Source organism: Salvelinus fontinalis, chromosome 38 (genome assembly GCF_029448725.1).
Source record: "Salvelinus fontinalis isolate EN_2023a chromosome 38, ASM2944872v1, whole genome shotgun sequence".
NCBI lineage: Eukaryota > Metazoa > Chordata > Actinopteri > Salmoniformes > Salmonidae > Salvelinus > Salvelinus fontinalis.
The window spans coordinates 31,986,975-32,115,475 of NC_074702.1; the positions used below are offsets into that span (position 1 = coordinate 31,986,975).

The following is a 128,501-nucleotide window of genomic DNA, read 5'->3' on the forward strand; positions in this document are numbered from 1 at the left end:
GTTTCACAGGTATCTCTTCTGAACAGTGGCCTGGTGAGAGAGCAAATACACTACATGACCAAAAGTATGTGGACACCTGCTCGTCGAACATCTCATTCCAAAATCATGGGTATCAGTATGGAGTTGGTCCCCCCTTTGCTGCTATTGTCAGCAGCATACCACCCTGCATACCACTACTGGCTTGCTTCTGAAGCTAAGCAGGGTTGGTCCTGGTCAGGCCCTGGATGGGAGACCAGATGCTGCTGGAAGTGGTGTCGGAGGGCCAGTAGGAGGCACTCTTTCCTCTGGTCTAAAAAATATCCCAATGCCCCAGGGCAGTGATTGGGGACACTGCCCTGTGTAGGGTGCCGTCTTTCGGATGGGACGTTAAACGGGTGTCCTGACTCTCTGAGGTCATTAAAGATCCCATGGCACTTATCGTAAGAGTAGGGGTGTTAACCCCGGTGTCCTGGCTAAATTCCCAATCTGGCCCTCAAACCATCATGGTCACCTAATAATCCCCAGTTTACAATTGGCTCATTCATCCCCCTCCTCTCCCCTGTAACTATTCCCCAGGTCGTTGCTGCAAATGAGAACGTGTTCTCAGTCAACTTACCTGGTAAAATAACGGTAAAATAAAATAAATAAAATAACAGCCTCCACTCTTCTGGGAAGGCGTTCCACTAGATGTTGGAACATTGCTACGGGGACTTGCCTCCATTCAGCCACAAGAGCATTAGTGAGGTCGGGCACTGATGTTGTGTGATTAGGCCTGGCTCGCTGCTGGCATTCCAATTCATCCCAAAGGTGTTTGATAGGGTTGAGGTTAGGGCTCTGTGCAGGCCAGTCAAGTTCTTTCACATCGATCTAAACAAACCATTTCTGAATGGACCTCACTTTGTGCACGGGGGCATTGTCATGCTGAAACAGGAAAGGCCCTTCCCCAAACTGTTGCCACAAAGTTGTATGCACAGAATCGTATAGAATGTCATTGTATGCTGTAGCGTTAAAATGTCACTTCACTTGAACTAAGGGGCTTAGCCCAAACCATGAAAAACAGCCCCAGACCATTATTCCTCCACCAAACTTTACAGTTGGTACTATGCATTCGAGCAGGTAGCGTTGTCCTGGCATTTGCCAAACCCAGATTCGTCCGTCGGACTGCCAGATGGTGAAGCGTGATTCATCGCTCCATAGAACATGTTTACACCACTCCAGACGACGCTTGGCATTGCACATGGTGATCTTAGGCTTGTGTTCGGCTGCTTGGCCATGGAAACCCTTTTCATTAAGCTCCCAACGAACAATTATTGTGCTGACGTTGCTTCCAGAGGCCGTTTGGAACTCAGTAGTGAGTGTTGCAACCGAGGACAGACGATTTTTACACGCTACGTGCTTCAGCACGAGGCGGTCCCGTTCTTTGAGCTTGTGTGGCCCACCACTTCGTGAGTGAAGCGTTGTTGCTCCTAGACGTTTCCACTTCACAATAACAACACGACAGTTGACTGGGGCAGCTCTAGCAGAACTTTTACGAACTGACTTGATGGAAAGGTGGCGTCCTATGACGGTGCCACGTTGAAAGTCACTAAGCTCTTCAGCGATCATGGCAACGGAACATATAGAATGAACGACTGGGTCGCATCCATAGACAAAAGGACTTAACGACTGGGGCGATACTCTGGCAACCGAACCGATAGAACGAATGACCAGCCGACTTGGGTAGTAACCCTAGATTTGTGTCGGATTATATCTCGTGGAATAATTAAATAGTATGAATAAATTCATCAAAATCGTGTTTTCAATGAAAATATGTCAATCATTATTTAAATATTGGTAACCCATTGTATACAAATGATAATGCCCTCAAAGCTGTGTTTCGAGGAAATATTAGCATGGTTTGCTAATAATACCCATGGCAATATATATCATTTCCAGTGTGCCTTGTATTTTGAAGTGAATTGTAGTTACCACCCATGAAAGAATTTGTTAGTGGTTGTTGAATTTGTTCATTTTCAGTCCTGTGGACTTAACCAAGTGAATTCCTACTGTTAGGCGAATATTAACATTAAAATTGAAATGTTTATGAAAATACCCAACATATACAGTATCATAAGACCTTACTTTGATGGCCAAGTTTTACCCAAACACAGAAGGGTTAGGAACCTCCTGGTTTACAGGCCATATCAAGACTGCAAGTCTCATTATGCTGGCTTACAAAGTGATGAGTAATTCCTATTCGAATCTAGCCAGTGTTAGGACATCCAACAGTTGGAATTTTTAATTCACCTGCAACCAGCATTCAGAATGACTGTTATGGTTAGGAACATTAATAAAAGGAGACTGCCATTTAACCTGGAACAACCATTTCAGTAACAGGTGCAATAAATCAAACTAACTGATTGAATTAGTTTATTTATCTTTATGTAGCATAGGATTTTGAACTTAATCAATGTACATGCAAAAACACTTCAAACAATCCTATTTTTTTTTTGCTGCAGTAGAGCATGCTGGGAAATACGATAATGATGGGTGTGAATTTCTCCACAGAGAAACTGACACAATCACACTTGAAACGAGTTATTAACACCAACAATGGGTTTTATTGTAAACCACAGTCAATTTCACTCTTGAATCAACAGGTAACAGTGGTCAATTTGCTGTGTACATTCCCTCTAATGATATAAAGCAAAATTGGCTATTTATGGATTACCTTCCATAATAATCTGAAATGTCAGATAATAGCTCAATCTTGGTTGATTAAATAAAACCTTATAAACTTCTGGTATGATTAAGCAAAATGACTTCCAAGAATGGCACAATTCTTGAGCCTCCCAGACAATCAGCTTTCCTGTTCACATTTTGCCCAATCTTGCCATCCACCTGCATAGTGTTGTACGCTAGAAAGAGAGAGAAAAGGAAGAGAATAAGTGAGCGATTAATGCACAGGTGTCAAACTCATTCCACGGAGGGCCGAGTGTCTGCGGGTTTTCGCTCCTCCCTTGTACTTGATTGATGAATTAACATCACTAATTAGTTAGGAACTCCCCACACCTGGTTGTCTAGGGCTTTATTGAAAGGAAAAACCAAAAACCTGCAGACACTAGGCCCTCCATGGAATGAGTTTGACACCCCTGGATTAATGCTTAAAGAACTGGGCAGCAGGTAGCCTAGTGGTTAGAGCATTGGGCCAGTAACCGAAAGGTTGCTAGATCGAATCCCCGAGCTGACAAGGTAAAAATCTGTCGTTTTGCCCCTGAACAAGGCAGTTAACCCACTGTTCCTCGGTAGGCCGTCATTGAAAATAAGAATTTGTTTTTAACTGACTTGCCTAGTTAAATAAAGGTTAAATAAAAACTGATATAATGAAATAGTCCCTGTTTTTCACAACTACAGCATAAATAATACATATTTCCATGTACTTAATCAGATGTTTTGGTACTGTATGTGGCACTTCCCCATGGTGCTGAGCATGCTGGGTAAAGCGCTGTTGTGTAAGGAAGTGAAATAAAATCGGCCTTAAACAAAATTAAGTCAAGAGCTGAATTGTATTTTCTATAGCATGAAAAAGCATGACATGAGGAAATCTCGAAAGTGAGAAGTTATTTCTAGCCTATGCATTTTATGTCAATATAATATAGGCCTGCAATGTATAGTATGGTACTACTAGTAGTGTGTGCATAATGCAGTCTCTCACTCTTTATATCCTAGAGAGACGGCTTGGTCTAGGGCTTTTTGGCTCCTGATCCCAGCCAGGCAGGAAAAGACAATGTGGTCTGTCGCCTGGGGCATGTCTCCACCATACTTCTCCTTGAACTCCTCAGGGTTCAGCTGGAGGGCAATGTTCACCTGTCCCACTGCAACGGAATGGGAAAGAACAGTATACAACAGAACTGAGGCATTAAGAGCAAGACCTTTTTTTACACAATTGTCTCCTATGAATATCATGTCTTTATCATGTCTATCTGCAAATCAGTAGCCTATGTGCCTAACAGTAGCCTAACAGTGTGCTAGGAATGTCAAAGAGGTTGGTGGAAGCCCACGAGTGCTACTAGAAGTTGTCATAACATAAAGTGTTTGTTTGCATTGAAATGGATTTGTTTGTGCCAGAAAATCATATTGTAAAAGAAAAGGGGAGCGGCACACACTAGGAGTGCAGATGCAATAATTGAATAACCAATGTTTTAACAGCTAAGCTGTCTCCATCAGGATAACACAGCGGGTCACTAGCTTGTATATACACTGAACAAAAATATAAAAACACAACATGCAACAATGTCAATGATTTTACTGCGTTACAATTCATATAAGGAAATCAATCAATTAAAATACATTCATTAGGCCCTAATCTATAGATTTCACATGACTGGGCAGGGGTGCAGCTGGGAGCCAGGCCCAGCCTTTTTCCCACAAAAGGGTTTTATTACAGACAAAAATACTCCTCAGTGCCATCAGCTGTCTGGGTGGCTGGTCAGATGATCCCGCAGGTGAAGAAGCCGGATGTGGAGGTCCTGGGCTGGTGTGGTTACAATGTGGTCTGCGGTTGTCAAGCCGGTTGGACGGACTGCCAAATTCTCTAAAACAACGTTGGAGGCGGCTTATGGTAGAGAAATTAACTTTAAAATCTCTGGCAACAGGTCTGGTGGACATTGCTGCAGTCAGCATGCCAGTTGCACACTCCCTTAAAATGTAGACATCTGTAGCATTGTGTGACAAAACTGCACATTTAAGTGTGGCCTTTTACTGCCCCTATCACAAAGTACACATGTATACTGTAGTTTGAAAGGACACACACAGTTGTCTGTAATCATGGCCGGCTGAGGCTTGACTTTATTGGTGGATTTACAGATAAAATAGAACATATAAAAAAGCATGAATGATTACATATGATCATACCACCATAATCAAACAGGGAAAGGTTCACCCAGAGGCGGCACTCCTAGTGGCCGGGGACTTTAATGCAGGGAAATTTAAATCAGTTTGACCTAATTTCCATCACCAAGTTAAATGTGCAACCAGAGGGAAAAAAATTGCTCCACCTTTACTCCACACACAGAGATGCGTACAAAGCTCTCCCTCGCCCTCCATTTGGAAAATATGACCATAATTCTATCCTCCTAATTCCTTCTTACAAGCAAAAATTAAAGCAGGAAGCACCAGTGACTAGATCAATAAAAAAGTGGTGAGATAAAGCAGATGCTAAACTACAGGACTGTTTTGCTAGCATAGACTGGAATATGTTCTGGGATTCTTCTGATGGCATTGAGTAGTACACCACATCAGTCACTGGCTTTATCAATAAGTTCATTGAGGATGTCGTCCCCACAGTGACTGTACGTACATACCCAAACTAGAAGCCATGGATTACAGGCAACATTCGCACTGAGCTAAAGGGTAGAGCTGCCGCTTTCAAGGAGCGGGACTCTAACCCGGAAGCTTACGAGAAATCCCACTATGCCCTCCAACGAACCATCAAATGTGCAAAGCATCAATACAGGACTAAGATCGAATCGTACTACACTGGCTCCGACGCTCGTGAGATGTGGCAGGGCTTGCAAATGATTAGACTACAAAGGGAAGCACAGCCGAGAGCTGAGAGCTGCCCAGTGACACGAGCTTACCAGACAAGCTAAATAACTTCTATGCAAGTAACACTGAAATATGCATGAGAGCATCAGCTGTTCCGAACGACTGTGTGATCACACCACGCTCTCTGCAGCCGATGTGAGTAAGACCTTTAAACAGGTCAACATTCACAAGGCCGCAGGGCCAGACAGATTACCAGGATGTGTACTCCGAGCATGCGCTTACCAACTGGCAAGTGTCTTCACTGACATTTTCAACCTCTCCCTGTCGGAGTCTAATACCAACATGTTTCAAGCAGACCACCATAGTCCCTGTCCCCAAGTACACTAAGGTAACCTGCCTAAATGACTACCGACCCGTAGCACTCACGTCTGTATCCATGAAATGCTTTGAAAGGCTGGTCATGGCTCACATCAATACCATTATCCCAGAAACCCTAGACCCACTCCAATTTGCATACGGCACCAACAGATCCACAGATGATGCAATCTCTATTGCACTCCACACTTCCCTTTCACACCTGGACAAAAGGAACACCTATGGGAGAGCATTAATCATTGACTACAGCTCAGTGTTCAACACCATAGTGCCCTCAAAGCTCATCACTAAGCGAAGGACCCTGGGACTAAAGACCTCCCTCTGGAACCCGATCCTGGACTTCCTGATGGGCCACCCCCTGGTGGTAAGGGTAGGTAACAACACATCCACCACGCTGATCCTCAACACGGGGGCCCCTCAGGGGTGCATGCTCAGTGCCCTCCTGTACTCCGTTCACTCATGACTGCACGGCCAGGCACAACTCCAACACCATCATTAAGTTTGCTGATGACAACAGTGGTAGGCCTGATCACCGACAACGATGAGACAGCCTATAGGGAGGAGGTCAGAGACCTGACCATGTGGTGCAAGGACATCAATAAGGACATCAATCTCTCCCTCAACGTGACCAAGACTAAGGAGATGATTGTGGACTACAGGAAAAGGAGGACCGAGCACGCCCCCATTCTCATCGACGGGGCTGTAGTTGAACAGGTTGAGAGCTTCAAGTTCCTTGGCGTCCACATCGCCAAAAAACGAACATGGTCCAAGCACACCAAGACAGTCATGAAGAGGGCACGACAAAACCTATTCCCCCACAGGAGACTGAAAAGATTTGGCATGGGTCCTCAGATCCTCAAAAGGTTTTACAGCTGCACCATTGAGAGCATCCTGACGGGTTGCATCACTGACTAGTATGGAAACTGCTCAGCCTCCGACCGCAAGGCACTACAGAGGGTAGTGAGTACTGCCCAGTACATCACCGTGGCCAAGCTTCCTGCCCTCTAGGACCTCTATACCAGGCGGTGTCAGAGGAAGGCCCTAAAAATTGTCAAAGACTGTTCTCTCTGCTACTGCACGGCAAGCGGTACTGGAGTGCCAAAGTCTAAGTCCAAGAGGCTTCTAAACAGCTTCTACCCCCAAGCCATAAGACTCCCGAACAGCTAATCAAATAGTTCCCCAGACTATTTGCATTGCCCCCCCCTTCTACGCTGCTGCTGCTACTCTCTATTATTATCTATGCATAGCCACTTTAATAACTCTACCTACATGTACATATTACCTCAATACCGGTGCCCCCGCACATTGACTCTGTACCATCTGTAAGGTCTAACTGTTGTATGCGGCGCATGTGACAAATAACATTTGATTTGATATGTAATTTGGCTACATAGGCCTACAAACATTATTTACAATGGATACCAAAAACACAATCACAAGAATGGCTTCAGATCAAACTCTACGTCATATTGTACCATGCTGCAGCACATTTTACAATATGCAGATTTGTTCTTTAGAGGTTTATGTCATGAGACATGTCATACTGAATAAGGTAACTCACGAGGTACGTTGATTGACCCCGGGATGTTTCCGTACTCTCGGAGTTCCCACGGCTCCCGGACATCTATTACCACACTTGTTCGGGTAGCGATTAGTTTCTTTAATTGTTCGTAAGAGACATCAGTTTCTGGCAATGGGGATGAGCTGAAACTACGTAACAGGTACTCTTTGTGGGTGGCATGGATATCTGAAAGATATAAAACAACGGTTGTTTACTAGTGAGCAAAAAAATAATAATAATGGGTTTACCAGCATTTTGAATGAGTTTTATAGTGTAAAAGACTCACTACAAACGTTTACAATTAAGCGTCACGTTTTCAACTTCGCTGATTACACAGCCTTACGACTGGTTATTAATTTCAACCCATGCCAAGCAGACTTACATGATGCACATCGGGAGTGAGTGCCGAATGTGTTTGACAGTGCTCTTCGTGAGGCTGAAATGGCATTTCGGTTTGCTAAAAGCCATGGAGTCGCTGCAGCAAGCCTCGAACAAGCTTTCTGAGCCATGTCAATATTTACACGTGTAACTAAATCAAAGGTTTCAAAACTCAAAACGGCACTACTGTATTGTTAAGTGTATTCACTGCTCCAGCACTGTCGTTTTCTTCTTCTTCTTCTTTGGGTTTTATGAGGAACAACACTCAAAAGGTGTATTGTCGCCACCAACTGGACGGGGGTAAAACATTTACAAGAGAAAATTCAACTCCACACGGGAAGCGAAAATGTACATTAATCCACATGCACTTCAACAACAACAAAAAGTAACAAAAATATATACTTTCCCAATCCTCCAGTCCTTCAAAAACGGAAATACCCTACTCAGGCAGAGAACGTATGGGTAATTGCATACTTGGAGTGTGTCTGAAAGTGGACGTTACAAAAAAACATCAGTTGGTGGATCAACAGTGATGGGTGTAACATCAGCACTCCATTACTGGTTAGACCAGCCATAGCCAGGTGCACCACGGCTTAATGTCACCCGGAGCGAGCGTACCACAGGGGAATGTCATCACTGACCCCTAGGTCTAGGGCTCCTTGTGTGCCTGCTTGCTTCTCAGGTTGTTCTTCTTCCCCTCTGTAGATCCAGAACCAGTCCCAGCACCAATCCAGATACCATTGGCCGGTCCCAGCACCAGACCACCCAATGAAGTGCGGAGGGAACAAACACCAGACCTTCACCCGGAGCAAGCGGACCACAGGGGAGTGCCACAATTGACCTCCAGGTCTAGGGCTCCCTTGTGTCTGCTTGGTCTTCAGGTTGTCTTTCCTCCCCTCCACAGATCCCGGCCCAGCCCCAGTTCCCGGTGCCGGGTTCCTGTTTTCTCAGAGGCCCACAGTCCCAGCACCAACCCCTGGTTTTCCAGCACTGTTACCACCACAATTTCTAACCTGGCCCCAACACCAACCCAGGATTTCCTGGTCCTAGACCCAACACCAGCACCAACCCTGGACACAGCACTGACCAACCAGAATTGCCACCTTCATCCAGCAACTGGTAGCTCAACCCTTCCCCTCCCCAAAGACACATTGTGGACTGACTGACAGACTGAATTGTTTGGCAGATTTGTCTGATTCCTTTTTTTTCATTCATTGATTTCTTTTCTTTTTTTCTCTTCTTAACTTTTGTTTGATTGGATGATCATTTGGTTTGCTTTAATTGAATTGATTACTTATAGTTTGAATTGTTGATTATTTTGAATTAATGTTCGACTGAATTTTTACTTGTTGAACATTTTAAACAGTCATGAATTTCGGAATAAGCAAATAAATTAACCTTAATGTTTACATAGCAGGTTAAGAGAACTAATGTAGCAGCTTGTGAGAATTAATGTGGCAGGTTAGGAAAAGGGTTAGGTTTAGCTAAATGTACCTCTTCAGATGCAAAATCGTTCAATCCCAGAAAGTGTTCAACCGCAAAACAATCAAGTGCCGTCCTTCTGACTGACATGCGCAACATTGCGCGTGCACCGAAGTGTACGCATCACACCAAAGACAGTAAAACGCACTTCTCAAATCAAATCTGTCGTATGTTTACACAAGCATACATATTTTCTTAAGAATATAGCTCCATAATTTACTTTACAACCATCATAACTTCGCTTTTCCTGCTAGCTGTGTTTAACCTGAACGAGCCACCATATTGCGTCACATGTTGAGTTCACCAATTTGACTTATTTTTGGTTGAGATGGTAGTTCTCTATGTTCCCGATAGTTTTAGAAAGCCAAAAGTATAACTGAAACGGTATTTTGCGTTTTGGACACTAGCTACAAGTATTCTGTGGACTTTCGAGTTTCTTGTCGTGTATGACATACAATACAGTTCTCAATCTTTTGAAATAAGTTACGACGCTACAGTGTGTTGACATATTAGCTAGCTAGCTAACTTGCTAGCTCATTGGCCAGTTTCAGGGCAAAAATAAATAGGTGAGTTGTTTCGTGTTAGCAACAACATATTTTTAAAATCATCAGAGGCAATGTGGTATTCCAGCTAGTAGCAAAACGCGTTTAAAACCACGAACTCCCAAGTTAACTTAGCTAGCTAGCTAACAGTCTATATTGCGACCCATTTGACAGTACTAGTACCTACCTGTAACGTTAGTTAACTTGTCATGCTCTCCGTTAGCTAAACGTCACCGTGGCTTGACTTGGTTTTATATTGTTATATTAAGTGTAACCCAGTTAAAATAGATTTGTAAAAGACAATTAAAAGTATGGTCTGTTTTTGTAGCTATGGCCTTCTACAAAATAGAGCTGTGTCATATGCTTTTGCTTTTGCATCATGTTGAAGTTGATGACTTTATGAATTAGTTGAACCATTGTCGATATCTCTACAGAACAAAAGATTTCAGCTATTGTCGTTTAGATTATTGTGTGTGTGACTGCCGTCCTAACGTTAGTTCAGTCTGGAGGCCAGGCATCTTCATTATTGCCACTCTACAGCTCTTACCCACACTAGATTCAACTTATTCTAATTGTGGTGGCCATTTAAGACCATGACTATGTGATTCTTTGAATCTGGTGTTGTGTTGGGCTGCGCTGAAACTAAAGCCTGCACATACAGCAGCCCGTCAATGCCAGAGATGCCCAGTAAGTAAGTAAGTAACCTTGCACGAGTTGGAGCGGCTCGTAAGAGCAGATCTCCTGTTTCTGTAGCGTGAGGCAGCTTGATGAACAAGTATATCCCCTGGACGGGATGCTAGTCTATTGCAGGTCCTTACTGCCAATCTATCTCCTTAATGCTGGGTGCCAAGCAGAGACACACTGGGTCCCATTTTTACTGTCTTTAGTATGACTCGGTCAGGGATCGAAATCCTAACCTTCCAATCTCAGGTGGACACTCAAATCACAAGGCCACTGAGTTGGTTAGAGTTGCCCAGCCCTATACTAAATCATGCAGCAAAGCTCTTAGATTTGCCTTCAATGTTTTCTCTTGGCCCGGTCGGTTTTGGGCACTGCTTAAACCCCAGAGTGGTACTGATATTCCTATGTCTCTCCAGTCTACAGCTACAGATGCGGCTAAAGGATCCCTTCTCCTTGAAAGCCGTAGGCATGACTAAGCGGACTAACAAGCCAAGGAAGCCTCGAGATGAGGAGTCGTCGGACGAAGTAAGCGGTAAGATCATGCTCCCTGTTGTGATGAAAAAAAACATGTTTCTATATAGGCTGCCTAAAGAAGTTTAATTGACCCAATAAGCCTTCCGCATGTTCTGCTCTAGTAATGGATAGTCCAATCATGTCGGATTAATTCTACGGCAGGGGACTCGTGCAGTTCAGATTATGCCTTTATTTGACATCTATTGTAAATCATGGTCATTAAGGGATTTGTAGATGCTGGGTTAGCGAGCAACATCAATGTGACTTCTTGCTCCTCAGGGCTGACCTGCCAGCATGTCAGCAAGGCAGTGGACCTGAGCTCAGTCAAGAAGGCGGTGACCTCGAGCATGTGGTCGATGTGTTCAGATTGCCTGAGGGAAAGGACTATGATAGATGGAGAGCCAGTCAGTGGCCACGACATCCTCGTATGCCTCAAGTGCGGCTTCCAGGTGAGCTTGGACTTTGAAATATTTTATCTAAGGCGGGAGGATGAAGGTTCTGTCAGTATTCTGATGTATGAATTGCTGCACTTGACATGCGATTCAGAAGTTATACACTGTTTGTTTCATTTGTAACAATCTGACCGGCAAAGAGTATGGATGGTGGTAGCCTATCTAAGAAATGGTGATCCAGTGATCTTTACCCCTTTCACAGGGCTGTAGCCAGTCAGAGAGCCAGCACTCCACCAAGCATCACCAAACCCTCCACCTTGAGTCCCACTGCATCACCGTCAGCCTCGGCACCTGGAAGGCCTGGTGAGGACCCTACAGCAACACATGGAACATACAGATTATAACAGGACGACAACTTTTTTTTTTACAGCCATTCTGCCGTTCCAAATAGGCTGATGTAGCACTATCCCTTTGTCTTCACTGGAGAGGGTCTTAAACTGAAAAGTTATTTGAATATTTACATTTTGCCTCAGAATATCTCCAGTAAATGTTGTGAGCAGTAGTTATTCACACCACCTAAAATAATGACAATTTCACATCAGTAAGTTGATGTCTGTGTTTGCTGCTCTCTCTCTCTCTTCAATTTGTTCACAGGTGTTTTGAATGTAATGAAGAGCTCTCCACTCACTGCAATAAGAAGGCTTTGGCCCAGACCCTGGACTTCCTACAAAAGCACTCTGTCAAGGCAGCCTCAGGTAACACGTTCAACACCTGACAAGGCCAGCCACTCAATGATAGGTGATACATTTGAGGTATATTTATGTGTAGACTAAGAGAACAGCAAGGCTACCACCTGAAATGAAAAAGGGTGGGTAAACAGTGCTACACCGCACAAGGTGCTGCTACAACTCCCACTTTTTTCCAAATTGAAATATTGACGTTTCTTGGCTTTGACAAAGGCGCTGGACTGAATGAAAAGCTGAAGAATTTAATAAATGAGAACCACTATTCAAAAAAAATCTTCTATCTTCTAGGCTAGAGCCTAGATTTCCAAGAAGCAATTTCAGCTTCCTTTCACTTCTATGTATTTTGAGTGCAATTGCTATTGGTTTTTACAATATGTGCTAATACATAGAGATATAGGTTATTACTGAAGGCAGAAACCCTCTGTGGAGACTCTTCTCCTCTATAAACTTACATTGGTGCCTGTAACTCCATTGATGTTCACCTGAAGGTGTGGAGTTGAGTGTAACACACCAGCTCCCCCTGGTGGCCAAGGCTTTTTGGATTCCAGAATCCAGACACCTTTTTCTTTGAAACTGTGGCCCATAAAATTGTTAGCTAAGGATGTGCATCTCTTCTTTCATGAAAGATTCAATACGCATCTAGCTGCATGGGCTCCGATATGATTCAGGAACGATACGTTTTAGTTTGAAACGATTCGGTTTGATTAGGGGAACAAATTGACGTGATGCGATTCGATGCACTAAAATGTATTGCATGAACACATTTCTATTTAAATATCTGCTGCTGAAGGGAGCTCAGGAACTGGGCCTCTCTGATCTGGTTACTTCTCTAAGCTGTGTGTGTGTGTGTGTGTGTGTGTGTGTGTGTGTGTGTGTGTGTGTGTGTGTGTGTGTGTGTGTGAGACACCATGTCAAAGGTGTGTATAGGCAGTTGAGCCCAGACTGAGCATCTACCACCCCACTATCAGATTAGGGGTGGTGGAAATTTATGCTTTTTGTCCCCCCACTTTTTATCTGAAATCACATCACCCATTGATTTAACTTGTCATTTTTACAGATTCAAAATATTTTGAGCTAGTACTATGTCAATATTTATATTTAGAAATTAGCATGGTATTTAGCAAATTAATATTATGCCGCTTTGGATTTTACCCTGTCTTGAAAGTGAATGGTTTAGACAGGGTTGTCAACTAGGTTAGGCCTTGTGGCAATTTTTTTTCTGGGCTAATAGTCTGCGGGCCAGAACATTATTTGTATATAATATTAGCACAATTAATTGGCCTACACTACGAATTGAACAACATTTTTAACACATCTGATTAGTACATGATAAATTCAGTGACAAAAACATAATAATTTTGATCTGATTACGTTCATAAAATCATCATGTCCCTCCCTATTCATTTATTTTAGTCTTTCTCTGTGCGTTGATTGGTGGGGTAAAACAGGTCTACGTAGCCTACTGTAGGCTACACTACTTTTTCTAACGTCAACATTTGTTCAGAACAATTAGCTTGATTGTAAGAGAAAATGTCGCTCTCAAAAAGTATCAAAAGAAAGGTGGATAATGAAAATGCAAGTTTCCGGGAAGAGTGTAAGGAGAGATGCGTTCATCTTACTGTATTTTCCCAATGCCAAGCCAGTGTGTCTTATTTGCAATGAAATAATTCAATCTAAGCATGGACCTTTCAAAGTGGCCTTCCTGCCCCAGACAGAGGCCAGACGCAGAAACATTGAAGCCTACACACACGGCTTTTTTGGCGGACATATTTTGTCACTTAAACAGGTTAAAAATCTGTAGTTACAAGGAAGAGGGAAAACTGTCGTGTACATGGTGGAAAAACTTGAGGCCTTTACTCAGAAATTTGAGTTGTTTGATTTGGACTTGTCATCTGGAAGGCTACTGCACCTCAGCACACTGAAGAACCGACAGGCAGTGGGACCAGGCCGCAGCATTGTCACAGAGGTGGTGGAAGATTTCATCAAGCAGCTGAGGGACAACTTCTCCACCAGATTTGAAGACTACAGCGTGCCCGAAGATATTCCATTTGTACGTGATCCTCTCACAGTGCGCCCAGGTGGTGAATTCTCCTCCCTTACTAAGAAAACGATACCCTCGCTGGATGAGGCTGCAATTCAAACTGAGCTGATTGAATTCCAGACATCGAGCCAAATCAGGGATGCGCTCAGGAACGCCGAGTCCTTGTGTGTGTTGTGGGTGGCATGCTCAGAGGAATACAGCACAATAAAGATACTTGCATTTTATGTGCTAACAATGTTTGGATCGGCTTACACCTGTGATAGTCCTCATTTTCCTCTATGTACGCAGTATAATCTCACGCAATATAGACTCACGACAGGAACCGGCTTTCACATAAGTCAATTGAGGTCAAAATCACATCCATCTCACCCGACAGCCACAAGATCGTATCTGAGGGAAATGCAACTTTTCCCGATTTGAGTAAGTAACTTAGTGACCTATATGACTGTATTTAGAAAATTCTAACATTATCGTGAGTGCTTATCCAGGGATATTTAGGTCTCAAGCTGACAGTATTTTCTGTTTGTTCTGTCGTTACTCGAACAGGCTATCCCGATACAGACATTCAGATACACATTGCCTTTTTTTTTCTTAAAATTGTTTTATTTAAGCAACAACAACAACAAAAAAGGATTGTGAAAGATGCTGTTAAGTCTCACATTTTAAGCCGACCTCAGCCAGTAAAGTTATTTTACATAGGCATGAGCTCGGAAGAAATAGACTCCAATTAAGCCCCCTTGTTATTTGTAAAGTCAAATTTAAAATGAAGATTGTTGTCGATTTGAATTACTCGACTGGTGTAGTTTTTCTCCATATGTTGCTGTGCAACACTTGCATAACAAGTTAGCTATATTATCAGCACCAGGTGCTGTTCACCTCCTATTGGTTGCACAGCGGTTGTTTCTGCTTTACGTTTCAGCAGCACAACATAATGTTCCCGCAGCCTGCTTTATTAGTTGACTGTCTCCTGCATTCTCTCTCCTCATGAATTAGGTTAAAATGTTACTTTTGCATTATTTAGATGGGGTAACTTCCTTCTTGGGACATTGCATTTGGGAGTTTTTGCATCTCAGGTCTGAGATTTTAAAATAATGTATATAATTTTTTATGGAAGAAAATATTCGGAATTAATTTGGGGGGTCGGTTGGGGAACCCTGGTTTAGATTGTTTGGAATTTAAGCTCAGACCAATGAATACGAAAGGATTGCTGTCCTTTATGAAATGACCCTGTTCCTGTTAAAAATGTCCAAGTACACTTTAAAGCAAAACAATTTCTAATGATGAAACTGAATAAAAAATTCAAATCTGAATAATTGAAAACCCCAATCAGCAGTTGGATCTGAGTTGCTGCTTCCACTCCCATAGGCTACACAACTCCGGGTAAAACACAATTGTCTGCAGTGCATTTGGTAACAGTGACCCAACAATTTACATTGGTTGTCACTCAAATAATACAGCACAGTGTGCACAGTTGTTATCTGACAGTCACACGCACTTACATGCGTAATAGTTTGATAGGCTACAGAACTGAAGGAGAGGACGCAACAGTTCAGTCGCAACAAATAAATACTTTTTGGAATTAACAATATGAGTAAAAAAACATCCATTAGCAAAGGCGATTCTTAACATTTGAATCGGTTTTCTGACCTATGCATGCTTCATTTGGATCGGTTTGTGCTGCAACAGATGCACTCATATCTTACGCATCAGTGCCCGGGTTCAAATGTTTATTGGTGAGTCGTTACATCCCTATTGTTAACCATCATTTTCCGTATCAGTCAATAATCCTCTGAGAATGTTGCATGTAATAACAGGTATTACTGTGCAAATATGTAAACTAAGCATTTGCCGTAGTTTGCTTCAGGTTCAAGAATGTTCGAAGCTTTGTTACAGCATATTTCTGCATTAAAAGACGCTCTGAGGTGTGTGTTTAAGTTGACGAAAGCTGTGAGGACCTCCCCATTTATGTTGATCAGGGCCACAGTATGGCTTAACTGCTGACATCACTGAAATGAAAAGCTGCCGTTTGGAGGCCACACAGGTGACAACAACTGAAAACTCGTAAAGATGAGATGGTTCGTTGTACAGCTTTTTCTTCTATTAAAGTGAGATGTAATAAGCAATTCGGTACATGCTTTTGTGAACGGGCTTGTACAGGATTAATTTCCTTGGAATTTTCAAGTAAACATTTCTGTATTCTGTCTTTCCTGCACTCGCCATGACAGTTTCATGATTCTGCCCCTTCACAAAAGTGGTTTTGTAGCCTAGCCATGCGTTTCCCAAACTGTACAGACCAAGCCAATTCCACCTTACCCCAGCCAGCTGAGCCACCCTCAACCAGGCCACCACATTCTCCTCGACCCCCGCCCCCACCTCCAGCTCTGCTGCTCTTCCTCCCGCCTGCCCCGTGTTCATGCCCAAGCTTAGGCTGGTCCACCACAGTCAGTCAGGCAGGCTGTAGTGTTGCGGGAGTGACGCTCCAGTTCCCCGCCTGTGCCGCATGGCCGCACTCATTAGTGGCATTAAGCGCTTGAGCGACGCTCCCCGGCTGGGTTCCCTGAAGAACGAGAGCAGCTGTGTGGGGTCCGGCCACTGAGCTGAGCCCCCCCCCCCCCCCCCCCCCCCCACACAGTCCCCTCAGCTCACTGTGCCCCCTGTCCCACGCTGCATGTCTCAGCACCTCTGGGAAGGGCCTGTGGGGCATGCTTGTGGGAGCCAGGGTCCAGCAACGAGTCCGAAGCGCTGGAGATCAACAGCTGCAGCGCATTCCCAGGGACTAACACTCTCAATGACTGGACACACACACACACACACACACATACACATTCCTTCAATTGACAAGCATTTCACTATACCCGCAATAACATCTGCTAAACACGTGTATGTGATAAATCCATTTTGATTTGAATTGTATAGATTGTGTGAATAGGTACATCATGTTTTTTTGTTGTTGTTGGTATATGAGTTTGTGTTGGGCTTTTTCTCTTCCTGTGTCTTAGAAATCACAGAATGGTGCTGTAGCCTCCAGTATTATTCCCCCAGCTTCAAGGGCACTGCGGTTTGAACATACCACTATCCAATTAGATTCTCCATTCCTCCTCTCACTCCAGCCTTGACAAAGCGTACAGGACTACACAGAACTGAAATTCCATCTTGTTCCCTCATAAATGACGTTCACTGTGGTTGTGATGGCAGAGTTTGCCATTCCTTTTCATGAAACACGGTCTGATCTCTAGATAACTTCCTGTCACCCATCCACTCACTCGGTGGAGTAGACAACGCTTGCACGAGGCACAGTTACATATCGATGTCCCTGATCCTTTGTTTTTTGATCAGTCCCTTTGAGTCTGGGGGTGGCAGGGGTCCAGTGTTGAGGGGTCACAGAGTGTGAACACTGCTGGGCACCAACAGCCAACATCCCTTCCCCTTTAACTCTACATTACCTGTCACCTTGCTTCCCTCCTGATTTGTTTCACACCGGCTGGCTAAACAGGGACAGAAAACGGGCAGCCATTGTTGCAGCGAAAATGGACTGCTGCTGTCAGATGGGGAGCTGGTGAATTGCATTTCTGCTTGAAGGCCAGGTTTTTAGGCAAAGTCTGTTGTTGCGTTCTCTTTTTACCATAGACCCCAGGCACAAAAGAGCCCCAGCAAGAATTTTTCTGAATCCATAATAGTTTTGTACAACAACAGCTCAGGGAAGAAAGAAAATCTATTAACTGTACTCTCTCACCAACAAGGCCTTCAGCTCAAGTACCAGAGTCCCACTAAAAGGAGACTTGACCTCAGGGAGCTAGTCTTCGGCTTGTAACACAGCTGGGGTGTCTTTGTGGAGGGAATTAAAATGTTTCCTTTGAATAGGCATCGGAGCTTGGCGCTCGCTGCGTTTTGCCCATTCTGTTCTGGTATTGATTTTCATCAATCCAAGTGAGTAATTTTCCCCCCTCTGATATTAGTGTACTTGCAGTAGCAAGGACACACACAGAATTGTACGGAATCTTTACTTATTACTATTATTTTTCTTCCACCTCTCCTACTCATATACCAAAACCAATGGCTATACGTTTAATAGATTACTTGTGCTTTTTGAGCTGATACTTTTTAATTAAATTTTTAAGACCAGCACACAATCTCATAACGTCTCTATGACCACAATATTTCAGTATTTAATGGTCAATAGAATTTTTAGAAGTAGAAGAACCATAGCTCGATTTCTAAAGTTGATGACACAGAAATGTGGATTCTTCAAAACTAAATGAGAGAACCCATGTCAACTTTGTTAAACGGGCAGTGCAGTCAACATGATTTTCATGTTTTCTTGATATTTCCCCACTATGAGGTTGAAATAACTCTGAAATTGTACAAATTATGATATTTTACTAGTGTAAGAGCTTTTTGTATTTGAATTTAAGCATGTTTAGGTGGGATGGAGTTTTTGGCTCACCGCACGACATCACAATCTGATTGTATTATTCTGACCAATATCCAGTCACTGTTTATTTGCATAGTGTATCCTCCTACTTTGAAGGGGTAAGCGGGGTAGGTCTTATCTGCCAATCAGGGCTGTGTATGTAGAAATATTGACATTTGTATCAACACAACCACATGACCAGATTGAGCATTTCGATGGCAAAAGGAGGATCAAGGAAATAAATTAAAAATATATATTTTGAGTTATTTTAATGAAGTAAACACCCACTGATGATTTCAAAATAAAATAAAAATGACTGCATAGGGGCTTTAATATGGCTGCTCCCACCTCAATCTTGCCATTCATACAAAATGCATTGGTTATTCTACTATTGTTTCAGCGAGAACTTTACCTTTCTAGTTGCTGGTGTTATGTATTTTTTGTATTTAGAAAGATGCTAGCCACAGTGGAAGAGAAGGCTGTACCTGGTGAAAGCCAACGTTTTTTCTTTTCTCTCTCTCTCGACAAATAAACACGTTTGTGCTATAGAAATATTTCCCTCCTAAAAGAGACGATAAATACCATCTTGTGCAATGCATTCCATTTATACAATGGCGCTAGACACTCTTTCTCTTTTTGACATTTTGGTTTTATGTGTTCAGCCTTTTTCATCTAGGACCTTGCTACCATGAGAAAACAATATTTTTATTGTGTCCATTTTAAATGGCATCTCTCAAAGGATACAACTCAACTCTTACCATGTGACATGTTGGATAAACCTCTAACCCTGTCGTGTTACAGTTGGCTAGATTTTCTATTTTTGGGGGCCCTGGTCAGCCCATAAGACCCTTGTTTAAATCCAGGGTTCCTGTTCTACATGTGATATAGTGTTGGTCTACAGTCAGTCAGTCGGTAATATCCATAAGAAAAAAACTTTTACCCTGGTGGTCCCTTTTATTAAGCTAATCAAGGGTGCTTCTGTAGTTTTCCCCACCACTGCACACGAATGTAGGCAAGCAATGTGGCCAGCAACTGCTTGGAAAGTGTGTGTATTTGCGTGTGTGTTTGCGAGCTCATGGCAGTGGGCTCTTTTGGCCTCAGATGGCAAGAAAGCAGGCTTTTCATGCCCTGCAGTCGCAACAAATTAATAAGACATTCGGTGTTGCCCAGCCTTCCTCTTGACTGCCTGTTCTCTGCTGCATGACGAGAGCTGTCCTTGGCTCTCCACTACAGTCCCATTCTAAATGGTGAAATTAATCAAACAAGCCTCTTGATAAATGCTCTCTTACAAGTATCTGCTTCAATGTTTTAATGTGATGACACCGCTTCATAGGCTTTTGAGGAAGTATGTCAAACGAGAGGTCAAGTAGCATTTAGCTTGTCTTTTGATACGTTTTGGATATTTTAGCTTTAGCCTAGCCCTATGCTGTGGCTGGTGTATTCAAGTTTTCAACCATAGTTACAATACTCTGCTCTAGAACAATAGCGACTGTAGTGATTTATTTCATATTTATATGTCAACATCCCAAATATGTTTCATTCACAGCATCAATCTAGTGAGTCTTGTGAATTCAATTTATAATTGAAAAAATTGTTTGTGGTGGTACATTTGATCATATGAATAACCTCTATCGTCTTGTCAGATTTGCAAATGTTTTTTGTGAACAATTTGTTTTTATTAGATCACAAAGGCAATACAATAAAAATAAGAAAAAAATATTTGCCTCCTTTTTAACCCAGCCCTCCCAATCCCTAACAATGCATACTATAAAAAAAAATGTAACTCCCAACATAAAAATGTCCTGAAAATAAGCCAACCATTTCCTTATATGAAGGTCATGTGGTGGCAACCGGTGCTGGACAGGTTTTTTGGCACCAGTCAGCCAAGCCGTGCGCTGGTTGTCATTCAGCTGCATACCTGATCTGTCATTAACAGAGAGATTGATTCAAGGGGTACAGTTTTATCAATCGTGTCAGAGAGAATACTGTCCTCCGGAACTCATCAGAACAATCCCATATCATATGTTTATATGTGTCAAGTTTATTGAGGGAACATAGGTCACAGTTTGGGCTTGGAGACTGTTTCGCATGAAATGTTACAAGTGGTGTCAAGTATGACCTATGAGCTTCAAATGAATTAACTGATGGTGTGGGTTCTTTTTGAGTGAAATATATTCTCCCAGACATTCTCCCAATCAATAGCCTCATCAATAGTCATCCTTTTGTCCACGCTTTTAACAATTGAAAGAGCTTTCCGCTTGAGTAATTGAAGTTGAGAGTAAATGACTGACACAACCTCGGTGAATTGTTTTACGTTCCCATCCAATCACAGGGTGCCTTCCCAAACACGTACCCCATGGGGTCCCATAGGTGCTCACCCTAGTCTAAGATGAAGAAAGAGCGATGACCCCGGCAAACTGAAAACTAAGGAGACCCTCTGAGTTAAATGCATGTATTTCCTCTCGATTATTGACCCATTTTGCAGACCAGACTTTTGACTCAAATGCTTTAGTACCTGAAGTAACAGCCTGGTTATGCCACAGAGGGGTATGGAGATGCCTCTTCCAGTTACACCTATTCACTTCTCAACCCACCCCAAATTATATTTAGTATTAGAGATAATGTGACCATAGTATAACATGCATTTCCTAATAGTTATGCCAGAAAATAACCCGTATTGTAATCTAATAGGAAAAAACGAGTTCCAGCGTAACTTGAAAAACTGGTGGGAAATTATAACATTTTCTAATGCAAGTCCCCAAAGATCCGGTTTGAGGTACCGGATCTTTGGATGTTTTCCATTCTAAAGGTATTTACGTACAAGTTTATCAATCCTATCAACCTTAACCAATAACCTAGTGGTGGAAAGAGTGGAATCGTCATTGCTTAGGAAGTTAATACGTGGCAACACTCATCTTTATGGAAGCAACCGTTGTTTGTAAGGAAGCAGGCAACTTCTCCCAAATGTTTAGATCTCGTTCAACCTCTTTGTAAATGTTCTCATAATTCAACTTCACCAAACCATGCAGAGATGGTTTGTATATTAAAGATGCACTATGCGGAAATCGGCATTTCTTCGTTGCTAAAATTCTAATAGTTCACCTAATTTCAGTTTGTGACAAAACAAGCAAGTATTGTGTAGAGGTGTGTATTTCACTGTGAAATATATTTTCCATAAACAAACATTTTTTTTTCAGCTGTTTGAAGGTGGTGTACAAAACCGAAAGTAAAAGACGCAAAAACGAAACGTAAGAACGGCAAGCATAGAAATAGCGCACATAGAACATATATCTATAACACACATTTCTATGTGAATTTGGTCAGGTCGCCCAAAAAGTTACATATTGCAGCTTTAATGCCCAAATAAGTGGACTGGGTTTTAACAGGATTTATTAAGTGAAGTGAAACTTTATTGGCTGCTTCATTGAGCAACATTTAATGTTGACTTATATCCTGACAGCAATCTTCAAATGTGGATAATAAAGATGAGACTGAATTCTCAATATCTATCATATCTAAGAGGATATCATACGTGTTTAGAGATATGAGAGGATAATTTAATCGCTATAGGAGAAGCAATTACCTTCTGCCACAAATGCGGCTCTAGAGAGAGAATGAATGTCGGGGATAAGCCATCCCCTTGTCTACATCCACGAAAAATAGGAAATGGACTTGATCGTATGTCATTTGTAGACACCATGGCAAAAAGTTTAGCATACGATCCATGAACCGTATTGATAAAATGCTTTCCCAAACCAAATTTCCTTAAGACCGCCCACAATACTGCCATTTGAGCCTGTCAGAAGCCTTTTCGGCATCTAGTGACAGCACTGTGTGTCCAACTGTTGTGTTTCATGTATTCCGTGCATTCAATTATGCACTTTTGAATTATTGCGATTGTAGCAAGTGTCCACAAATTCAGATATAAATGAAACCTCAGTCTCAATATGAATGCAACATTCAGGCTTGCCTGCTTTCTGGTCCAATTCCTTTCAAGTTTTTGGAGATAAATAGTTCGTTTTTTCATAAAGAAAACGAACAATAGCCGTTTTTCTTTCTCACTTGTGTGAAAAAGAGCTTTGAGTCAAGGAGGGAGTCAGCAGGAGGGGGGCAGGCAGGCATCGTGATCGTTTAGTCTGCCCAGGGGACAAGCTCCACAGTGTCACTGCTGCCCATATTCGGTGGCTGAGCAAGGAGGGCCAGGTGGTGGTGCAGAGTGCGGCACAGTCAAGCGTGGACGCAGCGCATGCTGACATTTGCCTTCCCGACTGCTGCAGGGGGAGGAAAAATCTGCTTTTCCATATGCTTCTGCTCGTTCCCCCCCCCCCGCACACTCTTCCTGGGTCCCGGGCAGATGGCTCCCTGAACATTGTTTACCTTGAGTGGCGGTTGTAGATGAAGTGTGTCCATAAGCATTCCCATTCCGCCCAGTTTCCCCCCCTCTCCTTAGCCAAGGAGCCGGTCGGAATGCTCACACACACACACACACGCACACTTGTATAAACAGGTACATTCTCACAAAGCTACATACCCATCTCGTCACATTTTCCCCATCGCATACAGATTCCAGAAAAAACGTATCGTATTTCTCTGACTCGTTCTCTCATTCTACCAGGAACTACCCTGTCCACACTTGTTTGCAATGTGTTGTGAAGTGTGGACATATGGCCCCCTCCCTGATGGCTGTTTTAGTTCTAGACAGACAGGCCTCCAGATGTTTCCAGTGTGGCGGCTGGAGGGACAGATGCTTTTGGCTAGACTGGGGGGGACCATCACTCCATTCAATGGTCCCTAGGCGTAACCCCGCCCCGCTCGGTCACAGAGACCATCACAGTGCCAGGCAAAGAACATCCCTCGGCCATAAATCCGAGTAATTATCATCAATATTTGATGTTTGACATTCTCAGTCGATGTTTTAGCAGGGTCACTAACTGATTCTGAAGAGAGAGACCGTCCACATCCTCAGCCTGCCATAGTTACACACTTGTCCTGATCTCTGTTGTGGGTTTACAAACTGGGTCATACTCAATGTTAGTGAGTATTGATATTTGACTCATTTGTAAAATACAGTATTCATTTGTAAAATACATTTATACTTGGTAGCGGTAGCTAGCGCTAGTCGGCTGTACCTGCGCCAAAAGATTTCATCCTATAGCTTGTTCTCCATCTTTTTCAAGTGACCCAACATGTTTTCAGTACTTACGCTGAGTGTGCGTTAAAAGTGTTCAGGTTCCACACTGCTATGTGTCTGAACGTCAGACGGCCAGGTCACGCGTGTCAAGGTCCTTCTTCCCTCAGTTTGGCAGAACCCAGTGGTGGACTGACTGCTCATTGAATACAGCTTTTAATCTTGTACTGAGCCTAAAATACCTTTTTACAAAGGACTGATTTCTTCAGGGAGCATGTGCAAGTCCTATGTGTTTGTTTTTAGCAGGGAAAGGGTGGGCAGGAGGGTCGATTGTTTTCACAACGATAACCTTGGGTTAAGGGTCATGTCGTCCATGTCTCGCTCACCTTGCCCTTGTAATGCTGGGTCAGAGCCAGAAGCGGACTGGCCTCATTGGCTTGGGGAGTAGGGCAGCAGCAAGTGGTCCACTGCTAACTGAGCCGTCTGTCTGGTCGGGGTGAAGTCCTCAAGGTAGCTTAACCTCCTCTAACCATGCACATGCTGGTTTGGTTTACTTATGGTACATGCAGCTATGGCAATCTCTGTTTGATACCATTTATATGATGAAATCGGTACTGTAGGTACTGCAGGTAGCCCCATATCCTGTCACCCAAATTTTTATTTTTATTTTATTTCACCTTTATTTAACCAGGTAGGCTAGTTGAGAACAAGTTCTCATTTGCAACTGCGACCTGGCCAAGATAAAGCATAGCAGTGTGAACAGACAACAACACAGAGTTACACATGGAGTAAACAATAAACAAGTCAATAACATGGTAGAAAAAAGAGAATCTATATACAATGTGTGCAAAAGGCATGAGGTAGGCAATAAATCGAATAATTACAATTTAGCAAATTAGCAAATTTAGCAAATTAGCAAATTAACACTGGAAATATTAACAATGTCACATAGTTATAGTCATAAAGATGTCACAAACTGACATTGAACACCTAAGATGATCACATTTCTCATGTCTTCGAATTAGAAAATCACAAATGAACAGAGAGAGACAGGCAGTGAAGAAAAATGGCAATCAGGTAGCTAGCACGGCACCCACCTTTTCCCATATCTGATAGTCTTGTAACACTGATTAAGGTACTCATGAGAAGTTTGTGTTAAATCACGGTTAAGCAGCTTGCTGTCTCCCGGAGCATGAAAAAAGATGGATAAATTGTGTAAATGGTGTGAGTTATGGTTTAGGGGAGGGGGAGGGGCAGGGGCAGGAAGGAAAACAGGCACAGAGGGTGCTTTCTTTCATCTCGTCAGCCTTGGGTCCTCTCACTTGTTTTGTTCATTAATGCCTAATGTGACGGAACACCACTTGTCTCTCCCTTCACAAATGACACTGATGACAACGGAATAGGAAAGGATGGGCTGCTGGAAGAATTGTTAATTGTTTATTGCTTGTAATGTTAGCACTAGGTCCTAGCATGTAAAATCAGCAAAAAAAGAAACTTCCCTTTTTCGGGGACCCTGTCTTTCAAAGATAATTTGTAAAAATCCAAATAACTTCACAGATCTTCATTGTAAAGGGTTTAAACACGGGTTCCCATGCTTGTTCAATGAACCGGGGCGGCAGGTAGCCTAGTGGTTAGAGCGTTGGACTAGTAACCGAAAGGTTGCAAGATCGAAACCCTGAGCTGACAAGGTAAAAAATATATTTCGTCCTGCACCTGAACAAGGCAGTTAACCCACTGTTCCTAGGCCGTCATTGAAAATAATAATTTTGTTCTTAACTGACTTGCCTAGTTAAATAAAGGTTCAAAAACATAAGCAATTAATGAACATGCACCTGTGGAACGGTCATTAAGACACTAACAGCTTACAGACGGTAGGCAATTAAGGTTGGTCAGTTATGAAAACTTAGGACACTAAAGGGGCCTTTCTACGGACTCTGAAAAACACCAAAAGAAAGATGCCCAGGGTCCCTGCTCATCTGCGTGAACGTGCCTTAGGCATGCTGCAAGGAGGCATGAGGACTGCAGATGTGGCCAGAGCAATAAATTGCAATGTCCGTACTGTGAGACGCCTAAGACAGCGCTACAGGGAGACAGGACGGACAGCTGATACCTGCGGGACAGGTATAGGATGGCAACAGCAACTGAGTTACACCAGGAACGCACAATCTCTCAATCAGTGCTCAGACTGTCCGCAATAGGCTGAGAGAGGCTGGACTGAGGGCTTATAGGCCTATTGTAAGGCAGGTCCTCACCAGACATCTCCGGCAACAGCGTCACCTATGAGCAAAACCCACCGTTGCTGGACCAGACAGGACTAGCAAAAAGTGCTCTTCACTGACGAGTCGCGGTTTTGTCTCACCAGAGGTGATGGTCAGATTTGCGTTTATCATCGAAGGAATGAGTGTTACACCGATGACTGTGCTCTGGAGCTGGATCGATTTGGAGGTGGAGGGTCCATCATGGTCTGGGGCGGTGTGTCACAGCATCATCGGACTGAGCTTGTTGTCATTGCAGGCAATCTCAGCTCTGTGCTTTACAGGGAAGACATCCTCCTCCCTCATGTGGTACCCTTCCTGCAGGCTCATCCTGACATGACCCTCCAGCATGACAAGCCATACTGCTCGTTCTGTGCGGGATTTCCTGCAAGACAGGAATGTCAATGTTCTGCCATGGCCAGTGAAGAGCCCGGATCTCAATCCCATTGAACACGTCTGGGACCTGTTGGATCGGAGGGTGAGGGCTAGGGCCATTCCCCCCAGAAATGTCCGGGAACATCTCACAGCAAGAATTGGCAAATCTGGTGCAGTCTATGAGGAGGAGATGCACTGCAGTACTTAATGCAGCTGGTGGCCACACCAGATACTGACTGTTACTTTTGATTTTGATTCCCGCTTTGTTCAGGGACACATTATTCCATTTCTGTTAGTCGCATGTCTGTGGAACTTGTTCAGTTATGTCTGTTGTTGAATCTTGTTATGTTCATACAAATATTTACACGTTAAGTTTGCTGAAAATAAACTTAGTTGACAGTGAGAGGACGTTTCTTTTTTTGCTGAGTAAAGAAAATAAAAATATGAACACCACTTCAAATTAGTGGATTCGGCTATTTCAGCCACACCCGTTGCTGTCAGGTGTATAAAATCAAGCACACAGCCATGCAATCTCCATAGACAGACATTGGCAGTAGAATTAGCAATTTATTTATTTATTTAATATATATTTTTATTTAACCTTTATTTAACTAGGCAGTTAGATTTGTTATGTCATTTAGGTGAAATTTGGAAACAAAAGGGGGCTATCCCTAAGAATTAAGAACAAATTCTTATTTACAATGACGGCCAAACCTGGACGAAGATGGGCAAATTGTGCACCGCCCTATGGGACTCCCAATCACGGCCAGATGTGATGCAGCCTGGATTCGAACCAGGGACTACAGTGACGCCTCTTGTACTGAGATGCAGTGCCTTAGACTGCTGCGCCACTTGGGAGGCCTTACTGAAGAGCTCAGTGACTGTCAATGTGGCACCGTCATAGGATGCCACCTTTCCAACAAGTCAGTTTGTCAAATTTCTGCCCTGGTCAACTGTGAGTGCTGTTATTGTGAAGTGGAAACTTCTAGAAGAAACAACAGCTCAGCCGCAAAGTGGTAGGCCACACAAGCTGACAGAACGGGTTCGCCGAGTGCAGAAGAGCACAGTTCGTAAAAATCGTCTGTCCTCGGTTACAACACTCACTACCGAGTTCCTAACTGCCTCTGAAAGCAATGTCAGTACAAGAACTGTTCATTGGGAGCTTCATGAAATGAGTTTCCATGGCCGAGCAGCCGCACACAATCCTAAAATCACCATACGCAATGCGAAGCGTTGCCTGGAGTGGTGTAAAGTTTGCCACCATTGGATGCCAGGACAACGCTACCTGCCCGAATGCATAGTGCCAACTGTAAAGTTTGGTGGAAGGGATAATAGTCTGTGGCTGATTTTCATGATTCGGGCTAGGCCCCTTAGTTCCATTGAAGGGCAATCTAAACGCTACAGCATAAAATAACATTATAGATGATTCTGTGCATACAACTTTGAGGCAACAGTTTGGGGAAGGCCCTTTCCTGTTTCAGCATGACAATAGCCCCGTGCACAAAGCAAGGTCTATACAGAAATGGTTTGTCGAGATCGGTGTGGAAGAACTTGACTGGCTTGCACAGAGCCCTGACCTCAACTCCATCGAACATCTTTGAATTGGAATGCTGACTTCAAGCCAGGTCTAACCCCCCAACATCAGTTTCCAAACTCACTAATGCTCTTTTGGCTGAATGGAATCAAGTCCCCGCAGCAATGTTCCAACATCTGGTGAAAAGCTTTCTCAGAAGTGTGGAGGCTGTTTTATCAGCAAAGGGTGGACCAACTCCATATTGATCCCCATGATTTTTGAATGAGATGCTCTACGAGCAGGTATCCACATACTTTTGGTCATGTAGTGTATCTTCTGTGTGTGTGTTTTGTGTTTGATTTCATCAAGACAACCATGTGTATTTAATGATGTCAGATGTGTCAAGAAGAAGTATCTTATCACTCGTTCGCCTCTTAGGCCCCGATTTGCCCTGTGTTTCAACTATTTCTAAGCATTACATCCCCTTCATTTTGTAGATAAGAACTGAGTAGAGAGATGTACTTAGTTTGTCTCAGCCAGCCACATCCCATGGTTTGAGTGTTAGACTAGTGCACCGAGCTGTCAGTCTCCTGAGGACTCCCCAACTATAATCCCTCTGTGCTTGTCCCTGCTGGCCTGCTCTGCACTGACGACTGCCTCCCTCTTGCTCAGTTGGGACGGTCATGGAGGAGTAACAGCTGGCCCAGAGAGCCATCTCTCCCTAAAACAGCGGAAACTTCTCCAGCTGTCAACTGCTCTCTCCCATATGACCCGGCTCTTTTTCCAGCTGCCGCCCTGGCCTGCCGCACGTTAACCCACTTCCACCGCAGGAGACCATGCTCGCAGTTTTCTCTGGTGTGTGTGTCTGTGTGCTGCTGGGACCGGGACTGGCCCCCCACGAAGAAGGCCACCCCAGCACATAATGGGTTGAATGCCACCCCTGGCGCCCTGAACAAGCTATTAGGCTCTGGTCCCACAGGAGACTGAGATACACTTTAGGTGTTGATTTTTCTCTGGCGACCTCGGAGAACTTGGCTCGTACGTGACTCGTACGTAGCTCATGCAGTTTAAAGTTTCAAAATGCCTTTGTTGCACCAAGCTACATTGATACGGACAAACTCTTGCAAGGTGACAACATGCAAAAAAAAGTAACACATTTTCACTGCACTCGACATACTAAATGAAGAGTAAGCGCATCTTAGCGGAAACCTTTGTCAGTGCATATACAGTGTATTCGAAAGTATTCAGACCCATTGACTTTTTCCAAATTTTTGTTACGTTACAGCCTTATTCTAAAATTAAAATAAATAAAATCCCTCATGAAAAAAACACAGTCATGAGGTAGAAGGATTTGTCCGTAGAGCTCCAAGACAGGATTGTGTCAAGGCACAGATCTGGGGAAGGGTACCAAGAACACAGTGGCCTCCATCATTCTTAAATGGAAGAAGTTTGGAACCACCAAGACTCTTCCTAGAGCTGGCCCCACCCCCCAAATGGGGGGGGGGGGGGGGGGGGGGGAAGAGAGCCTTGATCAGGGAGTTGACCAAGAAGTCGATGGTCACTCTGACAGAGTGGGCAGACGGAAGCCACTCCTCAGTAAAAGGCACATGACAGCCTTTTACAGTATTCTACCTTAATACCTTGTCCCTGTTAGATGTGTTAATATTTCTGGGGGTGGATTATCCCTGATGTCATCTGTGCGCGACGTATGCTTGTTGTTAAACGCCGGAAGCTGAACGTTAGACTTCGGTTTATTGTTTTTGTCAAGCTGACAGTGTTTCTATATACTTTTATTTTATTTTGGATCCTGTGGCTCTGTTGGGCTTAGTTGCTGTGAGCGCTGCTGCCTGTCCGGGGATCCCTCCAAATTCCACAGAGGGGGAGGTACACTGAAGCCCAGCTAACCTAGCTGGCTCGGCGGGCTCAAATGGAGGTTGCTATTGAACATGGCCAGCGCTGCAGGAGCTGTGTTTACTTTGCTTTGTTCCGGGACAATGTTGACCGCGCCGCCTTTCAATGTAGCAACTGTTTGCTTGCGGAGGACTACAGGGGCAAAGCGGCTACTCTTAGCAAGCAAGTAGCAAACCTTACACAAGCTACTGGGGAATCCACGCCCGCCTACATTTTTCTTTTCTTCCACCCCAGTAGCCGGACGCCGCTCTGGTCTGGTGGAAGTTTCACCGCCGTGTCGGCTCTCCACAGTCGACTGGCCGGGGCTCAGCAGGGTTCCATCCCCGAAGGCGTCTCCCCCTTTCCTGGAGAACGGAGCTGTTCTCGGCCCAACTCGCCGTGGAAGTCGAAGACGGTGTCCTCTGGCAACGGGGGTCTCCTTGGAGATGGAACTGACACAGACCAGAAACAGCTTTGCTGCCCTGGATCCAGAGGTTCCAGGAATACACTGTATAGGATACAGTTAAAAAAACCTCAAACTGTAACCAGTGCCTGCAACCTGGATCAGGTTGTCAGTCAACCTACCAGGGTAGTTACAAACAGCGCAGGAATTAAATCAACATGTATTGATCATCTTTACTAATGCTGCAGAAATTTGCTTTAAAGCAGTATCTAAATCCATAGGATATAGTGATCACAATATAATAGCCATATCTAGGAATACCAAAGTTCCAAAGGCTGGGGCTAATATAGTGTATAAGAGGTCATACAATAAGTTGTGTAGTGATTCATATGTTGATGATGTAAAGAATATTTGCTTGTGTAATGAGGAGCAACCAGACGCTGCACTTGACACATTTATGAAATTGCATGACCTTTATGCATTTATGAAATTGCTTATTCCAGATACTATTAACCACGCGCCCATTAAGAAAATGACTGTAAAAACTGTTAAAACCCCTTGGATTAATGAGGAATTGAAAATTGTATGGTTGAGAGGGATGAGGCAAAAGGTATGGCAAATTAAGTTTGGCAGCCCAACTGATTGGCAGATGTACTGCAAATTAAGAAATCATGTGACTAAGCTAAATAAAAAATAAATAAATAAACTATACTATGAAACAAAGATGAATGATAGTAAAAAGCTTTGGAGCACCTTAAATTACATTTTGGGGAAAAAAGCCAACTCGGCTCCTTCATTCATTGAATCAGATGGCTAATTTATCACAAAACCCACTGATATTGCCAACTACTTTTCATAACTTTTTTATTTTATTTTTAAATTTTTTCCCCTTTTCTCCCCAATTTTCGTGGTATCCAATTGCTAGTAATTACTATCTTGTCTCATCGCTACAACTCCCGTACGGGCTCGGGAGAGACGAAGGTCGAAAGCCATGCGTCCTCCAAGGCACAACCCAACCAAGCCGCACTACTTCTTTAACACAGCGCGCCTCCAACCCGGAAGCCAGCCACACCAATGTGTCGGAGGAAACACCGTGCACCTGGCCCCCTTGGTTAGCGCGCACTGCGCCCAGCCCGCCACAGGAGTCGCTGGAGCGCGATGAGACAAGCAAATCCCTACCGGCCAAACCCTCCCTATCCCGGACGACGCTAGCCCAATTGTGCGTCGCCCCACGGACCTCCCGGTCGCGGCCGGCTGCGACAGAGCCTGGGGGCGAACCCAGAGACTCTGGTGGCGCAGTTAGCACTGCGAGGCAGTGCCCTAGACCACTGCGCCACCCGGGAGGCCTTTTCATTACTTTTTCATTGGCAAGATAAACAAACTTCGGGATGACATGGCAGCAACAAACGCTGACACTACACATCCAAGTATATCTGACAAAATTATGAAAGACAAGAATTGAACTTTTGAATTCCGTAAAGTCAGTGTGGAAGAGGTGGAAAAAAGTATTGTTGTCTATCAACAATAACAAGCCACTGGGGTGTGACAATCTGGATGGAAAATTACTGAGGATAATAGCGAATGATATTGCCACTCCTATTTGCCACATCTTCAATTTAAGCCTACTAGAAAGTGTGTGCCCTCAGGCCTGGAGGGAAGCTGAAGTCATTCCGCTACCCAAGAATAGTAAAGCCCCCTTTACTGGCTCAAATAGCCAACCTATCAGTATGTTACCAACCCTATAGTAAACTTTCAGCACGCATGCAGGGAAGTACACACAACAAGCACGGCACTTACGCAAATGACTGATGATTGGCTGAGAGAAATTGATGATAAAATGATTGTTGGGGGCTGTCTTTTTAGACTCCAGTGCAGCTTTTGACATTATCGATCATAGTCTGCTGCTGGAAAAACGTATGTTATGGCTTTACTCCCCATGCTATAATGTGGATGAAGAGTTACTTGTCTAACAGAACACAGAGGGTGTTTTTTAATGGAAGCCTCTCAAACACAATCCAGGTAGAAGCAGGAATTCCCCAGGGTAGCTCTTTAGGCCCATTTTAAAAAGCAATCTTTGAGTAAGGCCAGTGTGTCTATGTATGCGGATGACTCAACACTATACATGATAGCTACTACAGCAACTGAAATGACTGAAACACTTAACAAAGCGCTGAAGTTAGTTTCGGAATGGGTAGCAAGAAATAAGTTAGTCCTAAATATTTCCAAAACTAAAAGCATTGTATTTTGGACAAATCATTCAGTAAACCCTAAACCTCAACTACATCCCGTAATGAATAATGTGGAAATTGAGCAAGTTGAGGTGACTAAACTGCTGGGAGTTACCCTTGATTGTAAACTGTCATGGTCAAAACATATTGATACAACAGTAACTAGGATGGGGAGAAGTCTGTCCATAATAAAGCATTGCTCTGCCTTCTTAACAACACTATCAACAAGGCAGGTCCTACAGGCCCTGGTTTTGTCACATCTGGACTACTGTTCAGTCGTATGGTCAGCTGCCACAAAGAGGGACTTGGGAAAATTGCAGTTGGCTCAGAACAGGGCAGCATGACTGGCCCTTAAAAGTACACGGAGATCTAACATTAATGATATGCATTTCAATCTCTCATGGCTCAAAGTGGAAGAGAGATTGACTTCCTCATGACTTGTTTTTGTAAGAGGTGTTGACAAGCTGAAGGTACCGAGCTGTCTGTTTTTAAAATACTAGCACACAGCTCGGACACTCATACATACCCCACAAGACATGCCACCAGAGGTCTCTTCACAGTCCCCAAGTCCAGAACAGACTATGGGAGGCGCACAGTACTACATAGAGCCATGACTGCATGGAACTCTGTTCCACATCAGGTAACTGATGCAAGCAGTAGAATCATATTTAAAAAGCAGGTAAGAATACAACTTAAGGAACAGCAGGGAAGTAACACAACTATGAAGTAACACAAGCACAGGCACAGACACATGCATACAAACACATGATAACATACGCACTATACACACACATACGCATGGATTTTGCGTTGTAGATATGGCCTTGGCAGAAGCTAATGGGGATCCATAATAAATACAAATATAGCATGTTTGGGGTTTGCCAAAAGGCACCTAAAGGACCATGATGAAACCCAAGCTTGAACTCGTTGGCCTGCATGCCAAATGTCACGTCTGGAGGAAACCTGGCACCATGCCTACGGTGAAGAATGGTGGTGGCAGCATCATGCTGTCGGGATGTTTTTCAGCGGCAGGGACTATGAGACTAGTCAGGATCGAGGGAAAGATGAACGGAGCAAAGTACATAGAGACCCATGATGAAAACTTGCTCCAGAGCGCTCAGGACCTCAGACTGGTGCAAATGTTCACTTTCCAATAAGACGACGACACTAAACACACAGCCAAGACAACGCAGGAGTGGCTTCGGGCCAAGTCTCTGAATGTCCTTGAGCGGCCCAGCTAGAGCCAGGACTTTAACCCGATTTGAACATCTCTGGAGAGACCTGAAAATAGCCTGACAGAGCTTGAGAATATCTGCAGAGGAGAATGGGAGAAACTCCCCAAATACATGTGTCCCAAGCTTGTAGCGTCACACCCTAGAGGACTCGAGGCTGTAATCGCTGCCAAAGCTGCTTCGACAATGTACTGAGTAAAGGGTCTGAATACTTATGTAAATGTGATATTTGCAACAAAAAAAAAATAATCCTTTTTGCTTTGTCATTATGGGGTTTGTGTGTAGATTGATGGGGAGCCTGTTAATCAATTTTAGAATAAGACTGTATTGTAACAATGTGGAAAAAGTCAAGGGGTCTGAATACTTTCCGAATGCACTGTACATTTCACCTGTTTTAATAGTTGCATTTGAAAATGTCAAGTACTCATGAGTAATCGAATACAAACCTTGAGTTAGGCGCGAGTACTCGATTCCAGTCTCGAGTTTAAGACGACAAAAATCTTGTACATTGGAGGTAAACAACTCTTCCTTTTTGTGCCTTGCAGGAACAACATCGAAAATGATCAAGCTCAGGGAGGAGCCCAGCGACTATGCAGACCAGTCCAAAGGGAAGAGTCCGGTCAACAACAGCACACTGGTCCCGGTCAAAGGCATCAACAACCTAGGAAACACCTGCTTCTTTAACGCAGTTATGCAGGTGCGGTCATTATGCGATTGGTTTGTATACCGTAAACATTGTGTCACTGGTGAGGCTGCTTATGAAATGCAACCATAGGGATAAGGTCATGTCGAAGAGAGTCTTTACCACCGGTGTAATGAAAGTCATTGCATACCTTACAGAACTATTTATAACTTGTCCGAAATATCCAGATCAACTAGCCCATGTCAGCTCACATTTTCTTGCTAGGTTTGTTAGCCCGTAGATTTTTTTTTCTAATGTTTGAGTCACTCAAATATCACACGAATAAACATGGCGAAATGTATAGAATTGCAAGAAAATTAGCTTTAATAAGGCGAAATGTTCTCTGCAACCCATAACAAAATGTGTAGAATTGCTGGAAATGAGCTTTAAACCTGCAACATTTTCTCTCCCCCAACAAGAGAGGTGTCATAAACGGGGCTTGTGCCCATAGAAATAGATGTGGCGTGGGAAGCCCTGGTCTAGGGAACGGTGTACTGTAAACATGGCGGCTGGTCAAACTGCCATGTCAAGTGCGGCTCCTCCCTATAGTAAAATACCATAACATACCAGGCATCAGCAACACAAATAAACAGGTTCTGCCATAATTCCATCGGTCATATTTTTTTATGTCTTTACAATACAGCTGTATAGGCAAGGACAAGTTATGCATATGTAGTACAAGGGTATTTTAAATGCATATGTGTGACTTATCTATCCACAGGGGAATAGGAGTGGTATGGAACACATTCTCTATGTTGCAGTGCGTATTGGCTGTCTGTTCTTGGGGATTTGAAACTTACATTCCCATCCCGTTTTCTGCCATTTTGTTAATCACCTTCTGAAGCTCTCTCGTGATTGAAACCAGACCGAACATTCTTTCTTTACACGTTTTTTCCCCCCTGTCTCTTTCTATTCTCATTGTCTCCTTCAAAATTGCAATTTTGCTGGTGAAACAGCATAATTGTCAGAGAGAAAGCTCACACTGCTGAAGTCATTGTGTCTTTTCCATAGCAACTGTCTTCATTGCCAGGATGTGACAAAACAACTGTCGCTTGAAAGGGATGAAAGAGATGCTGCAGTAATATGATGGGACAATGGTGGCTCTGGGCAATCCTTTCTGTGTTTCAGTCACAGCTCATCGTTTCTTTGGAAAGGGCTTTTTTAGCATAATGGTATTTTAGGCTAACACCTGCCAGTTTCTTAGAATTAAGAGATTTTTTTGAATTGTAGACTTTCTAGTTTTTTTTTGCATTTGCAATAATTTTCAGTTTTAATCATTTTTTTGTGAAGGGATGATGAAATAAAAAGGAAGAAGTGCAGGAAGATGTTAAATCATGAGTCTTCTAACTGATAAGAAATTATTCTGTCCTGTCAATACGGGGGGAAAACGATGATGACTAAATTAATGGTAAATCGTTAATAGCTAATTAATAGCTGATAGCTGATTTCTGTCCATCAGAATCTGTCCCAGACTCACATGCTGAACGACCTGATACAGGATGTGAAGGCGAAGGGACACAAGCTGAAGATCTGCCCCCCTGCCGAGTCAAACGTGGTACGTTCCACCCTCATCCGCTTGGTGTGGTCCAGTCCACCACTATAGTCTTTTACTCTACATGGCACAGGAAGTCACTTATTACTGTCAATATGGGTGGTTATTTTTATTAATAGCATACAGGCTATCGTAAATAACCCTTGAGTCATGTTGTACCCCCCCCTCGCGTCTCCAGTCATCTGTAGAATGCAGTCCAGCCCCTTCAGGCTTTCCATGGTAGTGCAACAATTTATGAAATACATGCCTTGTCTAACACTCGTATGTTTTCGCACTCACTCTCTTATTTCCTGGGGTTGTCCTTCAGGGGGCGTTGACGGTGACTCTGCCCAGCCCAGAGCCCCTGACCTCGGCCATGTTCCTCTTCCTACACAGCGTGAAGGAGTCTGGGAAGGGCTCTGTCAACCCCAAGATCCTTTTCAACCAGCTCTGCCAGAAGTAAGAGTCTACATTGTTCTGCATTTGTCTTTTGTTTTATTTTTTTGGCCATCTCGCAGCATTGGTGTTGATGGTGCCGGAACCCAGTATAGGCTATTGTATAGCCATGGGTGTGGACTTAACCTGCTTCCTGTGCTGGTCCATGCTAAAATATATTTTATGAAAAGAACATATGAGGGCTGCCCTGTAGGGTGCCAGAGGAGACACTGAAAGGTTGGCTAAAGCTTTCCTGATTATATTCTCTTTCATTGTGTACTAATGACAAACGTGATCACCAAGAGATATCAATAGATTTCGTTGCCATCAATTCTTCCTTACTTGAGTGATGGAATCGCCGCTGCACAGAAACATTGCCCTGTGGTTGCAGCGTTGGCGATGCATCAATGTTGGACACAGCCTCATATGCAGACAAGCTGCCCTGCTCCCAAGGATCGAGGTCAGCGTTCCCCAACTGGTCTGGCACTTCTCCATTGCCGTGGCAACAGTCAACCACACAATACAGGCAGGGGCCACAGCTTTTACCTGCACTGTTGTCAAGCTGCCATGGCGACCACTTCAGAGAAGAGGTTGTCTCAACCTGCTGGACCCTACCAGCACCTGGTCCATCCAGTCTTCAGTCCACCCTGCTTCCCAGCGCTGCTCAACACTAAACCCATTAACACCAATGCACTCCACACGGAACGGACAATAGACCTCACTGCACAAAATGGCTCTGATGCACTCTGCTTCCAGCTGCAATCAAAACAGCATGGCATGTCCTTGTTCTCTTTAACACGCCGCACCACCTGTGATGGGGTTTGAACCTGAGCATGGTAAACCGGGCTGAGTGGCTGGCCCAGGCAGCCCTCCCAGTTTCATGGTGAAAGCTTATGAACACGGTCCCCTTTGAACATGCTGAACGGTTGGTTAGGTCTCTCTTTAAACGTGTGGTGAATGGTTGGTTGGCTCTTGTTGTTGGAACATGCTGAACGGCTGGTTTGGCCCAGGCTGGCTGTGGTGTGTGGAGCCTGTTGGGTTAGGTAGGACCGGGCTCTGTACAGTTGGCTGTGTCTGGGTGGAATGGGGAACGTTTGGGTGGCTGGAGCGCGGAGACTGTCGGCCGGCTGGGTGCCTCTGGCGGGTCCAAGTAGCCGGCCTTTCATCTGCCCAGGTGTGTGTGAGCAATGCCACCCCTCACCTGGTACCACCTCACCTCAATGCCACCCCTCACCACCTCACCTCAGTGCAGCGCACATGCACTCAGCCGGGCGTACACATAGGCACAACAGGCATGCACGTGCACCAACACACATTCACCCAGTAGACCTCATTTCATGCCCTTCCTCACGCTCATATGCACATGCCTTTATTCAAACCCTTCTTCCATGCACACATTGACTCGACACATACAAATGCACATGCTTACACACCTCATTCCATGTTTCTACGCACACCTATGACCTGCCCTCGCTCTCCCGTACTTCACAAACAAACTCTACATCTCTCTCCTCATTCTGTCTGTAACTGCATGTCAGTGGGGCAGGGTCAAGAGTCGCTCCCCTATACAGGGACATTCTCCTGATGCTGTTTATGATATTTCTCCTGCAGCGTGTTGACCTTCGGGATGGCAAAAGCCATATACACACTAGGCTGTGTGTGCATGTCCAATCCTCGTCTTTATTACCCGAGGTCTCGTAGCTCAGCGGCGTGTTGACGGCCCTGACCTAGGAATGTGCACCCTAGTGCTTAACGACCCACAGTTTTGTTAAACTGGCTACGTGGATAGGACCCCACGGTGAGTGTTTTTCCTTGGTATTTAAGGCAGATTGAGCCTAGTGTGTTGTGTTGTGTTCACCCTTGACCAGCTGAGTCACTCCCTGCCTGGCCTGCCCTTCTGGCTGCCCCGCTATACCCAAAGCCAGGCCTCCTGTGCCAGCTGGACGTGTCAGGCTCGGACCAGCGCCAGGCCCAGTGGTTTGGAGGGTCAACACCACACACTGTTTCTGGTGCCAGTGAGAGACTCAGCTTGTACCCAGACCCGCCAACTGGGCCTGTGCTGCTGCGGTGGGGGATGTGTGTATGGTGCACGATAGGAAAAAGCGCTACAATTTATTCCGATGTAAATTGTCATGACTTTGGGCCTGTCATTAAAGCTTAATCGAGAGAATCTTGCGTATGCTTACACAGGAACACTTTTACCCCCCCATTTTCCTTACACTAGCATTCAGTTCAAGAATTATACATACACAATACGAACACACACACACACACACACACTTGCACAAATGCACTCTGCAAACACACACACACACACATACACACTGACTGACCTTCTTTCATGAGCTATTTCTACCGACCTGTGTGTAAGTCCAACACATTAGGAAAATAGCAGGGTACAACAATGGGCCACATCTCTAGCAGGCAGCCACACAAAGGCACATGGCCACACAGGTCTGTACATGCACGGACGATCTCCTGCCGCTGAAGCATTGAAGAACAGGCATTCTCGCAGGGAAGGTCACATTCAGCTGGTCTCACAATGCCTGATAAATAATGTCCACAGAGCTGCAGCTGCCTATACAGGGCATTCATTCGATTTCTGATGTTACGTATCACACTTTTGTCTGTCCTTGTGAGGAATAGTCTATATGTGAATGAATGAAAAGATTCAATGCACTCATACGTGTAGGGAGGTGGATAAAAAGCTGCATTCAAGGATGTGAGTATGGCAGAAGAGCGAAAGACGTGGCTAAGAAATAGACCTACACTTATTAAAAGGAATGTCTTTTTAGAAATTATTTCTTGTGGCGCTGTGACTCTGTGAAATGTGATTACATATGAGCCAGGGTGTTCTATAAGTCAGATAAGTGTTGATTTTTATGTTAAAGATGTGTTTTTTTTTTGTTTGTTTTTTACATGGATAATAATGAGTGTTTTTTACATGCTTGTGCTGGATAGATAAGTGGCTTTTATTATGTGAACATGTGTTTCGATGTGAAAGCGACTCAATGTACACTACCGTTCAAAAGTTTGGGGGTCACTTAGAAATGTCCTTGTTTTTGAAAGAAAAGTGTATTTTTTGTCCATAACATCAAATTGATCAGAAATACAGTGTAGACATTGTTAATGTTGTAAATGACTATTGTAGCTGGAAACGGCAGATTTTTTATGGAATATATACATCGGCGTACGCTATACGCTTTTCTTTCAAAAACAAGGACATTTCTAAGTGACCCGCAAACTTTTGAACGGTAGTGTACATTTAGTCGCTTTCACATCATCAGCAGCCCATTATCAGCAACCATCACTCCTGTGTTCCAAGGGCACGTTGTGTTAGCTAATCCAAGTTTATCATTTTAAAAGGCTAATTGATCATTAGAAAACCTTTTTTGCAATAATGTTAGCACAGCTGAAAACTGTTGTCCTGATTTTAAAGAAGCAATAAACTGGCCTTCTTTAGACTCGTTGAATATCTGGAGCATCAGCATTCGTGGATTCGATTAGTCTCAAAATGGCCAGAAACAAAGACCTTTCTTCTGAAACTCGTCAGCCTATTCTTGTTCTGAGAAATGAAGGCTATTCCATGCGAGAAATTGCCAAGAAACTGAAGATCTTGTAAAACGCTGTGTACTACTCCCTTCACAGAACAGCGCAAACTGGCTCTAACCAGAATGGAAAGAGGAGTGGGATGCCTCTGGTGGCATTGTCATGCTGGAGGGTCATGTCAGGATGAGACTGCAGGAAGGGTACCACATGAGGGAGGAGGATGTCTTCCCTGTAACGCACAGCGTTGAGATTACCTGCAATGACAACAAGCTCAGTCCGATGATTCTGTGACACACCGCCCCAGACACACCGCCACTCCACCTCCAAATTGATCCCGCTCTGGAGTACAGGCCTCGGTGTAACGTTCATTCCTTCGATGATAAACGCGAATCCGACCATCACCCCTGGTGAGACAAAATCGCGACTCGTCAGTGAAGAGCACTTTTTGCCAGTCCTGTCTGGTCCAGTGACGGTGGGTTTGTGCCCATAGGCGACGTTGTTGCCGGTGATGTCTGGTGAGGACCTGCCTTATGCAGACAGTCTGAGCACTGATGGAGGGATTGTGCGTTCCTGGTGTAACTCGGGCAGTTGTTGTTGCCGTCCTGTACCTGTCCCGCAGGTGTGATGTTCAGATGTACCGATCCTGTGCAGGTGTTGTTTCACGTGGCCTGCCACTGTGAGGACGATCAGCTGTCCGTCCTGTCTCCCTGTAGCGCTGTCTTAAGCGTCTTACTGTACGGACATTGCAATTTATTGCCCTGTCCACATTTGCAGTTCTCATGCCTCGTTTCAGCATGCCTAAGGCACGTTCACGCAGATGAGCAGGGACCCTGGGCATCTTTCTTTTGGTGTTTTTCAGAGTCTGTAGAAAGGCCTCTTAGGTGTCCTAAGTTTTCAATTAACTGTGACCTTAATTGCCTACCATCTGTAAGCTGATAGTGTCTTAACGACCGTTTCACAGGTGCATGTTCATTAATTGTTTATGGGTCATTGAACAAGCATGGGAAACAGTGTTTAAACCCTTTACAATGAAGGTCTGTCAAGTTTATTTGGATGTCGAGGTGGTGCGACGTGCCGGGGTTGCCTTGCGTCTGGTACTAACTCATCCGCTGTTAATTGTATTAGCACCGCAGCTGTCTGCATTGGCCAGGGCCAGATTGGGAGCAGCGCTACAGGGCCCTTCGGCCTCTCTTCCACTGGGATGAGCTTCGAGACTGCCCCGTTCCCACTGATCCCATTGGAGCTGCTCGTCTGCCTCTCACCCGTCGCTGCGCCGTGCTCCTTTCCCGGAGAAAATACCCCTAAGACTGCTGCGTGCCTCTGCCTGTCTTTTAATCCCGATTATCACTGTGTGTCGACCAGATACTCCACCAGTCCGACCCGCTTTGTCTTTGAGCTGTTAGATAAGCAGAGTTGGGGATGAGAGTGTTTGGCATACATGCAAGACACGATATGCTTGATAGAAAGGCAAATTCCCCATTGTAATTCCTCATTGTAATGCCTCATTGCACTTCCTCATTGTAATTTCCATTTGAGTTCAATTTCTGTCTTACACTTCCTTTACACAGGATACAAAAGTGGTGGCAAGCTAACAGCTCAAGTATTAAGACAAGTTGGTCAAATGATAAGAAAACATGCTTTAAAACCCAACACTCATTTTGTACACATTTGAAGGAAGATATTCCATTATATGTTTTGGCATCTTTAAAGGGAATGAAATGAGGGACATATGTGATCCGCCCCACTTGCATGTGGCAGAGAGAGGGCAAAGGGACAGAGGTAGAGAAGGGGGGCTGAGTTGGTCCTCTAGACCTCCTACTCGTTACCTGTGTTGATGGCAGGTGGCCATTCATCTCTCCCCCAGCTCCAGTCACCTATTCTGGGGCTAGACGTCAACATCCATCGGCACATGGCAGAGACGATCCAGACTGTAGGTGCATCTACTCTGCTGCCAGTTAGAGGATGAATACCTCTGTTCTGATTGGGTTTGGGAGCACGCCCGGAAGAATGGTTCACCAGTTCGAAGGGGTAAATCGTTTGGTTTCATTTGCATTGCACGCCAATCTGGACGGGTCATTGGCCTGTATGTAGAGAGGATATGACATCGGATCAGGATACTATGCCCGGGACAAGGAAGCCCCTACAATGCCTTTTAGGAGGACACATTTCTCTGTGGAGAGCTGCTCAGGGGCGTTAAAATAGGACGTACAAACATGTAGGCTAACGCCCTTCGAACAAGTACCAGTATTCCAGTGATCAAGACGGTGATCATTGTTATACAGTGCCTTGTAAAACATTTTGCATCTTCAGAGTGGTAGACCTGTTGTATAAATCAAATGATACCCCCCCCCCCCCCCCCCCAAAAAAAAAATGTTTAATTCCCAGGTTGTAAGGCAAAAAAATACTGGGTGAATACTTTCGGGGGTGAATACTTTCGCAAGCCACTGTAGATGGTCAGATGCTAGACTGGTATCAAAGAGGCAACGAATGTACTTGCCGCCCTCTATCACCCTGTGCACTCCGATAGCGTTGGGTCAGGAGTGGTCAGTGTTCTCTCGGGTCAGCTGCATGTTGTCCTGCCAGCCTGTCAGGCCAACCTGTTCTGTGGCTGGCGCTGCCCAACAGGTTGTGGTGGTGGCGCTGGCCCTGGATGCCCATCTGGCCCTAGCATCTGTCCATACATCTGTCCTGCTGTGGCCAAGGACAGGATCGAGGAGAGCCCCCCTCTACGAGCGCTGGGGCATGAACACGCAGGATGTCCACTGGCACCATCGCCATACGTTTTCACCCTTAACTACATGTACTGCTGGGGAATGATGATGATGGGAGATATGTGTACTCTAGACAGTAAAGTGCTTTCTATTGAAGAAATTCTGAATTGGCTTGCTGTTGCTGCTGGTAAGCCCAACAGCCATTTTCACCTGCAATATCAAATTTAATTTACAAAAACTTGCACAGGTCTTACAATTAGCCACGAAAAGAAAGAAATTCTCATGTAAACCATCAAATAATGAATGTAAGTCATTGTTATCTTCTTTACTAGGAATCTTGCTTAACACACAAAGGCAGAAGGAAGTCATTGTCTGGGTATGCATGTATATATGTGTGTGTGACCCTAACTGGTTTAATGAAAGATGTGGGAATGAAACAATGACTGCCTTTTTAAACACCAGAAAGCTGCAGAGAGGAGATGACATTGAATGGATGAACCCAACGAAAAGTCCTTGAGGGAAAGTAATGGCCATTCTCCACTCTCATTGATGTCTCTGTATGCACTATTGATACAGCCGATTGCTTTATACATGTGGTTGATTGCTTTGTGCATGCTTGTCCGAGTGTGTGTGTGTGTGTGGGTGGGTGTTGGTGTACCAATTGATTTGTGTTTGCCTGTCCTGGATATACACATTTTATAAACTATTATCCATTATCAACAACATACATGTGACGGGTCTAGCTTAGCAGTGGAGCTGCCCGCTTCAGACCACATGTACTGGCCCTGGAGACAGGGTTCGGTCCGCCTCTAACTTTCATCCCTCTCAACTGTCTCCCTCTCTCAAGATCTCTGTAAAAAAAAAAAAAATCTATAAAATACAGAATTTAGTTTTACACAAGTGTGTGCGTATGTGTACGCATTTGACATGGTTTCTGTGTGAGTGTGTGTGTTCTGACTAAGCAGTGTTTTCTGTCTCACCAGGGCTCCACGCTTTAAGGGCTACCAGCAGCAGGACAGCCAGGAGCTGCTCCATTACCTACTGGACTCCATGAGAGTAGAAGAGACTAAGGTGAGACTATAGACCCACATTACAAACACCCCATCCTTCTTCCACTCAGCCTAGTACCATGGCTCCCTCTCTGTGCCAGTGGCCGTGTTTGAGATCCACACTGACTGAGCAGGCGGACCGATCTACAAATGGTAATGAGTAGTTATTTAGGATGCCTTTTTTTCTTTTCTTTGTTGTAGTGACTGAGCAGAACGTATGCTCTCGAACACACCCTGTGTCTTGTGAAGTATGAGCATGGTGACATAAAGCCATTAACTCTCTATGTGAACGGTGTCTATGATACCAGCAGCCAAGCTACATGTAGGGTGGTGTCCAAGTTAGTAGGAGTATTCAAAAGAACAGGCAATGTTTTGATTGCAATTGAGAAGCACACTTCAATCGCTAATGTAGAGCAGGCTGAAAGCCATGGGAGGCATTCACCTGTGTGCTTGTGGATGACAGTGTGCAGGGTCTGGTCTTTGCCTTTGCTCCTTGGCCAGCCATTGTCTTTTAACCTTATGGTACCATATTTTCTGGCAAGTGCAGACTGTCTCCCCCCCCCTCGTTCAGAAATTAGGGGGAGCCCACCATCACTGTGGGCCCGGCCCAGGGCTGAGTCAGTTGGCCCCTCGGCCCCACCAGCGGCTCAGCCAGCCCCAAAAATAGAGGAGAGTAGCGGGTGTGGAGTGGTCAGCCCGGGGCCTGGGACAAGGGGACAAGGGTACAGGCTGGGACTCCCCCCTGGTTCTTTTTAAACTTGTGAACACTGACAGTTGTGCCACTTACTGGACTTGCAAGTGGCACGACGGGCGTCATTGTGTGATCTGGGAAACACGCAGCTGTAGGTCGCCCCATTGTGCTGGAGGGTCACCCCCCCCTCCGCAGCTCAAATCAGGGAGTCCGGGACGGAGGGGTGAAGGGGGGGTGGAGCTGGCCCTATTCATACATTCATTATACATTATAGGTTTGCTCATTATACGTTTGTTTATCCCATGTGCAACTCTGTGTTGTTGTTTTTGTCGCACTGCTTTGCTTTATCTTGGCCAGGTCGCAGTTGTAAATGATAACTTGTTCTCAACTGGCCTACCTGGTTAAATAAAGGTGAAATAATACAAAAAAACATTTCAAACATACGCTTATATGCATTTTACATCTACTGTCTGATGAATTTACAATACATTTACCTGCAAAAAGGTTTTATGTGTTCGCACTCAAAAAGATGTCGCGTGAAGCATGCTTCATTCGATTTCTTACATTATTTTCACTGCATCAGGGATAGCGTACGCAGACGTTTCACTGCATCAGGGATAGCGTAAGCAGACGTTTCACTGCATCAGGGATAGCGTACACAGACGTTTCACTGCATCAGGGATAGCGTACACAGACGTTTCACTGCATCAGGGATAGCGTACACAGACGTTTCACTGCATCAGGGATAGCGTACACAGACGTTTCGGCTTTACAGCCTTCAGTGTGTAGGTATCATTTTCTTTCAATTCAAAACAGCATTTGTAAAGAACAGCCAATGTGCAGCAGTTGCTTCTAATCAGGTTTGCCACTCATCTGCCATAAATTGACCAGCACAGCATACGCAACCCAACAAATATTGTATACACATCATCTTGACACTTACACGTTTTATTTACTCAAAACGGAATTGTAGGTACAGTCATCGTGTTTAGCTTGCGCCAACTCAAATGTCCTCAACTGCACGGAATCAGCCCAAACAAACGTGCAATAAAACACACACACACACTGAGTGACTGGCCATTTCTCCCATAGCCTGTCAACACCAACATAGGAGGCCCAAGTATTTGTGTTGATTGGCCATTTAGTCTAAATATGCTAATTGCACACAGTCAATTATCACCAATTAGCTGAGACGTTAGGTAATGCTCCCTCTCGGGGCATGGCCTGTCCTTGGCCCATCTTAATTTAGTTTACACCCCTCCCTTACCCTGAGCCTACACACTACACACTGTTACTTTGGGTAGGGGGGTTCGGGGGGGGGGGGGGGGGGGGGGTCCTGCTGGTGATTAATTATTGTGGGGCTCAGCAGGGTCTGACTGACTAGGGAGAGGAGTACAGGAGGGGTGAAGGGGGGCTGCGGAGCTGGGATTAACCAGGTTTTTGACCTAAATAGCCAGTCCAGTGCGTGGGTCCGGGGACAATAGGGGCGACTAGTCGTGTCCACAGACACAGACCACGGCCAATTATCTATTGATTGGTGCTTTACTGCGTTTGGTGCCTCTACTTCCACTAGCCGACACACTCGCTGACCATGTCACCTTCAATCACTGCCCAAGGCCACGCCACCGAGACTGTCAGAGGCGGCTGCCTGACACACTCCACACAAACACATGCGCAGTGTACACACACAAACACACACAGGAGAAGTACACACACACACACATATGAAGTACACACACGGCCGCTGTGTACACACACACACCCCCCCCCCCACACACGCAGTACATGCACACATGGCGCACACACACACATTCAGAGAGCTCTGGAAGAAGTGCGTATTTGTTTACTAATGTGTATTTACTCGTGTGTATTTACAAACGCACTATCATTTTTGTAGTGGTTTCAATTCCTTGGCTTCCCATGGTAGCACTTATATAAATCTCCCTTTGTTGTATAAAACCTCCATTTTGTAGTCCTCCATTTTTCTATCTACTTAAGTTGGCATTTATATGTAGTGTTTGACATTCCCAGCGGATCAAAGCGGGCATTCTGAAATCCTTCAACAACCCCACCGAGAAGACTGCAGATGATGAGACCAAACGCCAAGTCAAAGGTTCCTGTTCCATTCTGACCCACAGTAGTTTTGACCTAAATCAATAGCGCCATCTCTTGGCAGCTTTATGTACTGTTCAATGGCTTACTATGGATTAATTCCTCAAACCACAGGAAACACTGAGCATGTTTCATGATTAAACATAGGCACTGATTAAAGTCCATTTATTCTGCTTGATTGTAGCTGAACTTTGCTGTTTTTATTTGCTCAACCTTTATTTGCCTCATATCTCAGCATACGGGAAGGAGGGTGTGAAGCTGAACTTTGTGGATCGCATCTTTGTGGGGGAGTTGACCAACACCATCATGTGTGAGGAGTGTGAGCATGTAAGTGATTCATTGCCTGACCCTGTTTATGGTTACTGGAATCTAGGTGTGTGTGGTCAACCACTGAATAGTTTGGCTGTATTCCTTAATACTTAATGGTGATTAATCATAGAACTATAGTTATAATAATAAATGCCATTTTAGAAGATGCTTTTATCCAAAGCGACTTACAATCACGCTACATACATTTTATGTACGGCTGACCCTGGGAATCGAACCCACAATCCTGGTGTTGCATGTGCCATGCTCTACCGTCTGAGCCATATGTTTTGTGTGTGTCATACACAGTTAAACCATTTTAAACCACTTCTCAATGAGCAGTGTTCATATTTCAGTAAGACTGTAGTTGTTCCCAACTGAAAGCCGGGACGTCCTTTGATTGTGCGTGATATGAGTGCCTGTCCTCCGTCTCCCCCCCCCCCCCACAGATCTCCACAGTGAAGGAAGCCTTCATTGACATCTCCCTGCCCATCATTGAGGAGCGGGTGAGCATATCTTTGCAATAGTTTTGCAATAGTGTCCAGTCCAGAATACTGCTTCTGCCATGGTGGTCATATGTGATAAGTGGTTGGTTTCATCTCTTATCTTTGTGTCATTTCCTGGTGCTGTTCAGATGTCCAAGCCGTCCAACCCGGGTAGGACTGGGAAGAGCCGTCGGGAGCAAGAAGCTCACGTCTCCCACGGTGGCGAGATGCTTTCCGCAGTGCTCAATAAGAACAGCAGGAAACTTAGCGCACAGGTGTGTGTGTTCTTTGTGTCTGTGTTTAAAAGTGCAGTTTGAGTCAGTGGGTGGGTGTGTTTTGCTGACTGTGTGTGTCTGCCTCCCTCAGAAGCAGCAGCAGGGCCAGAAGTCCCCTGGCTCTGTGGAGGAGAAGGGGGCAGACAGCCCCTCGGACCACCCCGAGGAGGAGTCCCACTCCGTAATGGCCCGTGCTGCAGGTTCCAAAATGGCCGCCACCAGCAGCCTATCAGACGGCAGCGATAAAGACTCGGGCCCTCAGGACAGCAGCAACGACGCCGACAGCGAGGCCTCGGAGAGCGAGTGGACCCCCCGGCACCCATCGGGCCACAGCCATGGTGGCAGAGGGTCCACCCCTACCCAGTCTCCCACCCCGCCTGCCCTCTCCCTCAGGACCCAGCAGGGTGGTGCTGTGGAGCAGCTGGTCAGTGCAGTGCAAAAGATGAACCTGGGCCCTGATTCAGGGGACTCACCCTCACACTGTCCTGAGGACCAGGGGGAGCCCCAGCCTCAACAGTCTCCTCACTCCCACCACCAGGGGGCATTCAAGGCACTGTCCCACAGCTACACGCCCTGCTCTAAGGAGTGCTCCGTTCAGTCCTGCCTTCACCAGTTCACCTCGGTGGAGCTTCTGATGGGCAACAACAAGCTGTTGTGCGAGAGCTGCACGGACCGGCAGAAACAACTGCAGAAGAGCACCTCAGTAGGTTAGTTAGAACACATACACCGTTTGATAGAGAACTTGTGCTGGTTTGAAAGATATATAATGTATTCTTTTATTTAACAAGGCAAGTCAGTTAAGAACAAATTCTTATTTACAATGACGGCCTACCCCGGCCAAACCCGGACGACTCTGGGCCAATTGTGCATATGGGACTCCCAATCACGGCCGGATGTGGTATAGCCTGGATTCGAACCAGGGTGGCTGTTAAGGAAATGTGCATTGAGATGCAGTGCCTTAGACCGCTGTGCCACTCGGGAGCCCTTGTTGTTAAAGACAATTTGTTTGTGATTCTGACCTGATAGTGACAGCAGTTGGTGTTATGGAAATGTGTGGCTATTATGGAAATGTTTACACAGATATTCAAATACAGACATTTAGGCTACGCTGACTTGTATCAGGCAGAGCAATCATGTATTTGAAAAGTTCCCATTCACAAAGTGACATTGTGGTGTCTGTATGTGCTTACAGACAGTGGTGTAAAGTACTTAAGTACAAGTACTTTAAAGCACTATTTAAGTCGTTTTTTTAAGGAATCTGAACTTTACTTAACTATTTAGATTTTACACAACTTTTACTCCACTAAATGCCTAAGGAAAATAATGTACTTTTTACTCCATTCATTTTCTCTGACACCCAAAAAGTACTCTTTACATTTCAAATGCTTAGCAGGACTGGAAAATGGTTACTTTAAAGAATGGGAAATGATTTATACTTTTTTATTTGAGCAATTACATTTACTGTTGATGCTTTTAAGTATATTTAAAACCAAATATTTTTTAAACTTTTACTCAAGTAGTATTTTACTGTATGACTTTTACTTGAATCATTTCTTATTACGGTAGTTTTAGCCAAGTATGACAATTGTGTACTTTTTTCACCACTGCTTACAGAGAAGAAGTCTGACAAGGTGTACACCAGCGCTCGCAAACAGATTCTGATCTCTTCGCTGCCCCCGGTGGTTACTCTACACCTCAAACGCTTCCATCAGGTTAGCATATTACTTCATGCATTATTGTACACATCTTTACGTTATAGTACACGATATATCATGTTCATGTGAATTACGTTGTGTTCCTCCTGTCTACCTAAATTGTTGCGATCGTGGTGAAGGCTATTACTGTGTCTTATTGTGTGTTGATGTCTTTGGGGTTGATTGTGATTTTGATTGTGTGCGAAGGCAGGGATGAACCTACGAAAAGTCAACCGTCACGTCAACTTCCCTCTCCTCCTGGACCTGGCTCCGTTCTGCTCGGCATCCTGCAAGGTACTCACTCTTCTTCACGTCAAAACCAGGGACGTTATCTGTGCTAAAAACCTTACACTGAAATGAATATGGGTCCTTGGAGACTGTAGCTCAAATGATAAGTATTTGTGCTCGTTATGAATGGTTGAAAAGCTACCAATAGCTTCTGTTTCGGTCTGAGCTCTTGGTACTGCTCAATGTCTCATCCTGAGTGCATTCGTGTGTGTGTTTCTATTTGGGCAGAACCTGGTGGCGGGGGAGCGTGTGCTCTACAGCCTGTACGGCATCGTGGAACACAGCGGGTCGATGCGCGGGGGCCACTACACAGCATACGTAAAGGTCCGCTGGCCCCAGAGGAGAACCGAGCAGCCACACCGCAGAAACATGGCAGGTAAAAACGGTCTCTTTCTGTCTCTCCATAAAATACACTCTATTCCTTTACCAATTTTGTCTTAAGAGTCTGTCAATACGTTTACATACAACAACAAAAATACATATATATATATATATCGACCAAAGCATGGAATTGTATGATTGTAAAAAGCATGTGTCGCTTATACATACAAACGCACTGTCTTTGTGTGAAGGCCTCACTCCGCGTAACCTTGAAGGCGACATTCATGAGAGAAAAAGCGCTGTTGTGTATATAGATGTCCAGCGTTATATAGATGTATTTTCTCCTTTCCATACTCAAGGAAAGTGCCTGCCATTCAACGCTCAACTGTAATCAAACTTTCTTTGTGACAGAGGTCTGTGCGAGCGGTTGTCCTCGCTGGTAATTAACTAGTATAGAACTTGAGGTGTCATTGTCTTGGCAGCATTGGTGAGCCACCGTAGAGAGGTCAAAGGGACCTCGGTAACCACTGTTAGAGTCTGTCTCCATCAAATGGCAACGCCGCTGTCGTCCACCATCCATCCCTTCTTACAACGCTCATCTTTTTTCCCCCTCTTATTTTCTTCTCACTGCTTTTCTCTTTCGCTTCAATACATGTTTTCCTCGCCCTGCTGTAACCTTACGTCAGGTAAAGTCTGAAATACACTACACGACTTTTGCCCGGTCTAACCATCAGAGAACCTCTCACGTTTAACAATTCAGTCAACCCAAATCGTAGTGTACACCTTGCGGCCTCCACGGTGGTACAATGAGAGAACTCACACTTGGCGATCAATGGCTGATTTGCGGCCGAATGTATTCTATATATTTTCAAATTATCGGGACGCCGTAAGTGCCCTTGAGAGCCTTCAGTGCGCTTACACTTTACGGGCTGTGGCGTTACCCTACGATTTTGAAAAATGCGCCAGGATCCTGTAGATCGGGTTAAAAACCTGTAATGTCCGCCCAGTTTAAGTTTAAAATAGACTTAGTGCAAACACTAAGAGTTTAGGGGCTCGTAAATAAGCATTTCCCTGTAAGGTCTACACCAGATGTATTCGGCGCATGTGACTAATAACATTTGATTTGTTATCATTCTGAAACATGCTTGGTCTAATTGAATTGTCTTGCCTACATACCAGTGTTGCTATGAACATGTCTTTACTGTGTTTCAGGTCCAAGGGAAGCAAGCAGTGCCACACAGGGTCAGTGGGTTTATGTAAGTGACACCAATGTCCACGCGGTACCAGAATCCAGGGTCCTCAACTCTCAAGCCTACCTGCTGTTCTACGAGGAGATGCTGTGACTGCCAGAGCACGGAGCTGCCCAACAATCATTGGTCTCTCAGGAGACAGAGGAAGAGGGGAAAAAGAGAGAGAGACCTGCGTTGGTTATACCTCTCTCTAAACTTTGACTCCCAAGAGCATGAAACATGGCATGATGGGATTGGTCGGCCATCAGGGACATAAAGTTACCTTGATGTATACTGGACTGCTCAGCATTGAAGGGTCACCACACTGGTCGACTTACTGAACGTCCCCATACAGTTGCTCATACTTCTGTATGTGAGAGTGAGTGAGAAAGTGTCAGAATAGTATGTTTAATTAAATGTACAAAAAAATGCTACGTTATTTCTATTTTACAGCCTGCTGTGGTGAATACGAATTGTATTTTTTGTAGAACACGCGAATGTGTGACTATCATTAAATGGTGATTGCCAAAGAGTTTTTGGTAAGAGAAATTATATAAAATTATGGGAAACATATACAAAAGACTTAAGTACCAAAAGAATGTGATCTCAAACTATTCCTGAAAGGAGGAGGTCAATAATGTGGCAGGCCATCCGAGTGTGTTTCAGACCAACTGCGTTGGTCGGCACAGTTTTTTTCAAATCCTAGTTCTATTAAATGTGCACACTGGTGCACAAACAATCTCTAACCACACAGATACAAACGCATTGTGATGTTTAACAAAGGGACAATGCTACATATATGATTGCAATAAACAATTGTTTTCATTTCATTTAGTCTTTTTATCCCATATTTTCTGCTGTAGTTAAACTAAAGGCAGTGAATGTGTTGATCAATCTTGGGATTCGATTGTGTCTCACCATTTATGTTAATCGTTCTGCAAATATTTTTTGGGGGGGGAATGAAATGGAGATATTTTATCTGTTGAATGTTGTGAAATTGCCAAATTATTCTGGTCAAGTGAAGGATTACTGTAAGTAAAGATATGGTTTGATAATCCCCCCCCCCCCCCCCCAAAACAAATAAATACTCAGTGCCTACACTCTAGGATTATTATGCTTCTGCATATTAAGAACAAATAATTACGGTGAACGCATATTTGCATACAGACAGCTTGTGTGAAATGATAACTGCAAAAGAATGAGAATTTGGTGTATTACCACAATACTAAACCATATATGGATATGGTGCTACAGGGTTTTTCCTTCAGGCTTTCTTTTCCTTCTGAAAATGTCAACCGATTTCAATAAGGAACTCGGAACACCGTTGGCTTATGTGAAATCGCATATATCGAAGAAAATAAATCGAATTTATGAAATGGGAAACCAACAAGGCTCAGCTTGCATGTTCTTATTTTGGTTGGATGTTTGAATCCTCTCTTCGCCCCCCCCCCCCCCAACGGAAAGTACTTGATAGTGGATGAGTACGGCTGTTGTTTTTGCACTGGAATTTGTGTCATCCCTCTTTACTGTGTGAAGACGGTGCTGGCCATTAGTCAGGGGCTGTCACAGTGAATCCCATGGTGCCATATTCACTCTGTCGGTGGTGGCGATGTGCCGTGACGGGTGCAAAGCAGTGCTGTTTGAGAAACATGTCGCGAGCTGGTGAAGAGGAGGTGGGTGTGGAATCAGGAAAAGGGCAACGTCTAAAAGCATCCCATCGTCCAACCTCCTGGTCCCGCACACTGTGACATCCCAATCACGCTGTTAAAACATTAAAGCAGAGTGTCAAGCCACCCACCAACAACACAGCACTGTATAAAAAAAATGTATGTATTTGGTCTATTTTTAAAAGCAGGGGCCCTTGCTTGGGGACATTCTCTTGAAGGATTAGATATGATTTTAATCTCAGTTAATGAAAGGGACTGGTCCCCTTTCCTCTGTCACGGTGGTCATGGAAACCAGTGACAAGGGACCGCTGCAGTGTTCATCTCTTACAACAGTACAATACAAAGGGACAGTGCTCAGGCTCAGCTTAACATTTAGTCACTTCCATGGAAGGTGGAAATAGAAGTGTGTCCCCTTCAAGCTTGGAAGCGTATTGCCTTCAGGGCACTGGTCACATGGTACCAAGAGTTTGTTTCTGAGTACCATGTTCTCTGTCAGCATCTGTGTTAGGCAGCCTACAGTACATGGGTGTTTATTTTAGTCTATAGCATTATTGTCTTGACTTGTTGCCGTCTTGTGTTTCAAATGTTTATTTCAGAGGTTTTAGACAGAATCACAATACTGGACGGAATTCAATCAATTGAAGATAGGGTATTTTCGGATAGAGCCGCTCTGTCTCAGACAGTCCACCAGATAGCTGCATGAACTGGATACAGACAGCTGTTTGCCATTGGAACTGAACAGGGCCGTGTGCAGTAGGAAAACATCCATCTTTTTAATAGCCAACCACAAAAATCACAGAAATGACAGGCTACAGATCTTGACTGAGATCAATAAAAATGACCTTGTCTCAAATGCAACCAAGAGCTTAGGCCGACGGAAAGAGGTTAGACACAGATTGTATAATATGACTTCCATCTAACCTGGAGAAAAGAAACAAAAAAAGACTTTCCAATGGCATTGACTCTCTCATTGATAAAGATCATGCCAATCGCCTCATGACATCCCGCGTCTGTCCGTGCTCACTGGGCTCTTTCCCACTCTCTCTTTCCGCTCTGGTCATGGTCTCTATTTGCGTGCACTACCGAAACAGGGAAGTGAATGGGGAGGTTCAATTCTAAATGTATGTCCATCTATAATCACGATACGGATTTATTTGTATTCGTATTCTAGACCCACTTGTCCCCAGCTGCTTGCTAAATATTGCTAAATAAGTTCAGGTCCCCAAAAATATTAACGCAATAATTGATACATTAAGTTATTTTTTATTATTTTAATGTTCTTGCCATGCAATGCATGTTTATCTTACAAACAACTGATGCAATATTTTATCAAAACCATTCCCCATGAAAATAGATTACATTACATCGTTTAACAATATATAAAATGTTCTAATGTAATGTTTAGACGTTTCAAGTAAAATCTGTTGTTTTAGTCCATGAGCCAGACCCCCAAATTTATAGTGATTTTCTTGAAGGTCTATGTCCCTAGAGCTGGAAATGTGTGATAGCAGTGCAGCAATGGGAGCTTTCTGTGTGTTATCACTCTCCTCTCTCCATCTTTTCTTTCATCTCTCCACTTTAAGACAATTCACTGTTTACAAGTCTAAAGAAAGAAACGTGAAAAATAATATTTTCATGTCATTCTTTAAAACGATGAGACAATTCATTTTATTTTATTTAACTAGGCAAGTCAGTTAAGAACAAATTCTTATTTACAATGATGGCCTAAAAAAAGGCCTCCTGCGGGGACGGGGATTAAAAATAATAGGACATAACACACAGCACGACAAGAGAGACACCACAACACTACATAAAGAGAGACCTAAAACAACAACATAGCATGGCAGCAACACATGACAACACAGCACGGTAACGACACCATATGACAACAACATGGTAGCAACACAACATTACAGCAGAAAAACATGGTAGCAGCACAAAACATGGTACAAACATTATTGGGCACAGACAACAGCACAAAGGACAAGAAGGTAGAGACAACAATATATCACGTGAAGCAGCCTCAACTGTCAGCAAGAGTGTCCATGACTGAGTCTTTGAATGAAGAGATTGAGATAAAACTGTCCAGTTTGAGTGCTTTTTGCAGCTCGTTCCAGTCGCTAGCTGCAGCGAACTGAAAAGAGGAGTGACCCAGGGATGTGTGAGCTTTGGGGATCTTTAATAGAATGTGACTGGCAGAACAGGTAGAGGATGAGGGCTGCACTAGGTATCTCAGATAGGGGGGAGTGAGACCTAAGAGGTTTTTTATAAATAAGCATCAACCAGTGGGTCTTGCGATGGGTATACAGAGATGACGAGTTTACTGAGGAGTATAGAGTGCAGTGATGTGTCCTATAAGGAGCATTGGTGGCAAATCTGATAGCCAAATATTAGTAGAAAAACATGTAAGATTTTACCCTATGACAAACAATGGTGGTATATATTTTGCTCACGTATACCCTTTCATCAAATATCCTTGGAAAGCTTAGATTCCCAGCTATCTATCAGACACGTTTTCAGAATGTTCAGGTCAACAGAACTTTGACCTTGAGTCTAGGGTACTTATCAGAATGACCTCTATAAATTGCTTTAAAAAATAATTCCTGGTTCATTTCAAAATGAGTTTCAAGTGGTTCTGAAAGGTCATGAAATTACCTTTCAAATTATATATAATTTAACCAACCTTGAAAGCCCCAGCTACAACCATCGTTTAAGAATTGCCCATATTGTGCCATTGACATTAGAATGTTACAAGCTTAGCCATAGAATTCCATGTAGTAGGGCAGCTGTTTATGGATTGTAACTTTGGTGATATATGCAACACATTTTACACTCACAGCTAGATTTGTAGATACAGGGCCATCACAGGATTCATGCATTAGCCTTGTCAGAGCCTATCTTCTGTAGCGTACGGCAGCTCAATATACAAGTTCAATCCCTGTGCAGGACACTATAGCAGGGCCTTGAACATATATGTCACATAGAAATTCAGTCTCAAATCGTCACCTGTTTGGGGTCAGATACCGCTGAACATCTGAGCAAAAAAAAAATACACGCCCATGTTCTCCTTGCTGGAGTGAACTCAGATGAGAATCGCACTTGTCAGTGTGTCAGTGCATCTGTGTGTGAGTGAGTGAGTATTGTCTGTAGCTTGTGAGGTGTGTAGACACATTCCCACTTTTTAGGGAATAGGGTGTCACTTTGGACGCACCCAGAGATTCTTAGTTACGCACACTTTTTAGTCCAGGACTAGAGAATATAGAACAGCCACTGTGGTCTTGAGATGACAAGGGTAGGCTATACTGTACCAGTGGAGTTTAGGTTGTTGAGCACCCTGGCAGATGCTCTGAGGAGCATCATCATGGAAGGCTCACTACTATTCGGGTGTTGGGGAGAAAACACACATGAAGCCACTCTGAGACAAAGAGGAATGCAGAGAATACAGAGACAAATAAGAATGCAGAGGTGAAAGAGGTGGAAAAGAGGTGCGTGTAAACGCTTTCTCTCCTCTTCTAAGATGCTCACTCTTTCCCACAGCTCTGTCTCCTTGTACCTATTCTCCGTTCCTCTTTTATCTACACCATGACTTATTTTCTCCCGTGTTCTTTTCAAGTGCATATGTCTTAATCAGGCCATAGGGGTGTGTGTGAAACTCACGATACGGTTCCACCACCATCTCCTCTTTATTGACCTATTCCAATCCATAGCTCTCAATGTTAATTTCAAGGGAATATGTCTTCCGGTGTTGGGGAAGCTACTCTGAAAATATAGTTTACCAAGCTACCAATTACTTCACATTGAAAGAAGTTAAGCTACACTAACGCTACCCTTTAAAAAAAACATATATAAAGTACTTTGATTTGGCATGCCTATATCTGAAATGTCATAGAATACAAATTGCAAGAACCGATCACTCTGGAGTCAGATGTTAACAGAATGTGATATTTTACCTATTAAACACAAAAACAACGTTTCAATTAAGAATTAGGCAGGTCTGTTGCAAAAAAAAGAATGGACATTCTTGCCTACTTTACCCATATTTTATTTTTGCAAAAAAATGAATGTGTAGTTCCAGTAGTAAGCTACACCACTACATGGCAAATAAGTGAACTACTGAAAACAATACCAATATTTGAATTTAGTTCAGCTACCACCAAGCTACAGGAAAATGTGATTAAATTACAAGTTGAACTACATGTAGTTCCCTATTCCCTTGTATATATAAGGATATGACTATATCAATCGTGTGTAAATAGTATTTGTGTTTTCTCTTGGTGTCTTTCCTATATATAACTCTTGTTTGATTTTTTATTTAATGTATATTATGCTGTTCTTGTCTATTACTGTTCTGTACTTTGGCATGTACTTGTACGTTTTATGTGGACCCCAGCCTGTAATATGTACCAGAAGAATGACATTACATAATTTCTGCAGAATTGTTAAATTGATTGTTTTGTCCCTTTTTCATGATCTTTGGCCATCATTTACAATCAGTAGGTCTACTTTTGGCCCCATAGAGCCCAAAGGTTTATGGCGAGGTTGCCAGCCAGACTACTTCCAGGTCGTAGCCATTTTGAGTGCTCGACGGTGAAGAACCAAGTCGGTGAGGTGGGAAACGCTCAAGCGTGTTAGTTTGTGTGCATTCACCTGATGCAGATGTTACAGTGGATGATGTTAGCTACTGATCTTTGTAGCATTATTCCAAACTATGGCTAGCTATTTTCTAACTTTCCAACCCGAATCTTGAAAACAAGCAAGCTGACGAAAGCTAATTGTTAGCTGGCTAACTGTTAGCCAGTTGCATTTCGCACCGAGCCCGGGGAATTTGGAAAACATTGACTGAAGAAGCAGACAAGTAATGGACAATAGTTTATATAAACTTATATAACACGAGTGTTTACCTACCTAGATTTCACAAATTAAGTGCATGCAGTGTAAATGAAATTCACTTGTAGCGTGAAGTGCAAACGTTCGCTAGCTAGCGCCACCCAGCAAACATCCATAGCCAGCTGAGTTAACTTAGGGGCATGAATGTTAGCTAGCTAACTCCCGCTAACTAGCTAGCCACAATTACGCAGATCTCAATTAGCTATCAAGGTTAGCAATTTAGCGTGGCCTTTTTTTTTATTCGTTGGCTTCTGCACTGTCAATAAAAAGCATCTGCATCGATGCTAACGCTACTTGTTTGATCCAAGCCATTTGGGTGAAACGCCTAATGTAGCTAACTTTACATAACCGAGGCTACATAACTAGCTTGCTAACACATTTATTTGTATTTATTGAACCTTTTTATTTAACTAGGCAGGTCAGTTAAGAACAAATTCTTATTTTACAATGACGTCCTACCTCGGCCATTCATCATAAGTACAGTTCGCATGGACGGTTCACATTGAGAATATCACTATTCAATTAAAGTAATGTTATATCATGCTTCTGTCTCACATAGGCAGGCTACAGGCGTAGGAACTACAGGGTGAGAGATGTGGGACCAGGGTGGACAGCCCTGGCCGCAATGGCCTATGAACCAGCAGCAGTGGATGCAGTCCTTCCAGCACCAGCAAGATCCAAGTGGGTGACCTGTATGCATGGAGCACTGTACAAGTGGAAATTATCCAAGATTGGATTGGTGTAACATTGCTTTGACCACGCAGAATGGCAGCTCAATCGTTGCATTATTTACAATTCTACAAAATGACACCCCAAGCAACGCTTCTCTTGTCTCTCTCTGTTGTGCAGGTCAAGTGGACTGGGCAGCACTGGCCCAGGCCTGGATTGCTCAGAAAGAGTCTACAGGCCCTACAGTAGACCAGCAGAACATTCATCCTAATGGACAGGACATCCCTGGCATGGATCCTGTGATGCCCAATAACCATGGCTCCTTCCAGGGCGACGCCAATTTTGGCAGAATGTGGCAACCTGGTAAACTCTTCACATCATTTTCTGGGGATGGAGAATATAGAAGGCTTATGTCGGTGATCTGTTTTCTCACGTTGCAAGACCGTCATGCTTGCTATACTCAGTCTGTACATAATTTGTCTTTATATCTCAGGATGGTGTGATGTCACCGATGTACTCGAACTAACAGGTTATGGGAGAATTTCACGTCCACCACATTAACATAGCTGTGCCCCAATGAACTTAGTTCCCCTGCAGTCCAGTAGTTTAATGTCAGAATAGCATGACTGCAAGTGTACGTTTTTTTATTTTTGAATGGTCTCTTGTAAGACGAGCCTTTTGGTGGGCTTAAAGAGGATCCAAATAAACAATAACAATGTACATGTGTTGTTTACAGAATGGGGGATGCACGGTCAGCCCCCTCCTCCTCCTCCCCCCATAGACCAGGTGTGGATCCCCCCAGGGACAGGACCTATGGGGACTGGACCTATGGATGTGGTGACTCCCTCTGAGGACACCACCAGCCAGGACAGTCTGGAGTTCTCTGAAGGCCACCACAGGGTCTACCCCCAGAACAGCCACGGCTTCGGGGGTCAGCCCGACAACTACGCCATGAACCCAATGGCCATAAACCAGTTTGATTATCAGGTACACACCACACACTTACATTAGAGTTCCATGGCTGCTGTTGTATAGGGTCTCTCTGTCATTCAACTAGTTTGGATGGTCCTCATTTCTCATTTTCTCTCTCTAGCATGGGGCGGTTGCCACAGGGTTCCACCCTCCATACTGGCAGCAGGGCCCTCCACAGAACAGACGGGACAGGCCCCCTGGCTTTAGGGACCGCCAGAGATCCCCCATCCAGATCCCCAAACAAGATGCTCCTGCTGCCGTCCTCGGTGAGCATCCGACACCTTGGTACAAAAACGTCCTCATTTAAATGGGCACTGATCAGGATTTCATCCCTGGACACTTACTGCTGTCAGAGAGGCAGAGGCTTGCTTCAACTCTCTTGCCTTGAAATACATTTTGGATGTTGTGGGTATCACCATGTTTTGTGTCTGTGTTGATCTCTACTTTTCTCAATTAGCTTTCCCAGGCACGCAGGAAAACAGGCACACACACACAGCATCCAATGACCTGGCTCTCCTGTCAGATGCTGTGAAGAGGCGCACCTTGCCGGCCTGGATCCGAGAGGGCCTGGAGAAGATGGACAGGGAGAAACAGAAGAAGCTGGAGAAGGAGCGCATGGAGAAACAGCGTGCCGAAATAGCTAAAGATGAAGACAAAGAGAGCGACGCGGTGGACGAGGGCGGCGATGGGCCTCGTTTACCCCGCAAGAGTAAATTTGTAAGCATCAATCACTTTTTGTTTCCATGACGTCATGAATCCCATTAACCTTATGAACAATGGGTTGAAAAATCCCCAGAATAATTTCATTATTCCGGTAAAACTGTGACACTAGTGAGGTGTCAGGGGGTCCTGTTGTCGTATCTTTGTATAACTGACCTACCACCCCTTTCCCTCCCCTGTAACAGGACAGTGATGATGAAGAGGGTGATGAGGAGGAGAGGGAAGATGAGGACCGGGTCCTGACCAGGAAGCAGGAGCTGGCCAGCAGGAGCCCTTCACCTCCCCTGGAGGACCAGAGCGAACCAGAGATGACTGAGGAGGAGAGAGAGGTCCAGCTGGTCAGTTTTTGCTTACAGCTACCATTCTGACACGTTGTGGTGGGTGTAGGGCTGGGCGATATCGAATTGTTGCGCGATATTCTAAATGCCTGTATTGCAAGAATCAACTTCTTTTTTATTTTTATGAGCGTTTGTTGGCTTGGAGGCTAGTCGTCTTTTTTTAGTCTCTTTGTTTTGTCTCTTTTGCTCCTTCTGTTCTGTGTGCACCTTCCCATTTATACCAGGGATCTGTATATAATGACTAGATGCTCATGTCTCCTCCCTAACAACGGGAATCGTCCCAAAGGCGAGAAGGCAAGCTTATGTCAATAGAAAAGCATTGGGCTGAATTTGAATCGATTTCGGTGAGCGCGAAGCCTCTCGCTTCGCATCTTCCTCTGTGTTTACACACACACACCAAGCCCCTCCCTAGCCACTCACAACAACAAAGATGAGAGATCACTTCCTCTCTGACAAGCAGTTTCAACTTACTATTTGGATTTGAGGTTTGGTCTAACAGAATCGGTCATATGGACACCGAAACACATTTATACATTTTACTGTAATAAAAAACGGAAAATGAATGCTCCGTTTGTAGGCGTGGCATTGCTGTACCACTAGCAGCATTTCAGCCAAAGACCGTTATACTAGCTGTCTAGTCTGTGTTTTATACGTTTGCAATAAGCATAGAGCACTAGTTATATAAGGAGTTGGCAATTTGTTCTCATTCTGAGAAATAAGGTATGCCATTCTGAACAAAATGGACAGGCTAGCACGCTGTTCAAACAGTTGGAGACGGACAGAAGTGTGTTCCTAGCAATTCAACTGTTCTGTCTTGTTAGCTAGCAAATCGATCCAAGTTCATTTGAAATATAAAGATTAGCTGGCTATTCACTAGCACGTGGGCTTGTGCTTGAGAGATTGTTTGTGACCTGTTAGTTTTCTATAATGCCTGCTACAAGAAGTGCATTATGCATGTTTCTGGTTAAATTTGTAACAAAAATGACATTTTGATAGACAGACTTGAACTTCAGATCAGTTATTATTGCAAAAAAGCAGGTTAAACTCTTGATCAAATGTTACAATTATTAGTGGGTTGTGGAAGGCTTACGTTTAGCCTAGGTATAATTTCACAAGCCCTCAATTCATTAGATCAATACATTGGACCTTTTAATTGTACAACAAAGCTTATTTGGAGAAAACATGAACAAAAAACTACAATGTATATATCGTAAATCGCCTTTAAGTTTGAATAAAAATCTATATGTAATTTTTCGGCCATATCGTCCAGCCCTATTAGGATGTCTTTTGTTATACGTTATTTTGTGTTATGTTAAAGAGCCCTGGTGCTCAAATGGCGGCTCTGAAATTAGTGGTCCTTGTTCAAGAATTTCAATATATATTTAAAAAAATCCCTATCCAAGATTGCAAAAAAATTGCCCTCTTAACAAACAAATGATTATCATTAACTCATGTCAGAGCCTTTTCTCACGTTTCTCTCCAAAGATGATTGTGACTAAAACTCTGCTGACGGAAATCCTACTGGAGGTCACCAACGAAGAGATCCAAACTGTGGCCAAAGAGACGCACCGCAAAGCCACCAAAGGTCTGCTTACCCCCGTCTCCTCGAGCCCACGCATCATCTGTGCCTGTCACAAAGACATCATGTTTATGCCTGTTTTATATAGTCTGAAAACGTCCCTCAATTCATCTCCGTAAGTCAGGGTAATTGAGTGGCAAACTTGGAAGTATTTTCAAAATGTGATCATATGCATCTTCAACCATTCTCTGCTAATGCAACGGAAGAAAAAGAATATGGCCCTGGTAAAGACAGCCGAGCAGCTGGTGTATTTAAAACAACAGTAACCTAAGCTGCTTTCCCTGGTTGCTGCTCCTGAAGGTCCTCCTGAATGACTGTTTCTGAACCCAATGACTTTAGAACATACACTCACCTATAGATCAGATTCAAGTGACTTGTCCCCGTTTATCTGACACCAGTGCATTAGTACACAGTGGTTCTTCTCCCCTATTCCAACTGTCTTGACTTTGAATGTGTGTGACAGACGTTGTTTGTTAACCCCTTCTCTTCTCTCCGTTTTTGTCATTCTTTTTATTTTTTGGTTTCCAAAGACCGCTCTTGTGAATAGTGCATTATCTGTGCCCCCTTCTCTAGAGACTTCTCTATGGTGGCTGTCTCTATGGTGGCTCTATGTGTTTTAACATGTTGTTCCTGTTGTTGATGTGAATCAAAGCGCCTGCCAAACAGCTGGCACAGTCAAGTGCACTGACTTCTCTGATCGGCATTGGTGAGTCGCCCTTCTTTTCTTCCAGGCGGGGGGGGGGTTGGGAGGTGGGGGGGGGGTTGCTGGGTAAGAATCAGAGCTCAAACCCCTGTCCCCTCACTGCTTTAGTAGCTCAGAAGAGTGACTGAGGCAGCCGAAGGGAAGGGTCCACCTCACAGCTAGGGTTGCAAAATTCCCCAAACATTTCCAAAAACATTTATTTTTTATTCCGGTTGGAAGGGTATTAGCTGTGAGGGATTCCTCCAACCTGCAATTCTTCTCCTGGGATTTCTGATAAAACTGGGAATTTGGGGGAATGTTTCTGAAATGTTGCAATCCTTCACATTACAGTTTGAGTGTCTTTGCCTTAGATTTACAAAGTATTTTCTTATCAGAACACTAAAGAGCATGCCATCTCACAGTAAGTGGGGTGTCAGTGGGTGTCTAGTGTGGGGTTCAGTTGAAAACAGACAGACAGTAGGCTCGTCTTTGATGGGAAGCTTGGTTGGGTCTATGGCTAGTTGCTGCAGTCTTGCTCAAAAAGCTGGGGGCTCTGTTGTGGCAGGTGGACTTGGCGACTATGGCTCGGACTTGAGTGAGGACGAGGAGGAGCACAGCGCCCAGGCGTCCGAGTCCTCCGACACAGACGAGGAGGAGCTGCACCACCGTATCCGGGAGAAGATAGACGCCTTCCGACGTAAGGAGAGGGAGCTGCAGGAGAGACAAGCGCAGGAGGCGCAGCACGCACGTGGTGAGGGAACTAAAGGCAGTATCAATAAGCAGTGGTGACGTTGTCTTTGAGTTTAACATATATGTTTTGTTTTCTGTCTGTCTTCCAGAAGAGATGGCACTGGACAGAGTGAGCAGAGAGAGGGGGGATTATGACGAGGGCCAGTTAGAGAGCCTCCACAAACAGGAAGTGAGAGAGAGGGAGGTGGAACCCACAGCAGAGAGACGCAGGTCCCGCAGTGAGCCTGAGGTTAGCAACGAGGTCAGGCAGGTGGGTCGGGGTAAGGAGCGTGGCATAGTGCGAGGGACCAGCGGTTCCCCCAGCAACGGACGCAGCAGCAGCTCCAGCTCCAGCAGTGCCAGCAGCCAATCGTCTTCCTTCTCCTCATCATCCTCAGCCTCCTCGCGCTCCTCTTCGCGCTCCTCCTCGCCCCGGAGGAAGAGGAGGCGCAGCCGCTCCTCCTCGCACAGGGCCCGCGGTGGCGGCCGGCGCAGCCACAGTCGCGGCTCCCACAGACGTCACGGGGAGCGCAGCGGCGACAAGGCCCGGGAGAGGAGGAAGGGCAGTCGGAACCACAGCGCAGAGCGCTCTGCCCGCCACCGGAACCCCAGCCACTCGAGAGAGCGAAGGGTCAGCAGGGGAGGCAAGAGCAGGTCCAAGGACAGGGCCAGCTGCAGCAAGAGCAGGGACAAGGAGAGGGACAGAGACAGGAAGAGGAGCAGGGAGCGCAGGGACAGTCACAGCAGCAAGCACAAGCAGAAAGCCTCCAGCAAGGATAGGGATAGGAAGAAAGACCGTAGCGGCAGCCACGACAAGAAGGAGAAAGAGAAGAAGAAGGAGAAGGAGAAAGAGTCAGATAGGAAGAAGGAGAGGCAGAAAGCCAAAGAGAAAGAGCGGGAAAAGGAGAAGGGGAAGGAAAAGGAGAGGGGGAGGGAGAAAGAGAGGGATAGGGAGGTGAGCTCTGTGGTGGCGGAGGAGAGCAACGGAAAATCCAAGAAAAGGAAAGAGAGCAGCGATCACACAGACCCTCAGGGTGACAAGCACTCCCGTCAGGATAGCAAGGCTAGCAAGAAGGGCTCTGCCAAATCTAGCAAGAGGTACTCCGACTCGGAGACGAGTAGGTCCCCCACCCCCGAGCTTAGCAAGGAAAAGAAGTTCAAGAAATCCAAACGTAGTCGCTCAAGATCAACGGAAAAATGTCACAAGTCTGGTAAGAAGGCAAGCCGCAAAAACAAGTCTAAGTCACGATCAAGGTAGTATTCCATTTTTTACCATTTATTTTTCTGTTGTATCATGTTTCTGTTGTGTGCGTGTCATATTGGAGGCGGACTGACCAGTAATATTTTTTTTGCACAACTTTCCTTGTTCTCTGTCAGGGCTCAAGGCTACCTTACAAAGATAAATAATTAGTATTTTCATGATGTGTTCTAAAAAAGGAACCATTTGTGGCCAAGTTTCTGTTCCGCTGTCTCTATAATAGTGCCCCCTGTTGGGCATGTGCAGCATATCAATCTATTTTAGTGCCTTGTGTGAATGTAGTAACTGTTGTTCCCAAAGGAAAGTTCATTCAGAAATCAATGCAATATATTGTCCTCATGATGAGCTGATGTTAACAGGGTGTGAGAGTGAGGGTGTGACTGTTGCTTTTGCCTGTGTGTCATTTTGCATGCATGTGTGTGTGTGTGTGTGTGTGTGTGGTGCAGCACCATTAATGTTCCCCTTTGCGTCTGTTTCAGGTCCACGTCTCCCGCCAGGCGTAGGCGTTGAGGAGCGCAGGGCTCCCTGATCTGTGCACTTACTTTTAAATTCCATGAGTTTAACAGGCTTGTCTCATTATAGAGGCAATGGTGTAGGTGAACTCTCCACTCCCCCCAACCTTCTATCTTTGTAAATATGTTATTTTTAAGGGCAAGTCGGCAAACAGGACATTTTGAATGCTAGGTTTTTGCCTTCTATCATGCAAAGCTCGGAGGCTTTGTAGTCAGTAGAATCTTGGAAAGATGTGTCATTTTAAAAAGCTTAACAGGATAAACGTATTAATGTAAATTGTTGATTAAAACTGAAATGATCCCTTGTTCTGAGTATTTATCATTAAACCTGCAGTAATTTGGATTGAGTGCAATTGATAACATGCCATTATTCATTGTATTTAATTCATATTGATAATTTTGAATGGTCTTTTAGACATTCTAAAGGCAAAGAGGAACATTTGGTTAGTTTAGCTATATGAACACTACAAATTTACTTTATTTTATATATACTGAACAAAATTAAAATGCAACATATGAAGTGTTGGTCCCATGTTTCATGAGTTGAAAAAAAAGTTTCTTTCTCTCATCTTGTCCACAAATTTGTTTATATCCTTGTTAGTGAGCATTTCTCCTTGGCCAAGATAATTCATCCACCTGACAGGTGTGGCATATGTAGAAGCTGATTAAACAGCATGATAATTACACAGGTGCACCTTGTGCTGGGTACTGTAAAAGGCCACTCTTAAATGTGCAGTTCTGTCACAGATGGTCCCTCTTTTCTCTCTTCTTTATTGCCATTTAACCAGCAGCACACAGCAATGCTGACCATATGTTGCTTTGATGAGAGATTTGCATTCAGAAATGCAAGCTGCCTCACTTTCGAGGGGCTGATGCGGTTTCTTCTCTCAGTAATTATTTGTCCCGTTTTCGAGAAGACCCTCTGAGGGAACGGATGTGGCCACTATGCAGAGTCCCCCTGTCATGACTTTAGTAAGCCGTGGGTAGACAGAGGTTTTGTTCTTCCACCAGCTCAGAGGATCTGCAGATCTTTGGAGAGGCTCCTCCAAATAGAATTGGACCTCCATTATGGCATCTGCTGAGGGATTCCTTCGTGCTGCATCCCCCGTTGCTCTCTCGTCAAACAGCAGACGTTTGTGGCACTACTGCTGGTGCTTCTGCTCCATCTGATCCCTCTTCCTGGTGCCTGAGCCAGCTGACTGCTGGGGCTGTCCCTCCCTGCTGCTGAGGTTATTCTTTGAAGAGCCTCCTCAATCGCTCTGGCATCACTGAGGGCTAACTTCTTAAACCTGGGGTCAAGTGCAGCGGTTTCTGATAGCATGTGATTATATTCCATTCTGTGGAACTTTCTGTCCATTGATGAACATAGGGTGTCCATCAACTCTGTCACATGTCCTGTGGTTACATTTGCTTCTCTCTGGCGGCTGGCTGTGATTCGCTGCAGACCCTGACACAGGAGTATCATTTTTGAGGCTGTCACATAGCTGAAAAGAGAGAACTGTAACTTATTAGTTAAGGTTCATGTTTTGTCTACTGATAGTACATTCTCATCTACTGCTCAGGCCACTCTTAAATGTGCAGTTCTGTCACAGATGTCTACAGTTTTAGGGAGCGTGCAATTAACATGCTGACTGCAGGAATGTCCACCAGAGCTGGTGCCAGAGAATGTAATGTTAAATTTTCTACCATAAGCCACCTCCAATGCCGTTTTAGACAATTCGGCAGTACAACCAACCGGCCTCACAACTGCAGACCACGTGTAACCACACAAACCTCCACATCTGGCTTCTTCACCTGTGAGACAGCTGATGAAACGGGAGTATTTCTGTCTGTAATAAAGCCCTTTTGCCTATGCCCTCCCAGGTCCACACGTGGCTGCGCCCCTGCCCAGTCATTAAATAAAGGTGAAAAAAAAAATATGTGAAGTTTAGATTTAGATTAATTTATTTCAATTGACTGATTTCCTTATATGAACTGTAATTTAATAAAATAGTTGAAATTATTGCATGTTGCGTTTATATTTTTGTTCAGTACATATTACTGGCACAATTTCAGTTTTATGTTATGTATGAAATATAGAATAATGCAGTACACAAGACTGTTATATTAGCACGAAGGCCGACAGATGGGGATATTGAGTCATTTAATCTTACCGTCCAAAGGGAACATATGCAGCCGGCTATACATGTGTCCCCAGTGGACCGATCAGTTATACATAAATCTTTCTCTACTCAGCTGAAACAACTATCGCCATCTACAGGTGTTCGATTTAGTGTTATACACTATGTGGACACCTGCTCGTTGAACATCTCATTCCAAAATCATGGGCATTAATATGGAGTTGGTCCCCCCTTTGCTGCTATAACAGCCTCCACTCTTATGCAAAGTCTTTCCACTAGTCGTTGGAACATCCAGCCGAAGCTTGGCATTGCGCATGGTGATCTGCTGAAAACACTGCGTGAGGGTTGCAAAATAAATGTACACAAATTATTCAATCATTGCACTCACACGTGTCTGCGTAGCCAGGCGATAAATAGAGCTTGGTTCTATCTGTGATACTTGACTCATTGCAAGTCCCGCCTCTCTCATCTCCTCATTGGTTCTTAGTAGCGTATACCGTTGTGGGTGATTAAAAGATGAACTGAGGGCCATATTCCAGTCAAGTTGGTGGTGGTAATGTACCTTAAAGATGGTTGACAACCGCCATTTTAAGTCCAAAGAAGGAGGAAAGATGACTAGTAACGAACTCCCTTTACCCTTTTATCTGTGGATTAATTGTCGAAGTAGAGGACCTTGTGCATTTCAAGTAAAATAACCCAATGTTGAGATCTAGGACAAATTAGCTAGCAACAGCAAGCTAGCTAAATTGCTATAAATGTTTAATGCTTTTCGACCTCTCCCCAAATTAATATAGTTGGTTCAGAGTTCGTTATGCGCGCCATGGTGCAAGGGGACAAGCGGTGGCTTTCTTCACTAGGCGAACCCGCTTTGCTGGGGAGCCGTTGTTGTAGTGATGGGCATTCCGGCTATTTTCAGTGAGCCGGCTCATTCGGCTCAGCTCACCAAAAAGAGCCAGCTCTTGGCTCCGAAACAGCTCTTTAAAAAAAATATGTTTTCTATTTGTTCAAGTCGAACAGTAATCATACTCTACCTTGACCACAATGTATTTAAAAATGCATTGGTTTGTTATGAAAAATAATGCTATTAAACATTTGCATTTAAAGTATACGTTTTTGATGTATATAAACAAAGTGCATATAAATCTAACCGCTCAAAACGAATACAATCTGAACAGCATAATAGAATATTGCACCATATCAAAGAAAAATAAATAAAAATTTGCAAAACTGCAGCATTGCACAAATTGAAATAAATTTAAAAAATGCTATTACACACGTGAATTTAAAGTATAACTTTTTTAATGTATATAAACAAAGTGCATATAAATGTAACAATTCAAAACGAATACAATTTGAACAACATAATAATAGAATATTACATCATATCAAAGAAAAATAAATAACAATGTGCAAAACTGCAGCATCCCACTTAAAACATTAAACTGGTCCCTCTTTTCTCTCTCTTCTTTATTGCCATGTTATAACCAGCAGCACACAGCAATCCTGACCATATTTTGCTTTTATGAGAGATTTGCATTCAGAAATGCAAGCTGCCTCATTTTCCAGGGGCTGATGTGGTTTCTTTTCTCAGTAATTATTTGTCCCGTTTTTGAGAAGACCCTCTCAGAGGGAACCGGTGGCCACTATGTGTAACAGATGTATAGTGTACTCTCCATGCGTTGTGTTTTATAATAATAAATAACTTCGGCCAGTGGTCCCAGTTGAGCATCATTTATTTCTGCTGTTGTTAAATGGGAAACAGCACGTTAGTTGTGCAGGGCTTAACAGTGTTGATGGCTGTCGATGACAAAATCCCTTGCATCACATTTTCATACTCGGCGAACAAAATACAAAAATACAATACAAAATATAACATGTATTGTATTTTTGTATTTTGTTCGCCGAGTATGAAAATGTGATGCAAGGGATTTTGTCATCGACAGCCATCAACACTGTTAAGCCCTGCACAACTAACGTGCTGTTTCCCATTTAACAACAGCAGAAATAAATGATGCTCAACTGGGACCACTGGCCGAAGTTATTTATTATTATAAAACACAACGCATGGAGAGTACACTATACATCTGTTACACTGGTGCCGTGGCCTTTGTGGAGCGATGGGTAACGATGCTTCGTGGGCGACCGTCGTTGATGTGTGCAGAGGGTCCCTGGTTCGCGCCCGTGTCGGGGCGAGGGGACGGTTTAAAGTTATACTGTTACATATGCAGAGTCTCCCTGTCATGACTTTAGTAAGCCGTGGGTAGACAGAGGTCTTGTTCTTCCACCAGCTCAGAGGATCTGCAGATCTTTGGAGGAGGGGCTCCTCCATAGGGTGTCCATCAACTCTGTCACATGTCCTGTGGTTACATTTGCTTCTCTCTGGCGGCTGTCTGTGATTCGCTGCAGACCCTTACACAGGAGTATCATTTTTGAAGCTGTCACATAGCTGAAAAGAGAGAACAGTAACTTATTAGTTCAGGTTCATGTTTTGTCTACTGATACTACATTCTCATCTACTGCTCATATACATATATAATACTGGATTAAATAATGGTGTAGTAATAACTGCTTACTGTACCTCTCTCCACTGTTCTCCACAGTGACCTGTGTAACAGTATAACTTTACGGCGTCCCTTCGCCCCGACACGGGCGCGAACCAGGGACCCTCTGCACACATCAACAACAGTTAACCACGAAGCAGCGTTACCCATCGCTCCACAAAAGCCACGGCCCTTGCAAAGCAAGGGGCAACACTACTTAAGTCTCAGAGCAAGTGACGTAACTGATTGAAATGCTACTAGCGCGTACCCGCTAACTAGCTAGCCATTTCACATTTGTTACACTCACCCCCCTTTCAACCTCCTCCTTTTCCGCAGCAACCAGTGATCCGGGTCAACAGCATCAATGTAACAGTATAACTTTAAACCGTCCCCTCGCCCCGACACGGGCGCGAACCAGGGACCCTCTGCACACATCAACAACAGTTGCCCACGAAGCACGGTCGTTACCCATCGCTCCACAAAAGCCACGGCCCTTGCAAAGCAAGGGGCAACACTACTTAAGTCTCAGAGCAAGTGACGTAACTGATTGAAATGCTACTAGCGCGTACCCGCTAACTAGCTAGCCATTTCACATCCGTTACACCTGCTCAAAGGATTCCAGGACTCTGCACACCTCCTCCACCACCTCTCAATCCTCTTGGGTCAGAGCATCAACAGGTACATTGACAATGGCCAGAGTAGAGATGATGGCATCATTTGACTCAAGAAACGGCTTCAACATATAAAATGTTGAATTCCACCTTCTAGTGCAGTCTTGTTAAGGCCTCAGCTCAGGCATTCCCATCTGGCGTTGTGTAGACTTTAGTTTTTCAGCACCTACTGTGCTCCTGTGGAAGTATTCCACAGCTGCTTTCATGGCTTTGGTTATGTTATCTGCATTGTCGCTAACACAACAGACCACTTTTCCATCTACTTGCCATTCTCTGGCCATTCTCAACAGTTCCTCTGCCAAGTTCTCTGAGGTGTGTCTGTCACTGAACTCAAAGCAGTCCAGAAGACAGCTAGACATCTAAAAATCTTCAATGAAGTGACATGTAACCAACATATAAGAAGTGGTTACCCTTGATGTCCAGCAGTCAGTGGTAAGGCAAACTGCAGTAGCTTTTTGGACTCTTTCCCGCACTTAAGCCTGTGTGCTCTTGTACAGTTGTTGAATACGTGATTCTGAAAGGGTTTTCCTGCTTGGAATTGTGTACATTGAATTTAGACTATTGCTACAATTTCTAAAACCTCTGTCCTCCACCCACGAAAATGGCTGGAAATCGGTGACTATCATTTTGGCCTTGTTTTGCCTCAGACATAGACTTTGGCATAAACTGGTCCATAGAAGACTGCGTTGCTGTGGGTCGCGGAGTAGGCCTACTTGACTGAATGGATACATCTCCACGTGTGGAGGTGCTGGCTCCACCACTATCACTAGCAGGCCCGCTAGTTTCTCGAAGCTCCACTACAACTAGCTTCACAGTTGGGTGCACAGTTCGTGTAACGGATGTGAAATGGCTAGCTAGTTAGCGGGTACGCGCTAGTAGCATTTCAATCAGTTACGTCACTTGCTCTGAGACTTTAAGTAGGGTTGCCCCTTGCTCTGCAAGGGCCGCGGCTTTTGTGGAGCGATGGGTAACGCTTCTTCGTGGGTGACTGTTGTTGATGTGTGCAGAGGGTCCCTGGTTCGCGCCCGTGTCGGGGCGAGGGGACGACGTAAAGTTTATACTGTTACATTGATGCTGTTGACCCGGATCACTGGTTGCTGCGGAAAAGGAGGAGGTTGAAAGGGGGGTGAGTGTAACGGATGTGAAATGGCTAGCTAGTTAGCGGGTACGCGCTAGTAGCATTTCAATCAGTTACGTCACTTGCTCTGAGACTTTAATTTTGTGGAGCGATGGGTAACGACGCTTTGTGGGTGTCAGTTGTTGATGTGTGCAGATGGTCCCTGGTTCGCGCCCGTGTCGGGGCGAGGGGACGGTTTAAAATTATACTGTTACATTCGCATATGCCGGTGTAGGTTGTGCGTAGAACCGGCTTTATATGAGATTTTGTTTTGGCAAATTCTACACTGTGCTCTAACATTGTCTACATGATTAAAATGCTACTGTGCTTCCGACACAGGGCCTTCCTCTCTCTCCTCAGCTGCTAAGTGTGTGACTGTGAGTGAGTTGGCTCGGCCCTCCCTCACGCATCTTTGGTTCATTGGTTGACATTGCGTGTCTGATTGACAGGAACAACAAGTGAGGCTGTTAGTCTGAGCAGACAGTCAGAACGAATGTGTGCGCTTGAACATTTAGGCCTATATTATTTTTTTGTTCTTTGAATTAGTTAAATCTATTAATTTAAATATTTTGATTATTCATATCTTAATTTTTAAAAATGTTTATAAATAGATTCGGCTCTTTTGATATTCGAGCCGGCTCCCAACGTTCACCTTCGCGACCGACGCATCACTAGTTGATAATAACAGCACTTACAGTTGACCAGAGCAGCTCTAGCAGAGCACACATTTGATTAATTTAATTGTTGGAAATGAGATTGCATGGCTGTGTGCTCGATTTTATACACCTGTCAGCAACGGGTGTGCCTGAAATAGCCGAATCCACTCATTTGAAGGGGTGTCCACATACTTTTGTATATATTGTGCATTTTTTCAACACAACACCAATCATCAAAATGTATCACCGCCCCACCTTACTTTAGAACAGGCTACGTTATAGTTGTATTTCATCGTTTACTGAACGCATAGTGTTGGCTTAATTGAACTTTTATACAATATAATAATATGTAACTGGAGTAGATTGTGTCCGGAAACAGTAGCTAGTAGGAACTGTCTGTGCACAGCAGTGGTTCCACTCGAACAGTAAGAGAAGGAGTACACCACGGTCACATTGACCTGTCGATACCGAACAGAAATATACATGTAAAAAACAGACAACATGTATTCAAAGAAGTTTGGACGGTTCATCTTAGGGTTTTGTACCCGTTGTTTAACAAGTGTGGTGAATGACACTACAACTTCAGCATGTAAACATCACACGCAGTTTCTGGAGCGTCGCTCTCAAATTGGTTTCGCGGTTGTGAGGTATGGTACACTTACATTTTAGTTTGCAGATGTGGTATGAGGGTCTTAGCGATTGCACATGTACTCAGTTTCTGTAACTAACTCCATGCTGACGAAAATGGTTTCGTTCCAGGTAGTCTTTTTTGCAGCCGTGCTGAGCATCACAGAAGGGCGCTCCATGGTTTTTCATCACTAGACTAGAAAGCAAACAGGGAGGGGCCTACGTGAATAGAAACTAGTTTTCGTTGCGAAACGTTTTACTATTGTGTGCACTAATTATTACACCCCGGGGTTGTATTCAGAATTGTACGCATTAGCAAATCTGATTATTCCAAATGTGCTCCAGTGTTGTATGGACTGTTTAGTTGAACTTTTGTGTGTGCCATGCATGTGCCCCCTCATTCTAGTTTTATGGCTCTACATAAACAAAAATAGTAAAAAATTCCAAATGATTGAGTGACAAGTTTGCGCCAAATCTGTATCTCACAATGGACACCCACAGCGTGCGTGTGTGTGTGTGTGTGTGTGTGTGTGTAGGGTTTCTATAGGGGGTGATTCATGCCAGAATTAAGCCTCGTGAAGCTACTAATACCTCTCACCAAGTCCCCAAACGTCTTCCTAGTGCCATAAAATACTGCCATGAATTAACATGGACTGTCAATGGAGACAAGTTTGTTTCTAAGGCGTCAAACTGCCGACGCGTTCACATCATGTACCATTTCATTTGTCATTTAGCAAAAATAGGGCTATCACCTCAATACAAAACTTATTAGGCTAGTTGATATTGCAGCCAGCCACCATTACTGTCTAGATATGACTATTTCTCACCTCAATACAGACACAAGGGCTTCTTTGTTGGAGGTAGTCCTATTCAGAAACAAAAGGTTGCCTAGGTCTCTAGTGGCGCAGTCAAAACAACTCGGAAGTCGGCAATCTCTGACTTCCGACTTCAGTGTGTTCAAGACTTATTCAGGAGAATCCCATTGAATCAGGCTATTAATTTCAGTGCAGTTGCGTTGCTGCGCATATCCTTAAACTAAACGGAAGGGAAAACACCCCAGCCTGTTCTGATCACAGATCATGATGAAGCCTGAACATTTCAGCTGTTTGTCGTTGATTTAGCCCACAATCGCCTACAGATTTGATACACATGAAGACCTTTATTTAATCTGGATTTGACAAACAAAAGCCTGATTAGGATCCTTACTTTCCTCCACGTCATATTCGCTACCAATTAGTCTAAATGTATTCCTATTAATTTGCAAAGGCTTAACCATTGCGATTAATGTTATTTACCATCTTGTGCTTTTTATGAATTAACAGGCATCAGGGTAAAAAAATATATAATTTCAACGCCCCCTCCCCACACATCAATGTTACTTACCTTACAGATCACAAAGTCAGAAAATGTCCGTTCCATTCATATGCAAATACATTTGATTCGTACACTGGCTTGTCTGGCTGGCATGTTTTCATTTTTAACAGGCATCCCCTTATCTACACTGAAATAATATTTGTCCTCTATTATGATTTTTTTTAAACTCATAGCTCATTAGTACACCCTATTGGTTGAATATGTATATATATATATATATATATATTGTATGTCTTATAATACAACAATGTTGAACTAACAAATGCCAGCAAGGGATACGTTACAATTTACAATATTGTCCAGGCGCTGCTGCCCTCCGTTGTGTTTGCGGTGCTCGTGTTTTGAGCCAATCTGCTAATCACATTATGTGCCCAGTATGATAGTTCTCTTGCTCTTTCTTAGCAGATAATGACAACATGACAATAACAGTAGCTGATATAATGAAAAGTTGGACGGTGGTTGGGAAGGAAGGAAATCAGGTGGATCCACGTCTGGGTGTCAGGCAGAACCCCCTAGGTCCAGGAGAACAGGAGCAGAGTAAAGGGAACCAGGGTAGGAGACAGACGTAAACAAGCAAACACACAGGTTGAAAGGATGATCAGGTATGTAAAAATGCAGGTATTGAATGATTTCATTTAAATGTTTGATTAGACGTGTAATGATGTGAATGGCAGACCAAAAAGAAAGGATACCTGTCTAATTGTTTATGTCAGTGGGGTTGATGAGGGAGGTAAGGGATGGTCCCTGGAAAAGATAAGAGAGGTGAGTTGTGAGAGAAACTCCAGGGTGGTGTCATGACCACTGGAGCCATACACTTTAACAGTACCTACCTGGATGTAGTTGAGGACTTGGTGGATTGTATATTCTTTAGGGTTAGGTTTTACTTAGAACTGCGTTCTCTCCCAGGTGCTTGGAAGGGCACAGATGACAGACCGGTGGGATTCCAGTTCAGGTTGTTTAATGACGCTGATTCACAGAGCAGTAGTGGCACAGTGTGCGGCTTGACAATTAAGTTAACTAAGAGTTTGTGTGGTTCTGAAAAGGGGGGAAATTAAATGCAATAGCAAGTGGCAGGTATAGGCTTAATACAACCTCCAATTACACAACCGATTGTAGCCATATTATTTATAGCTTTTCTGCTGCACAGGGCAATACAACCGAACAACATGGCTGAGACTTTACTAATGAATGATCAGAGGAGTGCAATTACACAGCAGTACAGAGCAGCACCATCATCCTTCAACAACTGCATGAACTTGAATGTATAATCCATCCACAAGGCTCATTGCTAACAAAATACCCACAATAAGTATACAGTATACATCCATATAACCACAGGGCATGTAAGACTAGACACTGAAATGCTAACGTTAAACGTCTGAAATGAGATGGCAGAAACAACGAGGTTAGCGAGCTTACAGTTGCTAGCTCGCGGTATACCCGCTAATTAACATAACAAAGGAGTGCGTCCACCACACATGGATGATAAGAAATATGAACTCGCATTTCTGAAGGACGCACACTTTCTCTAGTGACTTCTTTCCTTCTCCTCAGAAGGAAATGCTCTGCTCCACATCACCATTGGGCGGCGCTTCAACTCTCCTATGTTGAACTAATATTTACTCTCGATAGTCTTTCGTACACTGGAAGTGGGTGTTACTTAATGTGACCCAGTGGTTAGCCTTGCGATGGACTATTTGGAGAAACCCTGGGCCAGTGTTGGTACGGCTGACAGCATAGCGATGCTGCCCACCACGAGGCGGCAAACGGAAATGGTTATCATCAGAGATTTTTAATTCACCTTAACGGGCGGTGACCCCAGCTAGGAGCACCAAGCTTTCCCAGGTCTCGCGTTCCTTTTGGCCTTCTTCCAAGCCAAGTCATTCGCCCGGATGTCGAGGCACTTGGTCCCCATGATTTTTTTCTCCGGTGGCTCTCCTTTTTCTCATGCGCCCTGTCCATGTTCAGTCTCACCTTGATTGATAATAGAAATAAATCCAATTTATATTTCATATTATTACAAATACATCTCTTATATCTGTTGGAAGGCCAGAAAATAAATGAACAGCGGACAATCATTTTTTCCTGGCCAAAAACCTCTTATCAAAAACTTCCAGACCGTGCTGAAGGTGGTCTTCGAAGGCGTTCTGATCTGGTTCAACAACTTCCACCACATCAGGTGGAGTATCAGTGACCTCAAAGTACGTTATACAAAAACGGCAATAGAAAAACACTAAGTCAATCACACATTTTTATACTACAGTATATGCAATAATGTTATATTACAATTGCATTGTTTACGTCAGTAAACTGCTGCGGCTCCCCTCCATACAGCAGGCGATAGGGTGAGTACTCTGGAGGCCTGGACACTGCTGTGTTGTGTGCAAAGATAATTACCTTCAGATTGTCCTTCCACCATTCCTGGTACCCGTCAAGGGACTTGCCCATGGCAGTCCCGTTGGTCCGTCCATCCAAACGTGGAGTCACCATACAGCTACACATTAACATTATATATAACTCGCTCTACTATCAGTGTCAATTTCGAAAAACTCTAAATTACTGGATGCCTATGGGAAACAATGCAAACAACCATTACATTATTAACCAGTAAGCTGACATTGACTAAAACTAACTAGGCTAGAGCTAACTAGCGCTTAGCCAAGCTGAATTTGGTTTGCATCAAGCTAGCGAACTGTTAAACGCTACTTTCGTACAAATATTAAAACTATAAAAAAAATTCGTGACATCCTATATTTACATATATTAGCTAAAGTAAACTGAGCCTTTGTTCATAGAAAATAAAACCAATTTGATCTAAAACTTTGGGGGGGAAATGTACAGAAAGTTTGGACGCCATGTTAATCCCTTCTCGTTCATGTAAACCATTAACAACCTAGCCTAACTCCACTAACTTAATTACAATGGGGAAAATACCAACCAGTTTTTCACTCAGTTAAAACTGCCTTCAATTGCCTTCAAACTCATGGACTATGTAATTAACCATGTTGCACTTTTGCACATTACATACCTGAATTAATAGGGTAAAATGATGAGACGGAGAAACGTTCGTTTTCAGAACTAGTCCTTCTCCAAGAATGAAGAAGAAATGTCTAAGTTCTCACTAACGCACTTCATTGACGTCACAGGTCCCTTAGCGGCAGTAATTATATACATACATTAAATGCAAATACCTGGGAAGTAAAATCATTTTCAAATAAACCAAATTTGCCTTAACACCTTTTGTCAATAGGGGGTACTGTTAGCACTTTTCTTTTCTTGACGTTGCCAAATTAAGCTGCCTAGTACTCAATTCTTGCTCGTACAAAATGCATATTATTATAATTATTGGATAGAAAACACTCTCTAGTTTCTAAAACCGTTGGAATTATGTCTCTGAGTGAAACAGAACTCATTCTACAGCACTTTTCCTGCCAGGGAGTGAGATTTCAGAAATCTTTGCCCCTGCTCCCAGGTCAGTTTATAAGTCCCTGTGAATGCTGTGGGGCTACAAACACTGCCTACGCCTTCCTCTAGATGTCAGTAAGTGGTGACAATTTGAATGGGGTCGATTGCGCAATCTGGGACTTTATAAAAGACCAAGATACGGAAGTACCTTTCTTTTCAGCCGTGCGCTCGACGCAGAGTGGTCGTCGGACTGGCCTCCTTCCAAGCTTTGGTTTAGCCACTTCTATATCCCCGGTCATATTTTTATTCGTTATAGGTGTTAAAGACATCATAAGGTAGTTAATTTAAACCGTTTTATAGCAATTTATATCCGTTTAGTGCGATTTTCTGGCATTTCTTTGTGACGCACTTCCAATAGTTGGACACTTTTCCAGTACATGCCGAACGTTAGTGGCCATTTCGACAGGACAAGAGGACATCTTTCGGCCAAAAGACGATTAGACCGGAGAAAGGATACATTGCCCAAGATTCTGATGGAAGTTCAGCTAATAGTAAGAACTATTTATGATGATAAATCGTTGTTCTGTTGAAAAATGTTAAACGCATATGCCGCCATTTTCTTTGGGGTAGCTTTGCTTTGGCGCACCCTGTATTGCACAGTAAGGATAATTTAAAAAAATGTAATTCAGCGATTGCATTAAGAACTAATTTGTCTTTCAATTGCTGTCCACCCTATATTTTTTAGTCAAGTTTATGATTATTTATTCATTAGACTAGATCACTGTCCAAGATGGCGCCCGACATTTTCTGGCCAGTTTGGCTACTATTCTCATTGTATAACCACGTTTTTTGTGGCTAAATATGCACATTTTCGAACAAACTCTCTATGTATGTTGTAATATGATGTTACAGGAGTGTCATCGGAAGAATTCTGAGAAGGTTCGTGAAAAAATGTATATATTTTGGTGGTGATAATGCTATCGCTCGTTTTGCCTTGAATCAATGCTGGGGTAATGTTTGCACATGTGGTATGCTAATATAACGATGTATTGTGTTTTCGCTGTAAGACACTTAGAAAATCTGAAATATTGTCTGGATTCACAGGATCTGTGTCTTTCAATTACTGTACGCTGTGTATTTTTAAGAAATGTTTTATGATTAGTAATTAGGTAATACACGTTGCTCTCTGTATTTATTCTAGTCGAGTTGTGATGGTGGGTGCAATTGTAAACTATGATTTCTACCTGAAATATGCACATTTTTCTAACAAAACCTATGCTATACAATAAATATGTTATCAGACTGTCATCTGATGAGGTTTTTTCTTGGTTAGTGGCTATCAATATCTTTATTTGGTCGAATTGGTGATAGCTACTGGTGGAGAGAAAAAATGGTGGACAAAGAAAAATGGTGTCTTTTGCTAACGTGGTTAGCTAATAGATTTACATATTGTGTCTTCCCTGTAAAATATTTTAAAAATCAGAAATGATTGCTGGATTCACAAGAAGTGTATCTTTCATCTGGTGTCTTGGACTTGTGATTGAATGATATTTAGATGCTAGTATTTACTTGTGACGCTATGCTAGCTATGCTAGTCAGCTTTTTTACTGGTGGGGGTGGTGGGGGGTGCTCCCGGATCCGGGTTTCTGAGGCGGTAGAAGTTATTAACACAGTAGACCTAAATATTTCCTAACGATATCACTATTTAAATGTAGCCTACTTACTCCTCAGTTGAATTAAGGACTCATCGTCTCTAAGGAAACACACTCAAATCTCTTCTGCCACTAGTCTGTGTTGCCACCTAGCTCTCAGATACCGTGCCATGTTCTCACTCTATGAACGGTCACTGCTATCCGGATTCCTTGGGACGTCCTTACCCTGAACCCTAAACTAACACTAAATGTAACTATTTTATACATTTATACTTTATCGAGGTAGGGACATCCCAAGGATCCCGAATAGCAGCTATGAACTCCTCTATTCGACTGAAAGCCAGGGACACAACTCTTATTGGTTGTCTGATGTAGGCTACTGGGAACTGTTAACAACAGTCTGATTGGCTAACAACATTTAGATCTGTATACAGCGAGATAAGATAACATACCATGCCATGAGGTGTTGAAGGAAAGACAAATTACCTATAGATTGGACATAATCATTTCTAGGCCATTAGCAATAATAGGAAATACACAAGCCGTAGGCTACACTATAGTTCAAGGTGGCTACGTCGGAATGTCTGCTTGTACAGAAAAAGTGTAAGTTTCTAACATTTATGGTTGAGATTTAATTAATATAAATATAAACTATGCACATTATGACTTTCATTAACACGCAACTCAGGCGTCACGCAGACTTTAGTAAGGCGTTGGTGTCATGTCAGTCAGACGTTCAATGCTAGGCCACACGGTAGCCTAGGCTTATATATGTCTCTTATCAACCCCCATAGGTTTCCATAAAAAGAGCTTCTCATCTGTGGTAGGCTAAGTGAATAACGTGATACGCCTCCGCCTGTAATTTTTGATTTGTAAGGGTTTTTGTCAAGTTTACCATTGAAGCTGCTTCACTCAACTCTGCCTCACGCTCCACCACTACAGAGTTTAGTTAGCTTCTTAGCTAGCTGTTAAAAGGTTGTGTTATTAGCCTTAGCCTATTTGGCCAGCTCAAACCAACTGATCTGCCACGATGGGTATCAGAAATTGGCGTTTGCCAAAGTACCCAAACAAAGCCAAAAGGAGAAAGGAGAGCGATGAGCAGCAGCGTCAACCAGCGAGGACGGCGGCGATGATGCTGTCGAGCTCCAGCTAGCTGCGCATGCAGAGCTTAAACAACCTTCCACAAGCGCCACCAGGATAACGGCTCCACAGCCCCGCCACCGCCGACTGTTCCTGACGATCTTGGAACAGAGTAGCCAGCCCAGGTTAACTTAGAATCCCACCCTTGCTCCAGGGTTTATATCCAAAAACATTCATTTAATAGCAACTGGTTCATAGGAAGAGAGTGTCTGGTATACTCGGTTACTGGACATGCAGCATTTTGTTTCCTATGTCGAAAGTTCTATGTTGGGTCCAATGCTAACGCAGACAAAGCCTTCACCCAAGCTGGGTATTCTGACCGGTAGCATGCTATTGATAGTACCAAATGATCAGACACTGCTCGCCCAAATATTTATATATTCTTAATTCCGTTCCTTTACCTTAGATGTGTATATTGTTGTGAAATTGTTAGATATTACTTGTTAGATATTCATGCACTGTCGGAGCTAGAAACACAAGAATTTCGCTACACCCGCAATAACATCGGCTAAACATGTGACAACATAAGATTTGATTTGATTTGCTAGGCACGCCTCAATCAAAGAGCATTTGAAATGTCACTGTGAATAGAAACAAGTTTGAAGTGCTATGGGAACATTAGCGTCCACACTTGTTAATGACAGGCAGCTGGCAAGAAATCACCCAATTTTGGCGATTGTGGACATCATTGACTTAATTTAAACCAGTAACCACTGAGGGGGACATTGGACATGATCGAGTCGGGGGGGGGGTGGCAGTGGACTTTTTCTGTCTATGATGGAATATACTCTACGAAAAGACAAGGAACTTAGCAAGGTGTTTAGCACCATAACCCACAACGCTACATACATGTCACACAATATTCAACATTTAAATCATAGGGCTCATGAGTGGAGTGTCCACAGCTGGTTCCACTTTGACAAATGTGTTCAGTCAGCACAGAAGAAGCATGCTACTCACTAGGAAAGCTCAGCTAATCCAACTGGCATTAGCGGGGGAAGATTTCGGGGAGAATGGAATGATCGATTACTCAAGGAGTTCCACAGAGCGTCACAGAGGCTGCAACTTCTGAAAAGGTAACAAACGATCTGGCTGGTTGGTTTCAATCAAAATCTTGGTTGTATAGCCAGTGGCGTCATTTCAGAAAATACGGTTTCGGCTGTCTTTCTGTAGTGTATAGGGCGCTGTACATGGTGCTGATAGAGCGCGGCGGAGATTTCTCGCCTACCTGTCACTTCTTTCAGCATTTAATTTGCATTATTTTGGTAAGACATTCACATGGGCTGTTTGTAATGGATGAATTACTCTATCTTGTAGCCTATATTCATGACCAAAATAGCCTTGTTTAAGTGTGTAGGGCACTGTCTATTGTGCTGCTACATTGCAGAGGAGATGGGCTACAGATTTCGCACCAACCTGTCACTTCAAAAGCACTCAAAGGTCTCTGTCTCAGCATTTTAACTTAATGTTTAATTTGAGCCCCCCCCCCCCCCCAAAAATAGTTCGCCCCCACTGCTACCTTAGTCAGTTTATCCTGCCGTTGCGCCCGGTGTGTGCACTAATGAATATATGACTCAGCCAATGTGAGCTCTACGCTGTGTGGCTTCAACAGAGACGACCTGGGACGTCCCCGGTGTCTAATACATGTCAGTATTTGAGTAGCTGATGACAACTGTTTTGCATCTGCAGGTTTCGCGCCGCCTCCAAGACCACTGTGGACCCAAATGAGGTGAAGAGGTTCCAGCTTCTCGCCAACAAGTGGTGGAACGAGCAGGGAGACTTCGCAGCCCTCCACTCAATGAACGACCTCAGGGTGCCTTTCATACGGTGCGCGTGTGTATGCCTAGTGGTTTATTCACCCCCATTATTCACGCCATTGCATATTAAAGATGCCACAATCATCCAGTGTCTTGGGGCTACTTTAGACGTAGAATCTATGTCGGAGCCAGTTACAAATCTTCACGGATCCACCTGTACCCGAATACTCGGGTCTGGATTCATAATTTGAAATAATGTCATGGGTCGGCTCTGATATTGTCACGGGTCTATGGTATGTGTAATTTGAACTGACTTGTCCGGAAGAGCCCATACAGATCCAAACACAACTGCTGTAGTAGAGAGCGAGAGAGAGAGAGCGCAATTTGTTAAATTATGCTAATGCTCTAGCTTTTCACGAGAGTGGCGCGTGTAGCTTGTTGTTGGCCAATTCTAAATCATTCAAAGCTGCAATTAGCTACAGTCATAGAGCCTCGCTCTGTGTGTGGCAAAAGTTAGGAGATATCTAATCAATGGAAGATGTTATTTGTAACTGTAGGATTAGAAAGCCCATGCACTGCAGCCACAGTTAGCCTCGTAACTTTTTATTTTATTTAAGATCTCGTACAACGCTGTGTACTGCTCCCTTCACAGAACAGCGCAAACTGGCTCTAACCAGAATAGAAAGAGGAGTGGGAGGCCCCGGTGCACAACTGAGCCAGAGGACAAGTACATTAATGTCTAATTTGAGAAACAGACGCCTCACAAGGCCTCAGCTGGCAGCTTCATTAAATAGTACCCGCAAAACACGAGTCTCAACGTCAACAGCGAAGAGGCGACTCCGGGATGCTGGCCTTCTGTGACCACTGGTCACTCTGACAGAGCTCCAGAGTTCCTCTATGGAGATGGGAGAACCTTCCAGAAGGACAACCTTCCAGAAGGACAACCATCTCTGCAGCACTCCACCAATCAGGCCTTTTATGGTAGAGTGGCCAGACGTAAGCCACTCCTCAGTAAAACCAAGATTTGAGCTCTTTGGTCTGAATGCCAAGGGTCAGGTCTGGAGGAAACCTGGCACTGTCCCTACGGTGAAGCGTGGTGGTGGCAGCATCATGCTGTGGGGAAGTTTTTCAGCGACAGGGACTAGGAGACTAGTCAGGATCCAGGGAAATATGAACAGAGCAAAGTACAGAGAGATCCTTGATGAAAACCTGCTCCAGAAGGCTCAGGACCTCAGACTGGGGCGAAGGTTCACCTTCCAACAGGACAACGACCCTAAGCACACAGCCAAGACGACGCAGGAGTGGCTTCGGGACAAGTCTCTGAATGTCTTTGAGTGGCCCACAAGAGCTTGGACTTGAACCCAATCTAACATCTCTGGAGAGACCTGAAAATAACTGTGCAGCGACGCTCCCCATCTAACCTGACAGAGCTTGAGAGGATCTGCAGAGAAGAATGGGAGAAACTCCCCAAATACAGGTGTGCCAAGCTTGTAGCGTCATACCCAAGAAGTCTTGAGGCTGAAATCGCTGCCAAAGGTGCTTCAACAAACTGAGTAAATGGTCTGAATACTTATGTAAATGTGATGTGTTTTTAATTTCTGAAAACCTGTTTTTGCTTTGCCATTATGGGGTATTTTGTGTAGATTGATGAGTAACAATTTAACCAAGTTCAGAATAAAGCTGTAACGTAACAAAATGTGCAAAAGTCAAGGGGTCTGAATACTTTCTGAATGCACTGTGTGGCTCTGGGGATGGGGTGGAAAGAGTGGTTGTGTGTTTTCATAGTGTGACCTCTGACCTCTATTTCAGGGATAATCTGTTGAACGCACATGGCGGGCGGCAGCCGGGAAAACCCCTGGCTGGGCTCAGAATACTGGACGTAGGCTGTGGCGGGGGGCTGCTCACTGAGGTAAAATGTGTGTCTTTTTTTGTGTGTGTATGAATGAGATAGATATGCAGTCTGATGCTGCTGTGGACAGACTCCTATCCCTATACGCCTGCTTGGAAATTCCAATTGTTTGAATTGCAGGCTATCAAATCAGATGTAGCTTCACTTTGAATGTAGCCTGTGCAGTACAATTCTGCTTGTGATGCAAGCCTTTTCCTTGCTCTACTTGCTCTACCAGTTGCTAATAATATGTTTAAATGTCAACTACATTCATATTTCCTTTCAATTTGACTGGTCAGGGTTTGGTGGAAAGGACAGTTGGTTGTTTGTGCTTGTTAGTTTTTTGATAACTTTGTTTCCTTGCTCTTATTTGAAGTGAACACATACCAGCAGTTTGGTTTGATTTGAGGAGACAACTTCAGGTCTGATATAACTCTCTATCACACACACATACAGACAGAGACACACACACAGTCTGTTAGACTTTAGACTGTACGAGTCTGTCTCAGAGAATCGTGTCGTTAGGGAAATTCCCTTCAGAAGAGATCAGCTGTGGAAGGATGAAGATTGGCTGCGGGTGAGCAGGCAGCGCTTCGCTGTAAACACACGTGCCAACGCCATACACACATTTAGCCAGAAGGGGGCGCTGCGTCTCAGGGACTTTCATCAACTCTCCTCAAATTCTCTATATCGAAATTGCTCCCAATTCCCACCGGCCACCTCTCCTCTACCTTCCTTCCAGCACTTCACTCACCAAACAGACTGTTAGTGTTCTTTCAAGGGTCAGGCATTCATAATTCTATTGTAGAATCCATATGTATAAACTCACTTTCGCTCTCTCTCTGCCGTGGCGTCATTCTATCACGTCGCTCTATAGACGGACAGTGTTCTTTTAAGGGCCAAGTATTCATCATTTTATTCTGGAACCATTAGAATCCAATTAGTGCCTTCAGAAAGTATTCACACCCCTTGACTTTTTCAAAAATGCTGTGTATAAAGAGGGATTCAATTGAGACTGTGTCACTGATATACACACAATACCCCATCATGAATTTAGTTTTCATTTTTTACAAATGTATTAAATTCAAAGATGTAATGTCTTTTATGGCAACTAAATAAGTACAGGAGTAAAAATGTGCATAACAAGTCACATGATAATTCTCAGACTCTGTGTGCAATAATAGTGTTTAACATGATTTTTGAATGACTACCCCATCCTCTGTACCCCACACACACAATTATCTGTAAGGTCCCTCAGTCGAGACGTGAATTTCAAGCACAGATTCAACCACAGAGACCAGGGAGGATAACCAATGACTCGCAAAGAAGGGCAACCATTGGTAGATAGGGTGTAAATAAATTAAAAAAGCAGACACTGAATATCCCTTTGAGCATGGTGAAGTGATTAATTACACTTTGGATGGTGTATCAATACACCCAGTCACTACAAAGATACAGGTGTCCTTCCTGACTCAGTTGCCGGAGAGGAATAAAACTGCTCAGGGATTTCACCATGAGGCCAATGATTTAAATGGCTGTGATAGGTGAAAACTGAGGATGGATCAACAACATTGTAGTTACTCCTCACTACTAACCTCAATGACGGAGTGAAAAGAAGGAAGCCTGTACAGAATAAAAATATTGCATCCTGTTTGCAATAAGGCACTAAAATACTGCAAAAAAAGAGGGTGAGGAAGAAGAGTAGCAGAAGTGGCAAAGAAATGTACTTTTTGTCCAGAATACATTTTACATTTACATTTTAGTCATTTAGCAGACGCTCTTATCCAGAGCGACTTACAGTAGAGTGCATACATTTTATTACATTATTATTATTTTTTTTACATTTTTACATACTGAGACAAGGATATCCCTATACAAATACAAAGTGTTATGTTTGGGGCAAACACATCACTGAGTACCAGTCTTTATATGTTCAAGCATGGTGGTGGCTGCATCATGTTATGGGTCAAAGACTAGGAAGTTATTTAGGATGAAAAGAAATGGAATAGAGCTAAGCACAGGCAAAATCGTAGAGGAAAATCCTGGTTCAGTCTGCTTTCCACCAGACACTGGGAGACACATGTACCTTTCAGCAGGACAATAACCTAAAACACAAGGCAAAATATACACTGGAGTTGCTTACCAAGATGACATTGAATTTTCCTGAGTGGCATAGTTACAGTTTTGACTTAAATCAGCTTGAAAATCAAAGGCAAGACATGAAAATCGCTGTCTAGCAATAATCAACAACCAACTTGACAGAGCTTGAATCATTTTAAAAGAATGGGCAAATATTTTCCCAATCCCAGTATGCACAAAAACACTCACAGCTGTAATTGCTGCCAAAGTTATTTTCTAACATGTATTGACTCAGGGGGTTTAATACTTATTTAATCAAGATATATTAGTGTGTTACTTTTCATAAACATCTTTCAAAATTGTATCATTTGTATTCCACTTTGACATAACAGGGTATTGTGTGTAGGGATCATTGACACAATTTGACAATTAAATACATTTTAATCCCACTTTGTAACATAACAAAATGTGTAAAAAGTCAAGGTGTGTGAACTTTCTGAAGACACTGTATGTATAAACTCACTTCCTCTACCCTCCCTCCCTCTCTCCCAACCTCCCAGCCCTTGGGTAGACTGGGGGCAGATGTGCTAGGCATTGACCCGGTGGCAGACAGTATTGGGACAGCGGAGGTACATGCGTGGCATGATCCAGACCTGCGTGGCAATGTGCGTTACCGTGCCAACACTCTGGAGGAGCTCTCTGAAAAGGGGGGGCAGGGAGCGGGGCAGTTTGATGCGGTGGTGGCCTCTGAGGTGGTGGAACATCTGGCTGACCTGGAAACCTTCACACTCTGCTGCAACCAGGTGCTCAAGGTGGGTCATGTGACTCGTTCCACATTTGATGTGTGATGTGGCCGTGTGACTACTCTCTGAGAGAACAGTCACTTCATTGAGGTATCCGTGGTGTGTGTGTGAGTGATTTGTACTATCGACTGTATCTTTTAGGTTGACCTCTGTATCGGTCCGAGGGCCAGATGCCTCCAATCTCATGGGTCAGTGTGTTGCAGGACAAATGAGTTGAGCGAGCCCAAATCTTCCTATTCTCCTCTAATACCATTGCATCCAGATTCTCACTCTGTCCGGCCCAAATCTTTCACCCGCTCTTTTAATACCGACCATCAAAAATATAATTTGCTCTGTACAATGTCATGTTTAAAATAGCTTCGTTGGTCGAGATGTAAACCAGCTCTTATCTCCTTGTAACAGTTGTGTGTACAGTCTCTGATGTGTTAGATGAAGCATTCAAAGCCTGTCCCCTTTACCTGATCTTTCAGTCGTTTTTTTTCTATTGAATTCTTATCTGTCAAACTTGTGTCGCTGCCACTCAATTGACAACAATAGCGCCACTCGAAGCGACTCACATCTGTTGGGTCACATTCATTAGTGTACACAACAACAACAACAACAACAAAAACATTTTTGCAACGGGAAAAGGAAAACGAGCATTTCTTATTGGACCGGGTACTGGTCCAGGTAGTCTCTTCTGGTTTGGTGCCTAATGAACACAACCATGGGTTGTAACGGTCTCCCTCCTGTGTGCAGCCAGGAGGCTCCCTCTTCATCACCACCATCAACAAGACCCAGCTGTCGTACGCCCTGGCCATCGTGGCAGCAGAGGAGGTGCTACGCATCGTGCCCAGCGGAACCCATGACTGGGATAAGTTTGTCAGCCCCGTGGAGCTGGAGCGCCTGCTGGAGTCCAGTGAGTCTGCCTGCTCTTCCTTCACATGCTGCTACTCCTCTTCCTCACTCTCCTCTTAGCTCTTTCTACTGTTCCTTTGGTCTTTTACTATTGTGCTGGTGCCTCTTTTTTTGAAGGCATACTGGTGTCTTTTGTTTGGCTCATTCTTTCGTTCTCACTTTCCAATAGGAGCTTGTGTGTGACCCTCTGTCTCTCGCTCTCTTTCTCTAATCCATTCTCTCGCTTTCTGTCTTTTCAATTGTCCCGTTCTCTTATTTCTCATCCTCTCTTTCTCACCCATTCTTTCCCGATCCCTCTCTTTTTCCGTCTGACCTATTCCTCTCTATCTCCACTCCGTCCCAGATGGTTTCCATGTGGAGTCTATCCGAGGGATGCTGTATAACCCTTTGTCGCGGGCCTGGAGCTGGACAGAGAGCACCAGCATCAACTACGCCCTGCACGCGGTCAAACTCGAGGAGGAACCGAACTCCGACGAGGACGACCCCGAAGACCCCACCGTGGTAGTTGCCCAAGCTAAGGCCAGACGCTGGTACAACTGACCGTGGAAGAGCGAGTGGTCATACGTGGTCAGCTGCAGCACAGATCTTCTGATCTCTGAAAGGAAAGGCAACGGACCTAAAAAAACAAAGCTATTGAAGGTTATAGTTCAGTGCTTGATACAAGTGCATGGTGTTTTCTTTCAGCCAGGCCATAGTTGTTCTGTGAGTTCAAGCATAATGAGGCACACCCGGTTTAAACAGGAAGTACATGTCTACAATGTGTCCAGTGCACTCTAGTCTACCTCCAGTGACACGAGCGCTCGCCCACGAAGCCGCCGGAGTGCGCAACACTTCTTGCCCAGTAAGGATTTTGGATGTATAAGCCTTCTTATTGAATATCTATATTTCCATATTTCAAGACAAAGTGAATCTGCAGGAAGCTATAATAAACGGATTATTGAATACGATTTCAGAACTACTATGTATCAGTTGGGAAGCGTTTATGAGGTGCGATGTTTATTTCAAACCGAGCCTTTTGGGAAAAGCAGAGCGCACGGATGCAGGCGGCACTGGGTTGGCACCAATTATTTATATATACGCTGACTGATAGGCCCTTATCATTGTAAAAAAATATTTAGGAATCCATAGAAATGCATTTATTAATGTCTACATTCGTTTTTGCCACATGTATTCTATTACAGACACCTTAATGCATACATTTAAATTGTATTATGTGGGCTGAACATTAAAAAATATATAAAAAAATATATATATGTCTTCCAAGTATCATTTTTTGAGATGACTAATGTTACTGTCCCCACTACAACAACAAAATACTTAAATACATGTCATTTTGTTCTTAACATTTAATTTAAATACTGTAGAATTCCATTCATTCCTATGGAGGACCGCTCCTGCTGGGGAGTGCCAATATGGCCGACCGTTGGCTTCAAAGCCTATCAATGGCCAATACATAGCATTCAACAATCCAGGGTTTATGTACATCGTTGGTCGGCACTAGCTCAAGACTGAGGGATACCAGTAATGTAACTGACTTTACATGACATAATCCTTACGAAAGCGCGAACCGTTTTTCAAGCTAAGTTGTTTCGCAATATTAGGTATGGCCCCAACAATCACAACAGAAATCACATTGATCGGATGTATTCTCCAATATGAATGCCTTTTTACACTTCCCGAAGTTACTGCAGAGTGAGTTTAACCGACTATAGCTAAAGTAGTCGAAAGCATGCACCTGCTATGCAAGCATATTGTTGTTGAACATGCACCAGTCGTTATAGCACTCGAAGAGTGTGTTGTGCAGTCAATAGTGGCTAAATACTAAGCCTACTGTATATAGGTTGGTCCATGCAAATACAGTTGGCCAAGTAAATGTTGCTATGGAGATAATGCAGGAAATGAATAGTGAAATTCCCCATATAACATTGCTCCAACGAAAACAAACACAATAGCTTAATCCATTTCATTGGCATTTAGAAATCAATATACCAAAAATAAAATGTGTAATTTGCAGATGTCTTTATCATCATGATATAAGGCCTGGCCTATTGTCATATATTGTGTGGTGGTTTTGTTGTCGCTGAGGCTCAGATGTGAGGGGAGCGCTCACCGTCTGCCACTCGTTTCCATTGGAACAGACAAAGGCTCCGAGGGCTGGCGGAGGATGCCGAGCTCAGGCAGGAAGATGTCTATGTCTAATGTTTGGAAGATGAAATAGCATATCGCCATGCAGCATAGGACTGTTGTGACCTACTGATGAAGCCGATAGCGGTTTGCGGGAGGACGCGGGCGCCACGCGGCGATTGATAAGAGTATGTGGGGTTCTGGTTTCGCCTCGTCCCGACCGTGTGTGGTTGAACTCGGGCGGAATCAAAGCGTGTCCTTGGGGATATGTGGTTCCGATGAGCCTCACTCTCTTTATGGTTATATCATCGCAATCCCTTTACGGGACTACGGCGGGATCATGTCAGGATTGGGGTCGGATTCCTGGTGGAAGAAAACCATCTATATCACCGGTGGTGCCCTCCTCGCCGCTGCTGCCTACCTATTGCACGAGCTGCTCGCCATCAGGTAGGCTATACAGTGGCAAAACAATATGCTACAAATGACATACTCTGCAACGGTATTGGTTTACATGATCAAATGTGTGCATTTGTGTGATGTTTAGGCTGTGTTTTGCGCAGGCCTAATATACAATATTCGCAATAATGATCGAAAATGATATAGCCATTCATACCCTCGGGGAATGGGCTGGGCGTGCACACTTGCAGTCACCTCTGAACAGCTGCTCTTGACAGATCTCTGAATAACAGGATATTGCTGTCGTTTGTTTACATTTGTTCATATATTCGCGGAATCATCTGTTCTTGCACTGTGGGCTCGATTGTACAGCTGTTTGATGATATCGTTCCCAAGGAGGCAAGGACAGGTGATGGGGGAAAAAAATATTGGAAAGTGGAAAATCACGCGTCAGGTCTTGTGCCATGTATTGAGCGTCAATATGAATTTATCTAGCGCTGCAGCAGTGGTGTCAGAATGTTTAGTGAAAGCGGACGTTTTGTAGCCTACTGTTGAATGAAATGCGTCTGGTTTAATCTTTGAGAGGGAAGATTAATCCACGCCTATTGTCAACGTAATGAATGGCGCTACTGTCCCCACGCAGTCCTCAGTCAAGCATTTAGGCCTATGGTACATTCTGTAACGGTGGCTCCATATAATCTGTCACACACTCTAAGAGGACTAGTTTTTGCATTTCCTAATTTGGAAACATTGTTGAATCACGTCGCATACGCCTACCACTGTCATGCTTCTACCATAGAAAACTACATTTTGACAGTAAATCTGCAGCATGTATGTTATTCTATGCCACCCCTTTGAGTGCCTCTTCTCAAAGGAACTCCCTGATTCTAGGCCTAAATACAATAGTGTTTCTTTTACACGGTCCAGAATTTCCGCACCATTGGAAAAATGGACTGAGACGTAGCCTACGTCGTTTCGAGGGTTTCGAACCACGGTTGTATGGACAGGGACATTTTGTGGGAATGTGAGTTGTTTATTCTTGTCGTAGACTGTCCCGCGCAAGACTATAGTACCGAAAACCTAGCATATACATTTTATTAGCCAAAGTAGGCTATCATTTATATACATGTCATATTTATTTCCAGAAATTAATTTGACATTTCAAGGCGTTACAAAATGCCTGATGATGTAATTGACTTTGGATGGAGTCCATTCCTGCTTTCTTGGACATGTGTGGCTATAATTCATCAAATGAATTTAGGTAAGAACTAGAGTAATTGCAAGGCAGCACGCCCCTGCACTGTAGGCTGTTTAATTATTAAAGCCAAAAGAGCTGTCTATGTCAGTCACCCACACCCACCGTTTAAAAACTGTGGGGTAGAAATGTGAGGACTCTATCAGATTTTCACAAGCATGATTAACCTCCCAGGTCTTGATTTCAAGGGTAGTAGAGGATTGAAATAGAAGTTCAGACAAAATCCTAGAGTTTCTTCTGCGGTAGGCCCATTGAATACCATGGAGTCAGTAATATGGTGACGAGTTTACCCTCTCAATATCTATCTAATTATCCTCAAATTGTGTATTGTGTCTGTGTATTCTTGTGTGCATGAGTGTTTGGACGGGTGACTTAAATATAATGAGGGGACAGGTTGTTCTAGGGCAATTCGACAGCATCAGAATTACACTTTGACTGAAATTGTGAAACATTTTCAAAAATCTATGCCGACCAAAAACATTTGATTTGAAAGTTTAACAAACCATACAACTCTATGCACAATGACTACTTTGAAGATGTCACAAACTCACATTTACTGGAAGAACTGTGCAGATGCAAAGTTTTGTAACAGAAAAATGTCCTTCGGTTTTTTAATGCGACCATGTTTTCCAAAAAACGGTTAATTTATCTTAATTCTGAGCAGATCTGCAGAAAGAATGGGGTGTCAGCTATGACATGGCTCCTTGAGTTAGAATAGTTTTGTTTGTTATTGAACTACAGTAGGTGAAGTGGATTTACAACTGGTAATATAATTACAGTAACTAAGTTACACAATGGGTCCATGATCTGTACTACACAAAAATGTATCATTATGGATATGAATATCATTCTTTTCATGGTGGTGTATCCTGAATAGGTAAACAAATGTAGAAATATGCAATATCCTTATTTTGCATATTTGGATGTTATTCTACACAGTGGATATTATTGTATTGAGCTCCCCCCCCCCCCCCCCCCAACAAGACCACATTTGGTTGGTCCGGACCAGACCAAATCTGAAACGATCATAGACGTCAATGTTTCACAAGTTTGGACATCACAGTAGAGCACATTACAGTAGAGTTCAGTACGGTACAGTACACCACCTGTACTGTGCTCTACTGTACTGTGCTGTCCAAACTTGTGAAACATAAACATCTGTACTGACCAAATTCCAACTACTTTTCAATGTCCATGGATGTCCGGTGTCGGTCGGTGCCCAGTGGGTGAGGATGTTTGTTACAGTAAATGGAAATAGGGTAGGTTTCAGTAAGAGCCGGGAGACGTGACATTAACTGGAGAGAGAGAGAGAGCAGCAGAGAGAAAGGGAGGGGTTATCCAGACTGTTTTCACATTCTTGCTTTGACCTGAGATACTGTGAATAATGACAAGATGGTCTTGTCTCCGACCTAACAATGGGAGTTGTTGTCCCAAAGGCGGGAAGGCAGGCAGTCTGCTTGTCGTGGACAGATTTTGACAGGAGTAAACCCTCTCGCTTTGCCTCTTCCTCTCTGATTTGACCAACAGGGGACGGAAAGGGAAAAACACTGTTATGAGCTGAACATAACAGTATACCAGTGGAAGGGAGGACAGTAGCAGGGGACCCAAGTGTGATGTGACTAGTATGATTTCCCATTTTAGCCAATTCAATTGCAGTAATTCTGTTGCTGATTTTGCAGTAATTCCGTTACTGATTTGGTAACAGAATTCCGAGTTTGAATTACTTAATTCATAGACCAACTTGAAAAACACTAACTACTTGGTAGGTCTACCTTTACTTATTACTTCTGTGAAAATGTCATTATCCTCCCTCATGATGAAGAGAAATTAGGAAACATCTTAAAGATATGTGGGTTTTTGGTAACGGAATGTATAGATGCCTTCATTTTTTATATAGACTCTTCGCTTTCATTTGACACACACTTTGACATGCTTCAATGAACTTCTTATGTTGGTGCTCATCGGCCCTTGTATGGAAATGCCCTCTGTAACACAGAGCTCAGGGAATTGAAGAATAGTTCCTCTCGCTGCTATGTCACCATGCTATAATATGCACCAGGTGAGATCCCATCCTCCCAGTCAGATTACTAAGAGCCAGAAACAGCGCCGCAACCAATCTTACTCTCTCCTCTCTGATCTCCAATTCGGCTCGATGTTATGATATTGTTCTCACAAGCACAAGCTGACCTGGGAATAGCTGTACTGTTGTCATAGAAACATTGATCACTTTTAAAGTGGCTGCCACAGAGATAACACTTGTTTTCAAGTATTTTATCTCATGGGGGCCTCCCACCTGTGTGGTTTACTGTTGCCTCAGTACAGCACACCTTTTCAGCTGGCCTTTTTTTTCTCCCCGGGTGTTTTCCAGGAAGGAGCAGGAGTTGGACTCTAAAGATGCCATCATCCTCCACCAGTTCTCCAGGCCACACACGGGGGTCCCCAGCCTCTCACCATTCTGCCTCAAGATGGAGACCTACCTACGCATGGTGGACCTGCCATACCAGGTACAATAGTCTGTGTATGATAAAGTAGAACTTGAAATGTACTGGTTTCCCGCACACAGATTAAGCCTACATTCCTGGACTTAAAAGCACTTTAAATTGAAATTCTCCTTAGGCATTTTTTTTATGTCCAGGGATTCATCTGAGTCTGGTAAACCAGTCCTACATATTCGGATGCAACTAGAGTGTGTCAATTTCCCAGTGCTGAATCCCATTCTGTTCTCCCCCTTGCAGAACTACTTTGATGGGAAGCTCTCTCCGCAGGGCAAGATGCCATGGGTTGAGTATAACCGGCAGCAGGTGTCGGGGTCAGAGTTCATCATTGACTTCCTGGAAGAGAAGCTGGGCGTCAACCTCAACAAGAACCTCAGTCCCCAGGAAAGAGCCGTGTCCCGGGCTGTCACCAAGATGGTGGAGGAGCACCTCTACTGGTGACTCAGTCAATTACTATACCCACGGGTCCTCCAAAGCTACATTGGTGTAACTCCGTATGTCACAGCCATTCCCAAATTGCTCCCTACCCTCCCCCTTGGCCCGTAACCCTTGATGTTAGCATGTCCGAAGAGTTTAGATAGGTACACTAGATATACAAATGTATGTGGACACCCCTTCAAATTAGTGGATTCAGCTATTTCAGCCACACCCGTTGCTGACAGGTGTATAAAATCGAGCACACTGCCATGCAATCTCCATAGACAAATATTGGCAACAGAATGGCCTCACTGAAGAGCTCAGTGACTTTCAACATGGCACCGTCATAGGATGCCACCTTTCCAACAAGTCAGTTCGTCAAATTTCTGCCCTGCTAGAACTGCCCCGGTCAACTGTAAGGGCTCTTATTGTGAAGTGGAAACGACTAGAAACAACAACAGCTCAGCCATGATGTGGTAGGCCACACAAGCTCACAGAACAGGGCCGCCAAGTCCTGAAGAGCGTAGCTCGTAAAAATCGTCTTTCCTCGGTTGCAACACTCACTTACCGAGTTCCAAACTGCCTCTGAAAGCAACTTCAGCACAAGAACTGTTCGTCAGACGCTTCATGAAAAGGTATCCCATGGCCGAGCAGCCGCACACAAGCCTAAGAACACCATGCGCAATGCCAAGCGTCGGTTGGAGTGGTGTAAAGCTCCATTGCCGCCATTGGACTCTGGAGCAGTGGAAAAGTGTTCTCTGGAGTGATGAATCACCATTCATCCTCTGACAGTCCGACAGACGAATCTGGGTTTGGCAGATGCCAGGAGAATGCTACCTGCTCCAATGCATAGTGCTAACTGTAAAGTTTGGTGGAGGAGGAATAATGGTCTGGGGCTGTTTTTCATAGTTCGGGCTAGGCCGCTTAGTTCCAGTGAAGCGAAATCTTAACGCTACAGCAGACGATGACATTCTACGATTCTATGCTTCCAACTTTGTGTCAACAGTTTGGGGAAGGGCCTTTTCTGTTTCAGCATGACAATGCCCCTGTGCACAAAGCGAGGTCCATACAAAAATGGTTTGCTGAGATTGGTGTGAAAGAGCTTGACTAGCTTGCACAAAGCCCTGACCTCAACCCCATCGAACACCTTTGGGATGAATTGGAACGCCGACTGCGACCCAGGTATAATCGCTCAACATCAGTGCCCGACCTCACTAATGCTCTTGTGACTGAATGGAAGCAAGTCCCCGCAGCAATGTTCCAACATTAGTGTAAAACCTTTCTAGAAGAGTGAAGGCTTTTATAGCAGCAAATGGGGGAACAACTCCACATTAATGCCAAAGATTTTGTAATGAGATGTTTGACCAGCAGGTGTCCACATACTTTTGGTCATGTAGTGTATAAGCAGTCTAGTGGTAAAGTTTCCACCATATTGCTTCCACCTTACAGATCTGCAGAGATTGAAGGGTTAGGGCCAAGGGGAGGGTTGGGAATGAATTGGGACTGGCTAAGCTCACTGACTATAGTGTTCCCAAGTGGTCATCCACACAGCTACATTACCGATTTACTTACAGCAAATAGAAGGGTGGGACTCTACATTATCGGTGAGTCACTGCTGGGCATCTGTACTGGTGAGGCTTCTGCTGGGAAGTCACTGATTCTGCATTCCAAATTGCACCCTATTCCTGATATAGTGCACTACTTTGTAAGGAATGGGGTGCTTTTTTGGATGCAGGCTGAGCCTTTCCTGGTTGGGGCCCAGGGATCTAAAAGCATTTGTTTCTGAGCATGAATGTCAAAGAAAAGAGGGAGATGCATACATGCTCATCAAGGTCTTTTCTACAATATTTACAGGGTGAGAAATCAGTCAGTAACATGTTTCTGTGCATCAGAACTTGTCAATCTCATTCACAACCAGAGCCATGAATTGGAGGGGGGCGGGGGTTCCATAATATTGCTCTGCAGCTGTAGAGTAAGGGTTATTCATATCACTCTCATGTCCACTCCCTTTCTCTTGCTCTCTCTTTTCTCTGTTTTTCTCCTGTCTTCTTTTTCCCTGATCACCTCCTTCTCTACTCCCTCTCCTCTTTCCCCCTCCCTCTCGCAGGCTGTGTTTACTATCGATTACATTATTAATGGATGTGCAGGACTATGGGGCTGCTTGTTGCTCTGTTTGGCCAGCTGAGGTTAGCAGCATGGGTCACAGCGTGCTGAGATCACATACAGCGCTTCAGGCCCGTAAATTAGCATGATTGATGTTGCTATGACAACGCGAGGAGGAAGGCTGCTCTGTGACAGAGATATGCCTCAGGGCCCAGATTCACAAAACCTTCTTAACCACTAGGCTACCTGCCGTCACTACACTCTAACCACTAGACTACCTGCCGCCCCTACACTCTAACCACTAGGCTACCTGCCGGCCCTACACTCTAACCACTAGGCTACCTGCCGTCCCTACACTCTAACCACTAGGCTACCTGCCGCCCCTACACTCTAACCACTAGGCTACCTGCCGGCCCTACACTCTAACCACTAGGCTACCTGCCGGCCCTACACTCTAACCACTAGGCTACCTGCCGGCCCTACACTCTAACCACTAGGCTACCTGCCGGCCCTACACTCTAACCACTAGGCTACCTGCCGGCCCTACAGTCTAACCACTAGGCTACCTGCCGGCCCTACACTCCAAACACTAGGCTACCTGCCGGCCCTACACTCCAACCACTAGGCTACCTGCCGGCCCTACACTCCAACCCCTAGGCTACCTGCCGGCCCTACACTCCAACCACTAGGCTACCTGCCGGCCCTACACTCCAACCACTAGGCTACCTGCCGCCCCTACACTCTAACCACTAGGCTACCTGCCGCCCCTACACTCTAACCACTAGGCTACCTGCCGCCCCTACACTCTAACCACTAGGCAATCTTCCGCCCCTACACTAACCACTAGGCTACCAGCCGGCCCAACACTCTAGCACTAGGCTACCTGCCGCCCCTACACTCTAACCACTAGGCTACCTGCCGCCCCTACACTCTAACCACTAGGCCACCTGCCGCCCCTACACTCTAACCACTAGGCTACCTGCCGCCCCTACACTCTAACCACTAGGCAATCTTCCGCCCCTACACTCTAACCACTAGGCTACCTGCCGCCCCTACACTTTAACCACTAGGCTACCTGCCGCCCCTACACTCTAACCACTAGGCTACCTGCCGCCCCTACATTTACATTACATTTAAGTCATTTAGCAGACGCTCTTATCCAGAGCGACTTACAAATTGCCCCTACACTCTAACCACTAGGCTACCAGCCGGCCCAACACTCTAACCACTAGGCTACCTGCCTGCCCAACACTCTAACCACTAGGCTACCTGACTGCCCTACACTCTAACCACTAGGCTACCTGCCTGCCCAACACTCTAACCACTAGGCTACCTGCCTGCCCAACACTAACCACTAGGCTACCTGCCTGCCCAACACTCTAACCACTAGGCTACCAGCCGCCCCTACACTCTAACCACTAGGCTACCTGCCGCCCCTACACTCTAACTATAGACTTATGAAGAAAGTTAAGCAAAGTTGATATTCCTCAAAGTTTATTGGAAATGTATTGCGATATTTCTTATGTTTCTCCTTAAGCAAAAAGTTAAGAAGAAATGAGATTATTGCAAATACAATTTGGGGTTTTGTTCTTAATTCCAAGAAAGCTAAACCCTTAAATGCAGGGCAGTGAGAGACTAAGCTCACGAAAGCAATTGAACATGTTTAATTCACTCACTTATTTTAAACCCAAGAACATCTTGGAACAGTCTAATCTCTGTAGGAAATATATTAACACGATTGGCATTAATAGCTAGCTAAATCAGTTGCCTAGCAACAAACATCTTACGAAGATTCCTCAGAAGATATTGGAGAAGTTTGTAAGAAAATCTTGAAATCTAAAGATATTGTTTAGGAATTTCACTTACGAATTATCTTATGAACTTTATTTTTTTTCTTAGGAAGCTTTTGCGTAAGAAGTGTTTTGTGAATCTGGGCCCTGGTCTGTGAGATTGTGCTGTTTGTTCACAATGTACGTGTACTGTATATTAAGTTCAGTGCCTGGTTTAGTAAAAATTGTCATTTTGTCTTCCATTCCTATTGTGTCGAGCTCGAGTTGTTATAAGTAAGAGCACTGTTTAATGATATTGAAATCATTTAAATAGTTATGATTTGATCTCAGGCTGATCTCGGGTTTGTCTGGTTTAGCCCCTGAAGCAAATTTTCCCTCGAATTCTTTTCAAGACAGCTCAATCTTTTTTGTCTAGAGAGCTGACTGTTAATTATCACAATACATTCATTCAAATGAAATCAAAGTTTATTTGTCACGTGCGCCGAATACAACAGGTGTATTCAGGCAGCTTTGCCCCAGTGATGTACTGGGCCGTACGCACTACCCTCTGAAGTGCCTTGCGGTCGGAGGCCGAGCAATTGCCGTACCAGGCAGTGATACCGGCCAGGATACTCTCGATGTTGCAGCTGTAGAACCTTTTGAGGATCTCAGGACCCATGCCAAATCTTTGTAGTTTCCTGAGGGGGAATAGGCTTTGTCCTGCCCTCTTCACGACTGTCTTGGTGTGTTTGGACCAATCTAGTGTGTTGTTGATGTGGACACCAAGGAGTTTGAAGCTCTTAACCTGCTCCACTACAGCCGCGGCGTTGTGAATGGGTACGTGCTCGGTGCTCCTTTTCCTGTAGTCCACAATCATCTCCTTAGTCTTGGTTACGTTGAGGGATAGGTTGTTATTCTGTCACCACCCGGCCAGGTCTCTGACCTCCTTCCTATAGGCTGTCTCATCGTTGTCGGTGATCAGGCCTACCACTGTTGTGTCGTCAGAAAACTTAATGATGGTGTTGGAGTCGTGCCTGGCCATGCAGTCGTGGGTGAACAGGGAGTACAGGAGGGGACTGAGCACGCACCCCTGGGGAGCTCCAGTGTTGAGGATCAGGGTGGCAGATGTCTTGCTACCTACCCTCAACACCTGGGGGCGGCCCGTCAGGAAGTCCAGGATCCAGTTGCAGAGGGAGGTGTTTAGTCCCAGGATCCTTAGCTTGGTGATGAGCTTTGAGAGCACTATAGTGTTGAACGCAGTTGAAGTCGGAGGTTTACATACACTTAGGTTGGAGTCCTTAACTCAATTTCAACCACTCCACAAATTTCTTGTTAACAAACTATAGTTTTGGCAAGTCGGTTAGGACATTTTTCCAACAATTGTTTACAGACAGATTATTTCACTTATAATTCACTGTATCACAATTCCAGTGGGTCAGAAGTTTACATACACTAAGTTGACTGTGCCTTTAAACAGCTTGGAAAATTCCAGGAAATTATGTCATGGCTTTAGTTAATTGTACCTGTGGATCTATTTCAAGGCCTAACTTCAAACTCCTTGCCTCTTTGCTTGACATCATGGGGAAAATCTAAAGAAATCAGTCAAGACCTCAGAAATTGTTTTGTAGACCTCCACAAGTCTGGTTCATCCTTGGGAGCAATTTCCAAACGCCTGAAGGTACCACATTCATCTGTACAGACAACAGTATGCAAGTATAAACACCATGGGACCACGCAGCCGCCATACCGCTCAGGAAGGAGACGCGTTCTGTCTCCTAGAGATGAACGTACTTTGGTGCGAAAAGTGCAAATCAATCTCAGAACAACAGCAAATGACCATAACGGACCCTCCACCTCCAAATCGATCCCGCTCCAGAGTACAGGCCTCTGTGTAACGCTCATTCGTTCAACAATAAACGCGAATCCGACCATCACCCCTGGTGAGACAAAACCGCGACTCGTAAGTAAAGAGCACTTTTTGCCAGTCCTGTCTGGTCCAGTGACGGTGGGTTTGTGCCCATAGGCGACGCTGTTGCCAGTGATGTCTGGTGAGGACCTGCCTTACAACAGGCCTACAAGCCCCCAGTCCAGCTTCTCTCAGCCTATTGCAGACAGTCTGAGCACTGATGGAGGGATTGTGTGTTCCTGGTGTAACTCGGGCAGTTGTTGTTGCCATCCTGTCCCTGTCCTGCAGGTGTGATGTTTGGATGTACCGATCCTGTGCAGGTGTTGTTACACGTGGTCTGCCACTGCGAGGACGATCAGCTGTCCGTCCTGTCTCCCTGTAGCGCTGTGTTGGACGTCTCACAGTACGGACATTGCAATTTATTTCCCTGGCCACATCTGCAGTCCTCATGCCTCCTTGCAGCATGCCTAAGGCACGTTCATGCAGATGAGCAGAGACCCTGGGCATCTTTCTTTTGGTGTTTTTCAGAGTCAGTAGAAAGGCCTCTTCAGTGTCCTAAGTTTTCATAACTGTGACCTCAATTCCCTACGGTCTGTAAGCTGTGAAGGTCAGTTTTATTGCTTCTTTAATCAGAATAAAAGTTTTCAGCTGTGCTAACATAATTGCCAAAGGGTTTTCTAATGATCAATTAGCCTTTTAAAATGATAAACTTGGATTAGCTAACACAACGTGCCATTGGAACATTGGAGTGATGGTTGCTGATAATGGGCCTCTGTACGCCTATTTAGATATTCCATTTAAAAAAGTCAGCCGTTTCCAGCTACAATAGTCATTTACAACATTAACAATGTCTACACTGTATTTCTGATCAATTTGATGTTATTTTAATGGACAAAAGATGTGCTTTTCTTTCAAAAACAAGGACATTTAAGTGACCGCAAACTTTTGAACGGTAGTGTGTGTGTGTATGTATGTATGTATGTGTATATATACAGTCATGGCCAAAAGTTTTGAGAATGACATAAATATTAATTTTCACAAAGTTTGCTGCCTCAGTTTGTATAATGGCAATTTGCATATACTCCAGAATGTTATGAAGAGTGATCAGATTAATTGCAAAGTCCCTCTTTGCCATGCAAATGAACTGAATCCCTCAAAAACATTTCCACTGCATTTCAGCCCTGCCACAAAAGGACCAGCTGACATCATGTCAGTGATTCTCTCGTTAACACAGGTGTGAGTGTTGACGAGGACAAGGCTGGAGATCACTCTGTCATGCTTTTTGAGTTCGAATAACAGACTGGAAGCTTCAAAAGGAGGGTGGTGTTTGGAATCATTGTTCTTCCTCTGTCATCCATGGTTACCTGCAAGGAAACACGTGCCGTCATCATTGCTTTGCACAAAAAGGTCTTCACAGGCAAGGATATTGCTGCCAGTAAGATTGCACCTAAATCAACCATTTATCGGATCATCAAGAACTTCAAGGAGAGCGGTTCAATTGTTGTGAAGAAGGCTTCAGGGGGCCCAAGAAAGTCCAGCAAGCCCCATGACCGTCTCCTAAAGTTGATTCAGCTGCGGGTTCGGGGCACCACCAGTACAGAGCTTGCTCAGGAATGGCAGCAGGCAGGTGTGAGGGCATCTGCACGCACAGTGAGGCGAAGACTTTTGGAGGATGGCCTGGTGTCAAGAAGGGCAGCAAAGAAGCCACTTCTCTCCAGGAAAAACATCAGGGACAGACTTATATTCTGCAAAAGGTACAGGGATTGGACTGGGGTAAAGTCATTTTCTCTGATGAATCCCCTTTCCGATTGTTTGGGGCATCCGGAAAAAAGCTTGTCCGAAGAAGACAAGGTGAGCGCTACCATCAGTCCTGTGTCATGCCAACAGTAAAGCATCCTGAGACCATTCATGTGTGGTGTTGCTTCTCAGCCAAGGGAGTGGGCTCACTCACAATTTTGCCTAAGAACACAGTCATGAATGAAGAATGGTACCAACACATCCTCCGAGAGCAACTTTTCCCAACCATCCAAGAACAGTTTGGTGATGAACAATGCCTTTTTCAGCATGATGGAGCACCTTGCCATAAGGCAAAAGTGGTAACTAAGTGGCTCTGGGAACAAAACATCGATATTTTGGGTCCATGGCCAGGAAATTCCCCAGACCTTAATCCCGTTGAGAACTTGTGGTCAATCCTCAAGAGGCGGGTGGACAAACAAAAACCCACAAATTCTGACAAACTCCAAGCATTGATTAGGGCATCAGTCAGGATGTGGCCGAGAAGTTAATTGACAGCATGCCAGGGCGGATTGCAGAGGTCTTGAAAAAGAAGGGTCAACACTGCAAATATTGACTCTTTGCATCAACTTCATGTAATTGTCAATAAAAGCCTTTGATACTTATGAAATGCTTGTAATTATACTTCAGTATTCCATAGTAACATCTGACAAAAATATCTAAAGACACTGAGGCAGCAGACTGAAAATTAATATTTGTGTCATTCTCAAAACTTTTGACCACGACTGTGTGTATATGTGTGTGTGTGTGTATATATATATATGGATTGGAAATGCAGACAATTACGTTGATGGAAGCTACAATCTATCTGCATATTAAAGCAGTTATTGAGACCGTTATTCTGTCCTTTCTCTCAGCTGCCCGTCTCCCTGCCACCCTGTTTTACTGCCTACTGGGCTGCTAGAGGCCTACAACACAGGGTATTTTAGGCAGCCTGGATTCACCTGGTCAGTCTGTCATGGAAAGAGCAGGTGACACCGTGCACACAGTGTATGTGTTTCCATATGACTATACTACCACTGGGTTAATAACCTGTGTTATGCTTGTGTAACTATACAAGACGATAGCTTACTGCCAGTCGACAACCTGTCTGTGTGTTTTCTATATAAGACTGTACCATAACCTGTATATTTGTGTTTCTAAACAGGACAATAGCCTATTGCCAGTGGGTCGACAACCTGGAGGAGACCCAGAAGATGCTGTCAGTCACTGGTCCTCTCAGTGACATGCTAAAGTGGATCCTCGGCCACCTGAACAGCGGCATGGTGCACAGGGAGATGTACGGCCATGGCATCGGACGCTTCTCCAAGGAGGAGGTTTACAAGCTGATGGAGAAGGACATGCGCACACTGGCCGAACTGCTCGGTATGTATGGAGCGGTACAGGTGGATGGGAGGGTAGGAGTAGACAGAGGGTTAATCCCAAATCAGCCTATAGGCACTACCCTTAGGCCTAGGCACTTGTGTAGATATGAGAGGATCGGACAGGTGTAAGCAATCTAGCGAAAAGTCTACCTGGCCCATCAGAGTGCAAAATGGAGCAACAACCATATTGCTTACAGCGGTCCAATCCTCTCAGATCTACACAAAAACCCAGGTGGTAGGGACTAGGGGTTGATTTGGGATTCAGGGAGAGACTAGGGGCAATTGAAGAACAACTGATGATGTAGCCAATTTCTCAACGCTCTCACAGTATTGTCAGTGTTGAGGAATTGGCTACGGGTGGAGATATGAGGAACAATGGGAAAGGAAGGCTTCCTAATCATCCGGTATCAATTATAACATGGGGTCAGTTGAAGTTCACTGTAAGATTGACTTTGTTGTGGGGTATGTCCTTTCTGCAGAGCTCCATTTTACCCTCTTCCACTCTCTAGTGGTGAGACACTGTATATGCACTGTGCTTCCAACTACAATATGTGTTTGAAATGTATTTTAGTTGGGGAAAGAGCAGATGTCTATTGATTTTAGCAGAATCTCTTTGCAAGGTGGTAAACTATAGTGTAATATGTGCAATCTGAATTTAAGCCCCCCCCATGCACCAACAACCAACAAAATTAACAAAAGACAGACAAAGGAAAACAATGCAAAAAACATTTTTAAACAATTGATGAGCTTTTCTTCGTAATCTACTGGAGAACCATTTAGGGTTCAAGTAGAACTTTTGAATAAGTGAAGCTTTGAGAGAGAGGTTTAGTGCTTTTATATTTCATAATCTCAACCCACCCAGTTCATATTAATTCTAGAGAGAGGCACGCTTTATCTTGTCTGGTTTAACGTCTCAGATGAAGTGAAATGTTTTTCGCTCATATGATTTGAAAAACGAATCATCAGGAGTAGGCAGCGCCATAAGTAAGTGAGTAAACTGAGATTTGACTAAGGAGTTAATCGGGGCAATTTTCACATAAATAGTTGCAGGATCTTGTCAATTTTTACAAGTTTTCCATTGAAATTCATTATAGAGAGCTCATTTTATATATTTTGTGAAATTAATACCAAGTATGTCTACTTCAACGTCAGACCATTTTATAGGTAAAATGCAGGGTAATGTAAACATTATTATTTTTTTAAAGATCCAATATGTAATATAGTACACTCATAATTAGGTTTTAGTCCAGAGAGTCCAGAAAAGTTATCTAGAGCTTCAATGAGATATTGCAAAGATCGGACTCTTTTTTTCAATTTTGCCTAAAATGACATACCCAAATCGAACTGCCTGTAGCTCAGGACCTGAAGCAAGGATATGCATATTCTTGATACCATTTGAAAGGAACAGTTAAGTTTGTGGAAATGTGAAATTCATATAGGAGAATCTGACACATTAGATCTGGTAAAAGATAATAAAAAGAGAAAAAAAACGTATTTTTGTTTTTTGTTTTATCACCTTTGAAATGCAAGAGAAAGGCCAATATATGACTTAGGAATCTAGGCACAATTTAGATTATAGCCACTAGATGGCACCATTGTATGTGCAAAGTTAGACTGACACAATGAACCATTGCATTTCTGTTCAAAATGTTGTATCAAGACTGCCCAAAAGTGCCTAATTGGTTTATTAATACATTTAAGTTCATAACTGTGCACTCTCCTCAAACAATAGCATGGTATTATTTCACTCTAATAGCTACTGTAAATTGGACAGTGCAGTTAGATTAACAAGAATTTAAGCTTTCTGCCCATATCAGATATGTTTATGTCCTGGGAAATGTTCTTGTTACTTACAACCTCATGCTAATCACATTAGCCTACGTTAGCTCAACCGTCCCGTGGGGGCAAAACCAATCCTTTAGAGGTTAATATAAAACTTGGATGTCGAGTGAGTTTCCTGTAAACAGTATATGTTATATTTATTTTCTTTTAGCCACGTAAAGACTGATCTTTTTAAAATAATTTGCTAAACCATTAGAATTTTAACTGGCCATACTTATTTTACCCCTTACCATACCTAGATACTATTCTCAGTCTAAATTTACCATAATTAGTGCTTGTAAGGTTACTGCCGTAAGAGGTATTATGACGGTCAAAATTTGATATTTCAAATGTCAGATATTTAGAATTCAAGAAACAGGTTCTAGCAATATGCGTTTTATTCCCTTGCCTGTTTGCCTGTGATCCAATGCCACAGATGTTAGAACATTTTGTAAAAATGTTGTGTGTAGTAAATCGGAGTAGGTTGATGTGTATGATATTGGATGTGATTTAGTGAGTGTGTGTACGATGTCTGGATAAGAGTACAACTATCAAGTGTGATGTCTAAATAAATAATAACCCAGCCAATTTGCATGGTTGAGTGTCTATGTGTGTAACATGAAGTGAGTATAGCCTTAGTATTCAAGATGATAACTGTAATCCATATCGCATCACCATCCTAGTTGCATCATAATTACCTTTAACAGAATTTTCATAAACAGCCCAGCATTTCCATAGCACTTGACATTTCACATGATCACGAAAGAGACCTTGCATTGCTATAGAGACGGCTTCACTACAGTACAAATGTATCCCGTACAATATGTTGTTATTATTCCCCAGTGTCGCTGTTCTGATACCTTCCCCTTGCTTGTTGTAAACATAGATAAACATGTAGACAAAGACATAGAAAAGATAGATAAACAAAAAAACATATTCAATTACAGAAAAGTTCTCAACAATAGTGAGAGGTAGAGAGAGAGATCAAGTGTGTGTGTATTCATATCAACTTCATAGTTTTCAGATATTTTTTACAGTTCCCATACTTTTTTTTTCGTAACCTGACATCCTTGTAGAATTTAGTACAGCCACTGTGTCATGGAGCTGTCTCGGAAGAGCTGTCCATCTATAAAGTGTGTGTCCCCAATGAGAAAGGCACGCTTACCCTTCTCCCGCCTCTGCTCTGTACAGGATACAGCCTCTTCGGACGTTCGTTTATCTCCCGGGGAAATTGGTCATTGAGACCGAATTTGATCCATTTAAGCTCCCTTTCCCTGCTTTTGATCAGCTCCTTTTTGTTTGTGGTGTTCAACTTTTGCGATGATAGGTCGGGGGACTCTTGGTCTTGTCGCTCCAAGTCTGTGCGCTCGGTGGAAAGCCACCTTGTTTACAGTCTCTAGAGAGGAAGTTTCAAGGCGGATTGCGTGAACTCTCTGATTGCCCCCTCTGGATTATTGGACGCGTCCTCAGGAATCCCAGAAAATAGTAGATTTTCACTCATGCTGCGGCTTTGTATGTCTAGTAGCGACTCCCTCACCACCCTGTTTTCCCTGAGTAGACAATCCATGTTGGAATCGATAGTTACTTTGGCTGAGATTGCCTTGTTCTCTCCCTGAAGCGGGAGAATTTCCCTCTGGCTAAACTCCGAACTCCCACGCAGCCCTGCTATCGCCTCACACAACTTTTCAAGTGTTGCATGGTTACCTGCAAGAGCATTGTCCTCTACATAAACGGTAAGTAAATCGTCCGTGTCTATAGATGAATCTGTCTTTCTTTTTTTTTGTCGGGTTAGAATATTTTGTGAGTTAGCCGGATCTTTCCACGCTGGAGTAGGTTGTTCCTCCATAGCAAAAAGCTGTTGACACTAGTCGATTTTCCTCCAGATCTTCTTAGTATCCAGGTTGGCTCTGATCTGCAACCAGTTGTTTACAAATGTTTTAAACGTTGCGTCTTTCCCACGACGACAGAAGATGTAACCATGAGTTGCAAAATGCGCAATCCCACTTCCATACAAAGTTGCTTTCGCTGTTTTGTTTGTAATTTACAGGCTGCTCCGTGTAGAGTCTGAGGCACTCAGCAGGCTTTTCTTATTGTGTTCTCTTATAGTTTGCTGATGGTTGGTTTGATATATGTTACTGACCCCAGCTGTTCATCTGTCCTGCAGGAGATAAGAAGTACTTCATGGGACCTAAAATGTCGACAGTAGACGCTGCTGTGTTTGGTCACCTGGCCCAGGCCATGTGGACACTACCCGGCACACGTCCTGAACAGCTCATCAAAGGTCAGTTCAATCTCTCAGCCTCTGTGAAATGTTTTACTCGCACTCACAATACCAAAGCATCATAATTGATTGATTTTGAAAGTGTGCATTGTGATTGTGTTACTGTTATGTTGTTATCGGGATTGTATTACAAATTCTGTACCTAATGTATTATTCTATAGATTTAAAGGCAGGTGTAGAATAGGATGCAATGTCCTCCTTTTTTATCCAAGTGTACTTGCCTACTTCTTCCACTAGATGACAGTGCAAGACTGTAATGTGCAGTGTTGTTGCACATTTGCTGGTCATGGTTTCAGTCTTTAGAGAATGTTTGATCAGAGATCAAAGACCAGTCTCTTTTCATTTTCGAACTGTACAAAATCTGACAATCAAAGTTTGAGTAGGAAATCAAAGGATACTCTGACACTGTTGTACATTTTCTTTGAGTACTGATGTTGGAACCTGTACCTCCTCTATTCCCTGTCCACTGTGTTTTAGGCGAGCTCGTCAACTTGGCCATGTTCTGTGAGCGCATGCGGAGAAAGTTCTGGCCTGAGTGGTTTGTGGACATAGAGGACCTGTACTATGACGGCGCAGACACTGACAGCAGCGAGGGCTCTCCTACATGCCTGATGGACTTTGGCCTGTTCTCCCGGACAGACACCATGGAGGAGAGTGAAGCCTCTGACAAACACACACACTCACACACTCACTCCCCCGATACGGACCACTCGCTGTTCGACTCAGACGTGGGCACGGGCTCGGAGAACGAGCCGCGGCTCAAGTGTGACCCTCCTAGTCCTGACCCTCCTAATTCTGCCCCTTCCAGCCCCAGTCCCAACCCTTGACCCACCCTCATCCAGGGAGGTGGGGTGGTTTTGGCTGAGGCGGTCAGACGGCCGGAACGTCAAACTAATCAGGGCGCTGCTATCTGGATTGGCATCATAGAGCTGCGGAACACGGAGGCCCAGTTCTGGCTTCTGCTGCTGCCTCTCGCTCTTTTTCAGAGATCTGTGCTCGCACATGGAGGCACAGTTATATGCCATGACGACTAAAAACTATATCCTAACAATGTAATATCAGTGCGCTCAGAGAAACTGGGTATTTATATGCGGAGCGTATAAGTCGAACCTCATGTTACATGCGTTGCATTATGATTTCCTCACCCCTAGTGATGGGGACATTGCCAATGTGTCACAATCACAGACATTGCCTTATTTGTGTCAGTTGTCCCAGGGTACAGACTAGTGTGCAACATTATGAGAGAGATTGTTGGTGGAACCAGTTAGTGGTGTGTCTGTCCATGGAATACAGACAACAGGGCTGTTTCTTAGAAATGTAGCCAGTGAAAGAGAGACCAAGATGATGGTAGCAGACACATGAAATCACTGTTTTTTTAGAGAACAGGGGTCAGTCATTTGCTAAGACTTGGACACATATTGTAAAGTGATTATATATAAAGAGTCTGCTTACTATGGCGGCTGCTCTAGTCTGTGTCTTACTAGCGGTGGGCTATTCTACAGTCCTATGGTTTGTGGCTTGCTGCTGAGCATCAGCCATAATCACTGGCCTTTCCATCACCTCTGTGTCTAACTTCACTCTAGGAAAGGAGATTGGGATACGCAAAAGGAACTGGAGATGTAACACTCTTGTCCGAGTACACTTACCAGTACAGGCTGGTTGTAGAGCCGACTCTTGTATCTCACCACTAGAGGGTGCTCTATCTATACATTCATCCTGCTGTCTATTTAGCTCTATGGTCTCGAGTCCTGCAGTTTTTGCCACTTGGAATGTTAAAGGCCCAGTGCAGTCAAAACGTGATATTCCTGTGTTTTATACCGTTGAAGTTGGAAGTTTACATATACTTGGGTTGGAGTCATTAAAACTCGTTTTTCAACCACTCCACAAATTTCTTGTTAACAAACTATAGTTTTGGGAAGTCGGTTAGGACATCTACTTTGTGCATGACACAAGTAATTTTTCCAACAATTGTTAACAGACAGATTATTTCACTTATAATTCAATGTAGCACAATTCCAGTGGGTCAGAAGTTCACATACACTAAGTTAACTGTGCCTTTAAACAGCTTGAAAATTCCAGAAAATGATGTTATGGCTTTAGAAACTTCTGATAGGCTAATTGACATAATTTCAGTCAATTGGAGGTGTACCTGTGGATGTATTTGAAGGCCTACCTTCAAACTCAGTGCCTCTTTGCTCGACATCATGGGAAAATCTAAAGAAATCAGCCTAGACCTCAGACATTTTTTTTACACCTCCACAAGTCTGGTTCATCCTTGGGAGCAATTTCCAGATGCCTGAAGGTACCACGTTCATCTATACAAACAATAGTACGCATGTATAAACACCATGGGACCACGCAGCCGTCATACCGCTCAGGGAGGAGACTCATTCTGTCTCCTAGAGATGAACGAACTTTGGTGCAAAAAGTGCTAATCAATCCCAGAACAACAGCAAAGGACCCTGTGAAGATGCTGGAGGAAACAGGTACAAACGTATCTATATCCACAGTAAAACGAGTCCTACATCAACATAACCTGAAAGGCCGCTCAGCAAGGAAGAAGCCACTGCTCCAAAACCGTCATAAAAAAAGCCAGACTACGGTTTGCCACTGCACATGGGGACAAAGATTGTACTTTTTTGAGAAATGTCCTCTGGTCTGATGAAACAAAAATAGAACTGTTTGGCCATAAAGACCATCGTTATGTTTGGAGGAAAAAGGGGGAGGCTTGCAAGCAACATGTCAAGACATCAGTCAGGAAGTTAAAGCTTGGTCGCAAATGGGTCTTCCAATGACCCTAAACATACTTCCAAAGTTGTGGCAAAATGGCTTAAGGACAACAAAGTCCAGGTATTGGAGTGGCCATCACAAAGCCCTGACCTCAATCCCATAGCAAATTTGTGGGCAGAACTGAAAAAGCGTGTGGGAGCAAGGAGGCCTACAAACCTGACTCCATTACACCAGCTCTGTCAGGAGGAATGGGCCAAAATTCACCCAACTTATTGTGGGAAGATTGTGGAAGGCTACCCGAAACGTTTGACCCAAGTTAAACAATTTAAAGGCAGTGCTACCAAATACTAATTGAGTGTATGTTAACTTCTGACCCACTGGGAATGTGATGGAAGAAATAAAAGCTGAAATAAATTATTCCCTCTACTATTATCCTGACATTTCACATTCTTAAACTAAAGTGGTGATCCTTACTGACCTAAGACAGGGAATTTTTTACTAGGATTAAATGTCAGGAATTGTGAAAAACTGAGTTTAAATGTATTTGGCTAAGGTGTATGTAAACTTCCGACTTCAACATTATATATTTCCACACTGAGATTGGAATGATATTGTGAAAATGATGATAATGCCCTTTTAGTATAACAGCTGTTTGAAAAGACTGTCTGAAATTTCAGTCTGTTTTGATGGGATGGAGTTTTTTTCTGTCTGGTGACATCAGACCAATAAGAATACACCATTAGGAAATAGAGTTCCAAACCTGTCTGCCAATAACAGCTAGTTTTCAGTTTTCCCCTCCCCACCCAGACCACTCCCAGACAGTCCTAGCTAAATTTTTGCTTGAGAATTTGCTCTTTGCTAAGAAGCTGTTTTTGTTTCTTGTTGGCCATTTTAATTGAAAACAATCTCAGTAAGGTACTTAAATGTTACCCAGAAATAATTATATATTGTGATAAAAACAGCTGCATTTGTTTTCACTTCAGTATTAACACCAAACTAATACAGAAAGTTACTGAAACAGAATGGAAAGGCCCATTTGTAGCAAGTAGTGTTATCCTTTTATGTGTGTGTGTGTGAGAGAGAGAGAGAGAAAGAGACCGAAAAGATGATAGTCGGCTGTGATATGACTACATTACCAGGTATGGTATAAGCCGTAGTGCACAGAAATTATGAAGAGAGGGGTTGAATATGATTTGTGAATGCAGGTTTGAGTTTGCTTTTTTTACTCAGTAACTCACACTTATTTGAAAACGGTGCCAGCACTTTTTTAAAATTTAAATTTGTCATTAACTTAAGTTAGCAATGTTTTATCGTTTGTATCTTTATTGCTCTCAAGGAGAGATATATGTTTTTTGCAATATTGTTGTTGTCATGTTTTAAAATGGGAAAAACTAACGCACTTAGGACGCTGGGGATTGTCATGATAAGATGGTATGGCCAAATGAATGGAATGAGACATGTACAGTACATCAAGGACACCGGTCACTGGCATTTAAGTTGGAATATTGATAGGTGTGTGTCAGGATGAGCCTGAGAGAAGATCATATTTATTCGCAAAGTTGCAATGTCAAAGTAAATAGTTGTTTGCAAAGGCACACAGACAAAAGACCAAATAAAATAGTAAATTGTCAATCTGCTAGGATTATGCTCACCCTACCTCCCAAGGATGACACATAAAATTGCAAAAACAATGGGGACCAAGACGTGGATCTGTCTAAACCTTTGCTCAAGTGTCTTTTTAATTAGACTTTTTGTGTCTGTAATTGAGAAAGTATTTTTGAGGGAGTTTGATTGAATTGCGTTGTCTTATTGTTGAAAAAAAAAAGAAAGATTTCGAAGCATGGGTGGACCAGACCCGCAATGAGAGAACAGCAGAGGCGGCGCTATCGAACGGGGCAGAGCTGCCTCCAGAACCTGATTCATCCCCCAAAAAACATCAACCTGCGTTATATTATTGGGATGTGTTTTCACCATTCTACATATGAATAACTCATGTCAGTGCGACTGCTTTGTCAAGCTTTATTAGAACAAGCTATTTCCTGCTAGTGGAAACATTACATTGCGGCGGAAATGTACGTAAGTGTGAAACTCATGAATCCACTGTAACATACATGTCCAATTATGATAACCCGTAGGTGAGGTGGCTGTATGACAATGATTACTCTCACTGATTCAATTAAACAATAGCTGTGACAATTTAAAAGAAATGATCTTTGTATGAGTTGTGTTAGTGTGTCTGAACGTTGGTATTTTTTTACCGTAAATCTACTAAATTTGCGCAATCAGTATTTATAATAATTTATTTCATTATTTTCACCTCTAACATTATTTGCTTGTGTACATATATTAGCATTATACTATTAGTACCGTATATTATTACTCTGCATTTATTGTGTGTGTTTGGGTCTGTGTGTGTTTAGCATGTGAGCCACAGTGTTTTCAATCAGGCTAACGAGTGGCAGGCATCCAGGCGCGGAGGCGGGCTGATTAAGGCTCTGCCAGGCGCTGGAGGCAAGGAGAGGTGGAGGAGAGAAAGCTGGGGCTTGGTGAGAGGGGGCTGTGTGGTGGTGGTGCTGGGCTGGGGGAGAGGGGAGAGAGGGCCACGGATCAGGAACCAGAATCCCCAGGGATGGAGCAGGTGTATGCTGCGAGCGAGGCCTTTGGGCCCGAAGGGGCACACAGAGCTTAAAACAATCTGCACAGCTCCCTTTTTTTTAATTTTCCTTTTCTGAAACACCCCACCTCTCTCACTGCCTCTCTTTTCTTTCTCTCTGCCCCCTCTCTTTATTTTTCTCACTCTCTCTCTCTCTCCTTAGCCCTCTCCCTCTCATGCTTAACAGATCAGTGCTCCACAAAGAGGGATAAACACAGAGGAAAATTAAAAAGGGAACTCCCTTGGCACACCAAAACAAATTAGAGCAAACAAATTACACTGAGTCAACACACAAACACTGGAGCATCTGTGGCTCTGGACTGACTGAGGGGAGCTAGTGGCATCCTTAACCTCAGACACCACCATTACAGCCACCATACAGTACAGTACTGTGCGCTCTCTCAAACCAACCCGCACACTCTACACTCTCGTAGAGTTACACTAACAAACTTTAACAGATTAACTCCAACTATCAAATTTACAAAAAAAAAAAAACATATATATATATGTATATAGTTAGGTATGTCATGACTGTGCATTCACAACTACAGAATGAATCCGAGATTGTTAGCTCAGTACATTTAAGAGTAGCCCATACACGTGACATATATAAGAGGTATGAGAAGTTAGTGGTATGTTAGTATTTCAGAGAAAAAATGTGTACGTTTCAAAAAGTGGTTGTAGGAGTAAGTTGCACAATTTGTGCTTGAATCGTAATGGGGGTGAATTCAAGTCCTAATATATGATACATATGTTATGAGATTTTATGATCATTTTTAAGTTAAAGTTCTGTCTGTACATTTCATTAACCATGGCTAAATTCACTGTATATCAACATATTCAAGCATATTGATCTGTTCCACTGTGAGTGTGAATGTGTGTTTTTTTGATGGTTTTGGCTGGCCCTTCCCTTGGCCCTCTGGCAGTGGCAGTGACCCGTCCATCTGCCTTCCACTGTCTGTCTGGGGCCCTGGGGGACAAGGGCCACTGTGGCCTCCGGGCCAGCTGGTCATCCTCCAGAATCACCCCTCCTCTGCCAGGTGGGTCCCAGTGGGCCCCGATGGACCCCGGGACACGTCACAGTACCTCCACAACCAACACAGTACACCCACAACCAGCCGCCTGCCGCAGCCCCCACAGGCTCAGGTGTTCCCCACAATGCCTGGGTTCAGGGGGACTTGACACCAACAGGTGGCGCTGTTTTCTTTACTAATTACACCTTTATTTATTCATTGGCATGTGGAGGCTTCCAGATTACTTTGACCACCCCACTCGTTCATGGGATAGGTGTGTGTGTGTGTGTGAGCATGCGTGCATGTACAGTACCAGTCAGAAGTTTAGACACACTTAATCTTTCAAAGGTTTTTATTTTTACTATTTTCTACATTGTAGAATAATAGTGAAGACATCACAAATATGAAATAAAACATATGGAATCATGTAGTAACCTAAAAAAGTGTTAAAAAAATTCTAAATATATTTTATATTTGAGATTCTTCAAATAGCTACCCTTAGCCTTGATGACAGCTTTGCACACTCTTGGCATTCTATCAACCAGCTTCACCTGGAATGCTTTTCCAACAGTCTTGAAGGATTTACCACATATGCTGAGCAGTTGTTGGCTGCTTTTCCTTCACTCTGCAGTCCAACTCATCCCAAACCATCACATCGGGTGATTGTGGAGGCCAGGTCATCTGATGCAGCACTCTATCACTCTCCTTGGTCAAATAGCCCTTATACAGTCTAGAGGTGTGTTGGGTCATTGAGCTGTTGAAAAACAAGTGATAGTCCCATTAAGCAGAGTGTGCCTTGAATTCTAAATAAATCACAGACAGTGTCACCAGCAAACCACCACCACACCATCACACCTCCTCCATGCTTCACGGTGGCAACCACACATGCAGAGATAATCTATTCACCTATTTAGCATCTCACAAAGACATTGTAGTTGGAACCAAAAATCTCCAATTTGGACTCATCAGACCAAAGGACACATTTCCACCGGTCTACTGTCTATTGCTCATGTTTCTCGGCCCTAGCAAGTCTCTTCCTCTTATTGGTGTCCTTTAGTAGTGGTTTCTTTGCAGCAATTTGACTATGAAGGCCTGATTCACGCAGTTTCCTCTGAACAGTTGATGTGTCTGTTAATTGAACTCTGTGAAGCATGTATTTGGGCTGTAATTTCTGAGGCTGGTAACGCTAATGCACTTATCCTCTGCAGCAGAGGTAACTTTGGGTCTTCCTTTCCTGTGGCGGTCCTCATGAGAGCCAGTTTTATTATAACGCTTGATGGTTTTTGCGACTGCATTTGAAGAAACTTTCAAAGTTCTTGAAATTTTCCCCATTGACTGACCTTCATGTCTTGGACTGTCGTTCATCTTTGCTTATTTGAGCTATTCGTTCCATAATACGAACTTAGTCTTTTACCAAATAGGGCTATCTTCTGTATACCAACCCTACCTTGTCACAACACAACTGATCGGCTCAAACACATTAAGAAGGAAAGTTGTCATCAAGGCGAAGGGTGGCTATTTTGAAGAATCTTAAATATAAAATATATTTTGATTTGTTTAACACTTTTTTGCTTACTACATGATTCCATATGTGCGTTATTTCAAAGTTTTGATGTCTTCACTATTATTCTACAATGTAGAAAATAGTCAAAAACAAAAAACCTTCAATGAGTAGGTGTGTCCAAACTTCTGACTGGTACTGTATGTGTGTGTGTTTATAAACAGTGCCCTCTGTGATTATTGGGACAGTGACAAATGTTTTCTTCTTTTGTTTCTATACTCCAAAAGTTTGGTTTTGAAATCAAACCATGACTATATGAATTTAAAGTTCCGACAGTCAGCTTTATTTTGAGGGTATTTTCAACCATATTAGGTGAGCCGTTTAGAAATTACAGCCCCTTTTGTACATAGTCCCCCACTTTTAGGGGACCAAAAGTATTGGGACAAATTCACGTATGTGTATTAAAGTATTTTGTCCCATATTCATAGCACGCAATGACTACATCATAGCACGCAATGACTACACAAATGTGTTGGATGAATATTTGCTGTTTGTTTTGGTTGTATTTCAGATTACTATGTGTCTGGTTTCGCTTTAGCCATTTGTGCTCATGATTAAATGTGGCATTTGTACATATTGTATGAACTATATGGGGTACCATAGAGGGTCTTCATACAACATAGTGTATGTAATGTATTGAGTAAGCCCGTAGGTTTTTATTTACAGACTGTCATGGTAAACCTTAAGAGTATTTTGCCACTCTATGAGCCTTTCATACGTGGCTCTTTCTATCAGCAGATCTAGTTGTTTCTCTATGTCACTTGGTCTGTGGGGATGATTCAACCACTAATATACTTTGAGGTTAGTGACTCTAATGTTAACTTCTCCTCTGGGAGAAAAAAAAAAGAGGGCAGAGAGAAAGTGAGAGAGCGAGAGAAAGAGGAAAGGAGAGAGAGAAAGAAAGAAAGCGAGAGACTAAGAGTTCAGGCCTTTATACCCCAGCGCAGAGCACAGACAGAGACACCACTATGGACCAGGCCCTATCATGGCTTCCCTTCTGTTGGCCCATTATCTCTCTCCCCACGCTGCACTCCCCTTCTCTTCTTCCCTCCATCCATCCTTCCCTTCCCCATGATGTTATCTTCTGCTGCTTATGCCCTAATACCCCAATTGTTGGGCTCTAACAACAATAATTAGCAATCCCAAACGAGACTGAGGGGCAAATTTAACAGCTTTTTTCTCATGTTTTTTCTCTCTTTTTTTTCCTGAAGAGCAGAGGGATATTGGCAAAGCCTCTTTAAACTCTCTGGCTTTGTGGGGGATTATTTTTGTGCCGAGATCCTGGCGGGTGTTTTTGTTTTTTTCCTTCCTGTTTGTGGTGGCAGACGCGCTAGGTAAACAGTTTGTGTCACACTCGATTGCGTTTTAGAAATTAAAAAATGAGGGAATGACAATGGGTCGGGGATGGGGACACTGACACCATAAGACCTGGGCTCCTTGGGGACCAATGGTACGTGTCCTGACAGAGTGGCCCTCACAGCCAGAACAATGCCGGGTCCCGTCCTTCAGAGTACGCTCCCAGTTCCCAGTCTCTAGCACTATCTACGCTAGGCCATCTGTCTCGCTCTCTCTTTCTCTCCTCCTCCTCTCCTCCTCTTTTCTCGGTCTGGAATGGCAGTGGATTTGAATGTGTCGAATGTGGCTTAATTATTCAGCTGTTTACAAACACAGTTAGGCTGGAGGTGTGTGTGTGTGAGTGTATGTGTGTGTGCTCTGCTGATATTGCGGAATTCCCCTGGTGGTGCAGGGCTGTGTCTGTGTCATTCAGAGCTCAGGTCTAGAGAAAACACATTCTCCTAATACGTGTCTGCTGTGCAGTTTAGACTTTGGAGGTGTCTGAGGGTTAAAATGCATAATAGTGTATTTCAGTCTCCATGGTTTATACAGAGATGTTTCACAGTTGTGTTGGTTTATAGTAGCCCCTGATGATTGGATGACAGTGTACAGTTTGCTTCTATCGTCAAGATGGTTCAGTAGTCAGACCCACAGCAGTTTGAATGGTATTGAAACTCCACAGAGGGGTAATGGTGTCTGTGTATGACAGGGCTCTCCAACCCTGTTCCTGGAGAGCTACCCTCCTGTAGGTTTTCGCTCCAACCCCAGTTGTAAGTTACCTGGTTCAGCTTATCAACCAGCTAATTATTAGAATCGGGCGTGCTAGATTAGGGTTGGAGTGTAAACCTACAGGACGGTGGCTCTCCAGGAACAGGGTTGAGAGCCTTGGTCCCTGAGCTGACAAGGTAAACATCTGTCGTTCTGCCCCCGAACAAGGCAGTTAACCCACTGTTTCTAGGCCATCATTGTAAACAAGAATTTGTTCTTAACACACTTGCCTAGTTAAATAAAGGTTAAATAAAAAAATATATATATATAGTACAGGTTGGTATGTCGACCTATAGAGGCATTGTTTTACTGCAGAACAGTGACATGTTGCTATTAGCAGAACCCCGCTGACCCCACTAATGTCAGAGAAGACATGTATAGAGGACTGTACTGCACTCACATTTAAATACCAAAAGACATTTTAATTTCCCATCTCTGGGTGAAGCACAGTGCATTTATACCTACGTGCCTCACCCACCTGGGTTATATTCACGAGGCACAACAGACTAAAACAGGAAGGGACAACCTGGATATGTCCATTTAAAAAAAACTTTTGTTTCCATTTTCCGTTGCAAATGTTTTTCTACGTTTTGCTACAGTGTGCACTAATGAATACGACTCAGGTTTTTCTCCTTGTCTCCTGTCCTTCTTGAACTCTGATCTTATCTGTCTGGATAGAGTGATAACAAAGAATGGCAAGAAAAATGATTCAATCTGCTGCAAGTCCTCTCAAATCATAGAGACCCTTTATATCCAACGTGTTATTAGCTTTCAATGGGTGGTAACTCCAGCAGTTATCTATGGACCTTTGGTTCAGGTCAGAGCCAAAGGGGCTTTACAGTACCCTTTTCACACTATCATATCGTCCTGAACCGTACTGTGAGAGTACAGTCCAGTTCGACACAATCGTCTGAAAAAAAGGAACTGGCAGGACTGTGTTTACCGTTCTGTTGTCACCTCACAAATGTTGATTTATGTATCGTTAACACCACCTTCCGAATGAAATCTTAAATGGCTTAACAATCAAGTTCTTGTTTACTCACATAAACAAATTTGTGGGGAAAGTTATTTGCATTCCGCAATTTCGTAGGAGGTGAAACGGGCTACAGGTTACACAGCCATCGTGCCTGTCACATATCGCAGTTCCGTCACGAGGGACCGGCCCATACCAGTCTGCCTGGAGCGTCGCGGGCCTCCCCTAATATATAATCTGTTGTTACTCTGTCACCGCGAGGAGCTCATCGAGCCCCTTGGGAGACGCCACAGAAATTCATTAATCTAATTAAATATGTCGTATTGCCCAAATGAGACGCTGCACTGGCTTCGCTGCAGGATACAGGAAGTGCAAAGTAAGGCTTGGTCCCACAAGAGAAGCATACAGCCGACTAGCACTAACGCTAACATGCTTCATTAAACTCTTAATTACCTATTGTTTCTAACTAGTTTGTGGTGTTTTAATGAGAGTCTACAGGAGGTTAAATGTAATCTAAATTTTCTAATCTACTGGTCCATTACCAAGAAGTCAAAATGTTATTGGTTTTGTAAGTAATAAGACTTTTAAATGGCACTGGTAACACTCCCGAGGGGTAGGAGTGGGGTTTCAGCTGTGTAATTGAATTCGGGGGGGGGGGGGGGGGGGGGGATTTTCTGTTGCGCTCAGTCACTCAGGTCATGGAGTGTCTCTCTTCGGTTCCGGTTGGATCACACTCTCCGTGCTCAGCATCCTCTTCATACGCCCGGGTCACCATGACAACCTATTCAAAAGAACGTTATCTGAAGATGCCATAGGAGCTTTCAGATGAAGGCAACCAGTGTGTGTGTGTGTGTGCACACCTCCATGTGTATGTGCATGCATGTTTGGGTGTGGTGTGTTTGTGTCTGTGTGTGCGCACGTCTGTGCGTGCGCACTTGTGTGTATATGCACACACTTACAGTACGTGCGCGCGCGTGTGTGTGTGTGTGTTTTTGTCCTATGCACTTCCCTGTGCTGTCGCCTGGATCCAGATAAGCCAAAGGATTTATCACCCAGTGAATTGCCTTTGAGTGGTGGATAAAATGGCTCCAATACATTCTCATATGAAAACGCTGCGAGGTTAACGAGTGCCAAATTCACAGAGGACTAAATCTATTAGGAGTTTCATGGATGGAATCAATCAACAGGCGTCACTGATGCACTGATTTGTCATTTTGAAGCATTGCCTATTTGAATTCCAAAACACAATCTGCATGGGATTGTTTCGCTTTGATTTTGATTGGCTCTTCATCAATGAGATAGAATTAGTTCAATTCCTTCCATCATGTTACACATTTATTAGCACGGGCTGTCTGTAGCAGTTGACTGCTGTTTCTCTCTCTGTTACGAAGCCGGAGTCTGTTTTTCAGGCCTGTCATAATAGCAGATTACTCTTCTAGCTGGGGTCATTTCACATCACCTACAGTGGGGTATTGGCCTATTGCTTAGTTTTAGTCTCATCAACAACTGACTCACACCTGTTTTCCACATGTTACACCCGTCACATCCACATTCTGTTTGGAAGATCAGTTCTCTCTATTGTTTTAAATTGATCTGACTTGACATAACTTGTGAGGCACTGTGAGTGGAGGGGTTGCTTGCCACAGTTTATTCTAGGTAGCAAAGGACGAGGAGGAGTCAGAGGGGGAGAAATAGGAGTTAGTAGAAGATCACTGAGATTGAGTGATGATGATGAAGTGTCCAGGAGCAGGCCCTGGATCACTAGAAATAGCCTGTTTTCGTATTAGCTCAGGCTGGTCCTCTCTGGGATGTGTGGTTTGGAAAGTTGATTACATTTTTGCCTATCGCGTTGGTGCATTATTCACAAGTATGTGGTATTCACAACGCTTAGTACAAAACTCGAAACAGATCATCAAAAAGGCAGTTCTTTCAAAACGCTAAGCACATTTTCAATTGACTAAGTACAACACACAAAATCATGCACTTACTTTTTCGCCAAACAAAATCAGGGTTTCATCTAGAAATACCTGTTTCACATTGCAATACATGCTCATATGAAGTCATTGCTTTTCACAAATCAATGCTCACATTACTTTTGATGTCGTTTGTTAAAATACATTTGACTTAATCTGACTGTTCTCAATTGATAATCACTTAACTACTTTGTAAACCTATAGATTTTAAACTGGTTTGTCTACAACAGATTTTGAGAACTACATAATGAAAATGAATGTTTTACATATAAACATATAAAGTATTATATATTGTAATGTACCATTAGAAAATATTCAAAAAAATCTGATCTTGACAAGATCAGATATGTACTGTATTTAATGCATCCCTTAAATGCTGACCACGCCGCTTGCGTCGGGTGCGCGAGCATTGCAAAATACATTTACACCTCATTGCACCCACACTGCTTGCGCGGGTCAACGAACGTCTGTGTAGCCTGGCGCTAAAATAGAACTTGGTTCTATTTGTGATGCTTGATTGGCTGCAAGTCCCGCCTCTCTCATCTCCTCATTGGTTTTTAGGTTTTTATATACCCACGTGGGTGATTGAGAGATGAACTGAGGTCCACACTCCAGTCCCACTGGTACTGGTAATGCACCTGGTTGCCAACCACTATATAATGTCCAAAGAAGAAGAAGAAGCTTGAAGGAGGAGAGATAGTTTCTAGTTAACTCGGTTTACCCTTTTATCTGTGGATTTGTTTTTGGAGTAGAGGACCTTGTGCATTTCAGGTAAAATAACAACCCAATGTTTATATCCCAGGACAAATTAGCTAGCAACAGCAAGCTAACTAGCTAAATTGCCATAAATGTTTAATGCTTTTCGACCTGTCCCCAATTTAGTTGGTTCAGAGTTAGTTTTCATATTTCATCCTGCTTGTCCTAATCATGTCTGGTGTCATAACGAGTGCGCTGAGAGTTGGGAAGCAACTCCGGGAGTTCCGGGAGTGAGTGTTTTATTAAATTGACTACAACTAAATACAAAACAAGAAACACAAACAACACACAGACATGACACTGGAACAGAAACAACAACGCCTGGGGAAGGAACCAAAGGGAGAGACATATATATGGAAGGTAATCAGGGAAGTGATTGAGTCCAGGTGAGTCTGATGACGCGTAGGTGTGCGTAATGATGGTGACAGGTGTGCGCCATAATGAGCAGCCTGGTGACCTAGAGGCCGGAGAGGGCACACACGTGACAGGTGTGGGTGGACAAAATCAACATGTGCGTGATGCACGAGCAGTCTGGTCAGCATGTTGTACAGTACATGTATCCAAAGTTGCTGGGGTCTTTTTGATGGGGGCCTTCCATACTCCTTTACTAAAATTACATTGGCCGATACAGTACTGTAAAACCGTAGTATATGCCATTTATGTAGTAGCTGTTTTTATCCAAAGTGACAGTGACAGCGTGTCCACACATTTCTGTATGTGACCCCAGTGGGAATATAACCCACCACTCTTGTGTTTTGCTCGTGCCATGCTCTTACTAACTGAGCCAGACAGGACCATTGCAATGCATAAGTACAATACAATATTGTAAAATACAATGCATGATTACAATACAGGTGGAAGGTATGATCGCCATCCCCATGAGCGTGCCACCCCCCTCCAGGCCAAGGGTGAGGCATGCAATGACATCAATCCAGACCTATGTCAGACTTAGATTTACCATGCCAGGTGCATGAACAATGTGACGTCGACGAGAATGGCCAAATGCTCAAGACAGGCTTGATGCAAATGAAATGTTATGTTTCTTTAATTCATTGAATTTGTTTCATTTAATTACAGTCCATCTAGGTTGTACTTAGATATGAACAATGCATTTATTTTTTGCATTGTAAAATATGTCTTCAATGATCACACCTTTTGATCACACATAGGATAGAATGATGGAAATTTGATTTTACATTTCTGATAGGTCAATTTGATGAGTAGTGCAAGTTTATTGCCTAATGTAAAATCAGTGTAATGTACATATAATATTCAAAGGCCGATTTTGAAACATGTATCTTGCATTTTTTGCTATTGGATTAACTGGTTGTTAGAACAACATTGTGTTTTGGTGATTAAATCAGTGTTCTCATGGTATTTCACACTAAACTGGATCAATGGTTTTGGTGATTTAAATCAGTGTTCTCATGGTATCTCACACTAAACTGGATCAATGGTTTTGGTGATTAAATCAGTGTTCTCATGGTATCTCACACTAAACTGGATCAATGATTTTGGTGATTTAAATCAGCGTTCTCATGGTATCTCACACTAAACTGGATCAATGGTTTTGGTGATTAGATCAGTGTTCTCATGGTATCTCACACTAAACTGGATCAATGGTTTTGGTGATTAAATCAGCGTTCTCATGGTATTTCACACTAAACTGGATCAATGATTTTGGTGATTAAATCAGTGTTCTCATGGTATTTCACAGTAAACTGGATCAATGGTTTTGGTGATTAAATCAGTGTTCTCATGGTATCTCACAGTAAACTGGATCAATGATTTTGGTGATTTAAATCAGTGTTCTCATGGTATTTCACAGTAAACTGGATCAATGATTTTGGTGATTTAAATCAGTGTTCTCATGGTATTTCACAGTAAACTGGATCAATGGTTTTGGTGATTTAAATCAGCGTTCTCATGGTATTTCACAGTAAACTGGATCAATGGTTTTGGTGATTTAAATCAGCGTTCTCATGGTATTTCACAGTAAACTGGATCAATGATTTTGGTGATTTAAATCAGCGTTCTCATGGTATTTCACACTAAACTGGATCAATGATTTTGGTGATTTAAATCAGTGTTCTCATGGTATCTCACAGTAAACTGGATCAATGGTTCTCTCCTTCTCTCTCTCTGTCTCTCTCTGTCTCACTCTCTCTCTGTTGATGGATGTCTACCTTCCTGCTCAGTTCCCTTGTTTGTCTATTGTGGCAGAGCAAAGTGACCAGGGACAGACAGGAGCAGAAAAGAATATCCTCTCCATAAAGCTAATAAGCAGCATTATTCAAATAAAGGCTGTGTTGTCAGAGCAGAACAGTCTACAGCAGTGTACTTACTCTACATCGCTTGTTATCTGAGCTGCTTCCTTCAGTGGACACAACATCCTCCTTTTGATTATGCAGAAATGTACTCCATCTACCACGACTTCTAGAAAAGTACAATAGCAACTTATTCCGCTGGAGACTACTCTGACCGGTTCAACGTTTACAGTAACGTATAATGGATAACTACACAGGGATGGATAACTAAAAGAAGCCCAGTGTTGGTTGGTGTTTATACCAGAGTTGAACCAAAGCCACACACATCATTGTCATAATTTCCAGCATGCTCTATTGCAGGTTGATTTTTAGAATTGTTTGTTTCAATATCTATGTTTTTTTGCTTGTACATACATTTTCTAAACTAAACCAATATGTATTGTGTTAAGAATTGCATTTTAATGTTAAGATATTCGCTTAGGATCTCACCTGGTGAAGTCCACAGGACTGAAAATAGATGAACACAACAACCATGTCTCTGTCACTAATAAATACTGTGGTGGTAACTCTACAATTCATTCCAAAGGCAAAACACTGGGATATATGCAAATAAGGCTTTACACTAAGCAGTGTGTTCATTTAGTACTCTCCCATTACTTATGCGGGTCTACACTTTCAGTGTTAAATTTAACACTCTCAGTGTTGATTTAACACAGGAGAATGTTCTGTGTAGTGAAGGTGTGACACCTCAAGGGGGTGTGCTAAAGTATTTGGCCTGCCAGGTTACAGTACTTTTACACCCTTACATTGTTGTTATACATAGTGTCAGGATCACAGGTGGCCACTGAGCTAAAAGCACATAAAACTATGTCAGCAACTGCAACTTCACACAGTTTGTTGACGGCAGTGGAGCGGCACATGGAGAAAACCAGGAGTAGAGCTTTGCTTTCATTGGCTGCAACAGCTGACAGGAGGAGCAGTGGAGAAGAAAGGAGGAGAGAACTGGCCTTTGAAAAGAGGGGGAAAAAGAGCCCTTGGGTGGGTGTTAGAGGAAGCTCTTCAGACAGAGGCCCATCTCCGTCTGTCACAAATCATTTCTGCTCGGGAAGTGAGGAGGCGAAATGTCAAAATATTTGAATAAATTCCGCCTGTTGAGAGGGAGGAGGAGGGCAAAGGAGGGAAGAGAGGTGTATTGTTGTCAGATAGAGGTGTGGAGGAGAGGACGGGTGGCTTCTGAAATAGCCCTCACAGCTGGAGGTGGAGGAATATGGACTAAATAGGAACTGGCCACCGTAGTTGTATTATGGCCTGTTTTGACGAACGTGTATCTTCCTTTAGATAATCCCTAACATATTTGGATATGACTGTGAATCTTCAGTATTACCTTTCACCAATGTACCGTTACATAGCGACAATGTTTTGGCTTTACATGACTAATTTACCTGACTAATACCCTTCCTCTGACCACTGCCCTCCACCACCAGCTAGAGTGAGTCCAGAGAGATAGATAGGATGACAAACATAATCCCCTCTGCGCAGCCATGTTAACCTTTTGGATGAGAGAACCTCCAGGAGTGTGTGGTGTGTTAGTTCACTGTGAGTAGCTAAGCGCCTGCTGTGAGTTTTGTGGTGTAACGTGTGCCCTCTGTGTCTGAGGCTGTCATAGCGACGAGTCGATGACGCACTGCGTCAAGGCAGCTCTGCTTTACAGTATAAGAGCATCCCTGAGACCTTGAGAGGTGAGAGAGTTCTCATGCACCAGGACTAGTGTTTACTGTAGTCCTGGCTCATAGAAATAGAATGACTAGACAAGAATGCCATTCTGTCTACTACATAGATGAATTGGGAGGATGGGAGATGCCCTGGTACACTGAATTTCTGAACTGAAAGGAAAGTGGGAGGGGTGGTGAGACGATGTGGGGAGCTCATCATTGCTGACCAAATCAGCGAAGATGTGGGCTATTTGTCAAATCTATTTTGTTTTCACCATTGGGTCATAAAATGAATCTAATGAATTCTATTGGATTTACATTACAAGCACATTTGACTCACCTTCCTGTTCTAGGCATGATATTTGACTGTGCGTGTGTTGACCCTGCCGTCAGCTGGAACAGTGCCAAGTTGATATACAGTATATCACCAACCTAATGAGCTAATGTTTGGTCGGCTTCCTTTTTCTTTATACCCCCATTAATGTTCAGCTGTTTGGTGAAAAGTAAATGAAGAACAGGATCTGATAATAACAAAGGTCTAATGATGGTTGTTTGTTAAAGACTCTGAGTACATGCTCTTTATTCCGGGGTGCATTTAATAATCTCTTTGTTTAGTGGATCTCTGGGGTCTGTTAGAAGTTGCAGGGTCAGAGTCTCCTCTGTGTGCCTGGGAACTCTTTAACAGTGTATTTAATTAGGCTTCTAATCAGCCACTGAACACAAAATAAAATGAAACAATCTGTGTCTGTTTACTTTCCACCACAACCAACCTCCTATTTGCATGTAGCAGGCAACAACAAAAAAAACATTTATCGAAAGGAAAAATCAAGGTCATGACTTTTCATCGCAACCTATTTCCTGAAACCAATTAAAGAGTTAGCGGTGAAGTTCAGTTGGAGGACGCGCACTGGGAAACAATAGCAGAAGGAGATGACAGCTCTTCCGCTATCTTGCTGTATTTCTTCCTGTGCTAATTATATTTGCAGATTCTGTCATTTAGACAAAAGCCAGATAGCTTTTGTAATCAGGGTGAAACATTTCAAATGCTCTTTAGATAGTATTGCCAACCTTTAAAACTGGAGTCAAATGCTAGATATGGGATCATTTTGATTGGGAGGTTGGAATTTAAGACTTAATTCATGGAATGTTATCTTATAAATGATTACAAATGAAGGTTGGCCCTGATGAATAGTGAAAGGTACCGCCTAATGCTAATGATTGTTTTATGCAAAGGATATTGCCGCCCTCAAGTCAATATTTGTTTTGTTCTTGGATTTGGACAAACCATTATTAACAAAAGAAGTGTAACTTCTTCTGCTAAGCATTCTCAATACACATTGAAGTATATCCGATTCAGAAGTGCAAAGAATGCCCTTCGTCTTCTTCAGTCTTTTTTGTTTTCTCCTAGCATTGCCTCCTATAACCTCACTAAAAACCTTGGTTGTAATGCAAAAGGTGTATGATTTCAAGTGAGTGTGTGTGTGTGTGTCTTTTGCTGTGTTTCTGTGCCATTCTACTCACTTTCTTGTCATTTCCTCCATCTTCTATTCTTCATATTGATACAGTATACACCTACCTTCCTCTATTATTTACTGCATTCACTGCCCCCCCCACTTACACATCACCTCCTCTTTTTTTCAACCTCAGTCTATCTTCACCTTTCTTTACCCTCTGTGTTTGTAGAGGAGACCTTGTGTAGCAGCCTGTGATGTGACTTCAGTCGAGCATCATGCTGGGGTGATGTGCAGCATACATTTGTTAACACCTGTTGGGATATCAAATGCATTTAAATGTATGTGAATAATAAACATACTGGCGCCTGGAAGTCATGTTTTAATAGCTGGGACATTTGATCGCTGACTTATTTGACGTGAGAGAAAAAATGATGCACATGGAAATAATTAATCAGAGCTATTGTAACATTGTCTACTATTGTCTGTTTTCTGTATTCAACTTCGATAGAGGGTTGGCGAACATAGAAATATAATTATTAGATTGGACATTCCCATTCAAATCAAATCAATGTTTTATGATGGGTGGACCGGTGGCCATATTGAGTGCACCCTATCTATTTCTATGTTAAGGCATGGCATTGGCCAGATTCTATGCTAATGTCGAGGGGGATGGGCACCAGGCATGGCTGGATGTTCTATGCACCCCATGAGATGTTACCCCATGTGGCTTGACTAAGGCTGCCTGGGAAGGTGAGCATGGCTTTGGCGATGCAGCGCGGCTTCTCTCTCTCTACTGTCTGTCGGTTTCCAGGGGATTCCGCTTTGGACGTTAACAAGGCGACACTCCATCTGAACTCCTCCTCCATATTTATTGGTTTGGTTGAACAGTACAGAAGAGAAGAGAACCCCCCCACCCTTTAGGACCAGAACGTGAGGCATCCCGTTCAGGCATTTATTTTACGCCTGCTATGTTAATGTAGCACATATGGACGGGTGAAACTTACTCCTCGGCCTTAAGTGTCCCGCTTGCGTCACCTCATTTGCTGGCTTTTGAGGTGGCACGATCGGCTAAGATGCTTGAGGAGGGCGGTCACGTGTGCTAGCAAGGCAGAGGTCTCGAGTTCGTGCCGTTATGGGCCGAATAGGGAGAAAGCGGTACTCACTAAGCAAGCAGTGTGACGTCCTTTACAGTGGTGCCGTGACCCAGATCTACAGTTGTGCTGGGGTCGCTGTTGAGTAAGTTTGAGGGGTGAATGTAGCACATGTGGATGTGTGAAACTTACTCCTCAGCTTGAAGTGTCCCCACTTGTGCCAGCGAATAGCCAGCTTTTCGTGTGGCGCCGACCGGTAAGACGCTTCAGGAGGGTGATCACGTGTGCTAGTAAGGCAGAGGTCCTGAGTTTGCCCCAGGTATGGGCCGAATTGGGAGGAAGTGGTACTTGCTAAACAAGCAGCGTTACGCATTTTACATTAGGTTAGTCTGACCTCCTCTTTAGCCTCTCCACAGAGGCAAGAGAGGGGCAGATTCGTTATTTAACTAAGTTTCTGACAGCTGGGGCAAAGCACAGGGACAGAAATTAACTTTTTTTTGTGTGTGTGTGAGTGTGTCTATGTGTGTGTGGTCATTTGCATTTGTGTGTGCTCACCCATGTGTATATGCATGTGTGGCACAGTGGGCCGGAACAAAGGCCTGACAGTAGACAGGCTAGACGGCGGTGATGCATAGGGGAGCTGACAGCCGCCTGGACTGTCAATCACAGAACTGGCAGCCCCGGTGCCTGCTGGTTCCAAATCACCCCCCTTCTCTCTCGTTAACTCTCTAGCTGGATGGAC

The 128,501-nt window shown here is 43.7% G+C and overlaps 5 protein-coding genes and 1 long non-coding RNA gene across 14 annotated transcripts; 4 read left to right on the forward strand and 2 right to left on the reverse strand.

Moving 5' to 3' along the window:
* Positions 1-2,375: 2,375 nt before the first annotated feature.
* Positions 2,376-8,073, reverse strand: LOC129837719 (thiosulfate sulfurtransferase/rhodanese-like domain-containing protein 3). Its single transcript, XM_055904109.1, has 4 exons — positions 7,824-8,073; positions 7,442-7,627; positions 3,674-3,833; positions 2,376-2,876 (listed from the first exon to the last, which is right to left on the reverse strand). Exons 1-4 carry the CDS (start codon positions 7,948-7,950, stop codon positions 2,819-2,821), a joined length of 531 nt encoding a protein of 176 aa, XP_055760084.1. The 5' UTR covers positions 7,951-8,073; the 3' UTR covers positions 2,376-2,818.
* A 449-nt stretch (positions 8,074-8,522) lies between these two features.
* LOC129837310 (ubiquitin carboxyl-terminal hydrolase 45-like) lies at positions 8,523-52,078 on the forward strand. 3 transcript variants are annotated; one of them, XM_055903366.1, is made up of 18 exons: positions 8,523-8,938; positions 10,941-11,056; positions 11,317-11,486; positions 11,692-11,792; positions 12,084-12,184; positions 34,197-34,348; positions 35,793-35,888; positions 36,193-36,323; positions 43,543-43,630; positions 46,331-46,412; positions 46,647-46,738; positions 47,167-47,223; positions 47,352-47,477; positions 47,569-48,184; positions 49,092-49,189; positions 49,379-49,465; positions 49,688-49,835; positions 50,993-52,078. In XM_055903366.1, the coding sequence occupies exons 2-18, from the start codon at positions 10,954-10,956 to the stop codon at positions 51,121-51,123; spliced, it is 2,379 nt and encodes a 792-aa protein (XP_055759341.1). In that variant the 5' UTR covers positions 8,523-8,938; positions 10,941-10,953; the 3' UTR covers positions 51,124-52,078. The 3 variants fall into 3 exon arrangements, with proteins under 3 accessions (XP_055759341.1, XP_055759340.1, XP_055759342.1); XM_055903365.1 differs by lacking the exon at positions 8,523-8,938 and adding an exon at positions 9,102-9,867; XM_055903367.1 differs by lacking the exon at positions 8,523-8,938 and having other exon boundaries at positions 10,963-11,049.
* Positions 52,079-57,181: 5,103 nt separating this feature from the next.
* LOC129837311 (arginine/serine-rich protein PNISR-like) lies at positions 57,182-65,542 on the forward strand. Of its 5 annotated transcripts, none has more exons than XM_055903369.1 (12): positions 57,182-57,284; positions 58,123-58,244; positions 58,413-58,595; positions 58,969-59,219; positions 59,326-59,470; positions 59,662-59,921; positions 60,110-60,262; positions 61,748-61,847; positions 62,494-62,547; positions 63,089-63,274; positions 63,363-64,506; positions 64,990-65,542. In XM_055903369.1, the coding sequence occupies exons 2-12, from the start codon at positions 58,157-58,159 to the stop codon at positions 65,018-65,020; spliced, it is 2,595 nt and encodes an 864-aa protein (XP_055759344.1). In that variant the 5' UTR covers positions 57,182-57,284; positions 58,123-58,156; the 3' UTR covers positions 65,021-65,542. The 5 variants fall into 5 exon arrangements, with proteins under 5 accessions (XP_055759344.1, XP_055759345.1, XP_055759343.1 ...); XM_055903370.1 differs by having other exon boundaries at positions 57,218-57,279; XM_055903368.1 differs by having other exon boundaries at positions 57,229-57,531.
* Positions 65,543-68,423: 2,881 nt separating this feature from the next.
* On the reverse strand, positions 68,424-72,991 carry LOC129837314 (uncharacterized). Its single transcript, XR_008756704.1, has 3 exons — positions 72,789-72,991; positions 69,363-69,588; positions 68,424-68,785 (listed from the first exon to the last, which is right to left on the reverse strand). It is a non-coding gene; the product is annotated as an uncharacterized LOC129837314 (long non-coding RNA).
* On the forward strand, positions 72,485-88,997 carry LOC129837312 (ubiquinone biosynthesis O-methyltransferase, mitochondrial-like). Of its 3 annotated transcripts, XM_055903375.1 has the most exons (7): positions 72,683-72,773; positions 74,530-74,729; positions 82,014-82,151; positions 83,891-83,990; positions 86,609-86,860; positions 87,590-87,749; positions 88,092-88,997. In XM_055903375.1, exons 2-7 carry the CDS (start codon positions 74,722-74,724, stop codon positions 88,286-88,288), a joined length of 855 nt encoding a protein of 284 aa, XP_055759350.1. In that variant the 5' UTR covers positions 72,683-72,773; positions 74,530-74,721; the 3' UTR covers positions 88,289-88,997. The 3 variants fall into 3 exon arrangements, with proteins under 3 accessions (XP_055759351.1, XP_055759349.1, XP_055759350.1); XM_055903374.1 differs by lacking the exon at positions 74,530-74,729 and having other exon boundaries at positions 72,501-72,773; XM_055903376.1 differs by lacking the exons at positions 74,530-74,729; positions 82,014-82,151 and having other exon boundaries at positions 72,485-72,773.
* Positions 88,998-89,799: 802 nt separating this feature from the next.
* On the forward strand, positions 89,800-112,410 carry LOC129837352 (failed axon connections homolog). Its single transcript, XM_055903452.1, has 6 exons — positions 89,800-90,319; positions 93,892-94,027; positions 94,259-94,455; positions 103,155-103,372; positions 107,357-107,473; positions 107,951-112,410. Exons 1-6 carry the CDS (start codon positions 90,063-90,065, stop codon positions 108,298-108,300), a joined length of 1,275 nt encoding a protein of 424 aa, XP_055759427.1. The 5' UTR covers positions 89,800-90,062; the 3' UTR covers positions 108,301-112,410.
* Positions 112,411-128,501: the final 16,091 nt, after the last annotated feature.

Excerpts from the sequence above, each read along its gene's own strand:
- LOC129837352 (XM_055903452.1), top strand. The coding sequence starts at position 90,063 with ATGTGGGGTTCTGGTTTCGCCTCGTCCCGACCGTGTGTGGTTGAACTC. Across the intron at positions 94,028-94,258 it reads TGGTGGACCTGCCATACCAG|AACTACTTTGATGGGAAGCT; the intron begins GTACAATAGTCT and ends TCCCCCTTGCAG. Across the intron at positions 94,456-103,154 it reads GTGGAGGAGCACCTCTACTG|GACAATAGCCTATTGCCAGT; the intron begins GTGACTCAGTCA and ends GTTTCTAAACAG.
- LOC129837312 (XM_055903374.1), top strand. The coding sequence starts at position 72,628 with ATGTATTCAAAGAAGTTTGGACGGTTCATCTTAGGGTTTTGTACCCGT. Across the intron at positions 83,991-86,608 it reads GCGGGGGGCTGCTCACTGAG|CCCTTGGGTAGACTGGGGGC; the intron begins GTAAAATGTGTG and ends CCAACCTCCCAG. Across the intron at positions 86,861-87,589 it reads GCTGCAACCAGGTGCTCAAG|CCAGGAGGCTCCCTCTTCAT; the intron begins GTGGGTCATGTG and ends TCCTGTGTGCAG.
- LOC129837719 (XM_055904109.1), bottom strand. The coding sequence starts at position 7,950 with ATGGCTCAGAAAGCTTGTTCGAGGCTTGCTGCAGCGACTCCATGGCTT. Across the intron at positions 7,628-7,823 it reads TCACTCCCGATGTGCATCAT|ATATCCATGCCACCCACAAA; the intron begins GTAAGTCTGCTT and ends TATATCTTTCAG. Across the intron at positions 3,834-7,441 it reads GGGGTCAATCAACGTACCTC|TGGGACAGGTGAACATTGCC; the intron begins GTGAGTTACCTT and ends ATTCCGTTGCAG.
- LOC129837311 (XM_055903369.1), top strand. The coding sequence starts at position 58,157 with ATGTGGGACCAGGGTGGACAGCCCTGGCCGCAATGGCCTATGAACCAG. Across the intron at positions 58,245-58,412 it reads CCAGCACCAGCAAGATCCAA|GTCAAGTGGACTGGGCAGCA; the intron begins GTGGGTGACCTG and ends TCTGTTGTGCAG. Across the intron at positions 58,596-58,968 it reads TGGCAGAATGTGGCAACCTG|AATGGGGGATGCACGGTCAG; the intron begins GTAAACTCTTCA and ends TGTTGTTTACAG.
- LOC129837310 (XM_055903366.1), top strand. The coding sequence starts at position 10,954 with ATGCGGCTAAAGGATCCCTTCTCCTTGAAAGCCGTAGGCATGACTAAG. Across the intron at positions 11,793-12,083 it reads CTCGGCACCTGGAAGGCCTG|GTGTTTTGAATGTAATGAAG; the intron begins GTGAGGACCCTA and ends ATTTGTTCACAG. Across the intron at positions 35,889-36,192 it reads CCCCTGCCGAGTCAAACGTG|GGGGCGTTGACGGTGACTCT; the intron begins GTACGTTCCACC and ends GTTGTCCTTCAG.